Source organism: Lagenorhynchus albirostris, chromosome 2 (assembly GCF_949774975.1).
Source record: "Lagenorhynchus albirostris chromosome 2, mLagAlb1.1, whole genome shotgun sequence".
NCBI lineage: Eukaryota > Metazoa > Chordata > Mammalia > Artiodactyla > Delphinidae > Lagenorhynchus > Lagenorhynchus albirostris.
In genome coordinates, this window is record NC_083096.1 from 154,925,178 (window position 1) to 155,068,684 (window position 143,507).

Genomic DNA, 143,507 nt, shown 5'->3' on the forward strand with positions numbered 1-143,507 from the left:
TCAGTTGCTATTTCTGTGCAACTCCTAAATATCTTTTTTCCAGCTGTTTGCTTCCCCTCTGTGAGATACTAGAAAATACATATATTGGTCTCTGTCCCCGGTTCCTGGCACAGAACTCCTAAAACTCTTGTAATTTCCTAAGTGATAAGAGCACTGCAAGCATCTTTTTGTTGTAATATTTGGTCTTTGACTCTGTCCCTGACACAGGGCTCTTAAAACCCTTGTAAACTCCTAAGTCCAGATAAGAGCACAAGGAGCATCTTTTGTTGTAACAAGGCCACTCTGTGTGGGCTCCTGCATGGGGCTGGTCACTAGGAAAACCAATCCAGTATTAGAACATTGGAATTTTCAGCCCGGCTCCCTCCACTCCTTTAGAGAGGATAGAGGGGCTGGAAATGGAGTTAATAATCGATCATGCCTACCTGAGGAAGCCTCCATAAAATCCCAATATCAGGGGGTCCGGGGATCTTCCAGGTTGGTAAACACATCCACCTAGCGGCAGGGTGGTACATCCCAACTCCACGGGGACAGAAGCTCCTGTGCTTGGGACCCTCCCAGACCTCGCCCTATATATCTCAGGAAGGGAACACGAGAACCTCTGATTTGTAGCTAAATTGGACAGAAGTTGTGGGTGAGCTGGGGACCTACTTCTTGCAATTGGCTTCTGAAGTGGAGGGCAGTCTGAGCCCTTCATCTGTGGGATCTGACACTCTCTTCAGGTAGGTCATGTAAGAACTGAGATAAATTGTAGGACACCCAGCTGCTGTCGCAGAATTGTTTGGTGTGGGGAAAACCCACATATCTGGTGTCAGAAGTGTTGTGTGGTAGTCGTATGTGAGTAACGGAGAAACGCAGGAGGGAAGACTGTTTTTTTTCTCCTTAGTTGCCCTTCAACCATCCATTCTCTCTACCCGGCTCTGCCTTGCTCTGTGTCTTGGGACGCTGACCCCTGTGGATGGCATCAATAAGCTCTCTTGCCCTCCCGCTTCTTGTCGAGTTGAGCCAGTGAGAAGAATTAGGAAATAGGAATGCGGGGAAAAGAAAGAAGCCCTCCTGCTGAGCTCTTTCCCCAGAGAGCTAAGAACGCCGGGCAGGAGACCCAGGAGGGTAGGACTTGGAAGAGGATTGGAGTTCAGGGCCTCGGCCAACGAGAAAGAGCTAAGGGGCGGTCACAGGCTCTCTGGCTCAGACCCAGGCAGGCGGAGCGAGAGGACTCATTCATCCAGGGCCAGCCCAGGGCTGAGACTGCCGAGCTGGCTGGACCGGCCCAGGCCGTCTCAGGGCTGGGAGGGGATTTCCTCGGGCTCCCTCCCCTGGGGGCTGGGCCGGAGGGAACCTGTGCGGAGGATTTTAATTTGGGGAGGGACCTAGGAGTGCCTGGCAGGGCGGGAACTTCAGGGCAGCTGAGGCAGTCCCTTGTCCTGGAACACGGGGGGAGCAGTCTGTCCTGCCTGGAACGGCCCTTGGCCTCCCCGAGGTAAGCTGCGAGAGCTGGTAGCTGGTGGACCGGGTCCCTCTGTCTGGCGGGTGGGGGGAGAGCCCGAGGCCCAGAGCCAAACGTGGGGTGCTCCCTTGGCAGCCTCCTTCCGCAGTAGCCTTCATGAGTGGCCGCTTGGGATCCTGCTACTTTCATTTTAAAAGTTGGCAGCACGGGGCTTCCCTGGTGGCGCAGTGGTTGAGAGTCCGCCTGCCGATGCAGGGGACACGGGTTCGTGCCCCGGTCCGGGAGGATCCCACATGCCGCGGAGCGGCTGGGCCCGTGAGCCATGGCCGCTGAGCCTGCGCTTCCGGAGCCTGTGCTCCGCAACGGGAGAGGCCACAGCAGTGAGAGGCCCGCGTACCGCAAAAAAAAAAAAAAAAAAAAAAAAGTTGGCAGCGTGTTGGTCCAGCAGTCAGGGGGCTGGCTCTGACTCATCCCCCTCCCCCATGGCCGGAGGGCCAGGTAATGCCATTGCCCCTCCCAGCGCTGGTCAATCACTGGCCTTCTTTCTCTTCCTTCATCCCATTCTCCTCAGTGACTTGCCTCCCAGTTTTTTCCTCCCTCCAGCTGAGCCAGATCCTAGTCCTGTGCTGCCCGACCTCTGCCCCAGAGACCACAGCCAGGGGAGACATCTCTGGCTTCTTCCTGCACAGCAAGTCTCCAAGGTTATTTGTTTCCTCCTTTCTGGTACAGGTGTCTGAGCGATTCTGTTCACTCCTTCATCTGTTACTATTCATTTGTTTATTCATCGTTCTTTGAGCAAGTGGCTGGATTCTCTCTGGTGGGTAGGGCTGGGGTTGGGTAGAGGTGGGGTTAGTTTGGGGTGGGACACACAATTTCCGCTCTTCCTGGGAATAAGAAAACTGAAATTTATTTCACAAATGTGTAGTGATCATTTATAATCTGGTGGCCAGCGTGGCAGAGTGGAAACTCATTTTGGAGTCATAGACACACTGGGATTTATATCCCACCTCTTCCTGAGCCTCAGTTTCCGTATCTCTAAATAGTATTGTTATGAAGATGACATGAGACATACATGTCAAGCACCAAGCCGAGTGCCAGGCACACAGTGGGGCCTCAAGAAACATCTCTACTCCTTCCTTCTTCTTTGGCCCCCTGCCTGCCCTGCCCCTCCCTAACTGCCACCTTCTCTATCTTGGAAAGATGTGTCGACACCCATGGCCTTGAAGGCACTTGGGCAGACCTGGAAACACTGAGCTGGGAGTGAAGGAGGTGGTGAAGGGAGGGGCTGAATAGGGAAAGCACCTCCTGCGGGTTTGAGGTAAGAACACCGACCAGGGCTGGAACCTCTAGTTGGAAGGAAAGGAAGGCTCTCCTGCTGTGTTTCTGAATTTGCATACTCACACCAAGCCAAAGATAGGAACTACCAGTTCCTAAAACCAACTCTGCCTGCCCTCAAGTAACAGGCTTTTAAATGCGTAATCTCATTTAATCATAACCCTGTTACATTATTAACAGCCCCATTTTACAGAGGAGGAAATGGAGATACAAACAGACAAAGGGATTTGCCTAAGGTCACATGGCTAATAAGTAGTGCAACCAGAATTCAAATCTGGCTCAGACTCCAGACTCCATGGGCTTTGTTTAACTCCTTGCTGTCCTTCAAGCTTCTGTGTACCAGAAAGAACAAAAGGGCATCAGCATTCCCCCAACTTCCTAGACACTGGCTTCTCACTTCCTCTACATCTCCTGCTCTGGGCTGCTTCATCCAAGTGGGAAAGAGCACACTCCTTCCCTGATTCGTTTATTAATTCACTCATTCATATTTCATTCATTTAGTCAAGTGCTCTGTTAGTCCCAAGAGGGCAGGGGCCATGTCTGTGTTCACAGTTTATAACAAGCACCCTATATGTCCCTGATAGAGAAATGGTCAATGAATCCTTTGTGAGTAAATGAATTCAACAAACGTTAATTGATGCATTCTGTGGGCTCCATAATAGGGATTCAAAGATGAAGAATCCCTATTAAGAATCTATCTTCAGGGCTTTCACAGCCTTGTGGAGGAGACAGTGATAATGCAAAGAAGACAATCGTAACTTAGACAGGAGCAGAGGTTGCTGAGGGGACCAAGAGGGGCATTTAATTTTACCATGTCTGCTTTGTTCGCTACTGCATCCGGTGCCTAGCACCACCGCATGCACATGGTAGATGCTTAATAAGGCTTTGCAGAGGAGGTTTAGGACAGTCTTGGAGAGAGCGTTAGGACTTTGCCAGAACAAATTAGAGAGAGAAGATATTCTAGCAGAGGGAGATGCTCCTGAAAAGGCCTAGTGGAGGGTGGGAGCTGGAATTGCAAGGGGCTTAGTAAGGCTGAAACTAGTGGTTACCAGTGGGGAGAGGGGAGGGGGAGGGGGAGGGGGAGGGGGAAGGGCAAGAGAGGGGTAGGAGATTGAGAGGTTCAGGCTACTCTGAAAAATAAGCTGCAAGGATATATTGTATAGCACAGGGAATATAGCCAATATTTTATAATAACTTTAAATGGATATAATCTATAAAAATTTTGAATCACTATGTTGTACACCTGAAACTAACATAATATTGTAAGTCAGCTATACCTCAATAAAAAATGAATTAATTAAAGGCAACAAGAAAAAAAATGAAGGTGGATTCTCTCATAGACAGAAAATTATTCTGGTTTGACTCACTGGCTTGACAGTGAGGACTGGTTTTGACAATTGGATTGTATGGTAGACATTTTCCATAAACTGAACAGGCTAATTCTGTAGCTCCAAGGCTTGGATGAAGGTATATCTAAAGCGTGTCTCTAATAAAGACTATGCCAGAAAATTCTGTCTTGGAGCCAATTTTAATTTGTGAGAAATAATTTTAGGTGTTGACTTAAAAATGTATGAGAGTAACATAGCTTGTCCAAAATTCTTATGGGGATTCATGAGCAAAAAACATGAAGACTACACGTGTATGGCATAAATAACATCACCGGGCCAGGCATATCATGGTGGGGATCCTGATCAGGTGAGGTGAGTGTCTTGCCTGGAGGTAAGCGGGGGTTGGGGGGGTGGGGGGCAGAAGTGGAGCAAGAACCAGGGTTTTCTGAGTGCGGTAATTGTAGTGCTCTTTCTATGACCCCAAACTTCCTCCTTCCTTCCTTCCTTCTTCCACTTACTTGATGGTTTATTCAGCAAACACTTAGTAAGCACCTTTAGATGGAGTAAAAAAAAGAAACATTTCCTACCTTCCTGGAGCTTACAGACAACAAATAAACAAACCAGATATTCTTAGATAGTGGTAAGTACTAGAAGTGAGTTAGCAGGGGGATATGATAGCGAATGTGGGGTGGGCGGAGGTTGGCCTGCCACTTCAGAGAGGCCTGAAAAGGAGCTAGCCTTGAGGCAGGAGAGAGCTTGGTGTGTGCCTGAGACAGGAAGACGCCCCATGGCTGCAGCACAGAGATGTTGGGGGAGTGGTAGAAGGCTACAAAGAAGACAGGAGCTAGGTCACGCAGCATTTATCAGCCATAGTAAGGATCCTATATTTATCTTGAAGACAATGGGAAACCGCTGAAGGCTTTTTTTTTTTTCTCGGTACGCGGGCCTCTCACTGTTGTGGCCTCTCCCGTTGCGGAGCACAGGCTCTGGACACACAGGCTCAGCGGCCATGGCTCACGGGCCCAGCCGCTCCGTGGCATGTGGGATCTTCCCGGACTGGGGCACGAACCCGTGTCCCCTGTATCGGCAGGCGGACTCTCAACCACTGCGCCACCAGGGAAGCCCCCGCTGAAGGATTTTTAAGCAGAGAGTTGATGTACTCTGATTTATGGTTTGGTTTTGTTTTGGAAGGGGGGCAGGAGCAGAGATGGAGACTAACTAGGAGGCTCTTGCAGGTGAGACACCTGCAGTCTACTCTGCTGAGGGGTATGAAGATGAACAGTGTTAACGGGAAGGCAGAATGGTCTGGGATGTCATATCGTCTTCTAGTTCTCCTGAGGAGTGCTGGTAGCTATTGCTGTATAACAAATCACCATGAAACGTAGTAGCTTCCAACAACAACCATTTGATTTTGTCGTGATTCTGTGGGTCTGGAATTCGAGTTCAGCTGAGCAGTTCTGCTGCATGTGGTGTCAGCTGGGGTCATTCCCTTGGCGGCGGAGCTGGGCTGGAAGGTCCAAGAAGGCTTCACTCATAGGTCTGGCACCTTGGTGCTCTTCTGTGTGGCCTCTCTCTCCATGTGAGTAGCTTGGGCTTCCTCAAGGCATGGTGGCCTCAGTGTAGGTTGACCTTCTTATATGGTGTCAGGCTTCAAAGAGAGAGTATTCTAAGAAGAACGAAAGTGGGACTGCAGATCTCTTTAGGCCTGGCCTTGGGAGGTACCCAGCACTACCTCTGCTGCGCATTATCAGTCAAAACCAGTCACAGGACTGGCCCAGATTCAAAGTGGGGAAACAAACCCACCTTTGAGTGGAGGAATGGCAGGTAATATGCTCCATCTCTAATCTGCCACACTGGACTTCTGGAAACTGAATAACCACAACTACCCTGATGATGTTGACCCACTTTTAAGTCTAAACCACAGTTTAGTAGTCTCGCCCTCTTACCTGCGGTTTTGCTTTCCCCTGGTTTCACTTACCTGAGGTAACCTTGGTTTGAAAATATTAAATGGAAAATTCCAGAAATGAACAATTCAAAAGTTTTAAATTGTGGATTGTTCTGAATAGCTTGATGAAATCTCGAGCTGTCCTGCTCCATCTGGCCCAGGACGTGAATCATCTCTTTGTCCAGTGTCTCCTGCCTGTTCACCTAGTAGCAGTCTCGGTTATCAGTTGAGGTATCGCAGCGCTTATGCTGAAGTCACCCTTATTTACTTAATAATGGCCCCAAAGTGCAAGAGTAGTAACGCTGACAATTTGGATATGCCACAGAGAAGCCATAAAGTGCTTCCCTTAAGTGAAAAGGTGAAAGTTCTCGACTTAATAAGGAAAGAAAAATGGGGACTTCCTTGGCAGTCCAGTGGTTAGGACTCTGTGCTTCCATTGCAGGGGCATGAGTTCGATCCCTGGTAGGGGAGCTAAGGTCCCACAAACTGCGTGGAGTGGCCAAAAAAGTAAATAAGGAAAGAAAAAAATCGTATGCTGAGGTTGCTAAGATCTATGGTAAAAATGAATCTTCTGTCTGTGAAATTGTGAAGAAGGAAAAAGAACTTCGTGCTAGTTTTGCTGTCTCACCTCAAACTGCAAAAGTTATGGCCACAGAGCATGATAAGTGCTTAATTAAGATGGAAAAGGCATTAAATTTGTACAATAAGGTATTTGGAGAGAGACTGCATTCACATAACTTTTATTACAGTATATTGTTTTAATTATTCTATTTTATTATTAGTTATTATTGTTAATGTCTAATTTATAAATTAAACTTTATCATAGGTATGTACCTATAGGAAAAAAAACATTGTATGTCTAGGATTTGGTGCTATCCGCAGTTGCAGGCATCCACTGAGGGTCTTGGAATGTATCTCTGTGGATAAGGGGGGGACTACTGTATACTGTGTTGGAACAATTTACAGTCTTTATTCCCCACTGGATAGGGAGGGCCTGGGGAACAGGAAGTGGTTTTGTTTTTGTTTTTTTCTTTGTGTTTCCAGAGCCTAACCTATACAAGGCATTCAGGGTATGTTGTCCAATGAAGTCACACATCACATAAGATTCATTGGTTATCAAACCATAGTGTATATGAGCATCCCTTGGGAAGCTGTTAAAGAGACAGGCAGATTCCTGGGCAAGACCCCAGCCCAGAATCCAAATCTCTAGGGCAGGGGGTTTGAGTCTTGGCTGCACATTAAAAAATCCCAGTGCCCAGGCCCTAGCTCCAGAGGCCCTAATTCCACTAATCGGGGTGAGCTCAGATATCAACACTGTTTTACAGTCTCCTCAGACAACTCTGATGTGTATCCAGGGTTAAGAACTACTGCCCTAGGATTAGAACCAGCCATCTTCACCTGACTTCTCCAGATGATTCTGAGGTAGACGGTGACCAGCTGTCCTTGGTGTGCCCAGGACTATCCTGATGTTAGCACCCTAAGTCCCATATCCCAAGAAATCCCTAGTTCTGTGCAGATCAGCACAGTTGGTCATTATCAGTGGACCATTGTAGATGAGGCAGTGAAAGCCTTTTTGAAAAATACCTGGAAATATCTAATGAAAGCAATGATTCTGCCTCCTTACTTAAGGCACTGAAATAGTATCATAATGTTATCAAACAGAGCCAACTCCTTGAATTAAGGAGGGTTGTTGCAGAGCACTGCGCTCTGGTGGGCTAGGTCATTAACCTAGTTAAATAGTGTGTCTGTCTTTGGGAATTCTTCCAGACTCTATTCCTTAGTGTACATGAGGCAGCTTTGAAAGCCTGACCACAATCAATAAGGATGATGTGTTGAGGATAGTATGAGATACAAGATGAAGTTTTTGTCTCTACACCAGTACATGTTATTATTACTAATATTCATATTATAATAGAGTACACAAATATATGTAATATCTTAAATAGCTCTGTGGGGTGGCAGTGGGGTATAGTAGAGCAGATCAGGATCTAGCCTCAGAAGAATGGGATTTTGCTCTGGCTTTGCTATGACTAGGTGTGCAATCATGGGTTCCTCTTTTTGCTTTAGTCGTTCATCTGTAAAATGGGAATAAAAATGGCGTCTTCTTCACAAGGCAGCTGGGAGGCTTCATCAAAATAACATGAGTGGGGGCTTCCCTGGTGGCGCAGTGGTTGGGCGTCCGCCTGCCGATGCAGGGGACGCCGGTTTGTGCCCCGGTCCGGGAGGATCCCACATGCCGCGGAGTGGCTAGGCCCGTGAGCCATGGCCGCTGAGCCTGCGCGTCCGGAGCCTGTGCTCCGCAACGAGAGAGGCCACAACAGTGAGAGGCCCGCGTACAGAAAAAAACCAAAAACAAACAGACAAAAAAACATGAGTGTGACTTCCCTGGTGGTCCAGTGGTTAAGACTTCACTTTCCAACGCAGGAGGTACGGGTTCGATCCCTGGTCAGAGAGCTAGGATCCCACATGCCTCATGGCCAAAAAACCAAAACATAAAACAGAAGCAATATTGTAACAAATTCGATAAAGACTTTAAAAATGGTCCACATCAAAAAGAAAAATCTTAAAAAACAAACGAACAAACAAGTGATGGGAATTCCCTGGCAGTCCAGTGGTCAGGACTCAGCACTTTCACTGCCGTAGGCCCAAGTTCCATCCCTGGTCGGGGAACTAAGATCCCGCAAGCTGCATGGTATGGCCGAAAATTAAAAAAACAAACAAAAAACCAACCAACCAACAAACAAATCCCCACAAGTGAAAGTGGTTCTGTGGGTTGGGAAGGGGAGGTATCGTGATTGTCTTTGAATGGGAGAGACACAAAGAAGTTATTCCACTGAGAGGCCTTGTACGTGACCAAGGCCCTGGTGCCCTGCCGCGCGCAGCCGCAGCCACAGCTGTGGGATTGCCCACCTCAGCTGCCCTCACAATTGAGGGCAAGTGTGCTTTGCTTCAGGAAGAAGGAAAACTTTTGGAAAAGGTGGTTTGTGAAGGCATTTTTTTTTTTTAAATCCTTTGCCTATTTGTTTCAAGTGTATCCTCAGAGATGTAGCAAAAAGAAAACAACCACAACCACAAACCTATAAATTTGAAAAGCTGGTTCTTAATTTCTGGAGCTAAAAAAGCACTTTTTCAGGCTATAACCACAGAGCGATTGCTGCAGGCCTCTGGGATGGGGCATAATAATGGTTTGCAGTGTGATGAAGGAGGCTGTTAGTTTCTGTGGTCCCTAGGCCAAAGTGGCCTCTCCAATTTCCAGGTTGCCTAGCAACACCACCAAAAGCCTCCCCATTAGGCCCAGCTGGGCAGCAATTGGGTACACCCAGCCTAGTCTGTCGCCCAGCCTCCTGGGCATCCTGGCCACATCAAGGCTGGACTTGGCCTCTGCAAGGACCTTCCTGGTACCGATGAGTGGGTGGCCAGCTGTTTAAAAAAAACACAATTCAGATGTTTGAACCCTACTTGTTTGAATGCAGCTGGGAAACAGCACAAGTGGATGATCAAAAGCGTCTTCTGCCAAAGAGGAGTTGTCCTAAGATTGGTGCCCTTGGCAGCGCTCTCCTGGGTGAGGTGAAGAAGGGAAGGTGAGCCTAACTTAGTCCTCGGGTTCTCAGAGAATCAAATCCTTTTCTTTTCCTGGACGCCTGTCTCCATCTTGATTCCCTGTGGCAGGAATGGGAGTGGTGGGGATTCCCAGCCCTGCCTGCCAGTTCTTCTGTAGCTCCCATCTGGGAACTCTCAGGGTTTAGTCTGGGCCTGTTTGGGGAGATGGAAGAAGAAGAGGGAGGTTAGGGAAGAGGGAAGGATGGGATGAAAATAATCAAAATAAATATGCACACTTCTTGAACACTTGTTACCTAGAGATCACAGGGCAGAGCAACACACGGGGTCTTTGGAGTCAGACACCTTCAAAGGCTCCTGTCCTAGCCTTCTCCTCACTAGCTGTATGACCTTGAGCAAGTTACTCTGGAAGCCTGAGTTTCCTTATCCATAAAATGGGGATGTTGTTATCCCACCTTACAAGGTTGTTGTAAGCAGCAATGAAGAGATTGCTCGTAAAGTGTTTAGCATAGAACCTGGCACACAGTAGGTGCTCACTATTATGGCAACTCTATCATTTGATTCTTACAATAATTCTGTAAGATATTGAGCGAAGTAGAACTCGGGTCTTCACAGTGCCAAGCACAAGGACTGGTGCTCCTCAAAGACAGGTGACAGTCCCTTTTTTAACCCCTACGGCATGGTGGCTCTGCAGGTCTCCTCTGACAACTCAGTGATGGCAGAATGATGATGGGGGGGAGGGCGTGTGCAGAGGAAAAGTGTGAGGGGAAGTACTTTTCAGTTTAAAGTAACACAAAACTTTTAGTTAACGTGGTGTACGTGGAATTCCTCTCTCCTTCCCTTCTTCCTTCCAGTATTCTTTTAAATAAACTTCATATTTTGTAACAATTTTAGATTTACATAAAAGTTGCAGAGAGTTTGTTTACCTTTTACTCAGATACTTTTCTGAACACCTGTGCACCAGGAACTTTCCTGAGGAATACAGCAATAAAACTCTGTCTACCTTCCGAAGATCACAGAGATTGTGAGAGGGAGTGGACCTTGGAGAGCCTTGTCTGTGGTTCTCAAAGGTGCTGAGGCCTCCCCTTCACTGGTATAAGTGTCAGAAATTTACTAAATCTATTAAATTAGTTTCTTCAGGACTGGGGCCCAGGAATCTGTATAAAAGCAAATGTTGAAAAACAAATGCCTGAGGGGATTCTAAGGCATAGCCAGTGTGGGGAACCGCTGGTCTAGTCCAGAGTGTTCCCTGTGCAGGTGAGAGGACTGTGGCTCAGAGTTGGGAAGGGACTTGCTCCAGGTCACACAGCCAGGAAGTGGCAGAGTGAGACTGAAAAACAGATCCCCTAGTTCTGTGTCTCCCAGACACAGAACAAGAAATGAGTTTAGCTTGCAACAGGAAGACCCCAGATAGAGTTTAGAAGAGTTCCTTGGCTCTTCAGGTGTAGTAGTTAGGGTCTTGGTTGCAAGGGATTCTGATTCTGATTCTGACCAGTAAATGAATTTTATTGAATGCCCATTGGGTAGTAAAATTTAAAAAATCTATTTCGCTCATCGTACTCACACTTCTGGCACCAAATGTGTGGGTTTTCCACACCGTGCAATTCTGACACTGGCTACCCCACAGATTAAGGGCTCAGTCCCATAAGACTGCTCCCTACTTCAGATGCCAACTGCAAGCCTGGGCTTCCAATGCTTCCGACCAAATGGCTATAAATTGGGGGTTTCTGTGACCTCCCCCCCGTTTGTGTTCTATAATTTGCCAGAATAGCTCACAGAACTCAGGAGAGGGCATTACCTACTATTATCAGTTTAGTATAAAGATTACAACGCAGGGGCAGCCAAATGGAAGAGGTGCGCAGGGCAAGGGGAAGGGATGCAAAGCTTCCGCACCCTCTCTGGGTGCAGCACCTTGATCTGTTCTCCAACCTGGAAGCTCTCCAAACCCATTTGTTTAGGATTTTTATGGAGGTTCCATCACATAGGGATGATTGATTAAATTATTGACCACTGGTCATTAAACTCAATCTCGAGCCCTTTTCCCTATCCCACAAGTGGGGACTGAAAGTTCCAACCCTCTAATCACATGGTTGTTTCCTCTGGTAACCAGGTCCCACCCTCTAAGAATCACTTCATTAGCATAAACTCAGGTACAGTTGAAAAAAACTTACTATGAATAACAAAAGATACTCCTCTCACCCCTATCACTCAGGAAATTCCAAGGGTTTTAGATCAGTGCCTGGAACCGGGGATGAAGACTGAATATGTATTTCTTAGTATATCATAATATCATGGTAGATTACAAAATCACTGGAAGGAAGCAAAGTTTGGGAAATAAGCAGAAACACACAGAGACCAGGCACCTACAAGTACACCAAAATCACAGAGCCAGGTAGGCAAAGACAGCCCCCTTGTCGCTGCTGCATGCTCGTCGCTTCAGCCTGCATCAAAGACAGAGATGGCATTGGATTCTGGGTGCCAGACTGACTCCGATGGCAAGGCTGGATGGACACCAGATACCGCTGCCACCGCTTTAACGTACACTACTGTAAGAATCTTCCCCATCCCCAGCTCCAGTCCCCCAAATTCTAAGCAAATGCAGCTGATTGTTCAAGCCTAGGTCACATACCTGAGCTCTAGCTGCCTAAGGACCTGGAAAAGTGAGTACTGAGCATTTTTAGCTTTTGTACTGGGAAGTGGTCCCTGCTGCCCACCCAGATTCATGAGATGAGGAATTCGCCGAGAAAACTGACATATGACCATTACACGTGTTATCAAAAGAATACAGTGGAAGCGTTATAGAACCAAACCTGGGTTGACTCGCCTACACGCTAAAGTCAATCTACTGACACCAGGTTTTGGTGAAGGAAAGTGCAGTGTTTTACTGCAGGGCACCAAGCAAGGAGTCCAGGGCAGCAAGTGCTCAAAACACCTGAATTCCCCGATGAGTTTCAGCAAAGCATTTTTTTTTTTTTTTTTTTTGCGGTACGCGGGCCTCTCACTGTTGTGGCCTCTCCCGTTGCGGAGCACAGGCTCCGGATGCGCAGGCTCAGCGGCCATGGCTCACGGGCCCAGCCGCTCCGCGGCATGTGGGATCTTCCCGGACCGGGGCACGAAGCCGTGTCCCTTGCATCGGCAGGCGGTCTCTCAACCACTGCGCCACCAGGGAAGCCCAGCCAAGCATTTTTTAAAGGCAAGGTGAGGGAGGCGTGACCCAAGGTATGTGATCAGCTGGTATACAATTCTCTGATGGTGACGTAACAGGGTGGTATCACAGGAGCTAACATTATCAATCCTTAGGCTCCAGTAGGCCTGGGGACTATGTGGTCACGATCATCAGGTAGTTAACGTCTTCCATTTGGTGGGTGGTTTAGCATCTGCAAAACAACTCAGGAAATGTGCATCAGATACTATTATCTAGGTACTTCAGAGAGGAGCTAAAGCAGAGGATATGAGGGAGAGGTCTGTCCCGGGAAGGCCCCATAGGGTCCTGCTTGGTTATGGAAGTCACTGACTTAAAATTTTCTGCTATAATTTATAACAATTTTGGGAGACACTATGTGGTATTGAAACTGCTAGGTGGCATTTCAGGGGGCTCTGAGGACCTCCAATCCTTTATGTCTCAGCGCATTAAGAATTCAGCGAGAGGCAAAGTGATAGATAAGAAGTGATTTATTAGAATAGGATGCTTGTGATGCTTACCATCGGGCGGGAGAAGGTGCCGGAAGATCTTAGTGAGCTACAGTTTTATAATCAAAGGAAAAGTGGGGAGGGGGAAAAGACCACCTTCCTCATTTTTGAGTAGACGTCACACTTCCATCATCAGCTCCTCCTCTATGTTGGGGCGGGGAGTTTTCTTGTCCCTATGTGGTCAAGCCAGGACTGTCATGGCACTATGGAAAAATTATTTCAGGTCTCAGTACAACGAGGGTCTTTCACTTTGAAATGTCACCTTTCCATAAATTATTGTTTTTTTATGTGTGCAGAGAGCATGTCCTAAGGGTCGTTAACTTACTGAGCTCACTGGACAGGATGTGGGTCTCATGCCACCATTGTGTTATTGTTTTGGGGCATGTCTCATGCTTCTGTAGCATGGTTTCGCTGCTAAGCAAGCCTGCTTGGTTTTATGGTTAAGCAAACCTGCTTTCTTGAGTGATCATTAACTTACAGGGGTCTCCCATAATTTTTTCTTTACTTACAATCCTCTGGTGGAAATAACTATTTATCTACTTTGTCCCTTTACTCTGTCCATATCAGTATATAGTGAATGAGGGCACCTAAAAGGTCTTTGGAAAAATCCCTTGCCAATGTCGAGTCTCCTGGGTAAATCTTTTTTTTGGCCACACCACGTGGCATGCAGGATCTTAGTTCCCCTACCAGGGACCGAACCCACACCCCCTGCGGTGGAAGAGCAGAGTCTTAACCATTGGACTGCCAGGGGAGTCCTAAATCTTCTTACGGAAATCTCTTCTTCTACAGATTTTTCTTTTTTTTTTTTTCAGATTTTTCTTTTTTAAAGGCAGATGATTGTTCTGGATAAATGAGCACAGCCTGCTCTTTCCAATCCTTGGCCAACACACTGGCTACATGACTCGTAACACGAGCAATGCTTATACCAGGTAGGGTCAGGAAGTAGGAAAGTTCTTTCCACTTTTCCTCTTCTTAAGAATAACTGGTAACTTGAAGGGAAGGTCTTTGGTTCTTGAACATCTCCATTTTTAACCAGAAGGCTATGAGTCTTTTCTACTCTTCCAACATTCTTTTTAACAATCCACCCCCAGTTGTTCCCTAAGGGTAAGATGAGAACATTTCACAGCAGGGCCACCCACTTTTGATCTGAATGTGTGTGTGTGTGTACGTGTGTATTTCAACAAAGAGTTGGCAGCCACTTGCTGCAGATAAGAGGTAGGAGGTGAGGCATGATATCAAGTCAACATTAAAGAAAGCTCAAGAAACCTGCATGATCTTTGCTTAATGAGTAGGAAAGCACAGTCAGTGTAGGAAACAATTTCACTCAATGAGTAACACTGTGATGAGAGTGACCAAGTAAATAATTTGATAGCTGTGGATGTTTTTATATCTCTGTGAGACTGTAATGTGTTGTAATCATTGCTGGCTTGTTTTTGAGGCTCTTGTGCTGTCAGACTGAGCCTCTGAAAATTCTGGTAATCTAGAAAATTCAGATATTCTATCCCAACTATGACCTATAGAACCCATGGAGTATACAGGCCACACCTACACAATTAATGACATGATCTTAGATTAGACTTGCTTTGTGAGGCCCTAGGGAGGGAAACCTTGGACCCAGGAGCAGAAGGGCTGGTGAGCAGATTTCAGCACAGTGTAAGGATGAACTACCTAAGAAGTAGAACTATCAGAAAATACAACAAGCCAATTAAAGTACGTTCAGGTTCTTCGTAATTTTTCACTACTCTGAATAGTTCTGCACTGGACATCTTTGAAAGATAGCCTTGAGTACTCGCTCAAATACATTTGTAGCATAGATTTCTAGGAGTAGAAAGGTTCTGTTGAAAGGTATATGCGTTTCATATTTTATAGATACTGTCTAATTGCCTTGTGAAAAGGCTGCATCAATTTATACCTCTTAAACTGCACCCATTTCCACACAGCCTTGTAAGTATGACTCAGTCTATTTCATTGTTGCCAATCTGGTCAGTAATGTTTCCAATGTGGTGAATTGTGCTCAGAAACTCAGGTGTGGATGCAGAAGATAAACGGGAATGGCAGGGACGGGGACTGTCAGACTAGAAGCAGCACCTGTGAGCATCAAGCACAAGATGCTGGAGATGAGATGAACCAGAGAGGGGCCTCTGTCCTCAAGGAACAGGCACCCAGACAGGTACAGAAGTCAGAGTGTGACAGTGTCTGACCGAGAAGAGAGGTCAAAACAAAATGCCACCATCACTACCAACATGTTCATCTGTTTCTGGAATCTACAGTAGGTAGGACTAGATGTCGGATCCCTTTACTGCACGTGCCAAGGAAGAAAGCAGACACACAGTGCGTCTTAGCTAAACTGAATGGGTCAGATACCTTTGCAGCGCAGGAAACATATTTCACTAAAATATCTAAAATGATGGGCTTGAAGTTGTAACATTTCTGGAAATTTTGAAATCTAGAAAAAAGAAAAATTGCGGGGAAATGTAATCCTTGTTTCTCTAGCTCCTTTTATAGATATAAAGTTGTGTTATTCACAATGTGGAACTTTCCTCATGAAATGATCATGTATGATATTTAAATTTACAATAGGGTTTATTAACACAATGTTAATCACTCCTAATTGAACTTTTTTTTTTTTTTTTTTTTTTTTGCCGTGTGCTGGCCTCTCACTGTTGTGGCCTCTCCCGTTGCGGAGCACAGGCTCTGGACGCGCAGGCTCAGTGGCCATGGCTCACGGGCCCAGCCGCTCCACGGCATATGGGATCTTCCTGGACCGGGGCACGAACCCGGGTCCCCTGAATCGGCAGGCGGACTCTCAACCACTGCGCCACCAGGGAAGCCCTGAACTTATTTTTAAAATGCCTTAATATTTGTGTTTAAGAGCTGCTGATCTTAAATCCATACTCGTTTTGCCATTTATGAGACATGAAAGAAACTATAATCATCAATATGCAACGAAAATTAATAAAATAGTTATCTCTACAGACTTAATGTCTGACCCTGGGAGGCTGGATGAGTGGGAGGTAAGAAGCCTTTATTTTCAGCAAAGTTACTGGGGAAAAATAAATAAAAGGGGAATTCTCTTCTTCCCTAAATTTATTGGATATAACCTATTGTAATGTGGGACCTTGCCTAATGGAATACATTTGAAAATGAATTGTGACCTGATTCCTAGTAACTTGCAGCGTGAAAATAGACCCCAGACTCAGCCCCATCCCTTCCATCTGTCCATCCATCCATCCACATACCCACTCATCCATCCATCCATAACCAGTAATAACTAATAATTATGGCGTGTTTACTACATGCCAGAAACTGTTCTAAGTGCTTTACATGCATTGTCTCAAATAATTTCCCCCATAATGCTATGAGGTAAGTGCTATCATGATCCCGACTTTAAAATGGGATCTGAAGATCTTCCAATAAATTAAACATAGAATTACCATATGACCCAGCGATTCCACTCTTAGGTATATACGCAAAAGAATTGAAAACAGGTATTCAAATAAAAACTTGTATGGGAATGTTCATAGCAGCTCTATTCACAGTAGCCAAAAGGTGGAAACGATCCAAATGCCCTTCAACAGATGAATGGATAAACAATATGGTTTTGTTTGTATATCTGTCTATACAAGGCAGTATTATTCAGCCATAAAAAGGAATGATGTACTGACACATGCTACAACACAGATGAACCTTGAAGACTTTTCTAAGTAAAAGAAGCCAGACTCAAAAGGCCACATATTTTATGATTCCATTTCTATGAAATATCTAAAATAGGTAAATCCATAGAGACAGAAAGTACATTAGTGGGTGCCAGTGGCTGGAGGGAGGGGGCAATGGGGAGTGACTGCTTAGTGGGTATGGGGGATTTGTCTGGGGTGATGAGAAAGTTCTGGAACTACATAGTCGTGATGGTTGCACAACACTGCAAATGTATTTAACGTTACCGGATTGTACACTTTTAAATGGTTAATTTTATGTTTATTTTACCACAATTCTTAAAAAATGTAATTTGAGGCTCAGAGAATTTAAGTGACTTACTTAAGGTTACTTTACAGCTGATAGGTTGTAGAGCTGTGTTTTAATCCCAGTCATCTGGCTCTACGGCTCATGACTTTAAAAAAAAATTCCAGTGAAAAACTTTATTTTGGGCCATGTAGGAAGTTTAGATACACTGGACTGAGCTGAAAATATCAGTAGCATTAGATACCGTTGATTAAGCCCATGCTGGTGACAAACAGTATGTTCTATCTAGTCTTCACAGTGACCTTGAAAAGTTAATATTATTGTGTTTGTGTGTGTGGTAAAATAGACATGACATAAAATTTACCCTTTTTTCTGTTTTTAAGTGTACAATTCATGGCATTCACTGCATTTACACTGTTATCCATCTCCAGAACTTTTTCATCTTCCCAAACTGAAACTCTGTATAGTACCGATGAAACATATAACCCCCCATTCCCCCTGTCCCCCCGCCATTCTATGGCTCATGGTCCCAGGTCCAGGGCTATTGTCTGGGGTTGCACATAAAAATAAGACATGACCACTTTCCAGGTCTGTCTAGCCTGTGTACCTGCCCTCTAGTGACCTTGACACTGTGTCTTTCTCCACCACGTTAGAGAAGTCCAGTTGCAGGACGACAGAGTCGTTGAAATGTGCAGAGGATCCTCTGTGGCCTGTGGCTGGGGAGCGGGAGAAGGAAGCCAGGCGATAGAATATGGTTGGGATGGAAGGCAGGGATGAAGGGATTGCAACAGGAAGCTCTGTTAGGAAGGGTGAAGATGAGAATTGGGAAGATACTGCTTGTCTTCTTTCTTCCCGGATTGTTCGGAGGAGTACGTGAGAATTTGCATGAGAATGTGCTTTGAAGAGACTGGGGTGCTCTGCACACTTCCTTAGGCCTCACATCATGACTGAAGTGGACTTGTTTTAAGGGCATAACTCAGCAGAGCAGTTTTAGTGGGGGACGCAGATGATAAGATGTTTAGTGGATACAAACTCCTCCTTCAAGACACTAGGCCACAAGGGGAGGGAAGAAATAGTACAGTGCTTGAGACTTTAGGGTCCAGCAAAGGTGTCACAGATATGACTTTGTTTTTATTATATCTTATTTTTTTTTAAGTTTAAGGTGTACAGCATAATGATTTGACTTACATACATCACGAAATGATTACCACAGTAGGTTTAGTGAACATCTGTCATCTCATATAGACAAAACATTAAAGAAATAGAAACAATTGTTTTTCCTTGTGATGAGAACTCTTGGGATTTACCATCTTAACAACTTTCATTTATAATGTACAGCAGTGTTCATTATCTTTATCATGTTGTACATTACACCCCTAGTACTGTTCTCTTATAACTAGGAGTTTGTACCCTTTGACTACCTTCATCTAATTCCCCCTCCCACTCACCCCTTTGGTAGCCACAAATCTGATCTCTTTTTTTATGAGTTTGTTTTCGAAGCATAATTGACCTACAACACTGTTAGTTCCTGGTGTACAACACAGTGATTCGTTATTTCTGTACATTTCAAAATGATCACCATGAAAAGTCTAGTTGTCATCTGTCACCATACAAAGCTATTACATAATTATTGACTGTATTCCCCACACTGTACATTCATATCTGTGACATTTATTTTGTAACGGAAAGTTTGTACCTCTTAATCTCCCATCTTTTTCTCACCTCCTCCCACCACCACCACTCTGGCAACCACCTGTTTGTTCTCTGTATCTATGACTCTGTTTCTGTTTGGTTGTGTTTGTTCATTTGTTTTGTTTTTTATTTTACTTTTTAATTTTTATTTATTTATTTTGCTTGTGCTGGGTCTTAGTTGTGGCATGAGGGATCTTTAGTTGCGGCATGTGGACTCTTAGCTGTGGCATGCATGTAGGATCTAGTTCCCCAACCAGGGATTGAACCTGGGTCTGCTGCACTGGGAGCTTGGAGTCTTACCCACTGGACCACCAGGGAAGTCCCTGTTTTGATTTTTAGATTACACATATAAGTGAGATCATACAGTATTTGTCTTTCTCTGTCTGATTCATTTCTTTTAGCATAATACCCTCTAGGTCCATCCATGTTGCTGCAAATGGCAAGATTTCATTCTTTTTCATGGCTGAGAAATATTCCTGTGTGTGTGTGTGTACGCACACACACACACCACATCTTCTCTATCCATTCATCTATTGATGGGCACTTAGGTTGCTTCCATATCTTGGCTGTTGTATATGATGTTGCAATGAACATAGGGGGGCATATATCTGTTCTAGTGTTTTCGTTCTCTTTGGATAAATGCCCAGAAGTGGAATTGCTGGTTCATATGGTAGTTCTATTTTTAATTTTTTGAGGAACCTCCATACTGTTTTCCATAGTGGCTGCACCAATTTACATTTCTACCAACAGTGCATGAGGGTTCTCTTCTCCACACTCTGGCCAACACTTGTTATGTTGACTTTTTGATAACAGCCATTCTGAAAGGTGTGAAGTGATTTGCAATTGTGGTTTTCTTGGTGGGGGGGGCACACCTCACGGTTTGTGGTATCTTAGTTCCCATACCAGGGATTGAACCCTCGGCCACGTCAGTGAAAGTGTGGAGTCCTAACCACTGGACTGCCAGGAAATTTTCCTCATTGTGGTTTTGATTGCCTTTCCCTGATGATTAGTGGTGTTGAGCATCTTTTCATGTGCCTGTTGACCATCTGTATGTCTTCTTTGGAAAATGTCTATTCAGGTCCTCTGGACGTTTATCTTTTCTTTCCTTTTCTTTTTTGAATTTTATTTTATTTATTTTTTTATACAGAACATTCTTATTAGTCATCCATTTTATACATATTAGTGTATATACATCAATCCCAGTCTCCCAATTCATCCCACCACCACCACCCCCAGCCCCGCTTTACCCCCTTGGTGTCCATATGTTTGTTCTCTACATCTGTGTTTCTATTTCTGCCCTGCAAACCAGCTCATCTGTACCATTTTTCTAGGTTCCATGTATATGAGTTAATATACGATATTTGTTTTTCTCTTTCTGACTTACTTCACGCTGTATGACAGTCTCTAGATCCATCCACGTCTCTACAAATGACCCAATTTCATTCCTTTTCATGGCTGAGTAATATTCCATTGCATATATGTACCACATTTTCTTTATCCATTCATCTGTTGATGGGCATTTAGGTTGCTTCCATGACCTGGCTATTGTAAATAGTGCTGAAATGAACATTGGGGTGCATGTGTCTTTTTGAATTATGGTTTTACCTGGGTATATGCCCAGTAGTGGGATTGCTGGGTCATATGGTAATTCTGTTTTTAGTTTAAGGATCCTCCATACTGTTCTCCATAGTGGCTGTATCAATTTACATTCCCACCAACAGCGCAAGAGGGTTCGCTTTTCTCCACACCCTCTCCATCATTTGTTGTTTGTAGATTTTCTTATGATGCCCATTCTAACTGGTGTGAGGTGATACCTCATCATAGTTTCGATTTGCATTTCTCTAATGATTAGTGATGTTGAGCATCTCTTCATGTGTTTGTTGGCCATCTGTATGTCTTCTTTGGAGAAATGTCTCTTTAGGTCTTCTGCCCATTTTTGGATTGGGTTTTTGTTTTTGTAATATTGAGCTGCATGAGCTGTTTATATATTTTGGAGATTAATTCTTTGTTGATTTTGTTTGCAAATATTTTCTCCCATTTGAGGGTTGTCTTTTCGTCTTGTTTATGGTTTCCTTTGCTGTGCAAAAGCTTTTAATTTTCATTAGGTCCCATTTGTTTATATTTCCATTTCTCTAGGAGGTGGATCAAAAAGGATCTTGCTGTGATTTATGTTATAGAGTGTTCTTCCTATGTTTTCCTCTAAGAGTTTTATAGTGTCCGGTCTTACATTTAGGTTTCTAATCCATATTGAGTTTATTTTTGTATATGGTGTTAGGTAGTGTTCTAATTTCATTCTTTTACATGTAGCTGTCCAGTTTTCCCAGCACCACTTATTGAAGAGATTGTCGTTTCTCCATTGTATATCCTTGCCTCCTTTGTCACAGATTAGTTGATCATAGGTGCATGGGTTTATCTCTGGGCTTTCTATCCTGTTCCATTGATCTATCTTTCTGTTTTTGTGCCAGTACCATATTGTCTTGATGACTGTCGCTTTGTAGCATAGTCTGAAGTCAGGGAGTCTGATTCCTCCAGCTCCATTTTTTTCCCTCAACTGCTTTGGCTATTCAGGGTCTTTTGTGTCCCCATACAAATTTTAAGGTTTTTTGTTCTAGTTCTGTAAAAACTGCCATTGGTAATTTGACAGAGATTGCATTGAATCTGTAGATTTCTTTGGGTAGCATAGTCATTTTCACAATATTGATTCTTCTAATCCAAGAAAATGGTATATCTCTCCATCTGTTTGTATCATCTTTAATTTCTTTCTTCAGTGTCTTATAGTTTTCTGCATACAGGTCTTTTGTCTCCCTAGGTAGGTTTATTCCTAGGTATTTTACTCTTTTTGTTGCAATGGTAAATGGGAATGTTTCCTTAATTTCCCTTTCAAATTTTTCATCATTAGTGTATTAGAATGCAAGAGATTTATTTGCATTAATTTTGTATCCTGCTACTTTACCAAATTCATTGATTAGCTCTAGTAGTTTTCTGGTAGCATCTTTAGGATTCTCTATGTATAGTATCATGTCATCTGCAAACAGTGACTGTTTTACTTCTTCTTTTCCAATTTGTATTCCTTTTATTTCTTTTTATTCTGATTTCCATGGCTAGGACTTCCAAAACTATGTTGAATAATAGTGGTGAGAGTGGACATCCTTGTCTTGTTCCTGATTTTAGAGGAAATGCTTTCCGTTTTTCACCATTGAGAATGATGTTTGCTGTGGGTTTGTTGTTTATGGCCTTTATTATGTTGAGGTAGGTTCCCTCTATGCCCACTTTCGGGAGAATTTTTATCATAAATAGGTGTTGAATTTTGTCAAAAGCTTTTTCTGCATCTATTGAGATGATCATACAGTTTTTCTTCTTCAATTTGTTAATATGGTGTATCACATTGTTTGATTTGTGTATATATATTGAAGAATCCTTGCATCCCTGGGATAAATCCCACTTGATTATGGTGTATGCTCCTTTTAATGTGTTGTTGGATTCTGTTTGCTAGTATTTGTTGAGGATTTTTGCAGCTATATTCATGAGTGATATTGGTCTGTAATTTTCTTTTTTTGTAGTATCTTTGTCTGGTTTTGGTATCAGGGTGATTGTGGCCTCATAGAATGAGTTTGGGAGTGCTCCTTCCTCTGCAATTTTTTGGAAGAGTTTGAGAAGGATGGTGTTAGCTCTTCTCTAAATGTTTGATAGAATTTGCCTGTGAAGCCATCTGGTCTTGGACTTTTGTTTGTTGGAAGATTTTTTTCATCACAGTTTCAATTTCATTACTTGTGATTGGTCTGTTCATATTTTCTGTTGCTTCCTGGTTCAGTCTTGGAAGTTTATACCTTGCTAAGAATTTGTCCATTTCTTCCAGGTTGTCCAATTTAGTGGCATAGAGTTGTTTGTAGTAGTCTCTTAGGATGCTTTGTATTTCTGCGGTGTCTGTTGTAACTTCTCCGTTTTCATTTCTAATTTTATTTTTATTTATTTATTTTTACTTATTTATTTATTTTGCAGTATGCGGGCCTCTCACTGCTGTGGCCCCTTCCGCCGCGGAGCACAGGCTCCAGACGCGTAGGCCCAGCGGCCATGGCTCATGGGCCCAGCTGCTCCGCGGCATGCGGGATCCTCCCGGACCGGGGCATGAACCCGCGTCCCGCACATCGGCAGGTGGACTCCCAACCTCCGTGCCACCAGGGAAGCCCTCTAATTTTATTGATTTGAGTCCGCTCCCTCCTTTTCTTGATGAGTTTGGCTAATGGTTTATCAATTTTGTTTATCTTCTCAAAGAAACAGCTTTTAGTTTTATTGATCTTTGTTATTGTTTTCTTTGTTTTTATTTCATTTCTTTCTGCTCTGATCTTTATGATTTCTTTCCTTCTGCTAACTTTGGGTTTTGTTTGTTCTTCTTTCTCTAGTTCCTTTAGGTGTAGGGTTAGATTGTTTTTTTGAGATTTTTCTTGTTTCTTGAGGTAGGCTTGTATTGCTGTAGACTTCCCTCTTAGAACTGCTTTTGCTGCATCCCATAGGTTTTGGATCATCGTGTTTTTATTGTCATTTGTCTCCAGGTATTTTTGATTTCCTCTTTGATTTCTTCAGTGATCTCTTGGTTATTTAGTAACATATTGTTCAGCCTCCACATGTTTGTGTTTTTTACGTTTTTTTTCCTTGTAATTGATTTCTAATCTCATAGTGTGGTCAGAAAAGATCGTTGATATGATTTCAATTCTCTTAAACTTACTGAGGCTCGATTTTTGACCCAGGATGTGATCTATCCTGGAGAATGTTCCATCTGCACTTGAGAAGAAAGTGTAATCTGCTGTTTTTGGATGGAATGTCCTATAAATATCAATTAAATCTATCTGGCCTATTGTGTCATTTAAAGCTTGTGTTTCCTTATTAATTTTCTGTTTGGATGATCTGTCCACTGGTGTAAGTGAGGTGTTAAAGCCCCTCACTATTATTGTGTTACTGTCAATTTCCTCTTTTATAGCTGTTAACAGTTGACTTATGTATTGGGGTGCTCCTATGTTGGATGCTTATATATTTATAATTGTTATATCTTCTTCTTGGATTGGTCTCTTGATCATTATGCAGTGTCCTTCCTTGTCTCTTGTAACATTCTTTATTTTAAAGTCCATTTTATCTGACATGAATATTGCTACTCCAACTTTCTTTTGATTTCCATTTGCATGGAATATCTTTTTCCATCCCCTCATTTTCAGTCTGTATGTGTCCCTAGGTCTGAAGTGGGTCTCTTGTAGGCAGCATATATATGGGTCTTGTTTCTGTATCCATTCAGTGAGCCTGTGTCTTTTGGTTGGTGCATTTAATCCATTCACGTTTAAGGTAATTGTCAATATGTATGTTCCTATTACCATTTTCTTAATTGTTTTGGGTTTGTTTTTGTAGGTCCTTTTCTTCTCTTGTGTTCCCCACTTAGAGAAGTTCCTTTAGCATTTGTTGTAGAGCTGGTTTGGTGGTGCTGAATTCTCTTAGCTTTTGCTTGTCTGTAAAGCTTTTGATTTCTCCATCAAATCTGAATGAGATCCTCACTGGGTAGAGTAATCTTGGTTGTAGATTCTTCCTTTTCATCACTTTAAGTATATCATGCCACTCCCTTCTGACTTGTAGAGTTTCTGCTGAGAAATCAGCTGTTAACCTTATGGGAGTTCCCTTGTATGTTATTTGTCATTTTTCCCTTGCTGCTTTCAATAAGTTTTCTTTGCCTTTAATTTTTGCCAGTTTGATTACTATGTGTCTCGGTGTGTTTCTCCTTAGGTTTATCCTGTATGGGACTCTCTGCACTTCCTGGACTTGGGTGGCTATTTCCTTTCCCATGTTAGGGAAGTTTTCGACTATAATCTCTTCAAATATTTTCTTGGTCCTTTCTCTCTCTCCTCTCCTTCTGGGACCCCTATAATGCAAATGTTGTTTAGTTTAATGTTGTCCCAGAGGTCTCCTAGGCTGTCTTCATTTTTTTTCAGTCTTTTTTCTTTATTCTGTTTCACAGCAGTGAATTCCACCATTCTGTCTTCCAGGTCACTTATCCGTTCTTCTGCCTCAGTTATTCTGCTATTGATTCCTTCTAGTGTATTTTTCATTTCAGTTATTGTATTGTTCATCTCTGTTTGTTTGATCTTTAATTCTTCTAGGTGTTTGTTCTTTAATTCTTCTAGGTCTTTGTTAAACATTTCTTGCATCTTTTCGATCTTTGCCTCTATTCTTTTTCTGAGGTCCTGGATCATCTTCACTATCATTATTCTGAATTCTTTTTCTGGAAGGTTGCCTATCTCCACTTCATTTAGTTGTTTTTCTGGGGTTTTATCTTGTTCCTTCATCTGGTACATAGTCCTCTGCTTTTTCATCTTGTCTATCTTTCTGTGAATGTGGTTTTTGTTCCACAGGCTGCAGGACTGTCCTTCTTCTTGCTTCTGCTGTCTGCCCTCTGGTGGTTCAGGCTATCTAAGAGGCTTGTGAAAGCTTCCTGATGGGAGGGACTGCTGGTGGGTATAGCTGGTTGTTACTCTGGTGGGCAGAACTCAGTAAAACTTTAATCTGCTTGTCTGCTGATGGGTGGGGCAGGGTTCCCTCCCTGTTGGTTGTTTGGCCTGAGGCAATCCAGCACTGGATCACACCAGACTCTTTGGTTTGGCTAATGGCAGACTCTGGGAGGGCTCACGCCAAGGAGTACTTCCCAGAACTTCTGATGCCAGTGTCCTTGTCCTCACGGTGAGACATAGCCACCCGCTGCCTCTGCAGGAGACCCTCCAACACTAGCAGGTAGGTCTGGTTCAGTCTCCTATGGGGTCACTGCTCCTTCCCCTGGGTCCCGATATGCACACTACTTTGTGTGTGCCCTCCAAGAGTGGAATCTCTGTTTCCCCCATCCTGTCGAAGTCCTGTAATCAAATCCTGCTAGCCTTCATAGTCTGATTCTATAGGAATTCCTCCTCCCGTTGCTGGACCCCCAGGTTGGGAAGCCTGATGTGGGGCTCAGAACCTTCACTCCATTGGGTGGACTTCTGTTGTATAAGTGTTCTCCAGTTTGTAAGTCACCCACCCAGCAGTTATGGGATTTGATTTTATTGTGATTGTGCCCCTCCTACCATCTCATTGTGCCTTCTCCTTTGTCTTTGGATGTGGGGTATCTTTTTTGGTGAGTTCCAGTGTCTTCCTGTCAATGATTGTTCAGCAGTCAGTTTTGATTCCCGTGCTCTCGCAAGAGGGAGTGAGAGCATGTCCTTCTACTCTGCCATCTTGAACCAGTCTCTCCCTATGGCCGTTTTTCAATTGGCTTGTTTGTTTTCTTGATGTTGAATTGTATGAGTTCTTTGTATATTTTGGATATCAACCCCTTGTTGGATGTATCATTTGAAAACATCTTTTTCCATTCAGTAGGTGGCCTTTTCCTTTGTTGATAGTTTTCTTTGCTGTGCAAAAGCTTTTTAGTTTGATGTAGTCTCATTTGTTTATTTTTGTTTTTGTTTACCTTGCCTGAGGAGACATATCCAAAAAAATATTGCGAAGACTGATATTAAATAGCAGACTGCCTGTGTTTTCTTCTAGAAGTTTTATGGTTTCAGGTCTTACATTTTAGTCTTTAGTCCATTTTGAGTTTATTTTTGTATGTGGTGTGAGGACATCTTTTCCCCATTGTATATTCTTGCCTCCTTTGTTGTAGATTAATTGCCTGTATAAGTATGAGTTCATTTCTGGGCTCTCTATTCAGTTCCATTGATCTATGTGTCTGTTTCTGTGCCTGTACCATACTGTTTTGATTAATGTGGCTTTTTATATAGTTTGAAATCAGAGAGTGTGATACCTCCTGTTTTGTTTTTCTTTTTTAGGATTGTTTTGGCTGGATTACTTGTGAAACTAATAAAGCATAAGCTTCAGACTTCTACTTGCATGGGCTCCTTCTAAAGCAGTGTATGTACATTTATAATTTTTTTATTTTGTAATTTTAATTTTATATTATTTTTTCCAAAGAACACCCCCTCCCTAATTGTTTAATCTTCAGGGTACACAAAATCTGTACCTACTCCTGCATAGAGGGCAAAAATCTAGTGAAATCCTATCATGCAGCTATAAATCATGGTTAATTCTCCAGATGTTTTCCTGTGTAACAATATATTACTTTTTACAAAAATTGGATTGTACTCTATGTAGTATCTGGCAACATTATTTTTTTCCCTTAATATATTTGAGCCTCCCCCACCCCTTTTTTTGACCTGAAAACATTTGATTGAAAGATTTAAATAGTTCAACCAGAAGTGAAATATAACAGAACTAAACCAAAAGGAGAAGGACAGTACAGCTAGCACCATGACACAGGGAGAGGAAAGAGTATGGAGAGCAGGCCTCACTGTTACAGACATGCTGCCTCAGTAACCTATGTATCTGCTTGGTATCACCTAGCACAGCTGTAACTGTACAATTATTTGTGTAATTTTTATTGACCTCAGCCTCCTGCATGACATTTTAAACACTTTGGGATAGGGATGGTGGCCTGATACAGAGTAGGTGTTCAACAGGTATCTGTTGAATAAATCCTTGAGTGTTTGGATGTTGAGGATTGAGTTCAAGGGAATACTGGATGTGGAAATTAGTAGGAACTCAGCCAAGAGTGTCAGATGTCAGAGAATTGTTGGGAGGATGTGTTTTAGCGAGGGTGTTAATGTTGTATCTGGAGAACCAGTAAGGAAGGGTCTACTTAATTCCCAAGTGCTACAGAATGGGCAAGGTGGCATTTTAGAAAGGACACTGATAATTTAGAAGGAGAAGATGTGGGTTTAAATCATTTTTGAGGGGGGAATGGGAAGCGAAAATTTTAACCTATAATGGGGCCCCTAGCATAGTACCTGATATATAGTCAATACTCAGTAAATCATTTTTGATTCTGAATCAGAAACTAGAGATCTGTGTTTGGCCTGGGAGCAGAAGCAAGATGAAACTAAGAAGGGAAAGGAGATTATTTACTTAAGCTGGACAAAACTGAGTTCAGTTATGCAGTGGTTTGGGCTCTGAGATACTTCACCTCGTGGCAAAGCTACTTCTTACACTAGTGGTTGCTTTGAGAGTCAGTGGCAGAGGGGAAGGAATCGGTATATGAGGTAGAGTTGCCATCCCAAATTTCCAGTCCATCCTTTGGGTGGTGTCAATAGGTGAATTCATAAATGACTTCTGGGGAATCCTCTCCTTCCACTGGGGAGACTCTAGTGCTTTTTCACCATTGCACACTGGTGACGAGGGTATGGATATTATGTATATTTGGGCACCAGATCTTCAGCTGCCTTCTATTAACACACAGGAAAGGCATTGGAAACCAATGGTTGTGCCAGAGAGCCCAGGAAAGAGCCATGGCCCAAACACTATAGGGTCATCTGTTTTTCCCTGACATTCATGTCCCTTTCAGGTGGAGGGTGGACCCAGGATAATGGCTGCTGCTCATGATTTGGAAATGGAAGAGGATGTGAATCTAAATAGGGATAGAGAGATGAAAGAAATGCTGGAAGAGGAGAAAATGAGAGAGGACAGGGAAGGTAAAGATCCCTTCAGGCTTAAAAAGGTCCACAGGATTGTCTCAAAATGGATGCTTCCTGAACCGGTGCGAAGAACATACCTGGAAAGAGCTAACTGCCTCCCACCCCCTGTGTTCATCATCTCCATCAGCATTGCTGAGGTAAGCATTCGGGGTGGTGGGCACTGGTGCAAGGACCTCTGGGGGGTTGCACACACACTGCGGCTTTAGATCAGGTCTAGATAAGAGACTGAAAAACGTAAGAGGAGAGCTTGGCGATGGCAAGTACAGCACACACAGAACTCGACCTCACCCTCTCCAGAGTTCCCTTCCCAGGTTTTTCTTATGTTCCCAGTCACTTTTAGGCAAGGGTTGAGTTTTATTTTTCAAACAACTCCCCTGCCCAGCAGTGACCACAGTTTTAGTGGTTTCGTTTCATTTTAGTTTGTGGGGACTTTAGAAATCAAATAATTTTGGGGTTGCAAATTGGTTTGATCTCATGAACCAACTTTGACTGATTGGTAAGGTCTATCAGGAGCCATATGTTTAGAAGAATTATAAGTTGCCTCCAGATTTCAGTAGGAAAAAAATGGGATCCTGTAATGATGTCTACTATGGGCAGCACGTAGTGGGTTTCAGACTCTGGTCTAGTGAGCCCTTTTGTTTTCTTGAAAAGAGTGCAAGGCCCAGAGACATGGGGCGATTTGCCCAAGGCCACATACTTAGTTATTTGGCCAGGACTGGGCTTCTCCTGAGCCTTATCTCACCCAGCTTTTTCTCCCACACCATGATGCCTCATAAAGGAATTGACAGAGGATGGCTGCCTGTGGGGTGTGACTTTAGGGCCATTAGGAAGTCATCCTCTTAATTCCCACTGATGCCTCAACTTCCTTATCAGGGACTGTATTAGTCAGGATTCTTTAAAGAAGCAGAACCAATAGGATGTATACACCCTCACACACACACACACACATTATCTATCTATGTATCTATCATCTTTCTACATACACATGTATATGGAGAGAGAGAGATTGATTTATTTTAAGGAATTGGCTCATGTAATTGTGGAGGCTTGGCAAGTTTAAAATCTACAGGGTAGGCCAGGACTGGAGACCTGGGGGTAAGACTTATAGTTGAAGGCCAAAGGCCATTTTTTAAAAAAAATTATTTTATTTATTTAATTAATTTTTTGGGTTGCGTTGGGTCTTAGTTGCGGCACGCAAGGTCTTTTTTTTTGTTGCACCTTGCGGGCTTCTCTCTAGTTGTGGCGCACGGGCTTAGTTGCCCCACGGCATGTGGGATCTTAGTTCCCCAACCAGGGATCAAACCCGCGTCCCCTGCATTGGAAGGTGGATTCTTTACCACTGGACTACCAGAGAATTTCCTAATTAAAAATTTTTAAACAAATTTGGGAATTCCCTCGCAGTCCAGTGGTTAGGACTCAACGCTTTCACTGCCAGGGGCCCGGGTTTGATCCCTGGTTGGGGAACTAAGATCCGACAAGCCATGTGGCATGGCCAAAAAAAAAAAAAATCTTTTTTAAAACAAATTTTTTATTTTGGAATAATTTTAGCTTTACAGAAAATTTGCAGAGATAGTACAGAGAGTTCCTGTATACCCCTCACACAATTTCTCCCATTGCTAATATCTTATATTTCCATAGTACATTTGTCAAAACTAAGAAACTCATATTAGTATATTAGTATTAACTAAACTACAGGCTTAATTTGGCCTTTTCCAATTTTTCCATTAGTGTCCTCTTTCTGTCCCTCTTGTACCCTTGAACCCAGGGTATCATGCTGCATTTAATTTTCACATTCCCCCCAGTTTACTCTGATCTGTGACAGTGTCTCAGTCCTTTTTTTGTTTTTTTTTGCTTTAAAATATGCTGTTTATTTTTTCTCCAATTATAAAAATAATACATTGTCCAAACAGATAGTTCAGAAAACACAAAAATCCACCCAGGAAAATGACAACAAAAGCCCTTTCATTCCACCAGCCAGAGATGAGCGCTGCTGGTGTCTGTACAAAGGCACATCTGAGGCCGTGTGCCCGGTCCTGGGCTCTGCAGAACTGAGGTTGGGACTGCAGGCCATGAACTTACAGCGAGACACACATAAGAAAGCCAAGCAGGATAAAGGCGGAGTCTTATCCTCCAACAACTAGAAGCCGTTTCTTCCTCCTCGGCACATGGTGAGGGCCAGCGTCCCAGGCCCCGCAGAGGCCCCCCAGCAGCTCCAAGGGGAGCACAGTCTACCCAGACGCTCTGGAATGATTTTGAAATCTGGAGCAGATTCACGGCTACCCGTGTGCTAATTTCACTCACGGCTTCCAAATCTGCTCCCTGGGCCGGTAGCGGGTGGGGAGAGGGCTCTGGCCGGGGTGCCCGAGGGGCCTGGACACGGGCCATCACTTGCAGAGAAATGCCCGGGAGCCACGCATCTCACGGGGACTGGCCTGCCAGGACCTCACCACGTATAGACGATGCCTTTAAGTCCGGGCAGAAGACAGAGAACTTACACTAAAAGGAAGGCTGCAGTAAGGCTCCAAAGTTTCTGCACATGGAGCGGTGGCCTTAAAATCCCCTCCCCTTGGCCATTTTTGATGCTGCAGAGCCCCATCCACCCGGGGACACAGGAAGAGCACGTCTGGGCTCCCCGGGGACAGGGCTGGCCTTTCCTCCTCTCAGCCAGACGCCCACGTCCATGGCCACAGGCGACGCCCCAGGGCTCCACGGGGCACAGCGGGGATCTGCGGGCAGGAACCCCGAGCCTGTGGGTGCGACCGCGGGTTCCAGAGCGGGCACCAGGAGATGGGGGTTGGATTCCCAACTCCGCCGCCCACTGCCCTTGGACCAGGCAGTCTCTTGGGCCTCCGTTTCCTCGACTATAAAACAGGAATAACGCCCACCTCATGGGCTACTGAAGGGACTAAATAAAACATGAGAAGCAGGTCACAGCACTGGCCCATCTCAAGGGTCAATAAATGTCACAGTACCCATCACTCTTTCCCATCAACCTGCTTCGTGTCAACCCTGTGGCTCTCATTTTTTAAAAAACTGTCCCTCTGAGCACTGACCAAAGCCTGGGGGGGGGGGTTAAATGGGAGGTTTATCCTATCCAGAGCCAACCTGAGTCTATATCCAGCCTGGCCTGGCAGGTGGCGAGAACCCATGAGCCAACGGCCTGGATCCTGGATCAGAGACAGCAGCCCGGCGAGGGCTCTGCCAGGGCTGCGTTCAGACTGGAGAGCAGACAGGACCCAACAAAGGATAGGCTTGTGTGGAGGGGCCCTGTGGGGGTCACCGAGGTGATGCAGGCAGACCTCAGGGGAAGGAAGCCCTTTCACTGGCCAAGCTGGAACCCTCCCTGCAAAACAATGAATCCCCCATCATTGTTTTGCCTTTAATCATATTTTAAACACTTAACATACGAACATCTGTTCCTTGATGTTTTGTCTGTTCGTCTGTCATCAAAATGAAAGTCCAGAACCTTCTGTGCTAATTTTAAAGTTGGGCTGAACGTTTAATAATGAACAAAGCTGCTTAAATTTCCCTCTAGTTTTGTCTAAGTCTTCGTGAAGTTTATCATAAGTAGGGTCATCATAAGGGAATTTCTGAATCATTGCAATCAACGATTCTAAGACCTTCATCTATTTGCTGTCTTTCTCAGTGGAGCAACCGTGCAGGAGACATCTCCAAGCAAAAGCGAAACCTTGGTAGCACCTGATCTCAGATCCGATTTTAGCTCCATGAAACGTGCCATGCTGCCTTCCTTCAATCATACCCAAACTACTTCCTTTTTCATAGCCTTCCTGATACCCTTCCCCGTGAAACCTCTCATCCGCCATCACGATGGCGTCGAATGCGTCCTGACTCCTGACCATGGCGGCAGCCGTCTCGCCCCTGCCCCTGCCCCTGCCCTTGCCCCTCACCCCTCGTAAGGGCAGACCTTACGAGGTCTGCCGCCGCAGACCCGCGAGGCTCGTGCACGGACGCACCACTCCTGGGGAGGCGAAGTCCACTTCCCAGTTTCAGTCTTTGCTTTCCATGGCTTTGATAGTCTTGAGGAGTACTGGCCGGGTATCCTGTAGAATGTCCCCCAGTCTGGGATGTCTGATGTTTTTCTCGTGATTAGACTGAAGTTATGGGTTTGAGGGAGGAAGACCACAGAAGTGAAGTACCCTTCTCATCAGATCACGTCAGGTAGCAGAGGACAGGGGACATCCACACGACATCCCTGTGACGTTCACCTTCATCACTTGGCTAAGGTCATATTTGCCAGGCTTCTCCACTGCAAAGTTACTATTTTTCCCTTTCCCTCCTCTATTCTTCAGAAGCCAGCAGTGACTTAATTTCACATTAAGTTGTAAATGAACGACCAAATAGTGAGTGTGGGAAGATGAGGGCAGTGGGTATTTAAGAGGGGAAAGTGGGTTCGAAAGATTCTTCTTTGCAGTTTGGTCTACAGCTGCTCCTGATCGCTGGAGGAAGCGCCCACAGTTGTAGGGTCAGATATATGGCAGGGAATTGAATTCCTGTCATCTTCTGAGCACATGCTAGAGAGTGGCCCTCTTGAGAGCTAATTGTTTGAAACAGAGGTAGTGCCCGTGCGCTTTAATGGGGCCTCTCTCTGCAGAAGGTGTGGTTAACGTCTGTGTCTGCCCCTCCCTGTCAGCTGGCAGTGTTTATTTACTATGCTGTGTGGAAGCCGCAGAAACAGTGGATCACCTTGGACTCAGGCATCTTGGAGAGTCCCTTTATCTACAGTCCTGAGAAGAGGGAGGAAGCCTGGAGGTTTATCTCATACATGCTGGTGCATGCTGGGTAAGGACTGACAGTTAAGTCACTGATATCAGAGGTGACTATAAGTCATTGTAACCCCGAGCATTTGTTCGGTGCTTTATTATTATTATTTTTAAAATTTTTTATTTATTATTATTTTTTTTCTTTTGCGGTACGCGGCCCTCTCACTGTTGTGGCCTCTCCCGCCGCGGAGCACAGGCTCAGTGGCCATGGCTCACAGGCCCAGCCGCTCCGCGGCATGTGAGATCTTCCCGGACCGGGGCACGAACCCGTGTCCCCTGCATTGGCAGGCAGACTCTCAACCACTGCGCCACCAGGGAAGCCCGGTGCTTTATTATTGATCAGGCACTTTCACGTCCATAATCTTGTTTGAGCCTCATGGCAACCCTAGGAGGCATGTATTACTCCTGCTGTTTCGTGTCTGAGGCTTATGGGATGTAGACTCTTGCTCCGTGTCCCACAGCTAAGTTGTAGAGTGAGGATCTCAACCCATTAGTGCTAACTCTAGGTCCAGTGTACTTTGTATTGCATTGTAACTGCCTAATATTGGTATGTATGTAGGAATATTAATGAAAAGAGAGATCGTTACCAAACCAGAAGTGTGTCCCTCAAGCTGTGTGATGTTGTTAAATGTTCCTTTGAAAATGTGAATCATCAGTGCCATCCTCCACACCTCTGCCAAACACTTAAAAAATTAATTCCTGAGCCTTTTGATGAGTGTATAATAATGTTCATTTAGAATAATACAAGCAATAGGTGATGTGGAGCCTGCCATTTTTGGCAGGTACAGTTTTTAAAAAAAAATTATTTATTTGTTTTTGGCTGCGTTGGGTCTTTGTTGCTGCGTGCGGGCTTTCTCTAGTTGCGGTGAGCAGGGGCTACTCTTCGTTGTGGTGTGTGGGCTTCTCATTGCTGTGGCTTCTCTTGTTGAGGAGCACAGGCTCTAGGTGCTCAGGCTTCAGTAGTTGTGGCTCACAGGCTCAGTAGTTGTGGCTTGCGGGCTCTAGAGCGCAGGCTCAGTAGTTGTGGTGCATGGGCTTAGTTGCTCTGTGGCATGTGGGATCTTCGCGGACCAGGGCTCGAACCCGTATCCCCTGCATTGGCAGACAGATTCTTAACCACTGCACCACCAGAGAAGTCCCTGCTTACAGTTTCTTAAATGCTAATAGCCTTCTGACCTTGCTCAGAATCCGTGATTCACCATGCGCACTGCAGACAGTGAGCAGCTCGCTGCTGGCCCCTCCTCTCTGGTGGGCTCCTGGGGTTTCAGATGAGGCCAACTTCATGTATGCAACCTACCCAGCCCTGGACCTTGAAAGATAACTCTGGCCAGTGGCTAAATAGGGATCCATGGCAGGACACAGGGCTCAGAGGCATGACAAGTTAGGGACAAAATCACCAATTGCCCCATTTCTGTGGATACTTCCACACTTTAGTTTTCCATTTAACAAGTATGTTTGAAGCGAATGTGGCTTCTGCACTCAAAGACTTTAAAATTATAAGGGAGAGCAGTCAGTTAAATAGTAATGCAAGGCAGTATAGTATTACAGTATACTGTAGTTATTTAACCTCTTTGTGCCTCAGTTTCCACATCTCTAAAATGGGGTAATAGTACCTACCTCATAAGGTTGCTGTGATTAAATGAGACAACGGTTTTAACAATTTTTACAGCGTCTGACACATATAGTAAGGTACTCAAAAAGAATTCGCAAGGCTGTGTAGGACATGTCACATATGGGGTTGTATAAATTAGGGATGCTTTTGGATGCAAGTGACAAGAAAATGTAACAGGGGCCTAAACAAATGTAGGTAAATCTTTTGCCCATATAAGAAGCCCAGCGGTAGCTGGTTGGTTCATCTGTTTAATGAAGCCAGGACTCTTGATCCTGTGCTGACATCTCTGCTTTTCCCTTCGTCTTTCTGTCATGGTTGCAAGTTGGCTGCTGTAGCTCTGCATTCAAAGCAGGAAGGGGGAAGAGGTAGTACCAGGTACTGGTGACATCCATCCCTTTTGTTTAGATAGAGGCTCTCTTAAAAGTCTCCTAGCAGTGTTCTTACCTGCGTCTCATTGGCCAGGACTACATGACCTGGCTACCCCTAGCTAAGAGAGATTGGGAAAATCAATACCAGCTCTTCTACCCTCACTAGAGGAGGTAGACAAGGGATAAAGAAATGGATGTTGGATTAACTACATAAATATAAACAGAAAAAGGGGATGATCAGGATGGGGATGGCTTCACAGATGACATGGATTCAAGCTGGACCTTGAATGGTGCATAGAATTTGGATGAAAAAAATTAGTATTTCTCTTCTGGGTATATGACAGGATCTCAGCATTATGCCACTTCTACTCTAGCTGTTGAGCAGCGGAAAGAGTGCTTGGGGTGATTCTTTGGGGTTTTGTGCTATTAGTCACTTTGTCCTCACACTGTTCCCAGAGGACAGGACGGGATAGCTTTCTTTGAACTTCTTGTTCTAATTCACAAGGTGCACATATTTCAAAAACCTGTTTATGTCTGAGGTCTCCATAAGGTTGGTGTAACTGTCCTGGCTAGGCTGTTCTGTGCTGAATTATGTGTTACGTCTCACGTCTTTGAAGATGGCTTGTACAGTGATAGTTGTGGCTGGATGCACATGTGGCCTAAATGTATGTAATCTGTTCTGTAGGGTTTGCCCAGAGAACCTTTTCAGTGGTCTGCTGGATATCTTTTAAGTAAATTAGAATTCAAAAACACAATCCCTAAAACTAATATGAAAGCGGCTGCACTTTGTGGAAGATTCAACACCTGTGTTATTTTTTAACTTTTTGGTTTAACCCAAAATCTCTTAAAAAAAATAAAGCATTGTGCTACATGGCAAGTAAATTAAGGATTACTCTAATGTGGTAATTTGCTAAATTACATTCAGAGATTCTCCAGAGATGCTTGTGGGGTTTGACAAGTAAAATAATGTGAATTTCACTTAAAAATATTTTTCCCTATTTAAAAAGTATAATAAAAAGCATCTGTACTCAAAAATGTTATATGCCAAATTATGATACATGGGAGATACCAACTTTAGCTATTGTTACTAGGTAACTTCTTTTTTTTTTATTCTGGTAAACTTAAAAATAAAAAGCCTTTTTAATGTAGAACTGGGAATGAAGTTTCTCTTCCCATCTCTGTTTCATTAAAGACTATCCTGAACTTGCAAGACAGGTTGTTTAAAAATCTATTGAAATTTTGGGGCTTCCCTGGTGGCGCAGTGGTTAAGAATTCGCTTGCAAACGCAGGGGACACGGGTTCGAGCCCTGGTCCAGGAAGATGCCGCGGAGCAACTAAGGCCATGCACCACAACTACTGAGCCTGTGAGCCACAATTACTGAGCCCGCGTGCCACAACTACTGAAGCCCGCACACCTAGAGCCCGTGCTCCACAACAAGAGAAGCCACCACAATGAGAAGTTCACACACTGCAAGGAAGAGTAGCCCCCGCTCCCCGCAACTAGAGGAAGCCCGCGCTCAGCAACAAAGACCCAATGCAGCCAAAAAAAAAAAATCTATTAAAATTTAGACTCAACATGAGTGAATTAGTATTTTCTCAGTACTACTATGCAACCAAAACAAAAGCATATGCCGAAGCTGACATATCATGGCAGTTGTCATCTAAACCCCGTAACTGCAAGCTTATTTTCCTTAAAGAAGCCTCATTGCTCTTTGTTTGACATTATCAGTAATTGTTGTAAAACAGAGCTTATAAAATAAATGTATACTTCTGGGACTTCCCTGGCGGTGCAGTGGTTGAGACTCCACACTTGCACTGCAGGGGGCACGGGTTCGATCCCTAATCCGGAAACTAAGATCCCACATGCCTCACAGTGCGGCCATAACAAAAAATAAGTGTACTTCTAAAATGTCCTTTTATCTGCTTTACATATTGAGGCTTCGTGTAAGATTTTATTTTTTTAAAAAGTCGCCTAAAAAAATTGGAAAGTGGAATTCAAGTTAAGCAAGTTCTTAACTAGAAACAACACATCAATGCCTGTTAATCTCCCAAGGAAATAACTGCCTGGGCTAGTCATAATATTTGACAACTGTGTTTGTCTCTGCAGAGTTCAACACATCCTGGGGAATCTTGTTATGCAGCTCGTTTTGGGTATCCCCTTGGAAATGGTCCACAAAGGCCTCCGCGTGGGGCTGGTGTACCTGGCAGGAGTGATTGCAGGTTAGTGTTCTGAATGCAACACAGAATCAACATCTCTGGACTCTTAGGAGGTAATAAACAAAGGTAATAAACATTTTTTTAAAAATAAATTTTATTTATTTATTTTGGCTGCGTTGGATCTTCGTTGCTGCCCACGGGCTTTCTATAGTTGCGGGAGCAGGGGCTCCTCACCGCGGTGGCTTCTCTTGTTGTGGAGCACGGGCTCTAGGCACGCCGTCTCAGTAGTTGTTTCTCACGGGCTTAGTTGCTCCGTGGTATGTGGGATCTTCCCGGATCAGGGCTTGAACCCATGTCCCCTGCATTGGCAGGCAGATTCTTAACCACTGCGCCACCAGGGAAGCCCAGTAATAAACATTTAAATCAAGATTTATTGCATTCCTCATATGTGCTAGGGTACTTGATAAGTTTAGAAATACGTTAATTAGAGATAAGATAAGCGTATAGAGAGGTCTTTGTGCTCATTCTCAGGTACCTCACAGTCAGACAGGGTTTTGTGCCATTGGAAACTGAGTAGTTTGGTGTTCAGGTGTATATATTGGATAAAGGACTAAAGCCAGAAGGTCCTTATTTGTCAAGACTAATGATTTGCGGAAATAAGGTGATCAAGATTGCATTTAAGGAAGATAACTTCAAGAGAATGTTGAGAATAGCTAAAGGGACCCAAAGACTGGGTAGGGACTATCACCCTGGGACTAGCGGCATATGCCAATGATCTCTCATACTGGGTGTGCCAAAGATGATTCATTAGGGTGTGGGCAGAAAATATTAGAACTCCTATCTACCCATTTATTTCTTAGAAACTTTAAAAAATTAAACTTTTTATTTTGAGATAATTATAGATTTACACTGTAAGAAATTAAGTACCTAGAGGTTCCATGTACCCTTTAACCAGTTACCCACAATGGTAACAGCTTGCAAAACTATAGTACAGTATCCTAATCAGGACATCTACACTGATACAAAGTAAAATATTTCCAACACCATAAAGATTCCTCACAGTTGCATTTTTACAGCCATACGCTCTTCTCTCCCACCCCTTACATGTTCCTTTACCCCTAGCAACCACTAATCTGTTGTGTCTATCATTTTCTCACTTCAAGAATGTTATATAAATAGAATAATACAGTATATAGCCATTCAGGATTAGCCTTCTTCACTCAGCATAAGTCTCTGGAAATTCATGTAGGTTGTTGCATGTTTCAATAGTTCATTTTTATTGCTGAGTAGTATTCCATGGTGTGGATGGAAAAGCACCACAAGTTTAATCCTTCACTCATTGGAGGACATTCCAGTTTTGGGCTATTACAAATAAAGTTGCTATAAACATTTGTGTACAGGTTTTTGCAAACATAAGTACAGTTTTGTGAACATGAGTTTTCATTTCTCTAGGATAAATGTCCAAGAGCAAGTTGGTTGGGTTGTATGGTAGTTGTATATTCAGTTTTTTAAGAACCAGCCAAAGTGTTTTTCAGAATGGCTGTTTCATTTTACTTTCCTCCCAGGTTTGTATAAGTGATTCAGTTTTCTGCATCCTCACCAGCGTTTGTGACTATTTTTAATTAATTAATTAATTAATATTTTTGGCTGTGTTGAGTCTTCGTTGCTGCTCGTGGGCTTTCTCTAGTTGCCGTGAGCGGGGGCTACTCTTTGTTGTGGTGTGCAGGCTTCTCATTGCGGTGGCTTGTCTTGTTGCGGAGCACGGGCTCTAGGCACGTGGGCTTCAGTAGTTGTGGCACACGGACTCAGTAGTTGTGGTGCATGGGCTTAGTTGTTCTGCAGCATGTGGGATCTTCCCAGAGCATAGCTCGAACCCATGTCCCCTGCATTGGCAGGCAGACTCTTAACCGCTGCACCACCAGGGAAGTCCCTGTCACTATTTTTAATTTTAGCTGTGCTCACACATGTGTGATCTCATCATGGTCTTAATTTGCATTTCTCTAATGGCTAATGATGTTGAACATCTCTTCATGGGCTTATTTGCCATCTGTGTATCCTCTTCAGTGAAATGTCTGTTCATGTCTTTTGCCCACTTTCTAAATAATTAGATTTTTTTTAACTATTGAATTTTGAGAGTTCTTCATATATTCCAGATCCCAGTCCTTCATCAAATATGTAGTTTACAGATATTCTCTTTTAGTCTGTAGCTTGTGTTTTCATTGTCTTAACAGGGTCTTTCACAGAGCAAATGTTTTTAATTTTGATGAATTCCAGTTTATCAATTTTTCCTTTTATGAATCGAGCTTTTGGTGTCATGTCTAAGAACCCTTCACCGAGCCCTGCTTTGAATATTTTCTCCTATGTTATCTTCTAAAGTTATGTTTTGCACTTTACATTTAAGTATGTGATCCGTTTGAGTTGGTTAGTTTTTGTATAAAGTGTGATGTTTAGATTTTCTTTTTGTTTGTTTATTTGCCTATGGATATCCAAATACTCTGGAATAATCTGTTGAAAAGACTATTCTTCCTTCACCGAGTTGCTTTTATACCTTTGTCAAAAATCAGTTGGCTGTAGTTTTTTTGTTTTTTTTAAATAAATGTATTTATTTATTTTTGGCTGCGTTGGGTCCTCATTGCTGTGCGCAGGCTTTCTTTAGTTGTGGCGAGCAGGGGGCTACTCTTCATTGCGGTGCATGGGCTTCTCATTGTGGTGGCTTCTCTTGTTGCGGAGCACGGGCTCTAGGTGCACGGGCTTCAGTAGTTGTGGCTCATGGGCTCTAGAGTGCAGGCTCAGTAGTTGTGGCTCACGGGCTTAGATGCTCCGTGGCACGTGGGATCTTCCTGGACCAGGGCTCGAACCTGTGTCCCCTGCATTGGCAGGCGGATTCTTAACCACTGCGCCACCAGGGAAGCCCTGGCTGTAGTTTTGTGGAACAATTTCTGGGTTCTCCGTTTTGTTTCATTGATCAATGTGTCTACCCCTCCACCAATACCACATAGTCAGTACCACTGTAGCTATATTTTAAGTCCTGAAATCAGTGAGAGGGATTCCTCTGATTTTTTGCTCATTTTAAAGATTACTTTATGCATTTTTCTTTTACATAAAGATGAGTGTCTAATTTTCTTTTTTTCTGTGATAACAAAAAGCTTTCAGTAGTAAGCTACTTAACAGATGTTGCTGAAAAGACAAACACAAAATATGTCTCTTCAAAGACATAATAGTATATTTCTCTTAAGGAGTGATAATGTAACTACTTTTCCAAAGATACTCATGCTATGAAAGGGGTATTTTGAAAACTGGTCAGTGGGAATCATTCCATAATTATGTGATTTTGCTCCTGAAGAAGATGCAATAACTCTCACAAGTTCATACTTAAAAAGCCAGGAAACAATTTTCTCAACTGATTTACAATTTCTCAGTGAAGAGTTTTAGCGGGTTTTAAACTTATTGACTGTAACACTTTCTGATTAGTTTGCAAGAACACATGACTGATGTTAGGGAAGGTGGGAATTAATAGCCACGTGACAACAAAATTTTTGCATAATTGGAATAAGTGTAGGTAATGATGCAGTTCTTCCATTTGAAACTGGACATTGTTTTTAAATTGTATATTTTGGTAATGACAGTGATTAAGAGAAAACTTCCATGGAAAATAATTGAACTTAGAAGTATATCTTTGCATTTCTGTGTCATGATATTTAACCAGGATTTTTTAAAATAATGAAGCTTATTTAATAACACTGCTCATTGAAAGATTTTCTTTTTAAAGAATATTTTTTAGAGCAGTTTGGGGTTCACAGCAAAACTGAGAGGATGCTACCGAGATTTCCCATTCATCCCCTGCCCCTACACAGGCACAGCCTCCTCCATTATCGACAGAATGGTACACTCGTTACAACTGATTAACCTGCATTGATGTATCACAATCAACCAAAGTCCATGAAAACTAGGGTTCACCCTTGGTATTGTACAGTCTATGGTTTTGGACAAATGTATACTGACATGTATCCATCATCACAGTATCATACAGAGTAACTTCACTGTCCTAAAAATCCTCTATGATCCACCCATTCATCCTTCCCCATCCCCCAACCCCTGGCAACCACTGATCTTTTTACTGTCTCCATCGTTTTCCTTTTCCAGAATGTCATACAATTGGAATGTCATAGAATTGGAATCATACAGCATGTAGCCTTTTCAGATTGGTTTCACTTAGTAATATGCATTTAAGCTTCCTCCATGTCTTCTTATTGCTTGATAAGAATTTTTTATATCATTAATGAAGTAAAAATAATTTAAAAATGTTGTGTAACCAATATAGCCCATCCTTTAAAATTCTGTTTTTGTGTTTTTAAACACATATACATGTAATTTATAAGTGAATATACCTATACTGCAGTGGTACATATACATGTCATTTGTAAGTGAATTTACCTATACTGCAGTGGGTAGTTGTATTCGTTTCCTAGGGCTGCCACAGACTGGATGGCTTAAAACAGTAGAACTGCATTGTCTGACAGCTCTCGAGGCTAGAAGTCTGAATCCAGGTGTCAAGGGCCATGCTCCCTCCGGAACCTATGTGGGAGAACCTGTCCTTGCCTCTGCCCGGCTTCTGGTGGTGGCCATCAGTCTTTGGGTTCCTTTCCTTGCAGCTGCAGCATTTCAACCTCTGCCTCCATTGTCATATGGCGTTCTCCCTTCATGTGTCCCTGTCTCCTCCTCTTATAAGGACACAGTCATGTTGGTTTAGGGGCCCACCATACTCCAATATGACCTCGTCTTAACCAGTCACATCTGCAACAATCCTATTTCTACATAAGGTCACATTCCGAGGTGCTGGGGGGTTAGGAGTTCAACATATTTGGCGGGGGGGTGGGTGGGACACACCATCTGACCCATGGTGGTGCTCAAAATTTTACCCATCACAACTGTGCCTGCTTCCCAGAGCAGGGGGGACAGAGAGCAGGAAACCATCATGAGACATGGTAAAGAGATGGGCTTGGCCAGGCTTAGTGATGCAGCTCCCCATTCTACCTCCCTCCTACCTCTGTGGATCCTGTTCTCCCACCTCCTCCTTCTGTCCCTGCACTCACCCGTATTTCCTGGCTCCAGCTCCTATACCTGCTTCTCCCACAGCTTGATTTCAGCCTGTGGAATCAGCTCTGCCCCAGTTTCAGAGTAGAGAGAGAGGAGAGAACGTGAATAACCTGTTCACATCCTCGGCCCATTTTTGCAATAACTTTTGGCAGGCATCTCTTTGCCATGAGAGTCTCTCCTTCACGCTGCTGCTTGTCACCTTCCTCAAACACAGATTAGATCATATTACACCCTTGCGAAAACATTTACAGTGGCCAATAGAAAGCTGAAATGTCCAAGATTTCTCTGCGTTACCCTCCACTGTCTGGCCCCACTGCCTTTCATTCTTTTCTTCTTCTCCTCCTTCTCCTTCTTCTTTTTTAAGGAAGAATAAACTTCTTTATTATGTTTTAAAAAAAGAAATTATATATGAAGAGGTTAGAGGGAGACGAGGCAAAACTTTTTTAAAATCACTTTTGAGGTGTGATTGACATACAAAATTTTGTACATATTTAATGTATACAACTTGATGCATTTGGACATAAGTATACACCCGTGAACTCATCACCACATTCTATGCTGCAAACATATCTATCACCTTTGGAAGTTTCTTCCTGCTCAGTGTCTTTCTTGCTTTGCTTTTTTTTTTTTTAAATGAGGGAAGCAGTAATACTTTATTTTTACCTTTTGACCCCTTTCATCCATTTCTCCCATTGCTTTGCTTTTTTCCCAGATTCCTTCATACGTAACATCATTTTAGTTTCCCTGCCCTTGCTCCTGGCAAAGTGTGGTCTTGAATTAGCAGTATTGGTATCAACTGGGACCTTGTTAAAATGCAGAATTTTGAGCCCCACGCCAGACCTACTAACTTGCATTTGAACAAATCCACACGTGATTAGTAAAGATTGAGGAGCGCCGGCCTGCACTCCGCTCAGGGTCCCCCAACCTGACTGACGGTCAGAAGCACCTGGAGAGCTTGTTACAACTAAAGTTATTCAGATTCCACCCAGATCTACTGAATCAGAATCTCTGAGAACATGGCCCTAGGATCTGTGTTCTTTTGTTTTTCTGTTTAGTGAGGTATAATTGACATATAATAACTGCTGATGTTTTGATATGTGTATATAACCATGAAACTATCACCACAGTCAAGGTAGTGATTGTTACTCCCCGCCACATTTTCCGGTAACCTGTTGGAATCTCACCTTCCTGCCTCTCCCTGCCTTCCCCTGGCAACCACTGATTATCATAGGTTCAGCTGTATTTTCTAGAATTTTATATAAATGGAATCATGGAGTATTCTTTTTTTTTTGTCACTTCTGTTATTCAGCATAATTGTTCTGAGGTTTGTCTATGTTGTTGTGTGTATGAATAGTTGATTCCTTTTTGTTGCTGAGTAGTATTTCATGGTGGGAATATACAGCAATTTGTTTATCCATTCTCCTGTTGATGGACATTTGGGTTGTTTCCAGTTTGGGGCTATTACAGATGAAGCTACTATGAACACTGATGTACAGTCTTCGTGTGGACAAATGTTTTCAGTTCTCTTGGGTAAATACCTAGGAATAGAATGGCTGGATTCTATCATGGGGTTACATTTAACTTTTAAGAAACTACCAAACTTTTAAAATAGCTTTACTGTGATATAATTCATATACCATACAGTTCACCCATTTAAACTGTATAATTCAATGTTTTTAAATTAATTTACAGGGTTATGCACTCTTTATCACAATCTAAATGTAGAATATTTTTGTGCCCCAAAGAAACACTGTGCCCATTAGCAGTCACTCCCCACTCCTCACCCCAGATCCCTTCCCCAGCCTTAGACAACCACTAATCTACTTTCTGTCTCTTTAGGTTTACCCATTCTGCACATTTCATAGAAATGGAATCGTAAAGTTTGATCTTTTTTGACTCTTTTTTCCACTTAGCATGATGTTTTCATCCTTCATCCATGTTGGAACATGTATAAGTACTTCATTCCTTTTTATTGCTGGATACATTCCATTGTATGGATATACCACATTTTCTTTATCCATTCACCATTTGGTGGACATTTGGGTTGTTTTCACTTTTTGGCTATTATGAATAACACTGCTATAAACATTTGTGTACAAGTTTTTGTGTGGATCTCTTGTGTATATACCTATGAGTGGAATTACTAGGTCGCATGGTAACAAAGTGGTACCATTTTACATCCCCACCATAAGTTCCAGTTCCTCCATATACTCATCAACACTTGGTATGGTCAGTCTTTTAATTTTAGCCAATCTGTTGGGTATATAAAGGTATCTCATTGGGTTTAAATTTGCATTTCCTAATGAGAATGATGGTGAACATTTTTTAATGTGCTCAATTGCTATCCATATATCTTCTTCAGTAAAGTATCTGTTTAAATCTTTTGCCCATTTAAAAATTGAATTACGGGGACTTCCTGGTGGTGCAGTGGTTAAGACTCTGCACTCCCAATGCAGGGGGCCTGGGTTCGATCCCTGGTCAGAGAATTAGGTCCCACATGCATGCCGCAACTAAGGGTTTGCCTGCCATAGCTAAGGAAGCCCACATGCTGCAACTAAGGAGCCTGCCTGCCGCAACTAAGACCCAGCGCAACCAAATAAAAAAAAAATTGAATTGCATTCCTTTACATTCCTTATTATATATTATATATTATTATTACAATTTCTTTTTTTTTTTTGGCTGCGTTGGGTCTTCATTGCTGCATGTGGGCTTTCTCTAGTTGTGGCGAGCAGGGGGATACTCTTCATTGCAGTACATGGGCTTCTCATTGTGGTAGCTTCTCTTCTTGCAGAGCATGGACTCTAGGCACTTGGTCTTCAGTAGTTGCAGCATGCGGGCTCAGTAGTTGTGGCATGCAGGCCCTAGAGTACGTGGGCTTCAGTAGTTGTGGCACGTGGGCTCATGGGCTCTAGAGCACAGGCTCAGTAGTTGTGTCACACGGGCTTAGTTGCTTTGCGGCATGTGGGATCTTCCCGGACCAGGGATTGAACCCTTGTCCCCTGCATTGTCAGGTGGATTCTTAGCCACTGTGCCACCAGGGAAGTCCCTATTAAAAGTTCTTTATCACATATGTGACTTACAAATATTGCCTTCTAGTTTGCTGCTTGTCTTTTCATTCTCTTAACAGTATTTTCTGAAGAGTCAAATTTTTGAATTTTGATTAAGTATAATTTATCAGTTTTTAAATTTTAGGAATTATGCTTTTAGTGTCATATTTAAGAAATTTTGCCTAGCCCAAGGTCACAAAGATTTTCTCTGTGTTTTGTTCTAGAAGTTTTATAATCTTAGGCTTTACATCTAGGTATACAATCCATTTTTATACATGGTGCAAGGTATGGATTGAAGTGTCACTGTTTTGAATGTAAATGTCTAACTGTTCCAGCATCATTGGTTGAGAAGACAATCCTTTCTTTACTGAATTGCCTTTGCATCTTGTCAGAATCAATTGTCCATATATATGTGGGTTTATTTCTGGACTTTTTGTTGTGTTTCCCTCATATATTTGTATATATTTACACCAATACCATACTGTCTTGATTACTGTAGTTTTCTATTAAGTCTTGAAATTGGGATGTGTCAGTGCTCCAACTCTGCTCTTTTTCAAAGTTGGTTTGGTTATTCTAGGTCCTTTGCATTTCCATGTGAACTTTAGAATCAGTTTGTCAATTTCTACAAAAAAGTCTACTGGGATTTTGATTTGGATTGCAATGAATCTTTAGATCAACTTGGGGAGAATTGACATTTTAACAATATCGGAGTCTTCCAACCCATGAACAAGGTATAGATTTCTATTTATTTAGGTCTTTCAAAATTCCTTTCAACATCTTTTTTAGTTTTCAGTGTTTAGGTCTTGCACATTTTTGGGGTCAGATTTATTTCTATATTTCATATTTTTGATGTACTGTAAATGGTACTATTTTTAAAATTTCTATGTCTGATTTTTCATTGCTATTACATAGAAATACAATCGAGTTTTCGTATATTGATCTTGTATCCTCCAACCTTGATAAGTTCACTTATTATTCCTAGTAGTTAGTCTAATAGTTTAACTGTTAAACAATGAACTTCTAAAGAGATTTAAATAATAACAAAATCTTGTATATTTGCCCACATCCTTACCATTTCTAATGCTCTTCATTCCTTTGTGTAGCTCCATATTTCCATCTGATATCTTTTGTTGTCTTCTTGAGGATTTCCTTTAACATTTCTTTTAGCATGGGTCTGTTAGTCATCAATTCTTCCAGCCTCTCTATGTCTGAAAAAAAAATCTTTATTTTGCCTTCATTGTTGTAATATATTTTATTAGGTTTGGAATTATAGCTTGACAGTATTTTTCTTTCAGTACTTTAAAATGTTGTTTTCTCATTTGCATTGTTTCCAATGAGAAATCTGTTGTCATCCTTACCTTTGTTCCTCAGTATGAAGCATGTCTTTTTGTTCTGGATGCTTTTAAGAATTTTAACTGTTTTGAGAATGTGATTTTGTTATGCCTTGGTGTGCTTTTCTTCACGTCTCTTGTGTTTGGGATTTGTTGAGGTTCGTGGATCTGTGGGTTTATAGTTTTCATAAAACTTTGGAAAAACTTTGGTCATAATTTCTTCAAGTATTTTTTTCTGTATCTGCTTTCATTCCTCTTTTCTGGGGACTCCAATTATGTATTTATTATTATACATATCAGAAGACTGCTTGAAATTGACCTATAGCTCATTAATGCTGTATGCATTTTAAAAAATATTCTTCTCTGTGTGTTTTATTTTGGATAGTTTTATTGCCATGTCTTCATGTTCACTAATCTATTCTTCTGCAATGTCTAATCAGCCAATCAACTGAACAAGTTTATGTTTTTATTTTAGACATTGTAGTTTTCATCTTTAGAAGTTTGATTTCAGCCTGTTTCATTTCTTATATAGTGCTATTTAACTTTTGAACATAGAGAATATAGTTGTAATAATTATTTATTGCCCTTACTTGCTAAATCTTACACCTGTGTCAGTTTTGGTAGGTTTTTATTTTTTTTAATTGAAGTATAGTTGATTTACAATATTGTGTTAGTTTCAGGTGTACAGCAAAGTGATTCAGATATATACATATATATATATTTTTTTTTTTTTTCCAGATTCTTTTCCCTTATAAGTTACTACTAGATATTGAGTATATTTCCCTGTGCTATACAGTAGGTCCTTGTTGGTTATCTATTTTATATATAATAGTGTGTATATGTTAATCTCAAACTCCTAATTTATCCCTCCCCCCCTTCCCTTTTGATAACCATAAATTTGTTTTCTATGCCCGTGCGTCTATTTCTCTATTGAAAATAAGTTCATTTGTATCATTTTTTAAAGATTCCATATAAAGCAGAAACTAACACACTATTGTAAAGCAATTATACTCCAGTAAAGATGTTAAAAAAAAGATTCTACATATAAGTGATATATTATATTTGTCTTTCTGTCTAGCTTACTTCATGTAGTATGATAATCTCTATGTCCATCCATGTTGCTGCAAATGGCATTGTTTTCATTCTTTTTTTATGGCTGAGTACTATTCCATTGTGTATGTATACCACTTTTTTTTTTTTTTTTAACCTCATCTTCTTTATCCGTTCATCTGTCGATGGACATTTAGGTTGCTTCCATGTCTTGGCTATTGTAACTAGTACTGCAGTGAACATTGCCGTGCATATATGTTTTCAAGTTATAGTTTTCTCCAGATATTTGCCTAGGAATGGGATTGCTGGATCATATATGGTAACTCTTCTTTTAGTTTTGATAGGTTTTTTTGTCTGTTTGTTTTTGTTTTTTGTTTTCTGGCTGTGCCATGTGGCTTGTGGGATCTTAGTTCCCCAACCAGGGGTTGAACCAAGGCCCTCAGCAGTGAGAGCTTGGAGTTCTAACCACTGGACCGCTAGGGAATTCCCAGTTTTGTTAGGTTTTAATTGATTTTTTTCACTTCATTATGGGTCATACTTTCCTGCTTCTTTGCATGTCTGACAATTTTTGTCTGGATGCTAGACATTTTATCTTTGGATGGTGGATATTATTATATTCCTATAAACATTCCTTAGATTTGTTCTGTAACTCAGTTAAGTTACTTGGAAGCAGTCTGAACTCTAGCTGCCTGGATCTATATGGACCTAGACTCTAGACTCTATCTCATCAACTTAAAGTTAACTGTGATCTGCCTAGGTTCCCCCTTTATGTACTGCAGCCTACAGTCTCTCTCAAGGCAGTAAGCTGGGCAATTAGTCCACTCATCTTATTTATTTCTTGTTTCTCAGGATTCACTGTCCTTTGTTATCTGATGTCCAGTATCTTGAAGACCATTGTTTCGTGTATTTTGTCCACTACTTTCAGCTGTTTCAAGCAGGAGGAAAAATTTTATCCTTGGTACTTCTCTGTGGCCAGAAGTGGACATCTGTATTTTAAAAATAAATTTCTCATGATTAAGACACAACCACCCCAGCCCTAGTTTGTAGGTTAACATTTGAAAACCACTGCTTTAATCCTAATGGACTACTTCTCACTGATCTTCAGTCATCCATATAACTTTGTTTCTATGTCTTTGCTATTCCAGATCCCCAAGTCCTGACCTTCTCCTCCCTTGTTTTCCCCGTCCAATCTTAAAGGGTCTTCAGAGTTTAATCAAAATGCTGTCTCCCTCCTCTCAGAGTAGCAGGGCTTCCACCTCTCTTCTGAGAAAGTCATTCTTCCCTAAATGCTTCCATAGAAAATTTATTACATTAAAAAAAATCATAGTAGTTGTTATATTCTGCATTTTATGATAACCGTTTGCTCATCCATTTGTAAGATTCCTAAGGTCAGACACTTTGTCTTTTTTGCATAAAGTAGGTATTGTATTGTGTTGTATCCTAAGGAATGAAGGAGGGCCTTGAAGGCAAGAGAATGAGTAATAGAACTAAGCAGTACAGAGAGAACACCTCAGAGTTTCATAAGGTGGTTCTAAAGTCTTGTTTTGGTTCAGGCAATATAAGATTGGGTTAGTAATAGGTTTCATCTTGCCTGGTGAATGTGACTGAATAGTATGTTAAGAAGGATTCTGAGACCACATCTTGACTCCATGAGAAAGCTAGCCTTTAGATAATAAAATGTCGGAATGTCTCAGGTGTTTTGATAGTTTTGGCTGAACATGTAGGATATTTTGAAACAATGGCTAACAAGTATAAAATACATGTCACAGAGTGTTCTAAGCATGATGCACATATAAACTCATTTACTTCTCCTGACAACCCATTGAGGTAAGTTCTATTAATACCCCCATTTTGTAAACAGGGAAACTAAGGCACAGAGACGTTAAGAAACTTGCTCAAGTCACAGTTGGTTATTCTGGCTCCAGAGCCTGTGTTTTTATCACCATTATACTGTCTTCATATTGAACATTTAATGTTTCATAAAAATTGAGGGAGTTAGCCCACATAGCTATACTTTTCTAGTATGGAAGGGACAAAGTGAATTTGTTGTTTGTTAATATAATTGTCCAAGCTTCCCCAACTTTTACCTTAGATTAGAAAGATTTATCCTTCATGATTTTTATAGTCATATCTGATTCTTTGTGTTTTATTTCTTTAGGGTCTCTAGCCAGCTCCATCTTTGACCCACTCAAATCTCTTGTGGGTGCTTCAGGAGGAGTCTATGCTCTGATGGGAGGCTATTTCATGAATGTTCTAGTGGTAAGAACTTTGGGAGTGGAATCTATGGACCTTAAATATGTTTTTTAAAACAATTACTGGTATTTGGTTCAGGGCATCTTCATTTATCAATATTTACTAAGAACACATCTTCCATTTGGCCACAAGAGTTTTCCTTTCATATTTTATCTTTATTTTTTTCTCCCGATCTCAAAAATAATGAATATTAAATAAAATTCAAAATTGAAAAATAGGAAGTCAAAGTTCCCAATTTAGTATCTGTTAACAGTTTGATATACATCCTTTCAGACATTTTCTATGTGTATTCAAAATTCTACCAATAGTAATGCTACAAAAATGGAACTACCCTTATATTGTTCTGCATCTTAACATAAAGTATCCTATCTACTCATGGCAATACATAGAAATCCAGCTCAGTCTTTTCAGGCGCTCCACATCACGCTCTATATAGCTGTATTCCGACATTTAATCCTTAATTGAAAAGAAATCTCGGGTGATTACAGCTTTTCACATTTCAAAATAATGCTGTAAGGAATGTTCTTTCACACCTATCTTTTTGCATTTGTGTGATTCTTTTTGCAGGTAAATTCCTAGAAGTGGATTTACTGGGTGAAGGCTTTACATTTTCGTTGATAAATGCCTCCAAAGTTGCATACCATTTTACACGCCCATGTTATAGTATGTGAGATGCCAACCACTTTTTAAAACAGGCTAAAATCCTGACTAAATTAACCCTTTAACCACATAGGTGTGCTTTAAAGATACTCTAGGAGGAAGAAATATGAATCAATTAAAAAACTGTTCAAAAAATAGAAGTCATTTAGAAAAATGTTTTTCAAACTTTGGATTGCAACCCATTAGTGGTTGTGAACGCAGCTGAAGGGATTGTGAAAATCCCTTTACAAACAAAAATTTCAGTACACATCACGTGTATAAGGATAAGTACTATTTGATTTATGTGTGTTATGTAAATTATTTGTTACTGTAGGTCATGGTCACAACAATTTGAAAATAATTGATTTAGAATAAACACAGCTATTTCAGCATCTCTGGGAAGAGAGTTAACTTGAAAGGGAAAGGAGAGGTAACTCGGGCTGAAGTGGGAGTATCTTTCTGAGTCTGCTCTGTCCTCTAGTAACACACGAGGGTACTGCAAGCTGGTGGTGTGAGATTTTTCAAAGCTAAAATCCAACTGGGTTGTTTTTGGACCGACTGACATTTAAAATTTTCTGAAATTATCTAAAAAAATAAAGGTAATACTCAAATTTTAGTTGTCTTTGCTAACTCCTACTTAGAAAGAGGGTAAAGATGTATCAAATGAATATTAACCAAAAAACTTGGAAATATTTCATCAGATTTAGTTTGACAACATGCATTAACTATCTATGACATAATAAGTGTTGATTTTTTATTACTTATATTTAGATTATTTCCTGCTAATAAAATTGTATCTACTTTATATCAAGGAATTTAATATCATGTTTCATTTTCACTCCAAAGTGCACCAGCATTGTGCTTCCCAAATACATTTGAAAACTGGGCTGTTACACCGATGCTTTGTTTTGCAAATATTTGACACTCACACTTTATTTTAAATGATAAAGCAGATGAAGGGGGAGGACAGTTGAAGTTTTGTTTGCCAATAGATAGCTTATATTATTATTTATTTCTTTGTAAGAATTTTCGAGAAATGATTCCTGCCTTTGGAATTATCAGACTACTCATCATCGTCCTTATAAGTAAGTGTGTTTTGTGAACACTTCACACCTTCAATTTTATGGGTTCAACCTTCAGAAGACCTTCTCACATTTCCCAAACACTAACAAGTAGGATGACCATCAGCCTAGAGTCAGAAAGAATGGTTTGTCTTCATAGCACTAAGCAGACAGCTGTGAATGGAGTTTTCACAGACCCTGGTGGGTGGTTCTTAGAGGTGGCTCTGTTTCTTTCTGGAGTGCGGGGGAGTCAAGAGAGCAGGGCTCGAGGCACTCCGTCCACTTCAACCACAATACCATCGTTTATGGATTTTAAAAAATATATATATATATTTAAAAATATTTATTTATTTATCTTTGGCTGCGTTGGGTCTTCGTTGCTGCACGCAGGCTTTTCTCTAGTTGCGGCGAGGGCTACTCTTTGTTGCAGTGTGTGGGTTTCCCATTGCGGTGGCTTCTCTTGTTGTGGAGCACGGGCTCTAGGCACGCGGGCTTCAGTAGTTGTGGCGCATAGGCTTAGTTGCTCTGCGGCGTGTGGGATCTTCCCGGACCAGGGCTCGAACCCGTGTCCCTGCATTGGTAGGGAGATTCTTAACCACTGCGGCTCCAGGGAAGCCCCTGGATTTAAAAAATTTTTTTATTTAAAAAAAATTTTTATTGGAGTATAGTTGATTTAAAATGTTATGTTACTTTCTGCTGTCATTTATGTTTTATATACTGGATTTTTCTTGTTCATACATTAGATTCTGTGTATGATTTTGTCAGAAAGGCAAAGCTTGAAAACCATTCATATAATCCATTTTCTTCCTCAATTTCAGATTAAAAAAAAAACTGATCTAGGATATAAGCATGGAGTGGTGGCTGAGGATTGAAAATGAGAGCAGAGGTGAAGGAAGAGAGGGGTCAGGGAAGTAGGAGCATGACTGATGTGGCTTTGGAAATCTCCAGGAATGATAGTCTAGAATTACATGCTGAAAGAATTTAGGAAGTACGTTCAGTCTGGAGAAGAGGTGGAATTTTCGGCGTGTCTGAAAGTCAGGATTTTGGACGGGTGGCAGGCCATACAGAGTAGAAGCAAACAAGAGTGAAGGCAGAGCTGGTAACTTGTATTTCTGGATCTGCTCCTGCTGAAGCTGTATCTGCGTGGAGGGTGCGGGGAGAAGGCTGACCCTGGGGCCAGACTGTTGGCTCAGACTTGAAGGCCAAGACAGAAGTGACACTTGATACAGGCTAAGCTTTTGGCTGTCCACATAGTAGGAAAAAATGATTCTGCAAATTGGTATCAAGAGTTCAAAAAAGAGACTAAATTAAGTTCATGAACGGTTTAACTGTAAAAACAATATTTCATCCCGAGAGAAAAGAAGTGACTTGTTTCTAGTTTATACCATACCATATATACTGTTTTTCTCCATAAGAAATCCAAAAAGTGAGGGAAACTAGTCAGCACAGAAAGGAGGACGGATGTCTGGGAGTTAGTTAGGAGAGTTGCTGTGCAGGCAGAGCCATCTGAGTCACAACCAGAACCAAGGGACAAGTCCTTAGACAGAAAAATATTCTTACACAAGTTATCTGGGTCATCAGTCAATCTGTTTCTTTCAGGTAATTATGAATGACTTTTGTAAAATAAGCCTCAACCCCTCAGTGAGGAAAAGGTTTTAATACTCTAATACCCTTTAATGTTGGAGTAAAAGCCCTTTCTTCATGCACAGGGTTATCTCCAAATATAGTTTATGTAACATTCTGTCATTCTTTCTTTTCTTTTTTTAATTGGGGTATAGTTGCTTTAAACATTTTGTCATTCTTGAGGTAAGTCATACAATCACTGAATGATGTGCTTTTATTATATCCTACAAACATAGGTAGGACACACTAACATCAACCTTCCCCACAGGCCATTTCTAAAAGTTCTTTGGCCTGGTTTACCTACTATTGTAAATGAGAGAAGTTAGAACAAACTCTGGATTAATGAAATACAAGTACATTTTAATTTTAAACATGTTTCCTTGGGAAAATGTATAGTTTTTTGTTTTTTTTTTTAATGGTAAATATTATTCCTAATTGTGAAGGACAATTGGCCCTAGGACCCTCCTTCATTAAGCATTATTTGTTGGATCTGTTTTCTAACAAAGCAACTGACCTTCCCCGGAAAAAGTTCAGGAAATCTCACATTTTCATCCTTCAAAAAAATCCGTATAAAGGCAGCTCCCTTAAAATGAGTGTCAAATTTTATTGAAGACAGTGATTTGGTTTATTGGAATGAGGGCTTCTTTTCAGGTGGGAAGACAGGTCTCAGTTTAGAGACTGCAGCAGCTTAGAAGTAAACTCCCCTGGGAAGCAGAAAGGGCCAGGCAGGTGTAAGTCAGAAGTGGCCAAAACAAGAGAGAAATTGAACGGAGAAATTGACATGCTAAGGGTTACAAAGAGTTTTTGAAAGGAGGTCTCCTACTGTGGAAGACTAGACCAAACTGTTTCCAGTAAGTCAACCCTGTTTTCCAGCAGTGGTTTTCTTATACTTTCCTAGTCCTATCTCTGTTATTTACCCTGGATCAGGAATTGCAAATGATCGAAAAAACAATATAGCCACATTTATCCAGCATTTTGTGTGATAGTCATTTACAATTAAATTAACATTGAGTACTTCTCCTCGACCTCAATTTCTATCCAGTGACTTCAGTGTCAATACTGTATTGAAAGGGAAACTAGCCAGAACACATGGTCCTGATGCTGTTTTCCCAAAGGCAAGGACTAGGTCTTTCTGTCTCCTAGGACATTCACTAAGTAGAGCACAGGGAATTGGGGGATGGATGTGGAATGTGACAGGTGCAGGAGATGTTTCCAAGTGCACATGTAGGGCAGAGTTCTTCTAAGCCAAGAAACCTGGAAGCTCTTTTAGCATCAGAGGTCTGACTTATTTGAGGAATGTCTAAGTTCTGGCTCTCAGTGTTCCATTAGAAAATGTGGACTCATTTCCTTTTTGGGCCCATCTTCTGTTCTCCTGATGGCAATCAGAGGGGATTAGTGTGGTGGGTGAGAGTGAAGCCTCCCAAATCCCACTACTGCCTCTGAGATGGGCAGCCTTGGGCAAGTCCTTAACCTCTGTGTTTTGGTTTCTTTATGTATAAAACGCCACCGTCATTCCTCGCTTGGGTTGCTGCAGTCGTAGTAAGTAGCTTGTCTGCTTGCTCCTGTCTTTGCTTCCTTAGAATATGTTTCCTACACAGCAGCCAGAATCATCTTTTAAAAACATAAGTCGGACATGTCACTCCTGTGCTCAAAAGCTTCACAGCGTAAAAGTCAAAGTCCTTACAGTGGTCCATAAGGGCCCTACATCTGCTTCTGTTTGATCTCATCACCTACTACTTTATCCCTAACTTTAGTCCAGAATCACCCGAAGGTCTTGTTAAAAAACACAGACTGCCGAGCCCTACCTTTAGAGTTTCTGGTTCAGTAAGTCTGGGGTGGGCCTGAGAATTTTCATTTCTAGTAAGTTCGCAGTGATGCTGGGATCCCAGTGGATCCTTTGAAAACCACCTATGTGACCAGATCAACTGCTTTGGTATTCCTCAAACACACCAGGCGGATGGTCCTGCCTTAGGGACTTTGCACTTCCCTCTGCCTAGAGGACTCTTACTTCAAAGGTCAGCATGGCTTGCTCCCTTATCTCTATCAAATGCCATATTCTCCTTGAGATCCTCCCTGACTCTCCAGTTAAAAATCATACCCTAGGGCTTCCCTGGTGGCACAGTGGTTGAGAGTCCGCCTGCCGATGCAGGGGACACGGGTTCGTGCCCCGGTCCGGGAAGATCCCACATTCCGCGGAGCGGCTGGGCCTGTGGGCCATGGCCGCTGAGCCTGCGTGTCCGGAGCCTGTGCTCCGCAACGGGAGAGGCCACAACAGTGAGAGGCCCGCGTATGGCAAAAAAAAAAAAAAAAAAAAAAAAAAATCACACCCTACTCCCAGCATTCCCAATTCTCCTTCTTCTCTTTGTGTGTTCTCCATAGCACTAAGCACCATTTGACAATACTGTATGTTTTACTTATTCATTTGCTTTCCCCAACTAGACTTTCAGTTCCATGAGGCAGTCTGATCTGTTCACGGCAGTATCTCCACCATCTAGAGTAGTGCCTGGCACATGGGAGATAATCAATAAATACTTCTTGGATCAATACATCTACAAAATGGGATAATGATAGTACCTATTTCATGGGGTTGTTGTGAGGATTAATAATGCAGGTTAGTACATGTAAAACTCTTAGAACAGTACCTAGCACAGAGTAAGTCTCAATAAACGTTGCTACCGTTGCTAGAGGGGAACGAAAAATAACTGGTGCACTATTTTGGAGATCGTGGGGCTTCACTGGGCTGTTTTCCCTTCTAGTTGTGTCGGACATGGGATTTGCTCTCTACAGAAGGTTCTTTGTCCCTGCAAATGGGTCCCCGGTGAGTTCAGTTTATTATTTTTTAAATTACCTATCATATCAATAGCTAAAAAGGGTCACCAAATAGGGGCAACAATTCTGAGATTTAGGACAGTCGGTTTTACACTTGGAAGTTAAGAAAATTCCTGAGGAAATCAGCCTTTTAGATTGTCCTTTTCACTTCTCTCTCTCATAGCCCTGACAACTGGCTCTAGTTCTCTGCACCTGCTATACGGGTAGCTATTCCAAAAAACAGGAGTGAAGGGACTTCACAGAGAATAAAATGCAGATTGGAAAGCAGCAATAATTTGGGTCCAGATGAATTTACAATAAAAAGAAAACTGACAAAGATTTCCAGTTTTATTGAAATTGGTCTTTGAATTTGGTAGTTTCTGTTTGACTATCTGTGTGTATTTTTAAATTTAGACATGCCATTTATGTGGGATCATATTATGCTCCTATAGAGATCCCTCGTGGCACCTCAACTCTTACTCTCTTGGTTGGCCTTATACAGAACCATCCTAAACGCAATGATGACCAAGAATAAAGAGAAATGATGGCTCTGTCTTCTGTACTCAGAGCCAGTGAACTGATATTTTTTTTAGCTTTGCATGATTTGGAATATCTCCTCTCTGTGCACATGGAGTTTTTTTGTCTCTTTTGTCTCACTACCTTGCTGTTCAGACTTTTAAGACTCTTTGACTGGGATGGTATTTGTTTCTTAAACAGCTGAAGTATGCAATTAACATTTTCTTCACTTATTCCCATTTTTTCCCCTTTTTTCTCAAGGTGTCTTTTGCAGCTCACGTTGCAGGTGGATTTGCTGGGATGTCCATTGGTTATACCGTGTTCAGCTGCTTTGATAAGGCACTGCTGAAAGATCCAAGGTTTTGGATAGCAATTGCAGCTTATTTAGCTTGCGTCTTATTTGCTGTGTTTTTCAACATTTTCCTATCCCCAGCGAACTGACCTGCCCCTAACACAAACCAATTAATAAAAAGAGCCATCTGGGAAAAAACTGGAGAACTCTCTATGAAGAAACAGAGAAGTCCCAGCAAATGCTAACAATTTTATAAAAAGGACAAAACACCCTTGAAGTCGCCAGTTTCAAAGACTGCTTACAAAAGGAGTTAGGGTTTAAGGAAGGGGCTCGTCTGTGCATGAGGGGGAAGAGGAAGAAAGAAAAGGGAAGGGAAGTGAGAACCAAAGATTGGCTCTTTCCCAGGCGTGCTGCATGAGGGTACGTATCCTCTAAAAGAGACTTACTCTCCTAGGAGGGTATACTATAGAGATTGCTTGATAGAATCCACAAATAATGTTCTATGCTGAAAATAAAAGCTTTTCACATCTGTCAGACTATTGATTATCACTTTCCATCACCGTTTGAGTAGATAAGTCACTGTTTGGGGTGCTTTATATGCATTATTGCTCATCTTTTTAACAACCCAGAAAGGCAGCTATTACTCTGTGTCTTAGAGAGGAGGATATGGGAACTCTTACAAAAAATCAAGTAACTTGTCTAAGAGGGGGCAGGATTTAAAGGTTGGTAATGAATTGACAGCCCATATTCTCCTGCCCTCCTGGTCTATCAGTGCTGTGTTCCCCAAATACCAAAAGTTTATTGTATCATGGTGGGGTTTCCCTGGTGGCACAGTGGTTAAGAATCCGCCTGCCAATGCAGGGGACATGGGTTCGAGCCCTGGTCCAGGAAGATCCCACATGCTGCAGAGCAACTAAGCCCGTGCGCCACAACTACTGAGCCTGCTCTCTAGAGTCTGCGAGCCGCAACTACTGAGTCCACGCGCCACAACTACTGAAGCCTGCACGCCTAGAGCCCGTGTTCCGCAACAAAAGAAGCCACAGCAATGAGAAGCCCGCGCACCGCAATGAAGAGTAGCCCCCGCTCCCTGCAACTAAAGAAAGCCCGCGCACAGCAACAAAGACCCAACACAGCCAAATAAATAAATTTATTAAAAAAAAATAGTATCATGGGAGTATGGGAAGAAACCTTTCTGAGGGTGTACCAAGAATGGTAGAAATACCTTACAGAAGAATTCTCTGGATTGCTAGTTTAAGATTCAAATAGTGTGGGCAACTAAGCCCGTGTGCCACAACTACTGAACCCGTGTGCTGCAACTACTGAAGCCCACTTGCCTAGAGCCCGTGCTCCGCAACGAGAAGCCACTGCAATGAGTAGTCCCACTCGCTGCAACTAGAGAAAGCCCATGTGCAGCAACAAAGACCCAACGCAGCCAAACAAAACAAAACAAAAAGATTTGAATAGTGTGTCTAGGATCCCAAGGAACCTGGAACTACCTTTCTCGTGCACATTATGTACCTGGACTTTTTTTGGAGTCTCATCTATGATAGGATTCTCATCCTTTACGTGGCTAGTGGTTCTTCTATGAGTGGGTATCTACAAAAGGTAAAATGTCATATCTGAAAGCTGGGATGCCTGTGTCCTTTTCTTGTATGGAACCCAGATTGCTGGCCATTCTTTTTCCAAAATAGTAGTTTTAGGTCACCTGAACGCAGGAAATACAATTTTTTCTTCTTTTATCATAAGCATGTTTTATTTAAAACCCACCTAAACATGTTGCTGTATTCTGAAAGGAGGATACATGCTTAATTATAGTGAGAAAAGTAGTATTTTAGCATTTTGAGAAAAGCTGATCTGGGATTTGTTTCAGAATTCTTTAAAATTTGAGTATGAGAATACAGTTATGTTCTTGGTTAAACAAAGAACTTAGAAACTCTTTTACCTTTCCACCCCAAACCTGCTCTTTTCCCTTGTGATGACCATTGTCAACAGTTGGGTGTATATTCTCCTAGACCTTTTTTGACTCAGGATGAGCAGAAAGGGAAATGGCTGTCAGTTGATGGCTGACTCACTCATTGCATTGAACTGCACTGAATCTGCTCTATGCCCCCCAAGGGATAAATTCAGAGAACAAGTTGAAGATGACTTTGGTATAACTTCTCAGAGCATGATTTGCTTCTCAGATTTACCTAAACTAAGAAAGGTTTGGGTTAATCTCACTGTTTTAGCTATTTAAGTGTACATATGAAATGAAGTGGTTTTTTTTTTTTTTTTTTTGCGGTACATGGGCCTTTCACTGTTGTGGCCTCTCCCGTTGCGGAGCACAGGCTCCGGACGCGCAGGCTCAGCGGCCATGGCTCACGGGCCCAGCCGCTCCGCGGCATGTGGAATCCTCCCGGACTGGGGCACGAACCCGTGTCCCCTGCATCGGCAGGCGGGCTCTCAACCACTGCGCCACCAGGGAAGCCCTGAAATGAAGGTTTTTAACAAGATAAATGAGATCACACTACATGTATTGTTCTGTAACTTGTTTTATAATATGACTTAGGGATCTTTGTTAGTTCCTAGAGATCTTTATTCTCTGAATTGCTAATGATAAAGGTGTAATAGTTTATTTAACCATTCCTCTATTGAACAATTAAGTTGTTGCTAATTTTGTACTATTACCAACAGTGCTATGTGAACATCCTAGTACGTGCAGTGTGTCTTTGAGAATGAATGAATGAATGGATATTTCAAGCATCCAGAAGCAGAAATGCTATGTTAATTTTGATAGATTTAAACTACCTTTTTTTTTTTTGGCCGTGCCACGTGGCTTGTGGGATCTTAGTTCCCTGACCAAGGATTGAACGCGGGCCATGGCAGTGAAAGCTCCAAGTCCTAAACCACTGGACCACCAGGGAATTCCCTAAATTACCTTTTTTTTTTTTTTTTTTTTTTTTTGCGATATGTGGGCCTCTCCCTGTTGTGGCCTCTCTCATCGCGGAGCACAGGCTCCGGACGCGCAGGCCCAACGGCCATGGCTCACAGGCCCAGCCGCTCCACGGCATGTGGGATCCTCCCAGACCGGGGCACGAACCCGCGTCCCCTGCATCGGTAGGCGGACTCTCAACCACTGCGCCACCAGGGAAGCCCTCTAAATTACCTTTTTAAAAATTAATTAATTAATTTTTGGCTCAGATGAGTCTTTGTTGCTGGGGCTTTCTCTAGTTGTGGCGAGCGGGAGCTACTCTTCGTTGCGGTGTGCTGGCTTCTCATTGCGGTGGCGTCTCCTGTTGCGGAGCACGGGCTCTAGGCATGCAGGCTTCAGTAGTTGTGGCACGCGGGCTCAGTAGTTGTGGCTCACGGGCTCTAGAGCGCAGGCTCAGTAGTTGTGGTGCACGAGCTTAGTTGCTCTGCGGCATGTGGGATCTTCCCAGACCAGGGCTCGAACCGCGTCCTCTGCATTGGTAGGCGGATTCTTAACCACTGCGCCACCAGGGAAGCCCCTGAATTACCTTTTAAACAGCTGTATACATTTATATTCTTACTGATAGCATATGAAAGTAACAGCTTCCTCATACTTTTGCCAAAAGCAGGTATTATAAAACTTGAAAAAATTTACATTTTGATAGTTAAAAATAATACTTTATTTTAATTTGTATTTCTCTGACTACTAATGAAGCTTAGTGTTTTTTAAGTTTACTAACAATTTATATATTACACATAATATATAATTTATATAATACATAATATACAAATATGAATATATATATTTTTTTCCTGATGAAAGGGTTGCATTTAATTTGAAAATTAGCTATAGTTGGCAAAGAAGCCCAGGGAAGAAATATTTATCTGCCATTGCCAACCCACTAGGTCACTAGCTCTGAAGAGAGATCTTTAATGACCTAAAGTGCAATGTAATTGTTAATAATAGAAAACTAGACAGAGAAACAGGATTCATCTAACTATGAAATCGGACATGACCCATTGATTATTAAGACTGATGACTAAGAAGTTATTATCTAGTTAGATTATTTTGGTACTAGAAACATCGTTCACATTACCAAAAACTGTGATGTCTTTCTGGGTTCCCCGGGGGGCAAAGTTACCATTAAAAAAGCACACAAACATCTGGTGTTTTAAATGTGACATCTCTGAATTATAGAGGAGCCATTTATTCAGCTTAATTTAGGGCTTATAATTTTAGTCTCCTAAACTGTGCTGTAGTATTAGAAATGTTGGAAATATTCTTTATGTGTGCTGCCCAATAAGGTAGCCACTAAGCACATGTAGCTATTTACATTTAATTAAAATTAAATAAAATTTAAAACTCAGTGCCTCTGTTACACAAGCCACGTTGCAAGTGCTCAATAGCTATGTGTTTCTACTGGCCATCTTATTGGACAGTGCAGATAGAGTCTATTCCAACATTGCTGCAAAAAGTTCCACCGGATTAAAAAAAAAAAGTTCCATTGGGTAGCGCTATTTTAGAAGCAGGAATGAAGACAGGGAGATGGATTTTAGCTGATGCCTGACTCACTCACTGCACTGAACCAAACTGAATCTGCTCTACATCTGCAAAGGGACACATTCAGAGATTAAGCTGAAGATGGCTGTGGTATAACTTTTAAGCATGATCTGCTTCAGATTTACCTAAACTGAGAAAGGTCTGTGTTAATCTCTCTGTCTTAGCTAATTAAGAGTCATTTGAAATTTTTTTGTTTTCTTTTGAACTCTATAGTACTGTATCTGTGTATATTAGTATTTGTGTCATTTGCTATGAAAGCTTTAGGACCTAAGATTTGAAGCTAAATAATAGTACTTCTTCTTTCAGGAAATACCATGCACTTGTCCTTTAAGGAAAAAAAAAACCTTTAATTTCCTTTGGTGATTTTAACAGTAAAGTGCTCATGGTAAAAGAAAAAATTAAAATATATATAATTATAAAAAAATTAAGTCAGTTGTAATCACACTACCCAGAGATAATCATAGTTAATATTTTGATGAATATCCTAGGCTTTATTGGATGCATCTCTACATATAAATAAATTTACAATAATGGGGCCATATTATTCTATATTTTATAATGTGAATGTTACTGAAACGATATATCAATGTCTTTTTATGTTAGTATATATTTATTACTTCTATTGGTTGCATAGTACCACACTGTGGATGTACTATTATTTATATGAACAATACAGTCTTTCTTGTATTGATAATTATTTTGGATATTTTCAAGTTATGATTATTATAAACAACAAGAACAATATCTTTGCTTACACTTTAAAATGCTTTGGATTGTTGGGTCAAAGAGTATAGTACTATTAACATAATAAAGTCAAATAGAAATTTTCTCTATCTCAGGAATACAACTCAATTTTAGAAGTTTGATGCTTCTGCAAGTCTTCTGAACTATATAAAGCTTTCAAAAAGGAACTAAAGACTCTAGAACCTGTTATTTAAAAAGTCAAAACTTTCACTATTTGACATACCTAATGTAAATAATTAAACTTGTAAGAGAAAACAGATGATTTCTTAATATCTCTTTCATGAAAATTTCAAGTGTGCTTAGAGAGGAAAAATAACAGTTTAGTAAAACAGTTAAGAGCTGACTTTAGAGCCACAGTGATGGAATTTGAATACCAGTTCTAGCTGTGTAATCTTGGGTAATTTAAGGTGTGCCTCAGTTTCCTGATCTGTAAAATGGGGGAACAACATACCTACTTCATAGGACTTTTGTGATGCACATATCTTGTAGCTATAATATCCCAGTATGTTGTTTGTGTATCATTTCCCTTTCTATAAGGGATATAGGACATACATTTATATGTTAAATGAAAGTGAATGAAAACATTCACTCTTTTTTTCTTTCCTTTGGGATATACTTTCTCTTAGATATCCTAGGGTATCAACTCTAATATGGAACCTACTGGCTCATAATCCAAGCATCTATATTATAACTCACCCCACTGCTCCCTCCACAAAGCAAGCTACATGTCTTAAAAAGGTCAAATACTGTTATAATGAAAATTTCTATAATACTACCACCATACCAATGATCCATTTATTTCAAGCAATATCTAATAACATCCTGGTAGTACAAAATAGTTGAGAATTTTTGGAAATTTTTCACAGCAAAGTTAGTAATGATTCCATAAATATTCATAAATATATTACTGAAATGATTTCTGAAAATGCTCAAAAACTGCCAGAAAGAAACTAGAATTTAGACATTTAAATGTGGATTAAAAAACGAATCTACATTCTTATAGTGAGAGCCAGATTTGTTTCTTCTGGTTTCTTTAAATGCTGTATCTTACTGGATTATGAAATGAAACATGCCTTTTCCTTTGTGCATAAATGAGATTTTAAAATCATTGACTTTGGTTATAGTTTTTATATAAAATAATCTTAATAGGTTTGTAAGATCAAGTCAGTAGTTTTAGGAACCTCTCCAAAAGTTCTCAGTTAAAAAAAATAAAACAACAAACTTCAGCTGAGTAAGAAGACTCTTTTCTTACAGGAATTCCTATAATTCTATTCTTCATAGGAGGGAATATATACACCCCTCCTCCAGGTATCTTTTTTTTCCCCATTGCATTGTAAGGTCTAAACATAAATTATTTTATATTCCTGACATCTTAAACATATTCTTGGTAACAGATTATTACAACTTTCTAGGGAAAAAAGTAGAGCAACCAGCATGCTGAAAGAGTGATGCTTTGTTCATATTTTGGCCATAGGTTTGCCTTAAGAAATAGCACACCCCTCAGAATGGAAGAATTTATCTGCCTCCTATTTGATGGGGTTCAGAGCTAAGATGGCTGACTAAATAAACATGGGGGACTGGAATTTCCTTGGAGGCATTCTGGAGGAAGTTCACATCCACTCCACCATGATTGGAAAGATGTGGCTCACCGTCCTGTTCATATTTCGAATGCTTGTTCTGGGTGTAGCTGCTGAAGATGTCTGGAATGATGAGCAGTCTGGCTTCATCTGTAATACAGAACAACCCGGCTGCAGAAATGTATGCTATGATCAGGCCTTTCCTATCTCCCTCATTAGATACTGGGTTTTGCAGGTGATATTTGTGTCTTCACCATCCCTGGTCTACATGGGCCATGCTTTGTACCAACTGAGAGTTCTGGAGAAGGAGAGGCAGATGAAGAAAGCTCAACTGAGGGGTGAACTGGAGGAGGTAGAGCTTGAAATGCCTGGGGATCGGAAGAGATTGGAGCAAGAACTGCGTCAGCTTGAGCAAAGGAAACTAAATAAAGCTCCACTCAGAGGAACCTTGCTTTGCACTTATGTGATACACATTTTCACTCGCTCTGTGGTTGAAGTTGGGTTCATGATTGGACAGTATCTTTTATATGGATTTCACTTAGAGCCTCTATTTAAATGCCATGGCCACCCGTGTCCAAATATAATTGATTGTTTTGTCTCAAGACCCACAGAAAAGACGATATTCCTATTATTTATGCAATCCATAGCTACTGTTTCACTTTTCTTAAATGTTCTAGAAATATTCCATCTAGGTTTTAAAAAGATTAAAAGAGGGCTTTGGGGACAATATAAATTGAAGGATGAACATAATGAATTTTGTACCAACAAGTCAAAACAAAACCTTGCCAGATATCAAAACACATCTGCAAATTCACTGAAACGATTCTCTTCTGCACCTGATTACAGTCTGTTAGTGGAAAAGCAAACACACACAGCAGCGTACCCTGGTTTAAATCCACCTGCATTTCAGACAGATCCAGATAATCACAGTGGAAATGATGACAAAGGCATTTTGGATGAACAGGAAACGCTACTTTCTGAGATGTGTGTGCTTAGTACTACCTGTGGTCATCTTCAAAACATCAACTCAAGTAATAAAGGAGACACTCATAAAATATCTGGAAAAGAAGTTAATGGTAACCAGTTGAGGGGAAAAAGAGAAATTGATGGCAAAGACAGCGAAAGGAACCACTACTCTGAAGGTCACTGTTCTCTTCCAGGTGATGCTATAGATCTGAACAACCACACGGGGCAGTCACCCCAAACAGCTTTCTCTCTGCCAGCTAACTACACCTGGAAACCGAAATGGCTTCGTGCTACTTGGGGTCCCTCTGCAGAAAATGAAAAGCAGGCATCACCTCCTAAAGGTAACCTCAAGGGCCAGCTCAGAGAGAGCACAATCAGAACGCTTCCTCCTTCACAGGGAGACTTCCATCCACTTGACATTCCAGACACTCCTGATTCTTTGGGAGGGTTGTCCTTTGAATCCGAGTTGGTCAAAACCTGCAGTAACCCTACTGCTTGTCCTCCAAATCATTTAGTGTCGCTGACAAACAACCTCATTGGTAGGCGGGCTCCCACAGACCTTCAGATCTGAACAGCTGTTGGCTTTTAGACATTCTGTGTATTAATTACATTATCAAAGAAGTAGCTTAATGATGGTTGAGCACAGAAAAAACAGATAGGGCAGCTCTACAGACTAGCTGTTTAGACAGACAACTGCAAACCCATTTAAAAAAGGGAAAATGGCTCTAATTCTGAATTGGGAAGGACTAGTTTCAAGTTCAAAGACATAGAGTTACCAAATCAGGACTACTTTTCTACAGGCTCCCTTCAGAATAACACTAATTTTGGGAAAATCACATGTCAGAATCGAAGCTAAATGGAACAAGGTTTTTCCTTGAAGGGAGCACAGCCTTCAGAGATTGTTCTTAACCTATGTAATTCCCTCTTTTGGTTATTCATCTTTTACTTCTGGACACTGATTATACTTTGTTTGCCCCTGGGACTTAACGGAGTTTCTTTATAGACTGCAACCTGATCTGTCTTGAATATAATCATAATGTTGCTATCTAGGTAAATAAAATCCTAAAAAGACTGGTCGCTTTCTTTCACCAGTTTATAGATAGCATCGTGATTCAGTGCCAGGATCGGAGTCTTGGCTCTACTACTCACTGGTTATCTATACTTGACCGTTTACTAACAGTACCTACCTTACAGGGATGGTGTGAGAATTAAAATAAGAAACATATGTGTTTAATGCACTGCCAGGCACACAGTAAGCGCTCAAAAGTGCTAGCTATTATTAGCACATTACTGCTCACCCTCCGGAGGCCCACATCAAGTTGGCCACAAAACAAGGAGACTCCAAATATAAGAGCTGGAGCCCAAACAGACGATTCTAAGCAGTCCTCTAGCCATTGGAAATCCAAGGGTTGCCCTCGTTAGTGCGCCCTTTTTCAAGATGGGGGTCGACAAGCCAGCACACACACGCTGCCAGAGCTCCGGAGGTCCTAGTTGAGACAGGCCCGCCCACTCCCGGTGTGAGGAGATCCCAGTCTCTAGAATGAGTTCTAGTGCTCCAGGCTCAGTAGGCCCCGCCCCCTGGAGCCCCGCCCACCTTTGGCCCCACTGGACACTTGTCCGCAGTTACCAAAACCCAGCCTCCTACTAAGTAACCGAAACTCTGCGAGAACCGGAAGAGGAAGGAGGAGTGCTGCTTTGCTAGACAGAGGGGCGGGCGTACGCAGCCTCCTTGGGCTCAGCTCACTATGGGGCATTCAGAGCGTCCTGGTCGCCATGAAAACGGGCCACACCCCGGCGGTCCCGAACCGTGGTTCGCAAGTGCGCAGGCGCGTGCGCCCTTCCGCGCATGAGCAGTGCTGCTCCGAGCCCTCCCGCCACGGTCTCCGGCGCCAGCTACGCCGCTGCCGCTGTCACTATGGCCCATTACAAAGTGAGGGGGGCGCGGCGTGGCTGGGGGCGTGCGGGCGGTAGCCAGCCGCTGGTCGGCTTGGGTGGGAGTGGGGGCGCGTGCGCAGGTCTGGGGGGCTTGAGGTGGCGAGGCGGAGGCGGCGTTGCCGGACTCCCAGCGCCTTCTTCCTGCTCCGGCCCCCGGGCTTCGGCCACTGACCCGCCGTGTCTCCTCAGGCCGCCGACTCGAAGCGCGAGCAGTTCCGGAGGTACTTGGAGAAGTCGGGGGTGCTGGACACGCTGACCAAGGGTGAGCATGGGCCAGGAGAGGGTTTCTCGTGACCTCGTCGTGCTCCTCCGCGCAGCGCCCCAGACGGGCCGTGGCGTGGGGCAGGAGGGGAACAGGTGGAACTCGTCCCGGGTTCAGCGAGGTGGGCCTCGGGGTTCAGCGGGGACCGGCTCACGCCTGGCTGCCGGCCGCCGCCGGGGTTGGGTAGCCTCGCACTCGCTACCGCTCTCGCCGCAGGGAGTGAAACTCTTGCAGCTGTTGTGAAGTCCCTCCAACTTCCGTTGCTTTGCCTTGAGCAGCCGCAGTGAGCATGTTTGCTAAAGACCTTGAGAGCCCAACTCCTCCCTCCTGACACTTTTTTCGGAGCCCTCAAAATCCTGTACAGAAACACTTTCCTTTGAACAAAGGGCAAGTGGGGAAATGACCAGGTTTGAAAGCGGGCTATAAAGTAGCTAAGTGAACCTAATCCCCGAAGTAGCGGTTTGGCTGTGGCTTTTCAACGGAACCCAGTTTCGTAGTCTATATCAATTGCTACTTTGTGCAGATTTCACAATTAAAGTAGAATCACAGTTTAAAGAGCTTGAGGGCACATCAAAACGGTTATATTGTTTTCACTTTTAAAAATGGAAGCTGTTACACTGTATCTCTTACTCTGGGGTTCAAGATCTAAGTAGATGAATAAGGTGCTTGAAACTGGAGGGTTGCAAGAGGTAGTGTGGGTACTGCTTATTTCATTAGCTAAGCCGTAAGGCGAATGCCTGTTATGTATCATTCAACTCACTGGCTGGAACTTTCAAGGGTGCAGAACAGAGGAGTTGGCAGGGATGATGATCTGGGTCCCTACGAGAAGTACGGTAAATATCTGGGAAATAATTTGGTAACTGCTCTTTGGCCAGAAGCAAAAGTTAGGAGAAAATTCTGGGAGAATAACAACTCTGGGTCTTAGCAGAACGCAGGGCTTTTAATTCCCAAGCATGGGCTGGTAATTTTGAGTTGCTACCTTAGGTTCAGGTTCCAGTTTCCTATCTCTTTGCAAATAAGTTTCAGTAAACATTTAAGGGACTACACGAAAGCACTTGTGCTGTCATCTGGGGAGGTATCACAGACTCTTGGAATTTCATCGACCTCCCCCACCCCTCAAAAAACTCCACAAGCGCACTTCTTTCATTTATTTAACCATTTTATTCAGGTGTCTGTTCTAGGCACCGGGGATAAAACAATGGGGGAAAAAAAGTCCCTGCTCTAAATGAACTTATATCCTAGTTGGGGGAGACAGATAAACCATAATGTCAACCAGCGGTAAGTGTTATGAAAAAACATAGCAAAGTAAGGGCATAAGGAGGATGGGTGTGCCATTTTATATAGGGTGGTGAGGCAAGGCCTCTCTTAAGACATTTGAGCAGAGACATGAGTGAAGTGTGATGTTGAGTTTCAGGAGGTATAAGGAGGCCAGAGTGGCTGGATGGAGTGAATGAAACATACACTGGTAAGGACAGAGAAGTGATGATAGTGGGAGGTAAATGAAGATATTCAGCCTTGTGGCCATACATGGATTTTCCTTCATGAGAGACTGGAAACCACGAGAGGCTTCTTTTCCCTTACTGACATCTACTGGTATTCCCTCTCAACTTTCCTAGATTTCCAGTCTCCTAAGTAATATCAGACAACAGAGTATCTACTGATATGATCTATTTAAAGTTTGATTTTGTGTACTTTACACAGATTTAACTTATAATTTTTATCCAGCTTATTTCCACGTTAAAACGCTAACATTAAAACGCGATAAGGGGCTTCCCTGGTGGCGCAGTGGTGGAGAGTCTGCCTGTAGATGCAGCGGACACGGGTTTGTGCCGCGGTCCGGGAGGATCCCACATGCCGCGGAGCGGCTGGGCCCGTGAACCATGGCTGCTGAGCCTGCGCGTTTGGAGCCTGTGCACCGCAACGGGAGAGGCCACAACAGTGAGAGGCCCGCGTACCGCAAAAAAACAAAACAAAACAAAAAAACAAACGCTATAGGGATGGCTAAAGAGAAAGATAAGTCATTTGAAAGAAGAGGCATTTTAGTTATTTTGAGCACTGTATCAACCTCTAAAAATCCTGGCTGCTAAGGCAAAAAGAGAAACACTGGGTATAGAGTTCTTGTCTGTTTAAAAGGAAGTATATTTCATCTATAGAAAAGCACAGGAAACTTGACATTTACATTATGTTCTGTAATTATCAACCTTGTAACTACCACTGACAGAAACTTAGAAGCTTAAAAGAAAGGGTAGGGGAAGAAAGGGTAAGAGTATTCATGTCTTATAAAGTTAGAATTTGGTAGAGATCAGTGTAAATTAATGGAAGAAGAAACAGAGGCTTGAGTACATAGTTTCAAGAAAAAGGTAATTAAGTAGAGGAATTAAAGTGTACTGTAACACTGAAAGAAGAGGGAAGGAGAGGAGAGGGTAGTGATGATGTAAATATGCCAATTTCTCAAAAAACAGTGCTGTAAGTACGTTCAGAAGAGTATCAGAACTTAACGTAAGTTGTTAGTATTAGTTGCCCATTTGATTTTTTTTAATACTGTCTATATTTGAAGGGTTATTACAACTCAAAAGGGGAGCATGTAAGTTGGTTTATGAGGTGTTCCTAAACTGGGGTCTAGATATGCACTTTTTTGTGTGTGTAGATAGAGTTTTTTGTCTTTGATCAGATTTTTCAAAGAGTTCTGTGCACAAAAAAATTAACCACTGGTTTAGAGAGATTTTTACTTGAGTAGTATATCCTAGAAGGAATGTGTTCAATAATAAGATGGAAAAGGTAGTGCTGACGTGAACTATTGGATATGAAACCACTAAAGTATATATTTTAATACTGATTTGAGCATGTTGATTACTGGTAAAGTTTTTGGTTGGTAGTTGTTCAGCATGTTGTGTGTGAAACTTCATTCTTGAAGAACATTTTGAATTCAGACCTTCTTCCTTCCAACAGTTAACCATAGCCCTGTTGATTCTCTACAGAGTTTTTCTCAAACATATCTACCTTGTTTTCATCCCTCTATCACTCTAGTGCATGTCACTCTCTCCCTTTTTTTTTTTTTGGCTGCGCCACGAGGCACGCGGGATCTTACTTCCCCGACCAGGGATTGAACCCGTGCCCCCTGCAGTGGAAGCCCAGAGTCCTAACCACTGGACTGCCAGGGAATTCCCAGGTCACTCTCTTTAAACTGGATTACCGTATCAGCCTCTTAATTGCTCTTCCTGCCTTTAAATCCTTGTCCCACTTGTCTGTCTTCCACACAGGAGTCAAGAGTGATCCTGTCACTCCCCTGCTTATAACTGGTTAATTATATGCCATTTTCTTCTTAGGACCAAGGCCTGACTGAACTTGCAGGATCCTCTAGTCTCCTCCCTAACCACCTTTCCAGCTTCCTTTCCTGCCCCCCTTTTCACAACTCCATCTAGACACACTTGAATTTTCAGTTCCTCAATACGTTTTTCTTTTGCCCCTGGCCTTCCCTTTTTATCTGAAACCACTGCCTAGGTCTCAGGTCTTATTTCTCTTTCTTGGGGACGCCTTCCCTGGTGCCCTGGGCTGAGTTAGGTGTTCTTCCAATATGCTCCTATAACCCATTACCCTATATTGCTGCTTGATAGTATTTTTTTGGCTAGTTCCTTGTTTATCTTTTGCACTAGACTGTAAATTCATTGAGAGCAGCAACCTTGTCTGTCTTCTTCACCATGGTATGGACAGTCCTAGCAATGTGCGTGGTGTATAATAGACACTCAGTATTTACGGGGGTATGGAATATAATTTCAGCCATTTTAATTTAAGACTTTAATTGTTGTTTTTTCTGCTTTTTGATTTGCAGTTTTGGTAGCCTTATATGAAGAACCAGAGAAACCTAATAGTGCTTTGGAGTATCCTTTTCATTTTTCAAGTCAGAAAAAGGCCTTTATTTTTTTGAACTCCTATATTTTCACATAGATAATAACCTTTAAAATACTTTTGATTACTGAAAAAATTACTTTCTTTGAGTATTTGGATTTTGATCTCTGGGTAAATATTTGTGGTAGGGTGGGGTAACTCTCATCAGAGAATTATTTCAAAAGGCTATTTCATTAGTTTCATTGAGCTCAAGTAAATTCTTAACTTTTATATTAGTTTTTTAAAGCATCACTTAGGAGCTGCCACCCCAGAAAATCCAGAAATAGAGCTGCTTCGCCTAGAATTGGCAGAAATGAAAGAGAAATATGAAGCTATTGTAGAAGAAAATAAAAAACTGAAAACAAAGGTAAAATTTTTGAAAGAATTCATATTAAAAATGTCACCTTTAATGATTATATGACCAAAACCTCACTAAAATGGACAGTAGGGGAGGGAGGCAGGTGAATATCAATCTCAGTTAACTGCAAGGCCAAGCTGATGCCCTGTCTAGAAAACCACAAGTAAACTGTAACTAGGATGCGCAAAGTGTGGTCAAGAAGAGGTTCTTGGGAGCCTTCATCGACAAAAAGATGAAAATATTGGTTAATGATTAGTGGTTTATAAGTAAATGGAGATTTCTTAGTCTTAGGCAGTTGACTTAATAGGTCGATACAGGGCCACTGCTTTGCTAATGGAACCCCTTAGATTGTGCGGTGCACAATCTGCATAGTCACGTGGTGGCCCTGTAACGTGTTAACTCTGTAAACTTGTTTGCACTTAACCTCGGTACATTTGCTTGCCCTTAATTTTGTCTGTTGCTGAAGTTTTTTCTTTGTTTAGGCTTCCGTGAGAATTTTCATAAAGCTCAAACTAGTCAACTCTTAATCTTAAGTCTTTGAGGTTTTACCACATCTGAATCACATAATGCATTTCACGTGACTCTAGGCATTTCTCATGATGTGTTTTATCTTCTCAGCCTTGTGAGATAAGTCACACAGGTGCACAGACCATTTTGTAGGTGAGGAAACTAAAGCACAGTGAAGTCTAATTAGCTTCTCAAATCTGACAGCTAACTGGAACAACTCAAATCTTAGCACAGTGTTGCAGCGGACCCCAGCTCGGCATAACAGAAAATTCAGTGTCTGAAATTATCCAAGATCCCACAGTGTGTAGATGCCACACAACTTTTTGGCACCTTTTAAGTCAAAAGCGTTAGCTGCTCCTCATTGACTGGCTAGATTAATGTATGTCACATAATTCTTTTTTTCTGCTTTTTAGGAGAAAGTTCAGTAAACTTATGGTGGAGAGAAAGAATATGGTGGCTTATACCTTACTAGAAGCCACAACATCTTTGGGAAGATATATATTATTGCATATCAAGTACTTGTGTAGTGCAGTCATGAATGGGAATTAAGTTTTAGTTTCCCAGTAATTTTAAAGGTTTATTTAAAAAGAACTTTTACTAGGTTTGATTATATTAAATATTAAGATCACTGAGTGGTTTAAAAAGGATAGGATTTTAATATAAACTTACTGATTCAGTAATTAAATTGAATAGTTAACTCGTTTTGTTACTATTAAGTTTTTTACCCAATTTAGAATCAAATTCACCTAAACTCCTCTGTCTTTGCCCCATAGCTTGCTCAGTATGAACCACCTCAGGAGGAGAAGCGTGCTGAATAGGATTCTTCTCAGTTGAAAAGACACTGAAAAATGGTTTTGTATGACTTGAATAGTTTGTATAGTATATAATCTTTTCTGAACAGATGCTATAGTACTCTTTTAATATGTTAAATTCACCTATCACACTTTAACTGTTATAAACACATATACTTAGAATCACCAATAAAAACTCAATATAACTTTCTTTGGGTCTTAAAAGCAGGAGAATCAAAAGGGAATCCTGAAAAAACATCTAAACACAGCCATCTAATTCATTACCTTAAAAGACATTCTGTTTATTAGTCTGACTAGGAATGATGGTACTGGTTGTATTTTAGCCAAGGAAGTTTAGCATGGAGCTATTCCTTGGTTTAGTTCAGGATATGAACACAGGTACAGTCATTCTTTAAAATGAAGATGACACTGTTGTTTATATTCTCTGTAGGCAGCTGGAGAGATCTGTGTGACATAAGATACTGTTGCATGGGGTCTCATGAATCTTCTGCTCTTGTTTATATAATGTGGAACAAATGACTCTTCTTTGCCACCACTTTGCCTTAGATAACTGTGTGTGTGCCAGTGTGAACTCTGACACCACATTTCCTTCTATGCAATCATGCCCTATCTGATAACGTTGCCTTGCTTTACTGTGTGCTTCCGTGGGCCCCAGCTGCACATTGGCCTTTCTGTGTTGTTTTTCAACTTGCTATAATAGCAGTTATCCTGATTGTAATTTATATAACTTTAAAGAGAATCACACTGTTCCCCTGCCTTACTTGTTGCTTAGCTGAACACAGAACAGAGGCAATATAAAATTCTGGGTTCACGCACAAGCTGGGACGAGAAGGGGAATGAGCCATATATCGTGGAAAATTATAGTTTGCGGGTATAATTATATAGTGCTTTTTTCCCTCAAAGTATTTTTCTAGCCTTGAATTCATTTTATCTTCATTATCCCTGTGAAGTAGGTAGGCAAGTATGAGGGGAGGTGGGGTGCTGAATTTTTAGGCCAAAGACTGATATAAATACAAATTATTTACTAATTGTAGAACCTTGGGCACATCAGTTAATTGCTCTGAGATTCACTTTCCTCATCTGTTAAATGGGAGTAATATCTGTGCTGCCTACCTCACAGGGTTGTTGTGAGGGTCAAATGGAATGTATGTGAAAGATTTGTAAATGGTAAAGCACTATATTCTTGTTTGTTAGTCCTCTTTCCTTTCTTGGAACACCTACAGTCAGATGTTTTGTGTTACTGATCCCTTATTTTCCTTATTGACTGACTAGCATTATTAAGAAGTAGTCCTGGGCTTCCCTGGTGGTGCAGTGGTTGAGAGTCCGCCTGCCAATGCAGGGGACACGGGTTCGTGCCCCGGTCTGGGAAGATCCCACATGCCGCGGAGCGGCTGGGCCCGTGAGCCATGGCCGCTGAGCCTGCGCGTCCGGAGCCTGTGCTCCGCAACGGGAGAGGCCACAACAGTGAGAGGCCCACGTACCACCAAAAAAAAAAAAAAAAAAAAAAAAAAAAAGAAGTAGTCCTATTTCATGTATTCTGTCCCTATTGTTAGAGAAATGTCTTTATTTTTTGGTGAAAACACACACAGAAAACAAAATCCAATGAAAGCTGGTTTAACTAGCAAAAGCCTCAGCACCTTCTGGAAACTGTGACCAAGCCAATCATAAGGGCATTTTAATCAGTCATGTTGGCAGGAATGTGGCAATTGTCTGTGCCTCTTCTAGTCACAAGTTTGTTTTTGGAGGGGAGTCAGATACAGTTGGAAGAACATTTACTTGAATTGGTTTATGTTTTACCGGTTCGAGTGCCTCTTACATGGACAGCAGTGGGCTGAGTGCTAGGTGTTATAAAGGTGAATGACTTGAAGTTAGCTTTAAGCCACGTATATAACCAACTACAATGTGGGACGGGATGTGCTAAGAACCATAAATAATAATAAAACATGGCCCCATGGGAGTTTTGGAAGAGAGGGATACTTGGCTTCCTTAAGCAATTGGTATGACAGTCCCTTTGTGGACAGGCAAGTAGCATTTTTTTCTGGCAGCCAACCCTCATTTGCTTTTTTCCCAATGGGACTGGTATTAATATTTATGTAAGTCAAATGACTGTCTCTTGTACCATCCTTTTGAACAGAATGGCAACCTGTGGGTTGGATAATCAGAACTTTTGGGGGAACTGACCTGCTTAAACTGCTGTATCAGTCAGTGCTATGAATTCAGGGTCAGCCTGGCCTCTGGAGGTCCTCTTCAACATTTCTAGCAAGGATCTGAATGAAGACAGTATACAAGAAGATGCTCAATGGAGTAAAAAAGGATCCAATCTATTTAGTTCCTGTTTGTTTCAGCTGCCTTATCTATAAAATGTAGATTTCGTTATCTTGCCTACCTCACAGGGTATTGTAAGGATCAAATTAAACATAACGGATGTAAAAGTACCTTGCAAATTGTAAAGGACTACATATGGGTCAGATGGTAGTAATGCTAATTCTCTAAGCGCCACAAAGTTGGAAGGGCTGGTTGGTAGACTATATTGAAATGAGCTTGAAAATGATCAACAACTTGAAGTACCTAAACTTCACAGCCTAAGCCAAAAAGTTGAAATATCAAGTCTTATATTTAGGTTAAAAAATGTAGCTATACAAGTTTAGTCACTAGGATTGCTGACAAAGTACTAGTTCCAGTGACTATCAATGTGAACCACTTATACTCCATGTATATTCAAAAAAAAAATCCACTCTGGAAAGCATTAATAGAAATACTGTCCAGGTGCTAAACAGTCACCCCGAAGGCTGTATTGGTCAGTATTGCATTGTAGGTGTCAGACATTTGATGGATGTTGACAAGCTCAGTTGCATATAAAGGAGAGTGCATTTGAAACTATAAGGCTGTTCTGTCCAATACGGTAGCCACTAGCCACATCTGGCAATTAAAATTAAACAAAATTAAAAATTCAGTTCCTCAGTCACACTAGCAACAATTGAGCAGTGTAGATGTAGAACATTTCTGTCATCACAGGAAGTGCTATTGGACATTACTGTAGAAGGAATGGCTGAAGGAACTGAGTATGTTTAATGTGGAACAGAGAAGACAGTGGGTAATGAAGACTGTAATATGTGAGGTGCTGTCGTGAAAAAGATGATGACCACTGCTTATAGACTCTGGTATATAAGCTCCAGGGAATGTGATTTTTGGCCTGAATAAGAGACTTTTAAACAAAGTTTTACCACAGTGGAATTGGATGCCTATTGAGATAGTGAGCTCTCTTCCCTGGCATCTATTGAAGTGTATGCTGCATGTCTATCAGTCAGAGACACTGTAGAGTGGATTCTCTTTAGGTGAGAGGTTGTACTAGATGACCTCTAAGTATGTGTCCTACCTTTAACTTCGACGTTTAGACAGAACCAAGTCCCAGATTTGCATACATGCTTTCCCTTCACAATCAAGAAGTTAGTTTCCTTGGAAGATCAGTACCACCACCCATGCCCCCTTCAGGAAGAGGATCCTCTTTTGTCAAATTTCCAATTCTAAAGCCTGACTGAAGAGTAAAAATTCCTCTAGCTTTCCCAAACATTGGTGATAAGCATTTGCTTTGGTTTGCTTTCTTTATTCATTCCTTTGGTTTCTGATCTGAAGGAGGTCATAGAAGATGCAATGTTCTATGGGTGGACAGGATTACTGAAGAAGTAGACTTTGGGTGGGGAGGAGGGGGAATCTGGTCCTGATGAGTGTGAAGTGGCAGGAGTATTCACTGTCAGTGATTTGCTGAAGAAAGAGGATAAGACATTCTCCCTTGCTTGCACTTGCTTTCCTATCAGGGTCCAGTTACCTGCTAGAACGAACTATCTCACCCATGACTCTGCCTTGGTTGAGGCTTTGCCCTCACTCTGGCTGGCTCCTCCTCCATACCTTTGCACATCCCAACCATATCCATCCTTCTAGAACTATTCAGACGCCAGCTCCTTAGAGATGCGTCCACCCAACTCTGGAGCATTTTTATCTACCTTTGACCTTACGATTTGATATCTCGTACGGAAGCTACTTACGCAGAGGTCCGATCCCCATTAATCTTGGAGCAACTTGAGGGCAGGCAGGGTCCAAGGCGGTTCCAGTTCTGTGCCCCTTGTGCCCCAGGACTTCGCGGGCATCAATAAATACTGGTTGGGCGAGCACAATAGTAGTAGGAGGACAGTCAATTCTCCCAAGTGCCCAGAGAGCATCTCCTATTGCGATGGCCTCCGGAGCCCGGAAGAAAGCAGGAGAGCGGTGAGGAGCAAGGTACGTGGCTGGGCAGGGCCGAAGTGCGGGCTGGGGCGGAGGGCAGAGGGCTCAGGGCTCAGTCGGGCCGGGCCACCCTCCTCGTGACTCCTCCTCCCCCCTCCGCGGCTCCGAGTCAGGTGATTCCGAGCACGTGACGGGCACCACCTACCTTGCTGCTCCCGAGTGGCAGCTCGGGCGGCCAATGAGGGGCCGGGCCCGGGCGCCGAGCCTATGAGAGCCGGGCTCCGGGGGGCGGGCCGCATGGCGGTGGCGGCTGCCGGGGGCGGTGGCGGCGGCGGCCTGGGGAGGCGGCGGCCTGGCTCGGCCTGGCGTGGCCTGTCAGGGCGCGGGCGGCGGCTGCTCCAGCACCATGTCCCTGCAGTACGGGGCGGAGGAGACGCCCCTCGCCGGCAGTTACGGCCCGGCGGACTCATTCCCAAAGGACTTCGGCTACGGCGTGGAGGAGGAAGAAGAGGAGGCGGCAGCGGCGGGCGGCGGGGTTGGGGCGGGGGCCGGCGGAGGCTGTGGCCCGGGGGGCGCTGACAGCTCCAAGCCTAGGATTCTGCTCATGGGGCTCAGGCGCAGCGGCAAGTCCTCCATCCAGAAGGTGAGTGGGGCCTCGCCGGCCCCTCCGCCCCTCCCCCTCCCTCCTCTACCCGGGGGCGCGGGTGGCCGCCGGGGGGGAGGCCCCGAGGAGGGCGGCGGCCGGGCTGTCCCAGCGCACTTTCTCTTCTCCTCCGGTGAGCAGAGCCCGGGCGCGGCTCTCGTCGGGACCCCGATCTTGGAGTCCACGCCCAGGTCAGCCGAGGCCGACTGGGTCCCCGCGCTCCCCGAGTGGCCGGAGCGAGGCAGGTGTCCGTGGCACCGCCCGGGACCTCGCCTCCTGGGACCCAGCCCCTGTGCCATTCACGAAACTGAGACTTGCTCCCCGGTTCTAACTTGGAGAACTTCCCACACTCCCTCCCCGGACCCGGTTGTGTTTGTGCCTCTCACTTCAGGTGATCTGAGTTTTCAGGGCTTCCCAGGTGAGCCCCAGGGAGCAGCGTCAGAAAGAGTAGTGACTAACTCTTTGGCCTTTGTAATGCCTCCTCTTGTTACTAGTACGAAGGAGACTTCACTGTGACATTTGTGGGATTTGGGGGCTGTTCATCCACCTATTTTAGTACTTGTGGCCCGGTGAGTATAATTACTAGTGATTTTCCCCCGTTTGTGAGTGGCTACAAAAATTTTGAGACCTGGAGAATATTTGCAGACCTTTGTCAGTCCATGTGCTTTCACTTGGGGAATGTCGGGAACGGATGGAGGGTTCCTCACTTTTTAATAAGGGGGAAATAGAGGCAGGGTTGACCTCCTTCATCAGCCATGGCTCTTACACACAAAGTGAGCTGGCGATAAAATGCTAGGTACCTGGCCTTTTGCCCTTTCCACTCTGTTGCAGAGGTCTCTCCAAAATAAATCTCTGCATGATATTCTGTAGACATGATGTTTTTAAGAAGTAGTCTTCTTCCACGTGTAATGGATTACTGTGTTTTATTTATCTTTTACCTTTACAGCAAAATCTGAGTACATTTATGGTAGGTTTTTAGCAAACTGATTTTAATTCTTTTCACTTGTTACTATCTAAGCCTTGGGAGTAACTATCCATTTTCCTCATCTAGAAAGTAACAGAGAGGCAAATTAGTTTTGTGTTAGAATTGTATAGATTGTGATAATTTTGATTCTTAACAATTGCCTTTACCATTTATTTGGGAGCTGTCTTTTCCCTGTCAACTCCCATTCTTTCCCCTCCCCACATGTATTCCTTCTCCCTCAATATGTCACTTTCTGCTTGGTATAATTTGCCTTTGTTTCATTTCTTCCACAAGACTGCAAACCCATTGAGGGCAGGGTCCAGTCAGTTTCATTTCTGATTATTTCTCAGAGCCTGATAAGTTTTCAGTGAACAAAACTTAAACTTTATAAGTTTTCATAATCTTAAAGCAGATTTTGGCAGAATTGATAGTTTTACAGAAAAAAAAATGAAACTGAAATGAGAGACATTGCTACTGCTAGTATTGAATACAGACAGAAAATAACAGAGAAGTTTCAGCTTTTCTGGTGATTTGGTTTCAATAATTTGGTGTCTTCTGTTAGAAGTTAAAGGATAGTGGATACCAGTGGATACACCGTTCACTTTTTACCTCTTTTAAAATTTTTGGTATAGGATCAAGTTCTTTAAATTATGTTAATTCAGGGTGGAGTTCTGTATTTTAAATAAAAATTGGAGTAGTCATTAAATTGTTTTCTTTCTTTTGACAGGTGGTGTTTCATAAAATGTCACCCAACGAGACCCTCTTTTTGGAAAGTACCAACAAGATTTACAAAGATGACATTTCAAATAGCTCCTTTGTGAATTTCCAAATATGGGATTTTCCTGGGCAAATGGACTTTTTCGACCCTACTTTTGACTACGAGATGATCTTCAGGGGAACAGGAGCTTTGATATATGTCATTGATGCACAGGTAGTTAGAAATGATAATGTTTACTTTTCTTCTTTGGTGATGGAAGATGTAGGAACAAAGGGAAGTTGTTTATTTGTCATGTGCTTCTTGCAGCTTATTTCTTTGCCAGTAGATTCCCTAACAGTGCGAGAGATGTACCTGCAGAGGTGCTTTGGGAACAGACATGCCATTGTACAAGTACAGAATATCAGATGACTAGGAGATATGGTTTATATCCCTGAGTTCTAGTTAGTGAGCAGCGTTCCGTTTTTGTTAATAGTAGATATTGCTGTACTCTATTAACTATTACAGTAGTGATGTCACTCACTGAAAAGGTCTCATCAGTGCCCATAATATAAGGAGGAATGTGAGAACTGAGTCAGTAAATATTAAAGTGAATAGTTTCTTTAGTTGACCAAGTAGGGTTTAGCCCAAGGAGCACTTATTGAGGGCCTAGCATGTGGCGGGCACTCAGACTGATGGGATGTGTCTCCATCCTTAAGAATCTTACTTTTTCTAAGCTTAAGCATTAGTTAGGAATGCTTTCTGAGTGGCAGGATCTGTAATGGCTGCTTTCATATACATGACCTAATTAATGTCTTCACAAAACTGGGAGGTAGGTACTGTAATTCCGATTTTATGGATAAGTAAACTGAGATCACAGAGTTTAAGCAACCTGCTTAAAGTCACACATCTAATAAATGGCAGAGCTGGGATTACTTTAAAAATTCTATTGGGAAGAAGTGTCCATTTCCCATTTCTTTTCCTTATATTATCAGTATTAAAAATTACAAGCATTAACTTGGTAGTTGAATTCTTTATCTTGAGCGATTGAAGATCTGTTTAGTGGTATAAGTTAATGTATTTGGATGTTTGAATATTTATGAATAATTAGGATAATATATTTTCTGTGGTTGGGGAAAGAGGTAGTTTGAGGTTTTCTTAACTTAAGATTTCTTTTTAAAAAATATTTTGTTCTGACTTACAGGATGACTACATGGAGGCTTTAACAAGACTTCACATTACTGTTTCTAAAGCCTACAAAGTTAACCCAGACATGAATTTTGAGGTTTTTATTCACAAAGTTGATGGTCTGTCTGATGATCACAAAATAGAAACACAGAGGGACATTCATCAAAGGGCCAATGATGACCTTGCAGATGCTGGGCTAGAAAAACTCCACCTTAGGTAACAACCTGTGTGTTTGATATGAGAGCCCTGAAAAGTGTGTAAATGTATTCCCATCTCTGTCATTACAAACACGTAGCTCTCTGTTACTGGTATACCCTTCCCAAATCTGTAATGTTTTTGATCTCTTTGTTGTTGAATTCAAGCAGGTTTGGGAGCCTAATGTTATTGAGACGTTACTTTCCCCCTTTTTTGCATTTTCCCAGAGGTGGAAGTCATGTGAAGTGTGTTTCTGTAGGTGTGTTTACAAATTCATCTCGAGAGACTGGAGTCAGGCTGTTTCCTCATGGCATAAATCTGCTTTGGGGCTCCCCTCTCTTGGTTTCATTATTATTATTATTTTTTCCTTCTTGCCTCAGTTCAGGGAATCTCTGTCGCATTTGTTGTAAAAGTCTGTAGCTTGAGCTTTCACAGTGTCTGTTTCAGTAGGAAGAGCTTTTTAAAGAGGGTACACTTTAATGTCTGGACTGTAATGTATCTTGTTTATGTTTTTTAAAACACGCTTTTATGAATCTCTAAAAATTGGGTTAAGTGAGTGTATCTTATCAAGTTTAAAGAGCTCTCAAGTTTAAAGAACTGCCGATTCGTAATTAAATATTAAATTATTAAAGAACACCTATTAGATAGGATTGATGACTTGTGTACTTGTGTTCTGAAAGTGTATAAGAAATATTTCCTACATCTTATTTATTTATTTTTTTATGGTTTAGGTAGAAATGACTAATAAAAAGTACCCAAGAAAATGTTCTTTTGATGATATAAACAGCTTAAAGGGGAAGCAGGCGAGAGACAAACCATAGCTATTTCCTTATCCCTGGTCTGTTATAATGACTTCTCTATAGGCTCAAGCCAACCCCCATTTTTCAACCCCTAATATTCTCTAGGGCCTCTGGCTCCAAGATCCTTCTGTTATTCTCCTAGGAAACCACATAGAAAAGTCTCATTGACCTCTAGCCTGGATTAAAATATGTGCAAGTAATTCAGGCTTTAAAAAAATTCAGCAGTATTTGTAGGAGAAAGTGAAAGTATCTTCCCATAAAATTCTTCAATCTTATTCTTCCACCATGAATGGTGGATTTTAAGCCATGATTGTCCTGTGTTCTCCAGTGCCCATGGGAACCCTTCTGATCCTCTTAACACCATGTCTGTGTCCCTTTCCAGGGCATCCCGCCTCATTGGTACGCACCATCCCTTTTTCCAGTTCTCTATGGGGCCCTAGGCCTTGTTAACAACATTAAGCTTTATTAATAACTAGCAGGCCTATGGATGAGGCTGTATTTGATTTCCAATTTCCAGAAACTTAGCTTACTATAAAATGCCCTGTGGCTTGGAGGTTCTTCCCTGCCCCCATCCACCTCCAAGCCTCATAGTTCCTGCAGGACCTTCTCACGTTGCCAAAATATTCCTTTGACCCTAGTGCCTGTGGGGGGATCATCTTGGTCTCACCTGTGCCATTGTTCTGACATCTAGATTAGAGCCCCATCTAGGTTAGCTTCTTAGGTGAGCTCTTTGAAAGTATCTTTAAATTAGGTACAAAGTGTGATATAAACAGTTATGTGTCTCTGACTTTGTAATTTGTGTTTATAATTATATAATGGATACAACTTTATAACGAAGAGTATATTCCCTGAGTGGAAAAGTAGGTACAATTGACCACACTGTTATTGTTAAAGGTCTCTCTCTCGCAAATACGTGTTTTGTTAAATCTACAAATTTACTTCACTGTGCATCCTCTTAGGCCTTCAGATAGCTGTTCCATTCTCTCTAGAGCCCCTGCTCTCATCCTCCATAATATGTTATTTACATAAATTCTAAGCTCCAGTTTTATTCATTCATTTATTCACCAAATGTTTATGAGCACTGTTCAGGGTAGTGGGCCTGCAGCTGTGAGCAAGGCTGACAGAGTCTCTGTCCTCATGGAGCTTATATTCTGATGAATGAGACAGCTCAGAAGCATTTATAAATAAATGTATAGTATAATTTTAAGTGCTTACCAGTGCTGTGAAGAAAAACAAATTAGGAGAAAGGGGTTGAAAGTAATGGGTACAGGGGTACTATTTTAGGTAGGGGGGTCAGGAGGGAACTTTCTGAAGCGGTAACATTTTAGTAGAGACCTGTATTGTATTCTTATTTAATGAATGTCACCTATCTCCTATGAGCTTTCTCTTGGTTTTTATCTTGGTTTTTGTCAGTTATGGGCTTAAGAAACCAAGGTTTTGGGATCAGATTGCAAAGACTTAGGTGAATATTCAGGTTTCTGCATCTGAAAATGCTTTCCTGTGTACTGCCTCAATTGCCCTCTGTGTAAATGCAATAAAGGGATGGAGAGCTACAAGCCAGGTGGGGAAACTGCATTTGTCATCTTTCATGATGGGTATGGTACACAAGATAAAGAGGCTGTATTTGAACTTACGGAAATCAAATGTTAAGAAACTTAAAATTCTATGTATCATGATAATTGTCACTGGACTTAAGATTTTTCAAATTAATCAAACTATGTTGTGTTTTTCAGCTTTTATTTGACTAGTATCTATGACCATTCAATATTTGAAGCCTTTAGTAAGGTGGTGCAGAAACTTATCCCACAACTACCGACCTTGGAAAATCTATTAAATATCTTTATATCAGTAAGTGAGCTATTTAATTCACTGTAGTTTCTGGTTCCGTTTTTGTTGAATATATTTGTGTTATCAAGTTCTCCAAAAAATTGCTGGAATTAAGTCTGAATCAAGCTTAAGGACTAATAATACAATTAAGTGTAAAGTAAGTAATAAAAACATTTAAAAAATGCCTTGAGGGCTTCCCTGGTGGTGCAGTGGTTAAGAGTCCGCCTGCCGATGCAGGGGACACGGGTTCGTGCCTCAGTCCCGGAAGATCCCACGTGCCGCGGAGCGGCTGGGCCCGTGAGCCATGGCTGCTAAGCCTGCGCGTCCGGAGCCTGTGCTCCGCAGCAGGGGAGGCCACAACAGTGAGAGGCCTGCGTACCGCAAAAAAAAAAAAAAAAAAAAGGCTTGAGTTATTTTCTGAATTTTTTTCCTTAATACTCACTTTTTCTTGTTTTAAAATGCCCTGATGAGAAATTTTCTCATGCTTTCTGAATTAATATCTTCATGGTATCTGTTTCCTGAAGGAAGAGTAGAAAGTAGGGTAGACTGGGTTTTGGGAATTGGACTTAATCTCTGCCTTATTGGAGGTCACATTGAAAAATTGATCCTTTCCTTGCTAACTGTAATCTGTGTCATATTTCACATTACTTATTTTGAGGATTCAGCTTAATAAAAAAGGATATTCTTCCAATAAATTTAGCATTCAGCCACTATATTTCCCAAACATTTCTTTGAAGGACTCAATGTATAGTGATCCCCAATTCTTTGGGCTTTTTGGGTTATGCTAGATGTTGACGTGAAACATTCTTTGCCACATCAAGCCTTTCTGGTAGCAAGGTCATTTGAATCAGAGATTGATTATTGCCCCAAAAAGGATTATTGAAAATGTAGCATGGCTTGATTTTTGGAGATTTTTTTGGGTGTGTGTGTGGCGTCTTAGGAAATAATTCATTTAAGTAAAGAGGATGAAGAAAAAACAAATTTGACTGGTGCGATTATGTCAGTAAATCAGAGCAGAGAAATAATTCCACTTTTATTCTTTAGATAAGAGACGTGTCTCCTAAGCAAGTACTATTTGCTCTTTTGGTTTTAGGTTGTATAATTAAAAATGCTCTTGGATGTTAATCAGTGATTCAAGATCTTTGATAAGTTTACAAATTGTGATTCTTAAAAAATGAACACTCAATTTTGTTTTTTCAAGAATTCAGGTATTGAAAAAGCTTTTCTCTTCGATGTTGTCAGCAAAATCTACATTGCTACAGACAGTTCTCCTGTGGATATGCAGTCATATGAACTTTGCTGTGACATGATTGATGTTGTAATTGATGTGTCTTGTATATATGGGTAAGTCGTACATATATATTTCTGCAAGATCTCAGATACGGGGAAGACTACCAGCTTGGTTTGTCAGGGGGATTAATTTCTGAGGCGTCTAGCAAGTAGTGTATGAAGTAGAATTGTTCTGACCATAGTGCTTCAACTTGGAGCATGATTTCTGTGTGGGTGGGCTGCTGGGTCTTACTCCTTCAGCATAGATAGATAAGACTGGTGTGACTAGTGCCAGACTCACTATCACTGAAAGTTTCACCCGCTATTATTTGGGGGGTTTGTACTGTGTCTTCTCACTACTGCAACTTAGCTAGATCAATAAATAAGATTAATTTATTTAAAACACTCTGAATAACAAAGTATGTACTGGTTCCTAATTTAATCTCAGGTTTTGTGGAACTGAGGGATCCTTAATCTTTCAGAGAGCTCAGAAACAAGGAAATCAGAATTCTGGATGTCAGAAGAACTTATAAACATTTGACCTATACATCTAAGTTTCCAAAATAAGTCTCTAAAATATAAACTCTTGTTTTATGCATATTTACCACACTCTATACAGAAATTTGTAAAAGCTGGCAAAGAAGTGATTTTGTAGAATAACCCAGAGGATAGGTGAAAACTTTGGTGAACTTACTGGTGTTTCAAAAGCCAGTAACCTCTGCAGCCTCTAATAGCCCTGATTCATCTCATGTATTAATGTCAGTCCTCACAATGCACTTTCTCGATGCTCTGACATTACCTTTGCTTTCTGATACCTGTGTCCTTTATCTGTTGTTCCTCTCCGCTCCACCTAGTCTAAATTCCTCTTTCATCTCTCTGTCCCTACCCTTTACCTTGCTCTCTCCGCCTAACCTTGTCAGTGTCTTTGTCCAGCTGCCTCTGGGTAGGAGAATGCATTTGTGTTACCTCTTCTTTACCTGTCTATTCTTGTCTTGCATTCCTGTCTCTTTTTCAGTTTTGTGATTATATGCTCTCCTTTGTTTTTATTCTTTCCACAGTGAAAATGAGATTTTGTCCATAGGTTATGCAGAAGAGTTTCATGTTCCTATTCCTAATTTTAAAAATGGATGAATAGAACATTTGCTTTTTCTTTAAAATAAATCAAATTTTCATAAATCAAATTTAGTTATAAAGTTTATTTTCAGTATAAGGTACACTGTAAACTACATTATATATGATAAAGTGCATTATAAAAAAGAAGAGAAATAGCCATTACTTCGTATTCTTAACACAATACATGTGTGCAATTCGGTATGCTTTATTGAAGTTCAGTTTGCTGCTTATTTGATATATATGTATTTTTTTGGCTGCATTGGGTTTTCATTGCGCACGGGCTTTCTCTAGTTGCGGCGAGCAGGGCTACTGTTTGTTGCAGTGCGCGGGCTTCTCATTGCAGTGGCTTCTCTTATCGCGGAGCACAGGCTCTAGGTACACGGGCTTCAGTAGTTGTGGCACGTGGGCTCAGTAGTTGTGGCTTGCGGGCTCTAGAGTACAGACTCAGTAGTGTGGTGCACAGGCTTAGTTGCTCTGTGGCATGTGGGATCTTTCTGGACCAGGAATCGAACCCGTGTCCCCTGCGTTGGCAGGCAGTTTCTTAACCACTGTGCCACCAGGAAGTCCTGCTTACTTGACTCTTGATTTATGTTTTTTGAACAGGACCGTATTTGTTGATTTTAGTTTTTGTATTTACTCCTTTTTCACTGATGGCAGTTTTCATATTTCAGGTCCTTCTTTATTTGTAGAGGGTGTCAGCGCCAATTAGTGTGAGGGAATGTTGGAAACCTGCTGTGTTCCATGCATCCTAGGTGAAGAAGGTGATGTGAGCGCATGGAATGAATACTGCAGCATGGGCTGGGCACCCATAGCTAAACACAGCTTCTGTTCCAATAAGGGAGAGCGGGCATTCTCCTTTCTCAAAAGACGGTCAGGAAACTGGGTGGAAACCCTTATTGTTGTGCAAATGTGACCAAATGCTGAGTTGGGAAACCTCTAATGGATGATACTTTGTTTTAAAACAGGTTAAAGGAAGATGGAAGTGGAAGTGCTTACGACAAAGAATCTATGGCCATCATCAAGCTGAATAACACAACGGTCCTGTATTTAAAGGAGGTGACTAAATTTTTGGCACTGGTCTGCATCCTTAGGGAAGAAAGTTTTGAACGAAAAGGTAATGCATTTTAAAAAGATTTCTTTAAGTTCTTTGTCATAATTTCTTAGGTTCTTGAAAGCAAGAAAAAACAATATTGCAGTGTTAGAGGATTTACCAGCTTAAACTCCTTTCGTGCCTTCCCGTCCACGTACAGTGCAGACTTTCTCCTGCCTTCTTTTGGTCTTTTATTTTAAATCAAGTTTTTTATTCCAGCCTCTCTCATTTTACATCCTTCCATTACCTGTCTTAACTGCCTACGGTTTGGCTTCCACCTGAACCAGTCTGCTGAAGCTGTTTGAGAGGTTACTAACTAGGTCTTCTTGCTGCATTCAGTGGCCTTTTCTCATTCTGTGGCCTCTTCAGGCTTCTGAAGCATGTGCTGTCAATCCCTCCTCCCTCAAGCTTTCTTCTCTCTGCTTCCCTAAAGCAGAACTCTCCGGGTTCTTCTATGTGTGTGTTTCTCTGACCACCTGTCCTGTTTCTTCTGTTTTTCTTTTTCTGAGTGTTCTTCAGAGCCAGGTCTCCTGCTCACTTCTTCACTTAATTCTCCTGGTCAGCGCATCTCATCCATGCCTTCAGTTAATCTTCTCCGTGTAGTTGATTGAAAAATTCACCTCTCCAACTCTGGCTTGGGCCTGTGTTTCCATCCTGTGTTTGGAGCTATTAGTAAGACATCTTCACTTAAATATTTTATCTTGTCCATGGTGTCAAAAACTGATGAATATTTTCCCCTTTGTTTCACGACCATCCCGGCTACTCTACTTCTGTTACTCGTTACGCCATTTTTCTGGTGTCCAAGCTTAGCTATGTGCAGTCAGGTAATCGTATGGTGTAATTGCCCATGAGGCTCTTGCAGATCATCTCACAGAGAGCATTCTGTGTTTTCCTTTTTCTATTCTTTTCCTGTGTTTACATTCAGTTTTCACCAAATCTTACCATTTGTTTCTTGGAACTGTTTCTCGGGTGTCCTTTCCATTTACACTGTTGGTGACTCCAATCCAGGTCCTCATTCCTCCAGCCTGTGGTGCTGCATTCAACATATATATTAATGGCTCAGCATGTATCATCTTTTATTCTAAAGGCAGACTAGGTTTCAGAAAATTCCTTTTATCATGTTATTTAACTACTCAAGGATCTATAGTAACTCTTATTCACTGCAACAAGTCCCTGCTTTTCTGCTTGGGTTTTGTGATAGAAATTAATATTGAATGAATTAATATTATTTCACTGATGTTGATATTAATGAAATATTTTAGATATACAAAGTGTTTTGGGTACAACAAAAATGTGAGTATTCACCTTTGAGCTTAAGAACTGAAACATGACAAATACATATTTGTCTTCTGTGTGTTTCTCAGTTGAAACCCCCTCTTGCGCTCTGTTGAATGTAGTGTTTTCTTTTTCCTGTGCATGATTTAGTCTTTCACTTCATATCTATCCTTAAACAATATAGGGTATTGTGTATCTTTGTGTAAATGATGTCCAAATGTAAGTTGTCTTCTGCAAGTTGCTTGTTTCTCTTCATTCAAGATTGTTTTTGAGAATTATCCGTATCGATAGATGTAGCTCCAGTTCGTTCGTTCAGTTGTCACTGCCACACAGTAGTCTATGGATCGCATATACCACAATTTATATTCTTCTTGCTGGGCATCTAGATGATTTTTAAGATTACAAATAGTTTTGCAAGAAATGCTCATGAACAAGTTTGCCTTTGTACATATGGAGAATTTCTCAAGAGTAATAAGTATTTAGGAGTGGAATTTATAGAGGACATATGTCTTCAGCTTTATTAGGCATTATTGAATTGCTCTCCAAAGTGGCTTTATTTTCACCCCAGAGAGTGCTTTGTGGGAGTTCTTGTCACTTCATGTCCTTGATAATGTTTGATATTGTTAGACTGTTTAGTTATTGTCAGTCTGGTAGGTGTGAAATGGTATCTCATTTGGCTCTGGTTTTTATTTCTTTAATTACGGGTTAGAGCAAGCATCTTTTTCACTGCAGGTACCCTTTTATGTCTGTTCAGGTGTCTTCTCTGGTAATTTATCTGTTCATATACTTTTATCTTTTTTGTACTGTGTCTTTTTTGTACTTAGGAGTTCTTTATTTTTCTCCATTCTAATCTTTTTTTTTTTTTGCGGTACGCGGGCCTCTCACCGTTGCGGCCTCTCCCATTGCGGAGCACAGGCTCCAGACGTGCAGGCTCAGCGGCCATGGTTCACAGGCCCAGCCGCTCCGCGGCATGTGGGATCTTCCCGGACTGGGGCACGAACCAGTGTCCCGTGCATCGGCAGGCGGACTCTCAACCACTGTGCCACCAGGGAAGCCCTCTCCATTCTAATCTTTAAAAATTTAAAAAACTTTTGGCTATGGAAATTTTTAGATATACACAAAAGTAGACTAGCACAGCGATTCCATGTACCCATCTCCCTGCTTTCACAGTCATCAAGACATGGTCAGTCTTATTTGCTGTATATCCTCCTCACAACTAAATTACTATCTTTTGCTCTTTTGTTGTGGAAACTATCAAACATAAAAAAGTAGAGAAAATAATGTGAGGAACCCCTTTTTATCTATCACCCAGATTCAACAGTTATCAAAATCATAGCCATTCTTATTTGCTTGCTATACCTTTTTCCCTACTGGGTTATTTTGTTTTTGTTTTTTTTGTTTTGTGGTACGTGGGCCTCTCACTGCTGTGGCCCCTCCCGTTGTGGAGCACAGGCTCCGGACGTGCAGGCTCAGCGGCCATGGCTCACAGCACCAGCTGCTCCGCGGCTTGTGGGATCCTCCCAGACCGGGGCACGAACCCGTGTCCCCTGCATCGGCAGGCGGACTCCCAACCACTGCGTCACCAGGGAAGCCCCCTACTGGGTTGTTTTGAAGCAAATCTCTAACATCAAATCATTTTGTCTATACAGATTTCAGCAGGTGTCTGTAAGAGGTAGTGCGCTTTTTAAAGCATAGCAGTATTACCATCAGTAGTTGTGTAAAAAACCCCCAAAAAAACAGTGATTTCATAATATCATCAAATATCCAGCCAGTGTTCACATTTCCTTGATTGTCAGTTTAATTTTACCATTTGCATAGAAGTCAGTTTTAATGTAGTTGAACTTATAAAAACTTTTATTTTTTTCCTGAATCTGAAGGACCTCCGTAATTTGACTCTAACCTGCTTATTCAGACTCCATTCTCAGTACTTTTCCCCAAAATTCTCTGCCCCTATCTCCAGCCAGACCAGTTTGTTTCCTGTTTTCCACCTGTGTGCTGTGTTTCCTCATTGCCAGCTCCCTGCTGTTGTCTTGTGATTCTGCTCTCCCTTCCTGCCTGATTAAATCCTGCCCGTATCCTCAGAGCTCTGCCTCACACCTGGAGCTTTCATTGCTGCTTTTGCCCTGCACTTGGCTCTCCCACCTTTGGACTTCTTTCACAGTGGTCATTTTAACATCAGATTGTTGTGATTTCTTTCTCGTGTGCTGTCTTTACGTCCCAGTATCCTCAAGGACGTAAGTCCTCTCTTTCTGCTCTGCCCTTCTCAGCACTGGCTTCTATTCTCAAGTTCTCCTCGTGCTCTGGAATGGCTCCTGGAGCTCCAGCAATCTTATCCATATTCTGGACATTAAGGAGGAATGGGGAGGAATAGGGAAGTCTTCCTTTTAAGGAGACGTCACAGAAGTCTCACACACTTGCATTTATCTCAGTGGCCAGAATTGGTCATATGTCCATACGTACCTGTAGGGAGCCCTTTGTTTGACCGAAATCTTATTTGGAAGCCAGTTCATAGAGCAGATGAGGACGGAGCTGCCTTACCTCCCGTATAGGGGAAGCAGGCTTCCTGAGACTCTGCCTGATGGGCCTCTCTGATACCTCCCAACCCCATGGCTCTACTAAGCAGTTTGCAAAACTGTTCCAACTGTTCACTTCAGCTTTTCTTTGGCTGCCTCAGAGACTTGTAAAAGGAAAAGCTTGATAAATCAAGAAGTATTTTACTTTGACTTTAGATTTCATTGTAAATTTTCTTAGCAAATTTGTCTTCCTGATTGCTTTTTTATTTACCCTGTTCACTTCCAGGCCCCAGAGGTAACCAGTGTTAACACTTGGGCATACGCTTCATCATGTTTCCAGTGTGAAGAATTCCTCAATTGGATATATGTTTTTAAATACATATCAATTATTTTTTTCCATCACCAAATGTTTCCTAGTAGATAGTCTCACAGTTGACATTCAGGAGGCCTAATCTCCTTTTTCTCTCCTGCAGGTTTAATAGACTACAACTTCCATTGTTTCCGAAAAGCTATTCATGAGGTTTTTGAGGTGGGTGTGACTTCTCACAGGAGCTGTGGTCACCAGACCAGTGCCCCCAGCCTGAAAGCGTTGACACACAACGGCACGCCGCGAAATGCCATCTAGCCTGAATGCCGGTGGTCGGGGTCTGTGCCAGCTTATTCCTCACTCCAGGGTCAGATGCCATGTGCTACAGGACGTGCAAGTTGCCGCTCGGGGGAGTCTGGTGCCTGTTGCACTAGAGACAAGGGGTAGAGTTTCTCATTTGGATGAAAACCCCTTCAACCAGTGGTGTGCAACTGAAGCTACTATTTCTTTTTTTAAAAAAAATGGCAAAAAAGAATTCTATAGACCACAGACCTCAAGTGTCTTTCTCCTCTTGGGGGTCCTACTTTAAGTAGTTGGGATATTTTGGACCTGGAGATAACATCACTTACCCATCCTTACCAGAGAATGTTGCTGTCAATTACCAGTTGAAAATAATAGAAAGAACTGAGTTTTTATATGCTTCGCTTAGATTTTCATTTGAGTAGTCTCTGAAAATCCTGCCTTGCTTAAGTTCTAACACTGCCTCTCAGATTTCAATTTTGGACCTTGCACACCTCAGACCTTCTAAATGCATTTGCTTGCTAACTCAGAAGACACATGGTCTGACTGCAGCAAAGGACATTTCTGTATTTGTTTCTGAGGAAATGAGAAAATTTTATGCTGCATCAAGTCAAGAGCAAGGCTCAACAGTGGCCGCTGCATTAGTTCCCTCGGAAGTGTTGAAGAACAAACTTTAAAACAGAAGAAAATTTTTGCACCTGTGTTTTGGGTACCAGATATCTGGGTTCTTGCTCCCACGTTAGATAAATGATTCTGATCACTGTAACAAAGGGAATTAAAAAAAATTTTGTTTTCCCCGCAATCTCCTCCTCTTAGGAGGGAAATGCATTATGTCACTGAATTATGTAGCTCACTTTTCTTTAAACTTGATACCAGCCCCCACATTCCTTTTATTCTAAGCTATCGAGATCCTTTAAGAATTGCTGTTTTGTTGACCCTGAATGACCCTCAGGCGCTGGTGGACTGTCCACTGGGACTGAGGAGAGCACATTGGCACCACGACGTGTCGTTAAACATACTTCGTCTTCAGTATTCTGATGCCAAGTGTCAACTGTGGTACTTTCTTCACCTAGGATATTAATTCATAATTGTTTCTTTTTGTTGAAGGTTGATACCCTTTTCCATCGACTTAAACTTACACGTTATTTTTACTCCACATGCCCAGTAGTCATGTATTCCAAAGCCACTGGACCACTTGAGTACATAAGTGCCACTGTTTAATGAAATATGTATATTCAGGTCTGTAAACCTAACAGTGTGACTTGGAGTGCTTCCTGCAGACGATTCTGACTGTTGAGTATTTACATGGACCATGGTGATATCCAAAAAAAAAAAAAATGCTTTTATATTTATAGATTATTTCATTGAACTATATAAAATGGGTATCAATAAATGTATTTACTCCAGAATAAGTTTTTTATTTGCCTAAGGTAATAGAAGGTTGGGGTGATGGAACATTGACTTGTCCCGCTCTGTCATCCATTTCTTCTTTTGCTGCCTCATATGGTTAAAATGCCTTATGTTTCAAGACTTCAAGTTCTGTCCTGTTGCAGGAATTTCATGCCTTGTGTCCAGATACCATCTCCTGGCCCGTTTCTGTTTAGGGTAGGAGGTCTAGGTAAAAATGGTGTTTCATACCAACAGATCTCACTCATGGTGGGGAGTATCCAGGGCCTGGCATAATTAATGTATGATATCCAAACCAGGAAGTGGTTCAGGGGATGAGATGAATAGAATACACTATACAAAATTTGCACTGATTCCAGCTCATTTTTCATCAGTTTCTGAGATACTCATTATTGACCCTTCAATGTTAAGTTCTGCTTACATAGTTAGGTTGGGTCTCAACTGGTTGGAGTAAAGTATACATCAGTTTATAGAAAGGAGGGAAGTAGAGGTTGAAAGATCTTTAATTTCATGACTGGATTACTTTAATTTTAAAACAATTGGAAATCACAAAAATAGATTTAAAAAAAAGCTTAAAATACTATCTAATCCTGTATCCTTTTTCAAATTATGGGAACTGAGGTCCAGAGGAGTAAAGAACATTGTCTAGGGTAATAGACGGGATGAACATGTTAAACTCCAAATCAGGATACTGTTGAGAGTGGAAGGGATGCCATTAATAATTATGCCAGAGCAATGGGTGTAAACTACGCTGTTCTGGGTAAACCAGGGGGCAACCCAGTCATAGATCTAGTTAGTAGTGAAGTGGGGGCCTGTGCTGCAGACCTGGCAGCCCAGTGCTGCCTGCCTTCATCTCCAGCCTCAGGCTCCCATTGGCTCAATGGAGATGATGCCTCAAGATGAGTGTACCATGGCATATAGGTGCCCAAGAAATATTTTTTCGTACTACTGTGGAAAATTATAAATTCAGGGAGTGATTAAGGAGACCAGGTGAAAAGTGATGGAATAGAAATAAAGTGAATGAAGAAAGGGGACAACTCAGAAAAGGAAATGGAAAAATCAGAAAACTATCAAGGAGGGTTTGCCTGAAATGTTTTGCATCTCAATGGGTGTTTATCTTCAACTGGCTACCTCAGAGAGCTGGGAGAGATGGTGAAATAAAACGTTTTAAATCTTTTGCAGCAGGGTGTTTGAGCTGTTCTACATACCACTACCTCTCCTGTTCACACACATTCATACATACACACATTCACACGTGCACGTGTGTACACACACAGACATGTATGTATTGATATCCCAATACAGAATGCTCAAGGTATTTGGAATTGTATTAATTTACCTCCTACGTTTAGAATTCTGTGTGTACACAGAGAAACAAGCAATTTTAAAGATAAAATTATGATTGTCACAAGTTTAATGTGTGTGATTCGTGGGCTTTGTTAAGATTCTCTATCTGTCCTGTTTTGTTTTGCAAATGCTGAAAGCTCTTCCAGTTATATCCAGAAGAGGTTAGTTAGTGGATATCATTATTGTTTTTCACCTAAGCTAGCAAAGTAACTTTAAACACTCCCCTTCTTTCCCCTAGAAACCCTGAAGGAACACAGTCTTCCAAGGGACTATAGGTGGCAGCTGGGCATAGCTGGAGTGTATTTCTGTTAATAGCATCTTCCTTGAACTGCTCCTACAGAGTTGGGAGTCTGGACGTGTAAAGAGCACGCAGCAGGGACATGAAGGGACAGCACCTACTACAGATTATTTCAGGTGGTTTCTATGTGTATTACCTCATGTAATCTTCACAGTACCTGGTGGGGTAGGTCCTCTACTCTATTTGCAGATGGGGAAACAGGCCTGGAGAGGCCTAATAGTGGTGGAGCTAGAATTGGAATCCATGCAGTTTGATTCTAGAACTTGCATCCTTAAATCACCACTTGACCTTGCTTCCCTAGTAGGGAGGGAGGATTTACTCATGGGGTGTTTTGCAGAACATGAATTCTATAGTTAAACTTTGGAAACAGCCTTCTGTAGTCTCTTGGAGATGTACTATGTACAGTCAAATATTCTCTGAAAAGACCTGCAATAGAGAAATCTGTTTACCTTGGTTTATATCCCACGTTCCTAAGTTTGACTGTTTTAAGAAATGCCTATTCAAGCAGCATATAATAAATATACCAAAGGACACTTTACTGGAATATTTTCAGTGGGATTGGAAATAGGATTTTTATTCCATTTCCCAAGTGTCTTAATACAACCTTTAGTGGACTGGTGGTAAAATAAGAGGAAATTTTGTGCATTTTCACAATTGAGATTAGTAGCTCAAGCTGCTCCTTCAGGCTGGAATCTGTCTCCCTTGGTTTATAGAAATTCTGTTCATCCTATTCTGTTCATCCTACCAGGGTCAGCTTAAATGCCATATCTTCTACAAAAGCCCTCTAACCACTCCCCCTCCCCAGCACCTTGACATGGGTGGGTCTGTTCTCTGCTTCCTTGGTGACTTGTTCATCACCTGTCCTTATAGGTAGTGACGGGGAAAGTGTATTTTCTACTCTGTAGTTTCTCCAATATCCCGTATGTTGAAGAAAACCCGTGCTCATTTAAATGTCCCTCATTGTAGCTTTTTTTTTTCTTTTTTTTGCGGTACGCGGGCCTCTCACTGTTGCGGCCTCTCCTGTTGCGGAGCACAGGCTCCGGCTGCCCAGGCTCAGCGGCCATGGCTTACGGGCCCAGCCGCTCCACGGCATGTGGGATCTTCCCGGACCCGGGCACGAACTCGTGTCCCCTGCATCGGCAGGCGGACTCTCAACCACTGCGCCACCAGGGAACCCGCCTCTCATTGCAGCTTTCATGTGAAGGCAGTGATGCTTTTCTGGTGTGGGCAGTGGCTTGTCTAGCTTTTTACCCGGTCTGGCTGCAGTGTCCATTTCCTTAGTGCTTGACCTCTAGGTGGCGGTGTTGTATTATTTAAACTCAAGCTTTCCGGCTCCTGCCCGTTGGCTCTGTTCTGAAAGTTTAAATTACCTGTATCACCCACGTGTACACTTAACTTAGAGATCCAAAGGATTGCTTAAGTTATTTCTCCTGAAATCATATTCAGTGATGACTTGAGACACTGTATTGGAAGTGAAGCAGTTTGTGATTTTCACTTTTTCTACTCATTATCAGCTTTTTAACAAGGGGTTGGAGAGGATGAAGGTCATAACATTCTTTGTTTCATGGATTACGGGTTACAAAGGGGCTTTAAGAAGACCACACCATCCTCATGCCTATAGCAGGCAGAACGACTTGTTCCCTAAGCCATCTGCTGTAGATGTGTATGCTCTTAAAGACTCCCATGGAAGGAAATGCCACATATTTGAATGATAATATCTGCTTTCATCACTTTCTTTTGCCTCAGATGAGGTTTGTTGTAATTATTTCACACTTGAGAGCTAAAACACTGCAAAGGAAAGGCTTTAGCACATTATCCTTCCACGGGCATATCATCTCTCCACAAGCCCCAGCTGTGACTTTGTTCTACAAAGACAAATTTTAATGTAAAAAGAACTAGATACATCAATGCATCTTCAGAACTGTTTAAAATGTAATTGAGAAAATTGCAAAAGGACAGTTATAATGAGGAACTTAGTGGAAGGAAACTAGTAACCCCCTGACCCCTCCAAGTACCCGTTACTACCAACGTGTCTCTGGAAAAGTGCTGCAACTTCCACTGTAAGATCCTTATACTTTAAAAAGCAACTTTTTGTTCAACATTGCTAATTATTAGAGAAATGCAAATCAAAACTACAATGAAGTATCACCTCATGCTGGTTAGAATGGTCTACAAATAATAATAATGTACAAATAAATGTGTACAAATACTAAATGGTGGAGAGGGTGTGGAGAAAAGGCAACCCTCTTACACTGTTGCAGCCACTGTGGAAACAGCCACTGTGGAAAACCTTTTCAAGGAGGTTCCTTAAAAAACTAAAAGCAGGGCTTCCCTGGTGGCGCAGTGGTTGGGAGTCCGCCTGCCGATGCAGGGGACATGGGTTCGTGCCCCGGTCCGGGAAGATCCCACATTCCGCGGAGCGGCTGGGCCCGTGAGCCATGGCCGCTGAGCCTGTGCATCCAGAGCCTGTGCTCCGCAACGGGAGAGGCCACAACAGTGAGAGGCCCGCATACCACACACAAAACAACAAAAAACTAAAAGAAGAGCTACCATATGATCCAGCAATCCCACTCCAGGGCATATATTCAGAAAAGATGAAAACTCTAATTCAAAAAGATGCATGCACCCCAATGTTCATAGCAGCACTACTTACAGTAGCCAAGACATGGAAGCAACCTGATGTCCCTCGACAGAGGAATGGATAAAGATATGGTACATATATACAATGGAATATTACTCAGCCATAAAAAAGGAATGAAATAATGCCATTTGCAGCAAACATGAATGGACCTAAATATTATCATACTAAGTGAAGTAAGTCAGAGAAAGACAAATATCGTGTGATATCACTTATATGTAGAATCGAAAAAATGATACAAATGAACTTATTTACAAAACAGAAACAGACTCACAGGCATAGAAAACAATCTTATGGTTAACAAAGGGGAAGGGGGGAGAGGGATAAATTAGGAGTTTGGGATTAACAGATACACACTACTATATATATAATAAACAACAAGGATGTACTGTATAGCACAGGGAACTATATTCAATATCTTGTAATAACCTATAATGGAAAAGAATCTGAAAAACATACATGTATGTGTATATATATACATATATATATAGTTATATAGTTATATATAGTTATATATATATATATATATAACTGAATCACTTTACTGTGTACCTTAAACAAATACAACATTGTAAATCTACTATACTTCAATTAAGAAAAGCATCTTTTGAGCTAAAGTGATGAAATATCAGGAGACATGTGACAATTAATTTGGTTTAATACAGCATAGCCTGCAGAACAGACAGAAGCTTGGTCTGTAAAAATGGAATATTAATCTTCTACAATGTTCTTTTTGCTGTTTTTCTTTTTTTTTTGCCTGCATGGCATGCAGGATCTTAGTTCCCCAACCAGGGATCAAACCTGTGCCCCCTGCAGTGGGAGCACAAGTATTAACCACTGGACCACCAGAGAAGTCCCTTGTTTTTGTTTTTTAAGAGAGGTGCTGGTACACTCATTTTGATAAGTTGTATACACTCTTTCCTTTGTTCTCTCTCCTGTCTCTATTCAAATAGGCATGCAAACTTCCCGTTCCAGGTAATGAGTCAGCTGAGAAGGGAATGTTAATTTATTTGAGCCTATCTTATTCCGAAAAGCAATGGTGGAACTCTTTTTACTGGGGCCTTGTCCCAGCAAGGCATTGGCTTTACAGTTTTTCAAGATGAGCTAAGAAGTAGACCTAGAGCCCTAACCATTTCCCAATAGCTGTGTTTGGAAATTGGAGCTGCCTGCCATTTCTGTGCTTGGAGGATGCTTTATTGCTGCATTGTAGTTCTTCCTGGTTAGAAGAGAAGATTCTAGGACTGAAGGTTCCTTGGGCTCTGTTTCCTCACTACATGACCCCTGTGGCAGGGTATTGATGGAAATGGGATCATTGAGAAAGGCCGGCTATTTGGCAAAAAGGAACTCATTTAAGTGTCAGGGGTCATAGGATCTTAGTGGAAATGTTCTCTGGACAACTCAAGTGGTGAGGCTGGAAGGAGGGGAAGGGGGCTGAGCTGAGGGTTGAGAGAGGACACTGAGCTGGTGGGGGCAGGACTAAGCAAAGGCCACGGTAGATCAGTGGAAGGAGGATCGCTGGGGAAGAAGTCAGAATGATCCTTGCAGTGAGAGGAAAACCAGGTGGACTGAAATGTGAAATGCAGTGAGAGACCTGATGGGTGAGAACAAACAGACCTAAATTTTGCCTAGGAGTATTGGAGCCTTGGGAAAAACCTCTGAACTGGACAGCAGGACCATTTTCAACTCTATAGGTCCTTTACTCTCTTCTCCCAATGTATTATTAAATCCTGAAATTATTTATTCTTGATTTCTTTCAGATTCAAGATAATGGTTATAAAAGTACTTGTTGAACACTGGTATTCTTTTTTATTTTACCCCAGGCCAGACCTGTATCACATTTTATCTCAATTCTTACAGAAGCCTCGGCTTGTCTCTTAGATTCTTCCTTTTCAAAATCTGGACTATGATTATAGTCCTATGATAATAATAGCATTATTTTTGTTATAATTATTATTAGCAGTAGCATTGGTATTAGACTGTTTGACTGCTTACAACTTGCCAGCTATCGTGCTGAGAGCTTTACTTGTGCCTTCTCATGCAATCTGCCAATGTCGTGAGGTTGGAGCTGCTGTTGTGGTCCATTTTACAGGTAAGAAAACTGAGGCCCAGAGAGGAACTTCCAAGAACCTATTGCTAGTTACTGGCAGAACGTGAACTTGAAGTCCCATCTATCTGATGCCTGAGCAAAGGCCTGCCTTCTTGGTAGTAACAGAGCTCCTTAGAGGCTGAGTCTACAAAAGGAGGAAGGAAAATGGCTAATGGGGACTCTGAACAGCTTGCCCAAGAGCAATTTGAGAGTAGATGTAGTCATCCATTGTGGCAGAGGCAGGATACCTGTTCACCAAACAAGCTTTGTCTTCTTGGGCACAGGAATAACATTTCCAGCTTCCCTTGCAATTATGGGCTGTTATGATTGAATTCTGGCCATAAGAATGTGAGTCAAGTGGTGTACAGCACTCCAAGCCTAGCCCATAAAATCCTCTCATGCGCGATCTTCCATACAAGATCCTTTCTTTCCACCAGATGGCTGCCAATGAGCACAGCAACACTGCTGAAAATGCAGAGCCTTGATGTGGAAGGAGCCTGGATCCCCCGGACACATTGTGCAAGGCTTATCTGCTAACAAGAAACAGTTGCATTGGAATGTTACATAAACTGTGAATAAATGTCCCTGATGTGAAGTCTTTGAGATTATGGACTTGATTTGTTATAGCAGTTGATATTATCCTAACTTATACACCTACACACTATGTGGGTTGTGATTCTTAGCTAGGAACTCAGGCAGGTAGTGAGTGAGAAAGGAAATCATCTCTGAAAAGGAGTGAACCAGAAAGATTCAGATTTTGTGGCCAGTTGCCATATGCCAAAAATAATGTTCTTCAGGCCAAGGAGATTATAATAATTACAGAATTTGAAGCCTGGGGTTTGCTGGATACTCTTCAGGGGCAACTTCTGATGCAAGGAGTTCACTGTATGACTCTAGGAGTCATTGGATGGGCTACCAGGGGTTCGAGGGCTCCTGCATTTGTGTGCAAAATTACATGTACCAACTGGACAGAAGGAACCTGGTTTTTCTTCTCATTCTTTAATGGGTCTGCACTCAAAAAGGTGAAGAACAGTTGTGAGTCTGAACACAAACCACTTAAGAGGCTGATTTAGAACAGAAATGAAAACCTGCCTAGGCTGAATGTTCTGGATTTCACATTTTTTCCCTGGGTTTCCAATTCTAAGTGGAAAAGGAGAGCTTTTCTTGAAACCAGTACGTGAGCAGATGGTGTGAGTACCAATGAGCGAGTAAAATAGTCCCGGTGAGTGAAATCATGAATATAAAATGTAATTGTCTTGTGGTCAAGTAGCACATTAGGCCAATAGTCTTAGGAAAAAGAGCAAGCCTGGATCATGGTTTACCACCTGGCCTTACCAGCCTTCTCATCTCTGTATGTCAGAAGTGTCTTCATCCTTCAAATCCCTTGCTGGGGACCTCCTCCTTTAACAAGATTTCCCTGGTCCTGCTTTTCCCTTTTTTTTTTGGCGGTACGCGGGCCTCTCACTGTTGCGGCCTCTCCTGTTGCGGAGCACAGGCTCCAGACGTGCAGGCTCAGCGGCCATGGCTCACGGGCCCAGCCGCTCCGCGGCATGTGGGATCCTCCCGGACTGGGGCATGAACCCGTGTCCCCTGCATCGGCAGGTGGACTCCCAACCACTGCGCCACCAGGGAAGCCCTGCTTTTCCCTTCCTGATCTCACTTCTCAGTAAGACTCCTGGCCCACATTCTGGCCCATCTCATCTCCTCTTTTAATTATTCTATATGTGTAACGAAATCCTACAAGAGCCATCACTAAGTTAAGGGCAGAGTCTGTGCAGTAGCCCTCTTTCGTATCCACCAGGGGTGCTCAAAACAGGCCTGTCCTTAGACTATGTACTCAATACATACATTACTGGGCTGGGGAATAATGGAAAAAGTGTAAACGGCAGGACTAGGAGATACAAATTCTGACCCGTTCAAGACAGTGATGTCTGGGCTTGCTGTGGGTGACCAGTATGTACCGATTGCCTGCCCTGGGTCAGGGTCCAGGCCAGATGCTTTCCGCTCATTTAACAAATATTTACTGAGTGCCTACTGAGTACAAGGCTCTGTTCTAGGTCCTGAGGATGTATCAGTGAACGGGATAGCAGAGTTCTTCCCATTACAGTGGTGGCTGAATTTCATTCTGACAAAAGTTGGGATGCAGGTGAAGGAAAACAGAGCCTCAGAGAGAAGTGAAGTCAGGTGCCCTAAATTGCACAGCTGGTAAGGGAATGTTGATCTTCTAATTCCAAGTCCCAGGGGCTTGTCAACCTCAAAGAGGGTATGGAGGAGAAATAAGATATTAGACAGAAACTAACACACCATTGTAAAGCAATTATACTCCAATAAAGATGTAAAAATAAATAAATAATAAAAGAAAGATATTAGAGAACTCCATTAACAAGGAGTTCTGTTATTTTTCCCCCCCCCATAAGAATGGAAAGCCTCTTTATGTCGAAATGTACTATAAACAAAACAGGATTAAACCAGAAAAAATGTTTGCCAATGTGTAATGGACAAACTTTATATATAGATATATATATAGATATAATATATATATAGAGATAGATAGATATAATATATATATAGATATAGATTTTGGCCTCACTGAGCAACTTGTGGAATCTCAGTTCCATGACCAGGGATTGAACCCAGGCCACGGCAGTGAAAGCACCGAATCCTAACCACTAGGCCACCAGGGAACTCTCAACAAAGTTAATATTCTTCATATAATTTTACAAATCAGTAAGAAACACATTGCAAAATAAAACAAGGAAAAAATATTAGTGTGTGGCATGCACACACAAAGTAGAAGAGGCCCAAAACATGACAAACCATAAAACCTCACAAGTAATAGAAGAAATGCAAATTAAAAAAAACAATGGGCTTCCCTTTCTCTTTATCAAATGGACATTTTTTTCAAGGGGTGATGCTGGATGAGAGTGTAAGGACAGAATCTTCCATACATGCCTTAGCAGTCAATTTTAGGATGGTTTAAAATTAATTGATTGATCCTTATACATCTTTAAAATAACAGATTTAAAAAGTCTCTTCTTTTTTTTACCTTTTTAACAGTGTTTTCCAATTTTTCTACAATGAATATGTATTATAATTAACCATATATATTTATATACGCATTTTAAAATATCCTATAATTATTGAAGGGAAGATGAGGAAGAGAGAGGTTTAGTGGTTTTTAACACGCAGTAGAGCATGGTCCTAGACTCAGAGTAGGGGGACTAAATTGATTGTCTGCAGTTTCCAGTGCATCAAATTGCTCCTCTTTTGTGCTTCCTCACCTGGCCCACGTGTGGCTCTCTTCCTTTTCCCTCCTAGTCAGAGCCTGATCATCAAGTCCTCCAACTTAGTGTGGTCTGAGCAGTCTCTGTTGTTGTTATGTTGTATGCCTTTTAAGCAGTGGTTCTGAACCCCAGCTGCACGCTAGAATCACTTGAGGCTGATTTAAAAACATAGCGATACCGGGTCCATCCCAAACCAATTAAATAAGGCTGTCCCCTTGTGACTCACTGTCCGTTAGTGTTGTTGAGACCCACTGGATCCAACCACATGTAGTTACCTTGGGTGCCCAGGCTTACGTCATGACCATAATATAAGCTTGTTGAATCGAGTTAAATAGGTTTGGTCTCCCAGCTCCTCCGTCACAAAGAATCTGATTTTGCCAATCTTTATTATTATTTTTTGATGCTAACCAAAAGTATCAATGGAGACACGTGAGAGGTGTCAGATGTATATCTGCTAGTCGGTACATTGTTCTTTTTTCTTTTAAATTCCTGGGTTGCGATAGCTCAAAGTATCTGCCGTTAGTACCAGGTTTATTGCAAAACTTTCAAAGCAAGATGAATTTTAATTCACTTGGTTAAACAAAGAAATATGTTGCATTGCACTGTTTGACAGAAGCAATCATTAGCCCCCATAGGGAAGTGACTGTATTTATCCATCTCTAGCACTTGGTAGGTGCCCAGTAAATATAGGCAGAATGAGTGAATGTATGACAAAATTGAAACCATGGTAGTACAGTGTCTCTAACTTTATACTTGTCTCTTACAAGGGTCTCTAGCTCCTTCAACTCCCCCCAGACTACCTTGAACCACTAACTTATTATTTCAGACTTAAGTTGAATATCTGTTTTACCCCAAACAACTTCCAAGCACTAAACACTCTTCAAAGTAAACCAGTTCATGGGCTGGGACAATGCCCAAGAACATTTTCTCCAGAACTGGGGCTCCTGTAGACAGCCTGTCATGTTCTCAAACTCCAGCATTTGCTCTCATACAAAATTTCCCCTTCCTCTCTCCTCTGACTAAAGACTCTGTAACACAGGTAGGAGCCTCATCAAACTTCTCTTGTTGCATCTGCTCTGTCGGCAGACGTGGTACTGTGAAAACAAATGTCACTGCAACAGCCATAATTTAAGATGTCCTTTTAAAAAATTCCAATTTCATCATTTCACAGAAGAATAGATCAATATTTCTACAGTTAAGAGTTTAGTTAAAAACCCTGCTGTGCAATGAAATAATGCATCTGCTATTGGCGTAGAGCGACTGGGATGTTAATTCCCTGGTTTTGTGTCAGTTAAGGGCAAATTAGCCTTCCAGCACCAGTCATGACTCATTATGTCATTATGTAGAAGGCACTTACTGTACCTCCACTACTATGCAATTTAGATCCAATAAAAATTGTGACAGCGTTTTTATCCACTTCATTAAGCTACTAATTTCTTGTAAAAAAATGTACATTAATCTTTTTATAGCTTCATGCAGAGTGGCATATTTTTAGACTCTAACATTGATTAGGTCCTGGTTAAGAATAATTTTCACAGTACTTTTAAGAAATGTAAATAAAGTTACAATAATTTAATTTTTCAACATAGTTATGACAGTATTGATCTTAAAATGAACATGTTGGCTGAATTAAATGTGGAGCCCAAATGAAATACAGACTGAATATTTAAACATGCAACAAATTACAAAGCATGGCTTAACAATACCCTGCAAACAGAATGAAGAGAGGGAGCGTGAACCTCCGTGGAAAATATTAATTGCTCGTATTTTAAAAGATGTAAATGGGGATTTTTTTTTGACATCTGACTTTTCTTACCCAAATGTTTAAAAGATACAGTAAAAAATTGTCTTCCTCCTTTGATTTTTCATTCTTTGTGAAGTATTAATGACTTTTCTGCCTGAATGCATTAGGGAAAAGTAGAAAAGGAAAAAGTTCCCTCTGCCAGGGTTGCAGTATTAGGTTGGAGTCAAAGAAGATGTGCCCAAGGCTTTCAGAGGGTCCAGTGAGTGGTCAAGATCAGGGTGTTGGCACCTGGGTACTTGGTGGCAGGAACTGCTCCTATTCACTCCAAGCACCCATCCTACCCAGGTCTTTTTTGAACAGGGCTGACCAAGCCACGAGTCACGTCCTCATTGGCTGTAAAGGTGAGCTCTAAATGCTGGCTGGCGTTTGGTGCAATTACACAGATTTCCCATTAGATCCTGACCTGCCGCGCTGGATGTGTCTCTTTGCTTCGGAGTCTGAGTTGCATTCTGACTTTGCTCGCCTCTGGCAGTGGTGTCTTCTGCTCTCCCAGGCCAGGGAACCCCAGCCCTGTCCTGGCCTCCAAACTTACGCCATCCTTGGCACGAGTCCACCATGCTGGCCCCAAGAGGCATGCAGGGAATGAGAGGGGATATGGGATGATTCGACTTTATCACAGGAGCTACATAGAGTGGGAACAGTACTGTGTTGGTGTCAAAGACTTCGATTCTTCCAGAAAATAGCTGTGTCTCCTCTCCAAGTCTGTCCCTGTCTCCCATATGAAGACTTTGTGCTGGGTGATTACAAAGGGTGGCTATAGAACTACATTTCTGGGACTGAAGACCTCCCTCTCAATGAAGGAATTCCTCCCTGGGACAGCCCTGGTGGGCTGTGCATGGATGCTTCCAATGTTGGGAAGCTCACTTCTTTTTGTTTTGTCTTTTGATTTTATTGAGTCCTGTATCTCTTGCAAAAGGATTTACAAGTGGGGTTAGAGAAGAGCTTCCTGTCTTGTGATACATTTTTCACTTTCCCTGAGACAGTACATGTCAGAGCAGTTCTAAATGCTGCTGCCAGCCAGTCATGTCTCAGTATGAAAGGTGCTACGGCTGCTGCTAAGGGCAATTATGTTCCCGTTCCCGCTGTCCAGGCCCCTGGTTCTGGGAGTGCATTGTCCCCAGATAGGCTTTTGAGGGGCCAAAGGCCTGTCCTTCGCCTGTGGCCCAATTCACATCTCCCTGGCCCTTGTCTGCTCTTTAGAGAGCCCACAGTGGCTGGAAACGGTCACTCTGCTTTCTGGCTGCCTCAGACACTGGGCTCAAACAGAGCGTCCTTCCCTGGTGCTTCCCCTTTGCACTCCTCTTTGCAGCTGCTCCACTGCTCCCCAGCTGTTTCCTGCTGGTCCACGCTGCTCTCCTAGGAGCGAGGCTTGTCGTGGCTGCTCTTTTCATCTGTGCAGTGCTTTACCCATTAGGGTAAAGTCTCAGACCTCATCTCCTAAGAGCATCACAGCCACTCAGTGAGGCAGGCAGATAAACTGTGACCTAGAGAGGCAAAGTGACAAACCCAAGGTCACACGGCTAGGAATCGGTGGAGCCAGGACTGGAACCCTGGCCTTCTCACTCAAGATCCTGTGCTCAGTATATCAGAGCTTACAAAATGCTTTTGGGAGGGGGGCAGAATAGTGGTCAAGTGCTTGGACACTAGAGCTGGGTAGATTTGGTCTCAAACTCCAGCTCTCTTACTTACTAGGTTATTTAGCTAGAGTAAGTTTAGGTAGCTTACCTAACTTCTCTGAACCTCTGTTTCATCTTGTATACAATGGAGATCAGTTCTTTTTAACCTCACATGATTGTGGTGAGGATTAAATGACATAAAACATGAAGCCCTCAGCCTTGTACCTGGCACGTACTAAACTCAATAAACGGTAGCCATCAACATCATCACTATCATCACCAGCTTCTACTACTGCTTCACTCAAAATCTCACCATAACCCTGTGCAGCAGGTGTGCACTGATTCATTTATAGGTATTTATAATCATAATAGATACAGTTGACAGAGGGAAAAATGAGGTTCAGCACGGTTTGCGAGGATCTCCTTGAAGCCTGCTCCTATATTTCTTTCTGCCTGTGCTCAGCACCACTTTGACAAGCCCACACCTACAAGGCTCCCTCCTTCTCCCTTGCCTTCACATGCCCGCGCTCAAGGATGATGGCCTCATGGCCCGCTGGTCCCTGGTTCTCAGAAGGCCACCCAGTGACACGGATGCAGTGGCTGGGGAAACAGGATCCAGCCCAGAGGAGGAGCTGAGCTGTGCCCCAAGCACCCAGCCTCCCTCTCCAGGAAGAACTTGTGTTCTGGGGTCACCTCATGACTCCCTGCAGAAAGCTATGTCAACTTCAGTATGGGGTTCTGGATGTGACGCTCTTGCAAGGACTCCCCGAGGGCTGGCGGGCGGTTAAGTTCTGTTTGTCTTCCAATGATCCTTTCAAGGTTTGTATAAATACCCAGTCAGCTTCCTATTAGGACAATGTGAAGGAGAAATGGGTGGCATCTTCATAATGAAGACTTGAAGAAAAGTCAATGGCAGTGAATAAATTAGCTGTTTTTACCCTTCCTGTCCTGCTCTTCCTTGGATACCTCAGTCCCCTCCCGGGATCAGCTTGTTGGCCGGGCCCTGGATTCCCAGGCAGGCCCGTCCTGAGCATCAGGCCGCGGAGGAGGAGGGCTGTGGGTCGCCCTCACCCCACCAGGCTGCAAAGTCCTAGAGTAGGAGGGGTTTAGGTTTGCAGGCTCCTTTGCCAGATGGCATTTGATATGAATATTGACATTAATGGCGTTTGGATAATGATGCTGTCTGTGGCAGGGGCTTTATTACTGTTATGAACAGCGTGGTCCTGGAGGGAACCATTCCGATTAGTTACCTTTGTGTGTGAGTTGCAAATGTTTAACAGACAATTATCAGGAGACGGTGTTCTAGGGGATTCGGGTTATTCCTGGATTCCCAGGCAGGTTCTGAAATCAGTCTGCACCTTGGAGGAGTCGGTCGGGGCTGCCTGAGATCATTGCCTTCCGTGCAGAGCCGGTCACCCCAGTCTTTCCTGTTCGTCCCCCAACAAGGCTTTCCCATTCTCGGGGGTTCTGCTTTGTTGCAACCTCTCCACATCAGATACATCAAAACCCTACCTTTTACACTTCCTGAGGGAGTTTGAGCCTCTTCCTATTAAAAATGAATAATAAAATCCTCCGCTTTCATCCTAATGGGGTTAGTAGGAGGTGTTTAGCTTTTTATAGCTACCTAGATGATGGAAGGAGGCAGATGAAGCCATCACAAAATTAAGGAAGAGGTCATCATTAGAAGCCAGGGACCCAAGTCTTTTAAAAGCATTTCTGGTCTTAATTCAAAGCGTCTCTCGGTAGAGCTTCAGTGAGCAGAGGCCGAGGGTTTCCTCCGCCGGAACCAAAGCTTTGGCAAGGTGGAGACTGTGTGTGTGGCAGGTTTCTCTACAAGTCCTGTGGAAGGACCAGTACCTTCAGAGCGAATAGGACCCTTTCAAGATGGATTATCTGGTGGAGGGTTACGCCTGTTTCCCTACATCAGGCAAAAGCCTTCTGCCCTTTTGAGAAATGAATGAACGAATGAATGAATGGGAACTTAGTGTTTGGCGGGGTCCTGGAATGGCTTCAGAGGCCAGGCTGGCCATTGCTATGGACCAGATGGTCCTGGGATTTTAGCTATCAGGTAAAGCGGGAAGTCAGGAGGCTGAACTGAACTTCTGGAAACAGCATAAAAATGGATTGCGGTGTGTGCTCCCAGTGCCGCTCTAAATCTGAATACAAAATAGAGAAGATGCTCTTTTGCTCCTTTCAGACTAATGATTTTGTCCTTTTTCCCTCTCCTCCTCGTTTTATTTCTTCATCTATAACATCTGCAAGAGGCCAGTCAGAGTAATAAAACTGTGCTAAGCTCGCCTAATGCCAGCCATTGATCCAAGGGTGGGACACGATTAATCAATGGGATTTTAGCGGTGTTCGTGTCCCCAAGGGCCATCATGCCCAAAGGCAGCTCTTGCCTCCGCCAAGGGGAGGCATCTGAGAACTGACGGTGCCGTGATTCTCTAGGTGTGGACTCAGGGAAGTGGTGAGAGATGGGGTGCCCACCCCGCAGGGACAGCCTTTGTGGCAGTTTCAGACAGCCACTTTGGGTGTTCGATGGCCTTGCTTTTAGGATGTACACTCACCACTCACTTCCTCTGCAATGTGACATCACTGTGGGAGTTGCTTGGCTCCAGGGTACGGGTCCCATGGGAGATGGAAGGGGGTTTCTAGAACAAAGAAAACCTCATCCAACATACTAGGTACCTCTCACATAACTACAGGCCTGGGGGAATCATCTCCTCTAACTCCCTCATTGTGCACTCGAGGAAACTGAGGCCCAGAGAGGAAAGGGACTTGCCCAGGGTCACACGGTGAATCAGTAACACGTCAGAACTAGAAGTCAAGTCTCCTGGGCTGAGCTCTTCCCCATCTCTGTATCTATAAAGCTGAGTCAGGATTAGACCTTGTTGCAGTCACATGAGGGAATCAAACAGAAGGTTGATACAGCAGTTATAGAGAATTCAGGCAGGGTAGAGACACCCAATCTGAAGAATTCAGTTTGAAAAAATTATAACACATTTAAAAAATAGGCTGGACATTCCTTTTCTTCCTTTTCCTTGAATGTGTTTTTTATTGTGAGCTATCACACATATATAGAAAAGTGAATAAAACACAGACACGATTTGACAAATAATTTATAAAGCAAATACTATTGCAGCCACAATCCAGGTTAAGAACTAGAGTATTACTCACTCCCTCAAAGCCCACTGTATGTCCCTTCCTTATCCCAACCCCCTCCCTCCTAGAACTAATCCTACCATGACCATTTCCTTGCCTTTTTGCATAATGTTCCCACCCAAATAGCTTATTGCTGTTTGTTCTTAAACTTTGGATAGATGGAATCATCTTGTATGTATGTGTTCTTTTGTGTCTTGTTTCTTGGCTCCAACATTATGAGATTCATCCATGTTGTTTCCTGTACTTGAATTTCGTTCATTTTCGTTGCTTGTACTTTTTTTTTTACATGGAAATTGTCTTAAAGAAACCTATTAGAACCCAGCCCTGTGAAATAAGCGTGATATAGCTCAGCCTAGAGGGTGGGAGTTGGAACAAGGGTGCCCCAGAGAGGTTGTCTTTTGGGCTTTGGTTCTGGCTCTCCTGATTATATGCCATAATTTTTTTGTTTTTAAAGCATTAGGGACCTGATTGTTTTATTTTTATTTATTTATTTTTTTACATCTTTATTGGAGTATAATTGTTTTACAGTGGTGTGTTAGTTTCTGCTTTATAACAAAGTGAATCAGTTATACATATACATATGTTCCCATATCTCTTCCCTCTTGCGTCTCCCTCCCTCCCACCCTCCCTATCCCACCCCTCCAGGCCGTCACAAAGCACCGAGCTGATCTCCCTGTGCTATGCGGCTGCTTCCCACTAGCTATCTACCTTAAGTTTGGTCGTGAACATACACTAATTTAAAGGACACAGGTTTGTGCTGGGGCCCGATCTCCACACGGCCAGGCCAGGGAAGGGAATCCCAGAATTCCTTGCTTTGCAAAGGAAGAGCCTGACACAGACTGCGAGCCCCCTAGGGGCAGGAGCTGTTTTATCTGTCTTACATTTCCAGGATCCAGTATAGAGTCAGTCCACAGCAGGATATCAATAACATTTGTCCACTGAAGGGAAGAATAAAGGTTCTTTAGAGCAGCCCTCTGCAGGATGCCTGAATCTCCTCTACAAAATGGTCTCCAGTGACCAGTCATGAAGGAACTGTTTCCTTGGTGGGCTGATGGAGGTCTCCCAAATGCAAAAACCAGCTTAGTGACGGAGGCAGGAATTTTGATCATCCTTAGTAACGTTTGTGTCTTATATTCAAAAAGACCTTAGAAAGGTCAGTGTTAACTGGAAACTCACCATTTCTCAAGAAATTACATAAAAGGGAATGTGGGGAAGAGAGGTCTTCTTAAAAATAAACACAGCCTGCGATGTGCTTTTGCAGAGAGCTCTGGAGAGCTGAGTGGGGCTGCTCCAGGTCTCCTGCTCTGAGTTGTAGGGTTTGTAGCCACCGAAGCTTCTCCGGCTGGCTCTGAGCCTCCTGCTTTGGTAGGAGAAGCAGCTGAAAGTGAGGCTGTCTGCGCTGCTTCGTGGGTTGGGCTGGCTGGACAGCAGTCTGATGGGCTCAGTGACCCCAACCTTACCCAGCCAGGTCAGGCATCACGATGGCTACCATGGCAGCAGCAGATATATATGCATCTTGCTGAATTATTTTTGTTTGTTTGTTCATTTGTTTTAAAGCCCATCCGTTGAAGAAATACCTTAAAATATTTAGGACCCTCAAGGCGCATTATAGGATCAACCCCCAGCCCCACCCCCCAGAGCCCCTGGAAGCTTCCAGAACTTTTATGGAATCCATCCTGGAAGTTAAAAATCTATGCTGTTCTTTCTTTCTTTCTTTTCTTTTCTTTTTTTTTTTGAGGCACTTACTGTAATTTGCATGGAGTTATTTCTGGGATCATTTATTAAGTCAAACTTCCCCAACCAGATGTGAATTCTACGTCTGTTTTGACCACCAGGATTCAGCTAAGGGCTTGGTAGGGACTTGGTGATGGGCGAATATTTGTTGAATGAATGATGAGCGTGTGCTGAGGGGGACTGACTCAGTTGTAGACTGAAGGAAGAAGACCAGTCCTCCTCTAACCCCATCCAGTTCTCAGTCAAGGGCAGTTCAGAGCTTTCCGCATTGAACTACTGCCGGTTAAGCCCCCGGAGAGCCCTGGAAGGCGCCGCGGGGAGGCCCGCCTTCCTGGAAAGTTTCCCTTGGAATTGTCTTCAAAAGCTGCGACGCAGCCCCCGGAGTTTGAGCACGAATAAATCATTAGCATTTTATTTACAATTCTGGGTTTACAATTCCTAGAAAAGGATCCTGCTGTTCAGTGTGGATTCCTGCTTTGCTGGCTTTCCTTGGCGCCGCCTTCTTCTACCGTCTTGGGGGACTGGGTTTGCTCAAGACTCATTTGGGCAGGAGTGGGGTGTGAAGCGGACGCGCGGAGGACTGGCCTGGAGGAAGGGGGATGTGCCTCTCTCCCCGTCCCGTGTTTCCCGACGACCCTGAGCGGAGAAGTCGTACCCTCTCCGTTTTACCAGGAAAGCAGGTTTGATTCAGGAAGGGTCGGGGACTTGTCCAAGGTCACACAACTCGTGCTTAAGTTTGCTCCGAATGCTTGGCTTCCAAACCCGTCCGGGCTGCAGTGGACCCTGGGAGCCCTCCGCGCCCCGGCCCGGCTCGGGTCCCTCACGGCGCCCACCCGCCGCGCCCGCTAGATGGCAGCCTTGGTCTCCGCCGCGCCCCGCGGCCGGCGGGGGCTCAGCGGAGGCCGCCGCCAAGCTCAGGAGGGTCCGGCCGGAGGCCCCGCGGGCTGCTCCGTGGGAGGCGCTGCTGTGGGCACGCAAGCCCGGGGTGACAGAGTCCAAGTGACCAGAGGAAGAGGGTTGCTGGAAGCAGTCCAGGCTCCCCTGCCTGGAATGAGCGGGGGCTTGTTCCGGGCTCTCCCGGCGCGGGGTCCGAGGGCGCGGCGGCCCGGGCTCCAGGACCTCCGCGGGGTGGCGGCGCTTTCAGCTCTGGCAGCCGGGGATGCGCGTGCAGGGCCCGCAGCGGGGCCCACCGGATCTATCCCGATCCGGTCTCTTAAGAAGTTGCCCACGGTTAAGCCTTCTCCCTTCTCTGGGCCCCAGACGGGCGTTCTGAGCCTCGCACTAGTGACCCTGGGTCAGTCACTGACGGCCTCTTAGCCACGGCGACGCTCCCCCACCCAAGACGCACAGTGGCTGGCTGAGTCACCCCTCCTTTCCCCATCCCCACGGCCGCACCTCTGGGGAGAAGCGATTGGCTGGCACACCTCGGGACCTGGGCCCAGTCACTGGATAGAGAGGTTTGTTTGTGTAGAGGAGGTGGCCGTGGTGATGGTGATGGGACAAACACTGTCCTTCCCAGAGTAGGGGGGAGGTGGGACCCAGGGGGCTGGGGTCAGTCCTGATGTCTCTGGAGTGTATGGTACGAATTCATGGATTTGTTTCATTGGCCTCTTTCTTTGGGGATCCAAGTCCTAGTCCTAGGGGCTCTGCCCTCAGGGTCCTGTGTTACTCTTTTGGGAGCTGCCTCCTGGGCAGGTGAGGTTTACAAACACCCTCTCCCCTCCCTTCTGCAGTCAAGTTCCTTCTCTCCAGGTGGCTTTTCTGCTTTCTAGGAGGAAGGGGGCTCCACCTGAATTTGTCTTGACTTAGCGGCCATCTTTACGCCCTGGTCAGGGCCAGACGTGATCTGCTTCAGGTTCCGGGAAATTGGGCCTTATCATGGCACTTGAGGTGGGGACACTGAGGATCCAGGGGGAAGGTCTTGTCACTCCCAGGCATCCAGGTGTCCCACACCAGGACTCTTGCTGCCGTAAGACCTGTTCAAATGTTTTTCTACTTTAGATCCGACAGTCCTTGCAAAGTTCTGCAGTTTGCATTGATTTTGAGAGGCATCTGAGGCTTCTGGGTAGAATGCATGGGTCATTAGGTCCTAGGAGTTGGGTCAGGCATTGAAGGGGCATTGTTTTTCCTTGCTGTGGGTCTCCAGGCCATGCCTTCCCCAATCCAGCCCCGGCAGGTCAGGTCTGATGTGGAGTTAGAGAATGGTGATGAGAACATCCCCTGATCGCATCAGTCAGGCAGGGAAAGGGGCCTGCCAGGCAGTGTAGATTGGTGCGAATAATTGGTATCCACCACATACCCCTCTGTTAAGACCACAGTTTCCATGACAGAGCCGCTCTCTAATGGAGCCTGTCAACTCGGCTTAGGCCACAGTGGCTCAGAGCACACCTGCCCCAGAACCCTTGCGAAAGTGGGATCCTGGGCGTTAACCGTGCCTTGCCCACGCCGGACGCAGAAGGCGGCGGAATTCGATTTCGAAGGGGACTTGGACCTGGCACCTATCAGACCCGCCATCGAATTACTCGGTAATTATTCCGCACAGCCGCCCAATCGGCCCGGGTCCCCGGCGTGGCCGCCAGCAGACAGAGGGGGAAGGTGAGTAGCCCCGGAGGCCCCAGCGCACGCCCAGGGCGGAGAGGGCCTCTCCGAACCCGCTGGATAAGACCCCCTTTGACCGCGTGCCTGGGTTTAGAGCCGCCGTCTTTACTGGCAGCCGGAGAGGCTGTTTGAGGAAATGGAAAAACTTGTGTCGGCGGCGTCAGTCTTGCAAAGGGGTAGCCAAGCAGTTTGCAGCGCGTTCTGTTCCTCGCGCTGCCGCCACCGCCTCGGCTCCTCGGAGGCTGCTGGGGAGGAGAGAGGGGGAGGAGGTGACCGAGTTCACGTCCCCAACGCTGCCTCTCCCGGAGTGATGGATGGCTGTCTACTCGGGCGGGGGAGCGCCAGCACAGCTCCCTCTGCAGGGAGCTGCTCTCAGCCTCCCACACCCGGCGCTGCGGCTTTTGGCAAACTCTTTCCCCAAATGCTCGGGGAATATGGACTCTGGGTCAGTTAATTTGGCCGATTACTTCGCGTTAATGAGACCATCCTTTTCGGTTTCGTCCCGATCTGTGGCAGCCTTGCGCAAACTTCCATCTCCCCCTCCGGGCTCCGCTGACACCCCCCAACCCCGCCATTTACAACTAACCCACGTGGGTCTTCCTTCCAGGACTCACCTGAGTTTCCTTGATGTGGCACTTTGCGCTTGGGCTAGGGAACAACTTACCTCTGGGAAGACAGATCAGAGATGGTGGGTATCCATTCCTCTCTTCTTTAAAATATTCCATTAATTGTTGAAAGCTCTAGTTAAGCAGTTAATTACAGGAATAGATTCTGTTTTGTCTTTCTTTGCTCCCTACCCCCAAATGTCCTTAGTAAATCTTCAGTAGCTGGGAATTCTGAGATCAAAACCAGGGGGGTGGGGGTGAGGGCTGAGGAGGAGAAACTCTTCCTGTTGGAAGGGGTCTTTATTTTGCAGTTGCTTGGGTCTAGTTCATGATGCAAAACCAAATCCCAGCTGTTGCCTTCAGGGCAGGATGTATGGATGCTACTGCCTCTGGGGGCCAATGTACTTCAAAACCGACCTCACCAACAATAATGATGGTGAAAATAATAATATGAGGCAGCTAACATTTCTTGGGCACCTAGTATGTGCCAGGTGCTGTGTACTCTATCTCCCTTATCTTATTTAGTCCTCAGAGCAGACCTATAAAGTAGGTGCTATTGTCATTCCCCACTTGGCAGGGGAGGAAACTGAGGCTCAGAGAGGTTAATTAACTTGCTTATGGTGACACAGCTGGAGAGGAACAGAGACAGAACTCAGCCTAGGTCCTCCCGATTTTAAAGCCCTGGACTTAATCACTCTGCTCTATTGTTACAGAAACTTGCAGTTATTTTGCTGCAAAGCACATTTGTATGTTGGGAAATACCCTTTGAAATTATTTTACAGTTTTGCAATGAGTGGCTGTTTGGTTTTGCTGTTTCTCTTTTTTTCAAAATAGAGTGAAAAACAAAAACAAAAAAACCCCATCTCCACTTTCCAATGGGTCAGCCAGATCAGAGGAGGAAGAAACCACTGAGTTTCATTGCTGGCTTATATAAAAGAGGAGTTGCCTTAGAATTATTTGTCTTAAAAAAGGATCCATTAATTTAACTCATATTTAATGCACTTACTGTGAATGCACTTCCTTTTGCCACTGTGCCCTCTTTCCAGTGTGCCCAAATGGAGCTGGACAAATCTGTCCTCCCTGGGTACCCACTGTACTTGCCCTTCACCCTCTGTGAGGATGGAGAGGGCCACCCAATGAGAAACCTTCGTACAAGCTGCTCAACTGAGTTGGCTGTGAGTTGGCCAGAGCCAGGGAGAGTGAGAAACTTACAAATTTCAAAACTGCCCTGGGCCAATTTAATCAAATTCTGCCACCTCCATCCTCTCCACATTTTTGAATTCTCAAAAATTCACTCCCATCTAAGATGCGTACAAGAGTGGAAGGATTTTGGAATGTTAATAATGCAGACTTTTGCAGCACAGCAAGGTGAATTCTCAAGGGGTAACGGTTAACATCTGCTTTTTCTTTCCCAAGATAACAATGGGGAAGGCTGGGCTCTGCATGCACACACACCAAGCCAGGACTGTAAGAGCCGAGTTTTTTTCTCTCAGCAAAGAGGTAAATTGTGCCCAGATCCAGCACTAGGAACAGTAACCAGAAAACTTGGATGTAGCAAGAGTGACAGTGATAGAAAACAACAACAACAACAACAACAACAACAAACAAAGCCAAATCTCCCATGAGGCTGTGAACAAGACCCTATCTTGCAGGGGGTTTGAACGATGGCAAGAAGCTCTCTGCTTCCTCCCAGTGGGGCAATTCTTAGCAATCAGCGTCAGAGCCCATGGTCCTGATATGTCCCCTGGGAAGCAGCAGGATGCTTTGTATCAGGAGACAGAGAGCTCAGCCTCTGGTTCTAGATACAGGCTCTGCGGCATTCCAGGGGTTGACGGCGGGGGTGGGGTGGGGGTGGGGGACTTGTGCTTGTCTTCTTTGAGGGTTTCTATGCTTCTGCCATCATCTCTGCCCCCCACAGTAAAGGGTAGTGACTGCCAGTGAGCTCTGGAAGCGGAGGAACCTGGGTCCCAATCCCAGATATGCCCATGTGAATGTAAGTGAACTCTCTGAGCCTCAGTCTTCTCATTTGTAAAATGGGGATAATAAAACTGACCCGGTGGGTTGTGGGTTGCTTAGCACAGAGTATGGCTCAGTACATGGTAACTATTTTTAAAAAAGCGCACATAAATATCTACAGTCCACACTTGTTTTCTAAGACCCATTGCACACCTTTTGAGCTGCTCATTTTGGGGAATAAAATGCTCTGTACCTTGGAGGAAACTAGGTGACCCAGAATACAATTTCTGATCTAGCCTTGCCCTATAGATTCACTTGAATGGTTCTGTGGAAATGATCCAGAGTCAGATCTAGAAGCAGTGCAGACATCCTTCTAAAGGGAATCTCTTGGTTAGTTTTATCAGTAAAAAAATGACCTAGAAGCTATTTTTTAAAATGAAGGGTGCCAACCTTGTGTTTGCAGCTACCTAGGGATTTTTATCATGGGATTTTGGGGCTGAAACGAATGCTGTTATACGTTGCAGCAACATCTTGCAGCTCAGAGAAATGTGAAGAAATGGTCAAGCTTCATTGTACAGATGCCATCCTAGCCGCATATTGGAAGTCCTCAGCTGGTGTACTGGCTTCTTGGTTTCTATCTTTCGCTTGCATAATGCAATTTAAATCCCTTGTTAATTTCCAGGTCGAGTTTCATTCATGAGGATAATCTTTAATAGATGTTAAATATAGGGATCAAGTTAAGTGCATTATTTCTTTTTTACAAAGTGCTAATTGTTCATGTTCTCATAAATTATTTTCTCTTCTCATGTAGCAGGTTTTATGAAAGAACTTTTCAGCCAGTGCTTTTAACCCCATTGTGTGAATATTATCCTGTAATCAGCAGGTCGTTCAGAGCCTTCCTGTGCTGATGATCTCTATGTCACCCTTCAGAGCAGGAAGGAGAAGAAAAATGAGCTCGTTTGGAGCATATGTATATATGAGTGGCTCACAGACATTAAAACAGATTTTATACCCAAACATTTTAAACTTTAAGCGCATCTTTTCAGCTGCTGTTCCTACTGAGACTCTTGAGGGATTCAGCCTAAATCTACTTTTTTTTTTTTTTTTGCTGTACGCGGGCCGCTCGCTGTTGTGGCCTCTCCCATTGCGGAGTACAGGCTCCGGACGCGCAGGCTCAGTGGCCATGGCTCATGGGCCCAGCCGCTCCGCGGCATGTGGGATCTTCCCGGACCGGGTCACGAACCCGTGTCCCCTGCATCGGCAGGCGGACTCTCAACCACTGCGCCACCAGGGAAGCCCCTACTATTTTTTAAAGGTCTGAACAAGTTATTGATTTTATCTTAGTTAGTTTTAATTGTGATAAAATACACATAACATAAAATTTAGCATCTTAACCATTTTTAAGTGTACAGTTCAATAATGTTAAGTACATTCACAATGTTTTGCCACCAATTTCTTGAATGCTCTCTGTCTTGCAAAATGGAAACTCTGTATCCATTAAACAACAACTTCCCATTCCTCCCTCCCCTCCTCCCTGGATACCACCATTCCATCTTTCATTTTTATGAATTTGACTACTCTAGGTACCTGGTATAAGTGGAATCGTGTAGTTATTTTTTTTGTGACTGTCTTATTTCACTTAGCATGATGGCCTCAAGGTTCATCCATCCATATGTCAGAATTTCCTACCATTTTAAGGCTGAGTAATATTCTATTTTATGTAAATACCACATTTTGTTTATCCATTTATCTATTGATGGACACTTGGGTTGCCTCCACCTTTTGGCTGTTGTGAATAATGCTACTATGAACATAGGTGTACAGCCTGAAACTACTTCTGATTGTTTCACTTATTCTAAAAATGTTTAACCACATTCAGGAAGGACCCTGTGCTGAGCTCTAAGGAGAAGAGAAAGATGCTATGTCTGCCCTCAAGGAGCTTGCATCAAGAGAAAGACAAGACAATAGTAATACCAGCTATTTATTGAGCTCTTACGTGCATCACTTTATTTAACCCTCACCATGACCCTCTGAGGGAGATGCTGCGTTATTGCTATTTTACTTGTGAGGAAAGTAAAATTCAGCACCATCAAGTCACTTGCCCAAGATTATAACACTCTGGGGAACTGGCATTTGAACCTAGGTCTGTTAGACTCAAAACCTGCATCTTTTTTTTTTTTTTCTTGGCTGCCCCACAGCTTTCGGGATCTTAGTTCCTCCACCAGGGACTGAACCAGGGCCCCCTGCAGCGGAAGCACGGAGTCCTAACCACTGGACTGCCAGGGAAGTCCCAAAACCTGCATCCTTGACCCAAACAATATTGTACCTCTTGCGATGGCATAAAACCCCATAAAAAGAAGGGAGAGCCACAGACATTGTGCTGGGAGAGTTCAGAGGGGATGCTTCCCCTGGGGATCGGAGCAGGCTTCTTGGGGGAAGAGACGTTAGGGCTGGAGCTAGGAGTACAAGGAGGATTTGGGTGGGCAGAGATGGGAAGGAAGAAGATTTTACAGGAAGGGTCATCATAAACAAAGACCCAGGGGAGAGAAGGCATGAGGATTCCAGGGCAAGGGAAGTGCTTTGGTTAAAATGCAAAGGGACTTTCTGGGAGATGAGGCTGCTGAGATACACATGGAGTCAAGCCGTTTGAGCTGGAAGGGCCGAGGGATGCGGATGCTCATTTCACAGAGGAGGAAGCCAGGATCCCAGGAAGAAAACAAAGCTCATATCGCCAGACTCCAGACCAGTGCTTGTTCCACAGCAGATTGGAAAAGGCTGAGGGGTCTGGTTGTGGGGGTGATGGGAAAGCCTTGAAGATGTTTGAGCAGAAGTATGACATGCTTTGGACTACCTGGGCATTTGATCTTGTATTCTGAGCCCCAGAACCACAGGGCAGTCTGAGACGTGAGGGCCAGTATCGCACACATAAGGGCTGTGGTGACTCAGCCCCCTACTGGTTCTCTGTGGGCCAGTGCTCTGTGGGTCAGTGCTGAGTGACCCTCTCCCCAGACTCCTGCTAGAAGCTACTGAATTTGCTTCTCCCGTCATGGGTACATTTCCAGACTTTTAAAAAACAACTGGAGGTAGTATGTGTGAGGGAGGTTAGGAACACAGCCTCTGGAGTCAGACAGTTGCAGGTTGAACCCACCTCTTTGTGCTATAGCTTTCTCAGTGCCAACAGAGGAGTGCAGTAGGACTCTCCTGCAGATTAAATGAAATATCATCTCGAAGGGAGGAGGGTGCCTGGCATTTGGAAGCACTAGTTCAATGTTAGGATGGTTGTGGGTGTTCCCAGGATGGCTCAGCAAGATGTTTTCTCCTGAGTGGCAGCCCATTTGGGGCAGTCAGCACTGGCTCTCAGGCTGAAGATCCCGCCCCTGATCTAGAACAACAGAGAAACCAAAGAGAGCCCAAAGGCCGATGTTGGGTGTCAAGAGCCTGATTTTTGGATTTTTGAAGTTTGAAGATTGCACTTAATACCTGCCATGCTTCATCTGAGTCGCACAGCCCTGGGAGGGAAGTGGGCAGGCACTGACGACCCTGTGACAGGTGAGTAAGCGTGCTCTAAGAGGGCAGCACAAGCTCACGCAGCCAGGAGGTGGGGGAACCGGGGTTCCTTCTGCGGTGACTATGATGCTTCAGTGTAAGGCTTTGCTTGTGCCTAGAGATGTTTTCCAGGGACCCAGGGGAATGTAGACGGACGGCTTTCAGCTGAAGTCATTCTTTCACCTTCCATTTGTTCACTCGTTCAATACAGATACAGAGCACTTCCTACACCTAGGGACAGTGCTGGCTGAATATTTCATTGTACTGATAACCCACATTTTATTTTTCTATTCATCAGTTGATGAACATTTGGGTTTTAATACATTTTAGCTATTACGAATAATGCTGCTGTGAACATTCATATACAAGTTTTTGTGTGGACATATGTTTTCAGTTCTCTTGGGTATATACCTAGGAGTAGAATTGCTGAGTCATTCTATGTTTAACTGTTTTCCAATCCCTGCACCATTTTGCATTCCCACCAGTAGTGTGTGAGGGCTCCAATTTCTCCACATCCTGCCTTTTTGGCTATAACCATTCTAGTGGGTGTGAGGTGGTCGCTTATTGTAGTTTTGATTTGCATGTCCCTAACAAATGATGCCGAGCGTCTTTTCATGTGCTTATTTGCCATTTGTATATCTCTTTTGGAGAAATGTCTAGTCAAATCTTTCCCCATTAAAAAATATCAGGTATGTGTCTTTTTATTATTGAGTTGTGAGAGTTCTTTATATATTCTAGATATAAGTCCCTTACTAGATATATGATTTGCAAATATTTTCTCCTGTTTTGGGGATCGTCTTTTCTTTTTCTTTTTTTAGGTCAAATGTTTTAAATTTTGATGTAGCTCAATTTTTCTTGGTGTGTGCATGCACACACACTTTTGGTGTCATATCTAAGAAACCATGGCTTAACATGAGGCTACAAAGATTTACTCCTATGTTTTCTTCTAAGAATACTATAGTTTCAGCTCTTACATTTAGGCCTATGATCTATTTTCAGTTCATTTTTGTGTATGATGATGTGGCTATCCAGTTGTACCAGCACCATTTGTTGAAAGGACTAGTCTTTCCCCATTGAATTATCTTGACACCTTTGTCAAAAATCAATGGACCATAAATGTAAAGATGTGTTTCTGAACTCTCATTCTATTCCATTGATCTATGTCTAGCCTTATGCCAGTGCCATGCTGTCTTGATTACTGTAGCTTTGTAGTAGGTTTTGCACCCCCCAACTCCCAATCCCTTTCCCCAGGCTAATTGCGGGTGCTCAGCATATACTTGGTGCATGAATGGTGGAAAGAGGCAGCAGCGCTTTTTGACTGATGCTGGGGCAGCAGGTGCATGCACACTTACATCTGAACCACAGGGCTTCTTAGCCCCTTCTTAAAAAATGCCACCCCAAGCACAGCCTTCTTCTCCAGCCTCCTCCTTTGAACTCATTTGTTCCTGATCTGCTTCCTAGGCCAGAAAACTTTAGTGGCAAAGTGCACGCCTCGGTCTACCTCAGAGACAAATACTCCTGCTCTTGGCTGCTTCCTCCAGCAGTGCGGTAGCTCCCTAGCTGTCAAGACCTCTGCCACTTCACCCCTCTGAGCCCCATTTACTTTGACAGTATTAATACCCACCTCTCAGGATTGTTGAAGAATAAATTAGATAACGTGTCAAGCACGAAGATAAGTGCTTTACAAGCATTTACTCCGATGAGATAGGTACCCAGCTTCATTTTTAAAGGTGGGGAAATCGAGGCACACAGAGATGAGATTGTAGACCAGGGCTCCATATCATTCCATGGCAGAGTCAGGACCCAAGCCCACTCCAGTCGGGCTCCGGAGCCTGTGCACCCCGGCCGGAGTTACAGAGACGATGGCAGGGAGCTTTCCAGGGAGAAGACCCAGCTCAGGGCATATTCTGGGGTGAAGCCTGCGCTTCCCTTCCCAGCCTCTCCTTCCCTGGCGGGTCTCCCCAAGGTGGTCTGGCCGGGCAGGGCAGGAGGCAGGGGTGCTCCGGAGGCTGCCGGGCCCGCGGCCGGCTTGGCTTCCCAAAACCTGGGCAGCCGCGTTCTGCCTCGGTGGCCCCGCTGCTAAGGACACGGCCCGGGATGTGCCGAGCATTCGGGATGGAAAATGAGCACAAAAGAACAAACAGGAAGGCCTCGAAAATGCTAATACGCGGCCCACGCGGCTGGCGGCGGCGCGGCCCGGGGCCGCGGTCACGGCGCTCTGCCTCATTATTGCTGCCGGGGGCCCGCGGCCGCGAGCAGCGGGGGACGCGGGGCCGCACGCGGCGCAGCTGATGGCGGCGCTGATGGCACGGCAGCGAGGCCCCCGGGCTCAGCGTGTGTCTGGCCTGCCCGGGCTGCGCGCTCCGGGGCCCCGCGCCCCCCATGGCCCCCGTGGCTCCGTGTCCCCCCCGACCCCCGCGCGCCCAGGGCGCCCGCGCCCTGCGCCCCCGTCACCCCCGATACCCCCGTTAGCCCCTCCCCCCTCGATCCATTCCCCCCTCTCCGTCCCTGCGGCGCCCGTGCCCCCGTGTGCACCCCGCGGCCCTCCACTGCTAGAGCGGGCTGGCCCGGGCCGCTGGGGTGGGAGGCTAGGGAGGTCGGGGCGGAGAGCTGGGAGTGGGTGCCTTGCCACCCCACTTCCCTGGCCCGGCTGCTGAGGAAGCGTGCGCCAGTTTCCTAATTCCCATTAATTTTCTAATGAAAAAGACTTCTTTTAAAATCAAAAAAGTGATCAACGCTAGTCGTGAAAAGCTCAAACAATATAGCGATACATAAAGTAAAAAGCGAAAGTCCCTCCAAACCTTCCTTCCCCAAACTTCCTCTCCAGAGATAACCACCGTTTACGGATTGGTATGGAGCCTTCCAGATTTTTGAATACTCGTAGCAATTTGAATTAAAAAAAAATTCAAAATCGAAACATAAACAATATAGGTACCCCCCCGCCCCCCCCCCGCAAGTTGCAGTCCTGTTATACATTCTGGTCTCTCACTGCTTTCCTCGCCTAAGAATGTGCCTGGAGATCTTTCCACGTTATCAGGCGTAGCCCTATGTAATTCTTTTCAAAAGCCATATAATAATATTCCAGAGCACCAGGGTACGATAATTTAACCTTTCTCCTGCTACTACTAATTAAATGCTTGCTACATGACAGGGCTTTAAGCACCTTACCTGTATTATGTCATTTAATCATCATAACAGAAGACAAGTGTAACAATTCCTTTTTTAAGGAATAAAGAAACAGGCACAGAGAGGTGAAGGAACTTGCATGAGGTCACACAGCTAGTAAGTGACAAAGTCATGATTCAAGCACCGGTGGACTTGACTCTGAAGTCTTGCTCTTCTCCCAAAGCTCAGTGCCCCTCCAGATGTATCCTTTAGGTCACTGAATATTGGTAGGGGGGACTCTTTCCCTTCCCTGCTAGTTGTTTTTAATCCCACACACAAGCGCTACATCTGTTTCTGTGAGATTCAGCTGATTTCATCGTGGTGATTCTAGCCCAGTGATGTTGCTGTGGGGATCGAATAATTGAAATAGTATTGTATTTACCTGTTAAAAAACAAGTATTAGTGGGTATGAAATGAAAGGTAATTCTTCCACTCCAGATTTCTAGTTTTCTTATCAGAGGAAACCGCTGTTAGCAGTTTCTTATGTATCTTTCTAGACATTTTCAGTGCATATACTTTGCCACATAAATGGTAGCATACTCGACAGACTTCTGAACCTTGCTTTTTTTCCCACTAACGTATTTGGAGATAATTTTGTATTGGCATATACAGATCGATCTCATTCTTTTTCTCGTTGTTGTTGTTTTTCAATTCAATTTTATTTTTGGAATAGGTAATACATTCAAAAGATTCAAAAATCAGAATCATAGAAACAGGAATACATTAAGAAGTCTTACTCCTATCCCTGTCTCTCTTGTGGGTGTTCCCCTCCCACCTTGGGCATCTACTTTTATTAGTGTCTCTTTCCAAGGTCTCTTTATACAACATTCACTATATTTTTTATGTGTTTAGCTATCCTATTGATGAATGTTTAGATGTTTTAGGGTTTTTTTTTTTTTGTGATCACATAAAAAAGCTGCAGCAAACATACTCTTTGTACATGTGTGTGAGTATATCGGTAATTTTAGAGGTAAAATTGCTGGCTCAAAGATCAGGTAGATTGAAAATTTGAAACTTATTGCCAACTTACCCTTTAAAGCAGTTGTGCCCATTTATAACCCTATTGATAGTTCATGAGCATGCTGGTATCTTCATATCTTCGCTTACACTAGGTACTATTACATTTTTAATCTTTGCCAATCTGCTAGATAAAAAATAATAATTCATTGTTTTAATGACTGAGGATGAACATCTTTTTAAATGTTTAAAAGTCATTTGTGTTCTTTTTTTGGTCTTGTTTTCTATTGGGTTGTTGGACTTGTTCTTCTTGGTTTCTGAGAGTTCTTACATAGTATTATGGAAATTATCTTTTTCCCAGTTTGCCATTGTCTTGATTTGGTTTTTGTTTTGTCTGGCAGAAATTTTCACATTTTGATGTAGTTAAATTTGTTAATTTTAAAATAATTCATTGGATATGTATCTTACTTAGAAAGATCTTAAAAATATTTTTCACATTTTCAAAAATATTTTTCATGTTTTCTTTCTTATTTTTATAATTTTATTTTTTAGTGTTTAAATCTTTCATCTACCCAGAATATGTTTTAGTATAAGAAGTGAGGTAAGAATTTAGCTTTTCTCCCCCAAATGGCTAGCCAGTTGTTCCAATACTATTTATTAAATAATCAAACATTTCCTCATTGTTTTTAAATGTCATCTTTATATACCAAATCCCAATATATGTTTGTGTTTATTTCTAGACCTTTTATTCTCTCCATTGATTGGTCTATTCATATTTCAGTACCAAATTGTTTTAATTACTGATGCTTTGTAATTTGTTTTAATGTGTTAGTAAGATCAGCCACCATGCCATTACTCTTTTTTTCCCCAGAATTTTTCTGGTTATACATATATGTTTATTTTTACATATAAACTTAAGATTTTCTTGTCTTGTTCCAAGAAATACTCTTTTGGTACTTTGGGATTATATTACATTTATGACATAATTTAGGGAGAATTGACATCTTTTTAGTCTTTTACATCAAGATCATAATATGACTTTCATTTACTCTGGGGCAGAAAATGCTCAACAAGTACTTAATTTGTTCTACATTTTGCAGCTTCTCAGACATGGCAGGGCAACTAACTGTTTCTGGCCAGTGAAATATGAGTAAAGGTGACATGTGACACTTTAGGGCTGAGACAATGACAAACACATGTGTGATTCTCTCTTTTTCCTTTGCTTTGGTGATCATGAAAGCATGAGGTATTGCAGGATCAAAGTAAGCCTATTGCCGAACCACACAGGAGGGCGGCTGCTTCGAACACTTGCCCAGATACACGACTGAATTCAGGTGAGAAAAATAGGCTTGTATTGCATTAAGCCACTGAGATTTTGGTGCCGGTTGTTTCTGCAACATCATTTAGCTTATACTGCCTGATACACCTTCAGCAGTGTTTTAAAGCTTTACTCTCTTAGATCCTGTGCATTTCTTGCTAGGTCTCTTTCTTTTGTTGCTGCTATCATAAAGGAGAGTTTTTTCCTTCCTGTATATTTTCTAATGGCTTGTGATTTATATATAAGAAAGCTATCAATGTTTATATATTAAATCTGTAATCAGTCCTCTTACTGAAACTCTTAGATTTCCTAATAGATTTTCAGTTTATATCTTGGATTTACCTTTCCTTTAAAATTTTTAATTTTTTTATTGAGGTATAGTTGATTTACAATATTATATTAGCTTCAGATGTACAGCACAGTGATTCAGTATTTTTACAGACTATACTCCATTAAAAGATTTTACGGGATAATGGCTATAATTCCCTGTGCTATACAATATGTCCTTATTGCTTATCCATTTTATACATAGTAGTTTGTATCTTTTTTTTTTTTTAGTAGTTTGTATCTTTTAATCCCATACCCCTATTTTGTCCCTCTCTCCCTTTCAGTAACCACTAGTTTGATTTCTGTATCTGTGAGTCTCTTTCTGTTTTGCGTATGTGTTCGTTTGTATTGTTTTTTAGATTCCACATATAAATGACCTTTCCTTTTTACATTTTTCTTATTTGTTGCTGGTCTGGAGGTTGATAAATAACTAAATGCTCTAGGGCAAGGTGTATTTTCTGTATTTGCAAAACAATGAAATCATCTTAAAAAAAAATGAGTTTCGCACATATACCAAAGCTGGAATTCTAGCCTCACATGAAATTTTAGGTGATTAGACCACACTGGGCTGGTATTCCTGCAGGAGAAAATGCACTGGAATGCATGTGCTGCTGCTCTAAGGTGGGTCATGACTCCAGAATTTAACCAGTCCCTATTTTTTTAAACCTAACTCTCTTTACCTTTTTACAGGTATGGCCTGTAAAAAGGCCATGGCCCATGTAAAAAGGCCTGCATGGCCCCTAAAGGCATTTGAGTTTGCAACCTTGCTGGTACTTTCAGAAAGAAATTAAGTTAATATTCATGAGAGTAGGTATCCCTGACTTATTTCTGACTTTAATGGAAATGCTTCTAGTATTTTACTGTTAAGTATGAAGCTGGCTTTTTCTGCTAACATTTTATTATGAAAAATTTCAAACATACAGAAAAGTGGAAAGAATTGTATATAGCGAACACTCACATACCCAGAACCTAGTTGCTACAATTAACATTTTATTATACTTGTTTTATTACATATCTATCCATCTACCCTTCCCTTCATCCATTCATCAATCTGTCTGATTTTTTTGGATGCATTTCAAAGTGAGTTGAAGACATCAGTACACTTTACTTCTAAAAATGTCAGCGTACATCTCATTAACCAGAGTTCAATATTTGATATGGTTCCTTTTTTTAGAGGGGTAAAATTTAATACAATTCAATGCACAGGCCCTAATTATACCATTCCATGAGGTTAGATGAATTCGTACACTTGCATAACCCCAAATCCTATCAAGATATAGAATATTACCATAATTCCAGAAAGTTCTATTGCATTCATTCTTAGCTCAGTTCCCATCCCTCTACCTCAGGCAACCACAGTTGTGATTTCTTCCTATCATAGATTAGTTTGACCTATTCTAGAATTTCATATAAAAGAAATCATACTCTTGTATAAGTTTTCTTTCACAAAGCATAATGTTTTTGAGATTCTTCTACGTTTGCTACAGGTATCAGCAATCCTTCTTATTGCTGAGTCTTACTTCATTGTTATGAACTAAATGTTGTGCTCCTCCCCAAATTCATATGTTGAAGCCTGAACCCCCAATATGATGGTATTTGGAGATGGGGCCTTTGGGAGACAGGGTTAGATGAGGCCGTTAGGGTGGAGCCCTGGTCTAATGGGATTAGTGCCCTTATAAGAAGAGACACTGGAGAGCCCTCTCTCTCTCTCCCTCTCTCTCTCTGGCTCTCTCCTCCATGTGCAGGCACAGTGTAAAGGCAGCCATCTGCAACCCAACGAGAGCAACTTCACCAGAACTAGACCATGCTGGCACCTTCATCTTGGATGTTCCAGCCTCCAGTACTGTGAGAAAATTGACTTTTTGATTGTTTAAGCCACCCAGTCTATGGTATTTTGTTATAGCAGCCTGAGCAGACTAAGACATTCATTATCTGAATATATTACAGTTTGCTTAACTATTATCCTGTTGATGAATACTCAGATCCTTTACAGTTTTAGGCTAATATGAATAAAGGTCTTATGAACATTTATGTAAAAGTCTTTTTGGGGACTTTTGCTTTCATTAATTACTCTAGGGAAAATACCTAGGAGAATGGCTGGGTTGTATTTAATTTTATAAGAAAGTACCAGACCTTTCTCAAAGAGTTTTACACGTCCACCAACAACGTATGAGAGTTCTGGTTGCTCTGTATCCTTGCCAACACTCAGTGTTGCCTAAATTTTGTTTTGATGCTTAAGATGTATAAATCATGTTAACGAAGTATCTACCTATTCCTATTTTATTGAGTTTTTCTGTTTTTAAAATCTGTAATGAATGATGAAATTTATAAAATCTTTTTCAGCACCTGTAAAATGATCATATAGTCCCTATTCTTTAATTTGTTAATTATAGTGAATTATAGTAATAGATTTTCTAAAATTGAACCAGCCTTGCATTCCTGGGGTGAACTCCATTTTGTCCTGGTATGTTAGTCTTTTAATACGTGGTAGGATTCTGGTTGCTAATAATCTATATAGATTACTATTCACTATGCATAAATAAGACATTTTCATTTTGGGCTCTTTCTTTGTAAGGTTTTGGTTTTGATATTATACGAACTGTGAAAACAGATTCTGAAGCTTTTTAGCAACCTCTGCCCTCACCCAGTGATTTTGGACTTGTGGTTTCTGTATGATGTTTTCAGCTTGTTGATTGGTTGATTTTGGCCTCACAAAAATTACTGGGAGACCCTTACTGCCTGTTGTGTAAGCACCATGACTATAGCTGCAATATACTGAGGCAATGTAGCTAGTGATTAAGAGCATAGGCTCTGAAACCCAGTGGGGTCGAATTCCAGCTCTTCCACTTGCTAGCGGCATGGGGCAACTGAGGCTCAGTTGCAAATGACTGGGTCAGAGCACAGAGATAAAGGAGGCTTTCAAATCCTTGTCTATAAAACAAGGACAATAATGGTATCTGACTCCCAGGGTGGTTAAGAGATGCAGTGACAGGTAAAGATACTAGCAGAGACCCTGGTACACCATAAGCATGTGAGAGACGTTACGGCAAAGCTGGTTCCAGCCCCTTAGTTGAGTTGAATCCGTCAAACTGTTGCATTTCTCTGCTGATCCACAAAATTTGTGGCAGTGTTTCTTGTCCCCCTAGACACAGTGTAGGGATGTGAGAAAAGCCAATCCACATTTCCCTGGACATTCACTTGGGTGGATGATAGGAGCTATCTTCCAGATGGGGCCAGCTGGCCTCACTCAGACCCATGGAGATTGGGTGCCAGGAGTGATGTCTTCTCCATCACCTACTCTCTTCACTTACTCCTGTTTTCCTCAGAAAAGGGAAATTGACAAGTTCTTTGGAGCAGGCTAGGTTCCTGGCTGTTGCTGTATTGTCTGTTTCCCTTTGTTTTGAAAGACTGTTTCTAATTTTAATGTTTTAGAAGCTAGCTCTTAGGCTTTCCTCTTATCATCCTACCTCAGTGGGAGTGGAAGTCTTCCTGGCTCTCGGCAGTGGAGAGGCAAGAAAGAGTAAGGGTGCTGATGGGGGATGGAGGCTGCTTCAGAAAGGCATGAGCCCCCTATCTCTGCAGGTGTTCAAGCAGAGGCAGGATGGTCACTAGATGTGGAAGCCACCGAAGGGATTCAGGCATTGGTTGATGGTGGTGGGTATGGGGAGTGGGTGGGGGTGGATTGGACTATGAATAACCATTGAGAAGAGCTTTAAATCTGGATACACCTGAGTACAAGTTCCCACCTCTGTAACTCCCTCATTGTGTGATTTCTGGCAAGTCACTGCTTTTCAGAGCCTCAGTTTCCCCATCTATGAAATGGGGACAATAATACTGACCTCACAGGAGGTTGTGAAGAGCAATGGAATAATGGGGAGAAAATGCTGTTTCTTTTCACCCAGAGGTTTTGTGAAAAAAGGAGGAGGATTCTAATGTTCAGGAAGATGAACTCTATTGTTTTTAGCACCTGCATGTCTTTGCAGCTCACCCCCATCTTTTCCACACAGCACAGGGAGGGTGTGCTTGGGTTTAGAGGTTTCCGCATTAGAGGGTTTAGATTATGTGGAAGCTGTGGCTAGACCAGGTCCAAATGTCACAATGAGTAGGTACTGTAGTGTGTTTGAGTGTTTTCTGTTATATTTGGCTTCACTGGCAACTTTTCCCAAATTTTGTGGGAACATCAGGGCAACATTGGGATGTCCAATTTGGCAAAATGACCTTCCTTGGATAAGAAATTCAGCTGCCTGGTCACTTCCTGTGATCCCGAGGAAAGTCAGATTTGAGTGTTAATTCTATTGTGCTGAAAAAAAAAATACAGTTGAATACCAGTGCAAACCATTAGATTTTTGGGTGTTCAGCTAACAATTCATATGCAGAAATTTCCAAGAGAGGAGAGATTTGGAATTTTGAAGGACAAACCTGTCTTGAGTTTGATGGTTAAACATTACGTTCTAGAACTACAAGATGTAATAATAAAAAAAATTGGGGGATAATTTCCCTATAATGGCAGATGGAGATTAAAATGCATCTGGGGACATTTTTAACATGAACAGAGTGGATGAAAGCAAGTCCTAAAGGAGCTAACCTGCGTGAGCCAAGCTCTGCCCTCACACCTCAAACTGAGGGGGGCATTCAAGAGACAGAGAGGTCTTTACCTAATTCAGTTGTAAGGGGAAGGGTAAGGACTAAACGGCTGCAGCAGCAGGTTGGTGAGATAAAGTGATTCTGGAACTGGAAGTAGTTTTGGTTTGGAGTTTCAGATGATAAAAGACGCCAAACCGGTGAAGAACCACTCATTGCCAGTATGGATACAGAATGATGCCCATTTGCCGTTGGGGTAAACTGAGGTTCAGAGGCACACAGATTTCTAGAGGCTACCTGAGGAGTGAGGCATACTTGAGACAATAATGCACATCTCCTTATCCTGGTCTTCCACATGGATCCTCTCCAGCTGGATCTAAATACCCTGTTGTTTAGACTGGGCTGGCATGATCCGCACCAGGATTATAGATTCAGCTTCTGCGGGTGCTAATTAGCAATGTGGAGCAGTGAGACCTTCAAATCCTAGCCAAAGGCTGTATCCGTCTGCCCCAAGCCCCGCAGCTGGTCCTCCCAGGAGGCTAAGAGTGTGCATGACTCTGGGTGTTTTATCCCCCACCCCGTTGCACAGACAGTTCAGAGACAAGAGTGCCTGCTAGAGGGAGTGTCACTCAGGTGGTGGAATGATCATTGCTACTGATAAACCGTGGAATTATCATTCAACTGGCAGTGCGGGATGCGGGTGGCGCGGGGAGGTGGCATGCTTTGTACTGTCTGATGAGGCCCCTCTCTCTCCTCTCTCCCCACTCCCCTTGCCACTCCCTTCCTCATAGATTCTACTGAAACTCACTAAATGCAGAGAGTGAATGGATCTCTAGTGGACACTAGTCAAGGGGCTGAGCTTTGCACCTGGGGTGATGTGGGACAGAACAGAGACGCTGTGGAGGAGCAGAATCCAGACCATAGGTGTGTGAGTGTGGGGACTCAACCCACATCCTGGGAAGGTTTGAAAAGCCCCTCTGTAGGTCCCCCAGGCAGGGGTTACATCTGGCGGACATTATTAATACCCCCTATTTATAGTGGAGGCATCTGAACCTTGAGAGTCTGTTGGCTGGCTGGTCAAGGGCTCAGTTCTTTTCCCATCTGGAGCTTTAGATCCTGACAGAATCCTCACACCTGGAGGGAGAACTGGTCTGCTGCTGGGGGTCAAATGGAGACCCACTGAGAGATGAGCTGGGAAAGCAGGGAACAAGGTAGTCTAGGAAGCGGGACCTGCTATGGGTCAGGCCGCTCAACCTATGATCTCTGAGGATTTTGGAGGCTGCTTTCTAGAAGCCTGAAACACCCAAGGACCTCTTTGTTCCTGGCTGGTCAAAGGCCCGACCGCTTCCTGCAGCAGCCCCGGGTTCCTCCCCACCGCTCTGTACCCTGGGTCCTGAGCCCTGGAGGTCAGCTTCCCATCCCAGCATTCTCACCAGCTTCACGGGCATACATTTCAGTGTGAACAACAAAAACACAGAGAAAAGGGGACTCTTTTCTCTAGAGCATTTATTATTAGGGGCCAATGGTACCTGGAGGAAAAACACCGACTTCCAAATTCTGCACTGGAAACCAAACCTAATTTAGGGAAGTACAACGTGCTGAAGAAAGATTGCCTCTTAATTTTAGATTCATGCGGAATGCAGGGAAGAAGGCAGAATCCCTTAACATAACACAGGCTTTTTGGTGGTGTAACAGAATAATAAATCCTTGAGGAATTCCCCAAGCAAGGTAAAGTAGGATAATATACATTTCTTAATATTGCAGAAGTTTCCTTAATCTTATTGTTTAAACTTTTCAATAAACCGCAATGTTTATTAGTAGTTTTTCATTTCCAACTGTCAGATAATTCCTTTTGCTAAGTTGGGATGTACAGGGTCCCCCAGTGCCTCTGGTTTCAGTTTCCTGTGATATATATCTGACCAGACATTTGATGTAATAGAGAAGTATTGTGTTTTCCACTGTGGTGAACTTAGAGGTTCAAGTGTGTTAATGAAATTGAATTGATTGTAATATTTTATAAAAGTTTCTCCAAACGGAAATATTGTTAGCAATTCGAGTTGTCAGAGGATATAAGAGCAGAGATGGAGACCTGTTTGCGGTGCAGGAGGCTCCTGGCTAAATACTGGGTGGGGATGCGGAGAAGGAGGCTTGGTGTCCGGGAGTTCGTTTCCGCATTTTCTAGAAAGAGACCTATCGCAAGGAAGGGCAGCCAGGCTTTCCCCAGAAAGGTCTGCAGGGAGCACAAAATGCATTTGTATTTCGTAAGCGGTATGCATTTGTCCGTGGTGAGCTCGGCACCTGGTTCCACATAAAATCTCCTTTGCCGAGTACCACAACGTGGGACATTGCAGGGGCTCCACCAGGCTGGAGGTTGAACTGAAGAATTCCAAGCCCCTTTTGCAGGAAAGGGGTGGGAGATGGCAACATTAATCGTCACCGAGAGAGAACTTTTTCTCTATCAAATGCCCTAGGACTGTTATTCTCTGCAGTCGCTCTGCAGGCGAAAACCCCATCTTCAATGATCAGCACCAATGATGAGGAAATTCATTTTTATCCTCTCCCTGATTCCTTCTTTTTTTGGCGGTACGCGGGCCTCTCACTGCTGCGGCCTCTCCCGTTGCGGAGCACAGGCTCCGGACGCGCAGGCTCAGTGGCCATGGCCCACGGGCCCAGCCGCTCCACGGCATGCAGGATCCCCCCGGACCGGGGCACGAACCCGCGTCCCCTGCATCGGCAGGTGGACTCCCAACCACTGTGCCACCAGGGAACCCCCCTGATTCCTTTTAAATTGATTTTTCCCCCCTCTCAGAAATGGCAAATAATTTAACATTGTTACAAAATTCCTTCCGCTCAATAGCAGAGTGGGGAAAAACCTCCGCTATCAGAGTAAGGAAAAGGGTAAAGTCCCACCCACTACTGAGGTCTGTAACTGAGCCATTAGTTCTGCTTGAAGCCGCTGTCTGCCCCAGATTAGGTTGATGGCAGGTCCTGGTGTTCTCAGATACCTTTGGTAGCACACTCTGCATACCCTTTCACCACCTGCATTCTGGTCTTTCAGAATTAAAAGACAAAAAATTGGCCTGAGATGTTTTCTGCTTTCTGGGCAGGTGCCGGGATGATGGAGAGCATGCCCAAGGCAGAAGCCTGTTGGTTTTCTGCTGCTAAATTCCAGCTCCTCGGCCTTCTAATATTTAGCGAGAAAAGCAGTCTGAATATAATTTTCAGAAAAGACTGGATTGAATGGAGCAATCAGTAAAGAAGGGTTTCGAGCTCACCTTTTGTAATTTCTTCTTTCCTCTTCTTTTTTTTTGTATAAATTTATTTTTATTTATTTATTTTTGGCTGCATCGGGTCTTCGTTGCTGCTCGTGGGCTTTCTCTAGTTGGGGCGAGCGGGAGCTACTCTTTGTTGAGGTGCGCAGACTTCTCATTGTGGTGGTTCCTCTTGTTGCAGAGCACGGGCTCTAGGCACGCGGGCTTCAGTAGTTGCAGCACGCGGGCTCAGTAGTTGTGGCACGCGGGCTCTAGAGCACAGGCTCAGTAGTTGTGGCGCACGGCATGTGGGATCTTCCTGGACCAGGGCCTGAACCCATGTCCCCTGCACTGGCAGGCGGATTCTTAACCACTCTGCCACCAGGGAAGACCTTTCCTCTTCTTTAAATGATGCTCCAAGCTAGTCAGGACTCAGGAGATTCAAAGGCATAGAGGTGAGCCTGTCTCCTGTAGGGCTGTCCTTGAGCCTTGAATCTCTTCTCTGTCTTAGAATTTAGGCCTGCCCTGAGGCAGGAATGGAATCTGTGCTGTCCAATACGGTAACAACTAGTCACATGTGGCTATTTAAATGTAAGTAAGTTCAGATTCATGAAACAAAAATAAAATGAAGATTTGGTCCCTCAGCTGCACTAGTCACATTTTAAGTGCTCAGTAGACATCTGTGGCTGACGGCTACTGAACTGGATAGAGCACAACATTTCCATCATTACAGAAAGTTCTCTTGGACAGTGTCTGCATGAGACCTGGGTCTGGTTACCCAGGCTGGAGGGCTTGATTATACTCGGGGCATAAAACTGGAAAGCCCACAGAATTTGATGTTGCTTAGATAGCAAGGCTTACTGTTTTTTTAAAAAAAAATTTTAATGAGGTATAATTGACATAAAACATTATATTAGTTTCAGGTGTTGTACAACATAATGATCCGATATTTGTATATATTGTGAAATGATCACTGTAGTAAATCTAGTTAACATCCCTCACCATGCATAGAAGGCTTACTGTTTCTTGGCAGAGAGCAGGAAGGAGCCCATATAGAGCCCGTGGAGGAAAGACCAAATGAACTTGGGCTCTTTTTGAGCAACGCTGCTGGCAGCCACAGGCTGGGGTGAAGTGGGACCCTGCCCATGTGACTCTGCCAGGTGACCTGAGGGTTCCCAGCAGAGGATGTGCCAAGGCCCCGAGGCAGGAGGAGAATGGCACATTCCAGGCATCGGAGACATCACTCATTCTAAGGAATTGGCAGGGTAAATGCCAGGCAAAGGCATTGGCTGTGATTGAACCCACTGTGTGCAGGGGCTGAGCATGATGTCAAGGTAGCACCCTCAAGACTTCTTCCCACTCAGAGTTTCAGAGGGTCTATGGGTGACCTTCGATTGAGGCCCCAGGTTTCACACCCTCGCCCAGAGCTGGAGCCATGAGCCTTCCTTCCCTGGAGATGGTGTCAGTCTGACTTCCAGCCTCCAGGAGAGTGTTCACGGAGGGTGTGGCAGATTGTCATTTCCAAAGATGGCCCCACTAAAAAGCATCCCACTCTCACTCGTCTTATGACGTGAGGTTGGTCCTCTCCTTGAACCTGGGCGGATCTTTGTAACTGCCTTGACCAAGAGAGCGTGGAGCAAGTGAGGCTTCATGACTTGGGAGGTTATGTCATAGAAGGTGATAGGTAGCCTCCCTTCCCCCTCCCCTCCCCTCCTCTCCCTGTTCTCTCCATGCCCCTTGAGAGCCCTGGGCTGCCATGTAAGCCATCTGACTACCTTCAAGCTCATGTGCTGGAGAGATCATGTGCAGAGGCTACATGGAGAAAGAGAAAGATGCTTGAGGAGCCCCGACTTGTTCAGCATCTAGTGGGGCCCCAGGGATCATGGAGCAGAGACAAACCATCCTTGCTGTGCCCTGTCTGAATTGCTGACTGGCAGGACCCACGAGGGTAATAAATGTGTGTTTTAGGATAATTTGTTACACAGCCATTGTAACTGGAACAGTGGGTCTGGTGGGACGCTTGGAGGTTGGGAGAGGTACCAGCTTTGCCTCTTGGGTGGCCTAGAGTATCCTAGCAGGTGCTGGAAGCGGTAGGGTGCTTTTGCAAATGCAGTCAGACCTTGCGATTTGGAATTCGGTTTGGTTTCTAATCAAGGTTGGGCTAGAACTCCCCACAGCAGCTTCCACTGAGAAAGGGTTTGCAAAAGCAAATAGGAATGGCAACCAAGTGAGGGGGAGTGCTTTAGTTACCTAAGAGGACAACTGATTTTTTTTTTTTTTTTTTTGGCGGTACGCGGGCCTCTCACTGTTGTGGCCTCTCCCGTCATGGAGCACAGGCTCCAGACGCGCAGGCCCAGCGGCCATGGCTCATGGGCCCAGCGGCTCCGCGGCATGTGGGATCCTCCCGGACCGGGGCACGAACCCGTGTCCCCTGCATCGGCAGGCGGACTCTGAACCACTGCACCACCAGGGAAGCCCGGACAACTGATTTTGAAGAGAACCAGCCAGGTGTGCATTACTATTTACACATAAACGCTTGGTATGCTTACCACATGCCTTGTCAGTCCACAAAAGCAGGCCCTTAAGGACCTAGTTATGGGAGCTACAACTAGGTTCGTTAGACTTAGAGCTAATGTCAATCTAGTCACTTGCACTTAAAAAAAAAATAATTGATGAGCATTTCCCAATGGTTCTTAAAATCCAATTTTTACTTTTTGAGATTAGACCAGCCCCTGCACTGGTCTAATCATTGCTATTATTTATTGAGAGCTTAATGTGCCAGGCAGGCACTGTGCTGGGTACTTTAAGCTGGAATCTTCTCATTTTAACTCTTGCAGCCTGCCTTTGAGGAAGGTTCTAGAGTTATCCTTGTTTTGCAGATGAGGAAGTCATGGCTCAGAGAGGTAAAGCAACTTATCCAACTTATCCAAGGTCATCCAGTGGTCTGACTCCAGAGCATGAGTGGGTGACCACCATGCTGATTCAGCCTCTCCAAGGGAGCCTTGCCCATCTTCCCAAACTGGTGGAGGGCAGCTGGCCCAGCAGCCAGGAACGTCTGAGCGCCAGATATATGCTCAGGTGAGAGGTCACCTTGGGGGAGCCAGTGCAGTGGGCTGTGTGACCTTGGGCAAGTCATGTTGGCCTTGAAGATCTCGAAGCCTCCTTCCCAGTCTTGTCACGAAGATGCTCTCTGAACCCAAGGTAGCAAATATCCCCTTAGGTTGCAGCTCCCGTTTGCAAAGCTTGCTACAGATGCCTTAATTAATTATTCAGTCTGACATCTCCAGCTCCAAAATCAGAGGGTTGAGAAAAGATCATAGGACTATAATCAGTGTGAACCTGGCTGATAATCGCTGCTCCCAGGGTGCTGTGAAGAGAAGAAAACCCTCCAAATTGGTCTTCTCTTACACTTTGGCCCCGGTTCTGCCAGCGGCCAAGATAAAACCGTCCTGCCTCAGTAATTAATGAGCTGGAGGAGGCCCCTCACCGTGGCAGCACCTCCCGAAGCCCCCAAGTGCGCGTGCGCGTGCGCATCCACGAGTGCCAGCCGGTTGCGGGGCGCGAACACTGAGTCACCGCGGCTGACCCAGCAAAGTGCTGGGAGTGTGACCGGAATGAAGGGTTGCTCTGTCTGTCTCCGAGGTGGCGTAGCAGATCAAATCACAGCGGATCAGGCGCCGAGATGTTGCCTTGCTCTGAGTGACAGAAGTTAATAATTAGTGACAATGATTGACAGATACACTCCATCTGCTGCTCCGACGCCTAGGAGCAGTTATTCCACAACTGTCTGCGGGCACAATGAACTCCCCCGGGAGCGCGGGCTGGCCCGTGATTGACAGCTGCCTCCACGAGAGACAGGCCACTGACGGGAAAGTCGCTGTCAGCAGAAGCACTCCGGTCCCCCCGTGTTCCCGAGGAGGCTCGCTCCCTGTATACATTTATTCTGTTTCATTTATCATGTCAGCCGCGGTTTTAAATAGATGACTAGCCAGGCTGTTTTTTTTTGTTCTTGTTGTTGTTTGTTTAACTGAAGAGTTTTCTATGGGTAGATTAGAAATACCCACGTCTGTTGACTACTTCCGGATGCTGGTCTTACTACGGGCTTGTTCGCTGGATAGATGGAGGAGAGGAGGTAGGAGCTTGCCTGGGTTGTAGATTTAACTGATCTTCCCATGAAAATCAAAATGGCACCTTTAACCAGAAGTCCTGCAAGATGGTGCTGAGCATTACTTGGTAAACTTGGGCTCCGAAGTCCAAACTAGAGCAGAACTCCCTATTTTTTTCCCTAAGAAATAAACATGTCTCTGAGCATGCCTTTTGATGACATAACTTGTAACGATTACTCCTTAAATGATATTTGCATTTTTAGAGGTGAGAAGAATGCCTTCACAATTCAGAACCCCAGATTTCTCAGGATGAGCTGTTTATTCCCTTGTGGTTTCACGGTCAAAATCTGGAACTAACTAGCTGGTGCGTTACAGATCTATCTAGACCAAAGTCCCTGCCCTCATTTCTTTCTGAGTATTTTTATCCTAAATTAAAGCCTAACTTCAAACCAGCCCACATGTAAGTGGAGGGCTCTGACACCTTCTAGCTCTATTATAAATAGGAAAACAGAAATATATATACTTTCTATTAGAAGAATTGTCATCACCTAATTGTTCCTACTTATAATTTGTTTGGTTTTCTGGAAAAATGCATTTTAATTTTGCTTCATATAGGACCCACAGACAGGCTTTCCGGGCCATCGCTTACTTCTCACTCTTCTTTTATCCCCCTGATGCTTCAGCATAATTTAAAGGACTGTCCATCCCGTTATGAATAAAAGCCTACTTAAATCCTGCTATTTAAAATACAGTGAACCCTGTTTATATTGATCTCATTCAGAATGTTTTCCCGCATATGATGTCCATCTTTTAAAGGATAGGTCATGTTTCCTCTTAAGATGTTTTCTTATCTTATTTCCCTAAAATGATATAAACAGTTTCAGTAGTCTTGATAATTAGGTATGCGGGTAAAGAGAAGACATCCTGTTCTTGTTCAAGTTTTTAAATAATCAGGATACTAGAAAATGAAGTCATAGGGAGTACAAATGTCTGCCTCTCATCCAGGGATATGTTTTCCTCTCTGTTTCTATAAGAAGGAAATTTATTAGGACACAGGATGGTAGCGGCATCTTAGCCTGCCCCTAGGGCGAATGAGTGCTGCCCCAGACAGCCCCAATTGTCCTGCCCCAAAGGTTCGGAGTGGGACTGGGGTGGGGGTGGGGCTGGATATTGGAGGGAAAATATGTGAGTGTGATTGTGCGTGCCACCCCTGCCTCCCCGTCCTGGAGTTAAATACGTACCTGCGTGTCCTATAATAAATCAGAGTTTGTGCGGTCGATGTCTCTCGTATGTATTCTAGAGAGACTTTGAAGCAGGTGGGTTGATGGAACTTGTTTGTTTATCTATTTATTTTTGGTCCATCACTTGGAAGGTCATCATCCTCCATTTTGCTACCTAGAACCTGCCCCAGTTAGAGCTACAATGGCCTTAAAGAACCAGGTATCTGCCAGTCCAAGGACGGCAGTGGGGAGTGGAGAGACACCCTCAGTAGCTTACCACTTACTGAGGGATCGGACCAGCAAACAGGAATCATGCTATTTCATGGCTAATGCTGTGATGGGGAAGAGGAAATCTCGGGGAGCCTGGAGGAGAGGTGCCCCCTGGGTCTCCAGTGGTCAAGGAAGCCATTCTGGAAGAACCCTAATGAAGGAGAGAGGGTGCTGGGTGAGAGGGAGGGTGTTTCAACCCACAAGAATGGCTCATGGGGACGATCTAAACAAAGTTCAGGGGCGTGGCCTTGTAAACTGGGGAAGGAAGCGGCAGTCACATCACTCAGGCCTTAGCTTCATGTCAAAGAGTCTGGACTTGATGTCAAGGTTTGGCACTTTAAGGAGACTCTGCAGTGATCTGCTGAATGATTTGGAGAGGGGGGAGATGGGAGGCAGGGGGTGGCTAGGAGGCTGTTGTAGGGATGACCTTGGCCTCGGTTAGGGGAGCAAAGGAGAGAAAGGAGAGGCAGAGAGAGATGGCAGAGGCCTCTTGGAAGTAGACTCGATAGGCTTGGGTGATGGGATAGGGTGAAGGGCTGCACTCTACTTGATGACTGGGTGGGTGGAGGGCTGGAGGAGGAGCCTGTTGAGGTGAGAGAAAGATGATGGGCTGAATCTTGGACATGCTGAGTTAGAAATGTCTGCAGTCAAGGCTGGCTTCGGGGGTTGCCCTGCGCTCAGAAGGGTTCCATGCTTAGTTTAACGATCTGCTGTCCCTGTCTTGATATTCATCATAGAGTTTCTGTGAGGGACCCCTCATAGTTTCACTTCGCACAGGTCCTGTGTACAGTTTATCCGAGTGGAAAAGTCAGGTAAGCAGCTTGTTATCTGGTTCCGGAAGTCAGGGCTGGAGGACTGGTCTGGGAGGTGTCAGCACAGAGACGGGTATTTCAGCCCTGGAGAGGGTGGGCTCCTGAGGGAGACCATGAAGACTGAGACGAGAAGAGAGTCAAGGTGAGGACCCCGAGACACACGGTACTTTAGGGACAGGCTCTCGGGGGAAGAACCTCCAAACGCTAAGACCCTGTTGCCTGTTGCTGCTTTTTGCCTTTGAGATGAAGCACTGAAGGCTAAACATTGTCTGAGGTCTGAGGAGCATCTGGCCGTGTCTCAGGTTACCAGCCAAATGGCAAATCCAGTCAGCAAATGGAAAAAAAAATTATGAGCAACCATTGATAGTTATTATTATAGACATGGCAGCATTCTCCAGATTTCAAAGGCTGTTCATCCATTCATTCATTCAACAGCTATTTATTGAGCACCTACTGTGACAGGCACTGTACTGGGTGCTAGGGATGTATCAGCAGGCAAAAGAGACAAAACCCCTACCTCGTGGAGCTTATTCTAGTGAGGAGAGACAGACAGCAAACAGGCAACATAATAAACGGATACCTTACATAGTGTAGTGGAATGTGATAACTGCTTTGGGAAAAAAAGAAAATCTTTCTTAATTTTTATTTTTAAACAAGAAGATGGCATTTTGCCCCACGTCATAGGAAGCGTCGTGGATGGGCACTGGGGCTGAGCGTCGTCCTCTGCTCTGGTTTCTTTCTCTGCTTCCTTTGTGCTGACTGTTAGTAGGAGGAGCCCACTCTCATGGATGGTCAGAGACGGCGCCACAAACAGCCGGGTGCAAATCCAGCAAAACAGAGTGGGTGTCTTCTCCCACCTTTCTGGCCAGAGCCCAGAGAGATGCTTGGCACAGACTGGCTTGAGTCCTCTGCCCTCCTCTGAACCATTCCTCCTCTCTGGAATCTTCACAGGGTCCATGGGGAAGTTGGCCTCAGTCTCATGTCACAGCTGAGGAAGACAGGCCAGGAGAGGTGAGTGACCTTCCTAGGGCCCTGCACTTAGAAAGTGGCAGGCCTGGGAGCTGGCCCAGGCTCTGTGACACTAAAGCCTGGTCCCAAGGCAGAGTATAAACAAATTGAAAGACATCTTGTCTCCCCAAATCTACTCTAAGGCTTAAAGGTGACAAATTTAAATAACTTTAAAGACTTCATTAGGGACATGATTAGGCAACCAGATGAATGTGCAAACAACAATTGCTTAGGGATTCTGCACAATCCTTTTTGTAAAACATTGAACTATAGTTGATTTCTTTTGCATTATAGTTTATTGCAAGATGTCGAATATAGTTCCTTGTGCTATACAGTAAATCCTTGTTGTTTATCTATTTTATATGTGGGAGTATGTATCTGTTAATCTCAAACTCCTAATTTATCCCTCCTCTCTTCCCCTTTGGTAACCATAAGTTTCTTTTCTATGTCTGTGAGTCTGTTTCTGTTTTGTAAATAAGTTCATTTGTACCATTTTTTAGATTCCACATATAAGTGATAGCATACAATATTTGTCTTTCTCTGTCTGACTTACTTCACTTAGTAGGATAATCTCTAGGTCCAAACATGTTGCTGCAAACGGCATTTTTCATTCTTATTTATTGCTGAGTAATATTCCGTTGTGTATTTATACCGCATCTTCTTTATCCATTCATCTGTTGATAGACACTCAGGTTGCTTCCATGTCTTGGCTATTGTAAATAGCAGCACAAATCCTTAAATTATAGGGATTTAGACAGTGAAAGGCCCTCCAGTGCAATTCTCACTTCTGATAGGCAAGAGAAGGGAAGGAATTTGTCCTGTCGCCCAGCAAGTAGAGAAAGGGCAGGGCTGGGAGGGAGGCGAGGACTCTGTCAGTCTGGAACAACGTAAGGCCTGTGTGATGTCTGAGCCATTGAGTAACCACTTGGTTGTCTGTGCTGGGCTAGTGTCTACCAGCTAGCTAAGTACCACCCCTGGTAGGGTACCTAATGAATATTCACAGCCTCTTAACCTCATCATTTGCTAGTTTAACTCTCTGCTGGTTTTTCTGGGTGATGATAATATCACACTCTTATTGAGTACTTCCTTTATGCTAGATAGTATGCTAAGAGCTTTACCTGCGTTATCATGTTTAATGCCACCGAAAGATAGGTTCTATTTCTCATCCCCTTTTACAAATGAGACAGATGAGCCTTTGAAGGATGAAGTAACTTGCTCTTGGTCGTGGATAGTGAGTGGTAGAGAGCCTGGATTTAAACTGAAGTCTGTCTGATTCTCCAGCCCAGGTTTTTAACCACTGGCAGAGCAAAATTTTTCTTTTTCCCTTTAAAAAAGAACATTACAAATGAGGAATGGATACAACATACAGCTTGTCACTTTCCCAAACCCTATAAGCACTTTTTTCTTTTCTTTTTGAGGTGGAGTCAGTCCTTTCTGGGAATAGAAGCCATCCGTTAAGCAGCAAAATGCACCTGATGCTGAACTTGATTGAGGCTCAGAGCCAAAGACCTTGATAAGGTGCTCGACTGGTTCAAAAGGAGGCCGAATGATGCAGAAAGTTACAAAGCCCTGGGACAGAGTCCCTCACTGCCCTCTGGGCTGTGACGTCCCTCTTTGGCGGGGATTTATGCATCTCTGTCAGAGGCACGGGCTGTGCAAGGCTTTCCTAGGTTTCACTGTCATCAAAAGTGCCAAGAGATTACCGCCTCGAAATAATCATAACAGCTACCACTTACTGAATGCTCCCGTGCGGGGACTGGCTGAGAGCTTTATGTAATTGCCTCCTTTAATCCTCATAAGAGCTGGTAGGAGATAGAGGTCCTGTGAAGTCAGTACAATTTTAATCCCCAATTCACATGAAACAAGTTGGAGATTTGCTTAGAGGGCTTGGGTGACTGACTGAGGGTCACAGTTTCTAAGTAGTAGAGCTGGAATTTGAACCCAGTAAAGGCTGCCACCTCAGCCATTGTGCTATAAGACCTGCCACAGAACTCAGAGGCACTTTTGAGGTCGCTGAGGTTAACTGAGGCCAATGCAGGGCAGGGACCCTCTTGAGGTCTGGGAACAAGCTGGTGGCAGAATCTGGATAAGAATTAAAGTGTCCCGACTCCTCATTGAGCTCCCTTTCAACATATTGGTGAGCTTTTGAGCAACTTATTCTGCAGGGTTTCCTAAAACTGTCCCAGAGGAAAACCTGATGAGCGTACTGTTCCTAAAACACTTCCCCAACTCAATATGCAATTGGGCGTTAGTACTTAGAGAGCTTGTCTTCAGCCTGCCCACCGGCCTGCATTTTTCAGTTCTGCCGATGACCTCATCTGCAGCTTCGTGAGTTCATCTTTGTTGAGGGACAGTAGCTGTCCGACCAGCGAACCTTCCACCCTTAGTGCATCATGCCATCCCAACCGTAAGTCTGTTCGGGGCTCCAGAGACTAAGTCCAGAGATATGGTTATAAAATAGGCCACCAGTTCTGCACAGCTTTGTCACTGTGAATGTACACACTGCTAGGAGGAGCCATTGTTGACTGGGGATTTACCATGTGCCCAGCTCTCTGTAGAGCTTGCCTCATTTCATCTTTACAACTGCCCATTGGAGGAAGTGTTCTTTTTAACCCCATTTTACAGATGCAGCAAATCAGGCCCAGAGAGGTGAAGAGACCTTCCCAAGAACATGGCCAGGAAGTGGTGGTGTCAGAACTCGAGCCTCTAGGGTTTGTGTGACCCAAGATTTCGTGCTTTGCACCATGACTCCTGACTACATTCTGGGGAAGCTTATCCCAGATGGTGGGGGAAAAGTTAAGGAGACATTTTTCTTGCACATGGGTCATCTTGTTCTTTGGACATGGACCCAGGGCTCCCCCATACCCCTGAACAAGGACAAGCTGGTGTGCCCAAGAAGTACCCACCTCAAGGCCTGAGGATGATGTAACTGGACTGCCAAGCCCGTGCTCCAACCCCACTTAAGCGACCTTCTGTCTTCCCCTTGAACATCCAGCAGCTATTGTTTCTTTATTGAAGTATAGTTGATTTACAATGTTGTGTTAGCTTCAGGTGTACAGCAAAGTGACTCAATTATATATATCTGTTCTTTTTCAGATTCTTTTCCATTACAGGTTATTACAAGATATTGAATGTAGTTCCCTGTGCTATACATTAGGTCCGTGTTTATCTATTTTATATATGGTGGAGTGCATCTGTTAATCCCATACTCCCAATTTATGCCTCCCCTCTTCCCCTTTGGTAACCATAAGTTTGTTTTCTACGTCTGTGAGAATGTTTTTGTTTTGTAAATAAGTTCATTTGTATCATTTTTTTAGATTAAATCTGTAAGTGATAGCA

General features: G+C 43.1%; 5 protein-coding genes across 12 annotated transcripts; 4 read left to right on the top strand and 1 right to left on the bottom strand.

The window, feature by feature from the left end:
* The first annotated feature begins 1,367 nt into the window (after nucleotides 1–1,367).
* RHBDL2 (rhomboid like 2) lies at nucleotides 1,368–57,651 on the top strand. Of its 8 annotated transcripts, XM_060142686.1 has the most exons (10): nucleotides 1,368–1,477; nucleotides 26,785–26,866; nucleotides 28,353–28,619; nucleotides 33,134–33,282; nucleotides 37,351–37,463; nucleotides 50,084–50,184; nucleotides 51,842–51,902; nucleotides 56,258–56,319; nucleotides 56,494–56,533; nucleotides 57,087–57,173. In XM_060142686.1, the coding sequence occupies exons 3-9, from the start codon at nucleotides 28,374–28,376 to the stop codon at nucleotides 56,497–56,499; spliced, it is 738 nt and encodes a 245-aa protein (XP_059998669.1). In that variant the 5' UTR covers nucleotides 1,368–1,477; nucleotides 26,785–26,866; nucleotides 28,353–28,373; the 3' UTR covers nucleotides 56,500–56,533; nucleotides 57,087–57,173. The 8 variants fall into 8 exon arrangements, with proteins under 8 accessions (XP_059998669.1, XP_059998662.1, XP_059998664.1 ...); XM_060142679.1 differs by lacking the exon at nucleotides 56,494–56,533 and having other exon boundaries at nucleotides 57,087–57,651; XM_060142681.1 differs by lacking the exon at nucleotides 56,494–56,533 and having other exon boundaries at nucleotides 50,093–50,184; nucleotides 57,087–57,651.
* LOC132516268 (protein LTO1 homolog) lies at nucleotides 31,929–32,342 on the bottom strand. The gene is given in 1 exon segment (XM_060142678.1): nucleotides 31,929–32,342. A coding segment is annotated over 1 exon segment (414 nt).
* Nucleotides 57,652–63,940: 6,289 nt separating the features above from the next.
* Nucleotides 63,941–65,485, top strand: GJA9 (gap junction protein alpha 9). The gene has a single exon (XM_060140483.1). It carries the CDS (start codon nucleotides 63,941–63,943, stop codon nucleotides 65,483–65,485), a length of 1,545 nt encoding a protein of 514 aa, XP_059996466.1.
* Nucleotides 65,486–66,767: 1,282 nt separating this feature from the next.
* Nucleotides 66,768–73,866, top strand: MYCBP (MYC binding protein). The gene is made up of 5 exons (XM_060140484.1): nucleotides 66,768–66,844; nucleotides 67,039–67,111; nucleotides 70,941–70,989; nucleotides 71,234–71,363; nucleotides 72,635–73,866. The coding sequence occupies exons 1-5, from the start codon at nucleotides 66,830–66,832 to the stop codon at nucleotides 72,677–72,679; spliced, it is 312 nt and encodes a 103-aa protein (XP_059996467.1). The 5' UTR covers nucleotides 66,768–66,829; the 3' UTR covers nucleotides 72,680–73,866.
* Nucleotides 73,867–77,225: 3,359 nt separating this feature from the next.
* Nucleotides 77,226–92,484, top strand: RRAGC (Ras related GTP binding C). The gene is made up of 7 exons (XM_060140485.1): nucleotides 77,226–77,537; nucleotides 79,229–79,432; nucleotides 80,400–80,599; nucleotides 83,112–83,226; nucleotides 84,407–84,549; nucleotides 86,553–86,701; nucleotides 90,939–92,484. The coding sequence occupies exons 1-7, from the start codon at nucleotides 77,301–77,303 to the stop codon at nucleotides 91,088–91,090; spliced, it is 1,200 nt and encodes a 399-aa protein (XP_059996468.1). The 5' UTR covers nucleotides 77,226–77,300; the 3' UTR covers nucleotides 91,091–92,484.
* The last annotated feature ends 51,023 nt before the right edge of the window (nucleotides 92,485–143,507 follow it).

What these genes read in the sequence shown, in the direction of transcription:
- RHBDL2 (XM_060142679.1), top strand. Translation starts at nt 28,374, where the DNA reads ATGGCTGCTGCTCATGATTTGGAAATGGAAGAGGATGTGAATCTAAAT. An exon ending in TACATGCTGGTGCATGCTGG is followed by an intron (nt 33,283 to 37,350) that starts GTAAGGACTGAC and finishes TTGTCTCTGCAG; the next exon opens with AGTTCAACACATCCTGGGGA. An exon ending in TCCCTGCAAATGGGTCCCCG is followed by an intron (nt 56,320 to 57,086) that starts GTGAGTTCAGTT and finishes TTTTTTCTCAAG; the next exon opens with GTGTCTTTTGCAGCTCACGT.
- GJA9 (XM_060140483.1), top strand. Translation starts at nt 63,941, where the DNA reads ATGGGGGACTGGAATTTCCTTGGAGGCATTCTGGAGGAAGTTCACATC.
- MYCBP (XM_060140484.1), top strand. An exon ending in GCTGGACACGCTGACCAAGG is followed by an intron (nt 67,112 to 70,940) that starts GTGAGCATGGGC and finishes TTTGATTTGCAG; the next exon opens with TTTTGGTAGCCTTATATGAA. An exon ending in ATAAAAAACTGAAAACAAAG is followed by an intron (nt 71,364 to 72,634) that starts GTAAAATTTTTG and finishes TTTGCCCCATAG; the next exon opens with CTTGCTCAGTATGAACCACC.
- RRAGC (XM_060140485.1), top strand. Translation starts at nt 77,301, where the DNA reads ATGTCCCTGCAGTACGGGGCGGAGGAGACGCCCCTCGCCGGCAGTTAC. An exon ending in TATATGTCATTGATGCACAG is followed by an intron (nt 79,433 to 80,399) that starts GTAGTTAGAAAT and finishes TCTGACTTACAG; the next exon opens with GATGACTACATGGAGGCTTT. An exon ending in GATGTGTCTTGTATATATGG is followed by an intron (nt 84,550 to 86,552) that starts GTAAGTCGTACA and finishes GTTTTAAAACAG; the next exon opens with GTTAAAGGAAGATGGAAGTG.